Consider the following 142,218-nt stretch of genomic DNA (forward strand, 5'->3'; position numbering starts at 1 on the left):
AAAAATAAAGAAATGAATTAAAAGGTCAACACTACTTTTTAAGAAGTTAAAAAGGGAAACATTGCAGTCTTTTCTTAAGGCATGGGTCTGCAGACACTCCAACCTGGGTTTTGCCCAAGAGGGTTTGCTCTCCCTTGTGCTGCGCATGCTTTCCGCTGCACTGGAAAAAGACCCATCTGTGCTTACCAGGTACTTTAGCCGCCGACCACCACTGCTGACCTCCATCGGGCATGCCAGGCTTCTCCTCTCCTCACAAGGCTTTGGACCCAACCACTGCTGCCACCCATCCGTTGTGACTGACAGCCATTGTCACCATCTTTCACCACTGCCTCCTCATCACTAACTGCTGCCACCACAAGGGCGGTCCCAAACTTCTACCATCTTTGGGTATGAAGGGCTTCCCGAAAGGTATGGCCCTAATTTTGATTTGATTTATGTCGTCACATATACCTAAGTACAATGAAAAGTTCTGTTTTGCGGGCAGTACAGGCAGATCATAGCAAATAAGCACAAACAGATCATAGGGTTCTGATGTTATGATCAATGCTTGTGCCGGAAGCTCACTGAAGATGTTACCTAGTATGGTGACGAAACGTCTGAAAACAAATCTTCCAGCTTAGCAAGCAAACCTACATCCAGAACCTCAACCTCAGCTACAAATCTTCTCAAAACTCGCTAGGATCATAGGGTGATTAGACAGAGCAAAGCATACAAGGTTATAGATGCAATGGAGGTGCACAAAGCAAAATCAGCATTAGGTTTGAAACTAGAATGGTTCATTCTAATAACAGCAGAAAAGAAGCTGTTCTTGAACCTGTTGGTATGTATGTTCAAGTTTCTGCATCTTCTGCTTGACAGAAGATGTTGGAAGAGAATATTAGTGAGGTAGGTGGGGTCTTTGATGATGTTGACAGCCTTTCTGCAGCAATGGGAAGCGTTCAGTCCATGGATGGTGGTTAGCTTCTGTAATGGTCTCAGTTGCGCACAGAACTTTCTGTAATTTCTGATGGTCCTGAGCAGAGCAGTTGCCATACCAAGCTGTTATGCACCTGGATAGAATGCTCTCTATAGTGAAGCTGTAAACGTTGGTGAGGATCCTTATGGACATGCTGAATTTCCTGTCTGCTATAGGGAGTGCTGGTCAGTTTATTAGACAACAGCTCCCTGATTCTGAGACTGGGCTTACGTAGTGAGATGTGGTATGGGGAAAAACACAGGAAGCAGATGCTTTAACTGCAAAGGAAACATTTTGTTGAAATTTTATTAAAACAAGCAAAATTGAGCATACATTTAATCACTGACAAGAAAATGAATACTTAGAAAAGAGAAAAATGCTATGTATCAAGTGAAATAAGACTTGTCTGGCAGCTACCAACACCCCAGTTAAACCTTGCAACCCCGACTTGGTGCAATAGGTTTCGAATTAGAAAGAGCTGTTTATTACTGGGTGAAAGGGGAAAAGGGGGTGGGGGGGGGAAGAGAGAGAGAGAAAATGCAAATCCTGGGGTCCTATCTTGTTACCTTCCCTGGGGAATGCCTTGCACCATTTGCCCCAAAGCCCACCCTTCCTACCCTATCTTAATGAGCTGGGACAGAGGGTCTCAATAACCTTATGCTCATCCCCAAAGTCGCATCTGTTGGCTTGGACGGTGGTGGATGTTGCTGGCACTCCCCGCGGGGGTCTCTCAGCTCTCCAGTCACTTCTCTTCAGTACGTGGAGGTTCGTGGATGAGAAGATTGCTTGCTCTCCTTCTTTTCCAGAGTCTGCGACTGGTTGTGGCTGATTCTCTTGATGCTGATTGGATATCTTGCTGAAAATACTGAAGATCAGAGTTCCCCAATTATACTGACTGTCAGGTTCCATTACCTCCCGCCAAATCTGGATTCGATCACTGAGCTGTTGTTCCTTCTCTTGGGGCTGATTGAGATTCCTGAGTATAAGATCAGGTGTGAACTGTTCACCAGTTAAAGTGAGTGGGTTTCCAATAGTTTTGAATGTTCATTTTTTCTCTCAAATGGGTGTAAGTTAAGGTGTTCTTAATAGTGTGAAAGCCTTCCCATTCAAGACAAACAGGTTTGCATGTTGTACAATGGTGTAGAATGTTCAGTATTTCTGCAAATGATTGAAAATGAAATGGTTTTGTAATTTTGTAGGCTCCAGAATGTCTCATTGTTTGCTCTGCAGGCTGGAGTTCATTGTCTTTTAGCTGAGGCATTTCTGGGGAGTCTTCCTATAGCTTTACCCCTGTACCAGACAGCTCCCTGTAGGCATGCATATTGGCTAGTCTGTCTCAGCCAGAGAGCTCAGTGACTCTTAGTTCAAATATGAATTCCACAAACTCATGTCCCAAATTCAGAGGGTTTTAGTCCAGGGTATCTGACGGGGAATTTTTGCCCCACCTTACAGAGCCTGAGGAAGAAGAGCCATTGTTATGCCTTCTTGACTATCACATCTACGTGGGAGGTCGACAACAGATTGTTAGTTATCGCCACTCCAAGGAATTTAACATTCTCAATCTTCTCCACCTCAGCTCTGTTGATGAGGATTCGGGCTGTCCTCATCCTTTCTTACTGAAGTCAATAATCAGTTCTCCATCTCCTTTCTATATACTGATTCATTGTTTGATATTGGGTTTACAATGGTGGTGTCATCAGAGAACTTGTAGATATCGCTCATACAGAATTTGGCTACACAGTCCAGGGAATACAGGAGAGGGCTGACAATGCATGCATGTAGGATGCTAGTGTTGAGGATTATCATGGAGGAAGTATTGTTGTCTATCTTCACTAATTGCAATTTGTAGGTCAAGAAGCTGAGGATCCAGTTGTAAAAGGAGGAGCTGAGACCTTGGTCTTGGAGTTTTGAGATTAGTCTGCTGTGGACCTGTTTCGCCAATAGGCAAATTACAAGGGATCAAGGCAGGCTGTGAAGCTAGAGTTGATGTGGGCCATGACTAACCTCTCAAAGCACCTTGTGATTTTAGAGGTCAGATCCACTGGGGTGGTATTGTTGAGGCACATTGCATATTTTTCTTTGGTACTGGTATAATTGTGGTCTTTTGGAAGCAGGTGGAGACTTCAGATTGAAGATGTCAGCAAATACTTTTTCCAGCTGGTCTGCACAGGATCTAAATGCACAGCCGGGGATTCCATCTGGGCAAGTTGCTTTCCTCTGGTTTACTCTCAAGAAGATCTATTCTTTCTATGCACACTTGGCACAAACTTGATTCTACAAGAAAGAAGTGTGTTGGTAACACAGTGGTGGGAGGTTTTGAGGTCTTGCAGGTTTGGGTGAGAACGAAGTGAAAATAATCTGAGGAATTGACGAAAGTATGGACAGGAGAATAGTAGAGTGCTGCAGTAAAAACAGAAGACAGAATAAAGCATTTTGTAATGATTGGAGAAGAGTGATACCGGATTTGTACAGGTACTAAAGAACAACTCGGAGAAAGTGAGGACTGCAGATGCTGGAGATCACAGCTGAAAAATGTGTTGCTGGAAAAGCACAGCAGGTCAGGCAGCATCCAAGGAGCAGGAGAATCGACGTTTCGGGAATAAGCCTTTCTTCAGGGGCTTATGCCCGAAACGTCAATTCTCCTGCTCCTTGGATGCTGCCTGACCTGCTGCGCTTTTCCAGCAACACATCTTTCAGCTCTCAATAACAACTCGTGAGGCTCAGCAGGGGTATTGAGTCAAGAGTTGTAACAGTTGAACCTAGGAGATCATAGCGAGTGATACCTTTGGCTTTGGCCGGCTTTGGGATTTCATTCATGGTAGCCAGGGAATTCCTCCTTGCCTCCTCTACAAACTCTTCGAGTAAAAAATGAGGTCTGCAGATGCTGGAGATCACAGCTGCAAATGTGTTGCTGGTCAAAGCACAGCAGGTTAGGCAGCATCTCAGGAATAGAGAATTCGACGTTTCGAGCATAAGCCCTTCATCAGGAATGATGAAGGGCTTATGCTCGAAACGTCGAATTCTCTATTCCTGAGATGCTGCCTAACCTGCTGTGCTTTGACCAGCAACACATTTGCAGCTCCTCTACAAACTCTATCAGAAGACAGGGTCCAGGTTCGCGGCTTCTCTGTCTCCTCAGGCATGCAATAGAAAAAGGAGTTACCGTTAAATGGCACTATCGCGCGATATTCGCCAGCGAACACGGAGCTCCGACATCAGTTGGGGGAGGGGGGAATCCAGGACTTTACTTATCTCATAAAATAAAACAAAGACCTGCGGATACAGGAGATCTGACACTAAAGGAATTGCTGAAGAAACTCAGCAAGTCTTGGCAGCACCTGTGGAGACAGAAATAGTTAACATTCCGAATCCGGTGACCCCTTTTCCTGTTGCAATGGCCAATTCCGCCTCCACCACCGAATGTGATGAGAGTCACTCGTTTTATGTTAAATTGTTAAAAATAAGTAATGAATTTACCTCAGGATTAAAAGGAACGTAGTTGTATCTTTTTTTATGAGCATTCTTATTCTAATAGGCAGGAAAAGAGAATGGTGCCAATCCCGTCCGGATCACTTGCCAGCTCGGTACCGCTTTTATTTTAAATGATTGTAGGATGAGAGACCGTTAACAAAAACAGACCGGCTCGCGGCGTCACGTGCCGAAGCCAACGGCTGTCCCGTCAACTGAAAGAGCGGGCGTCCGACGGAGGGAGGGGGCGTGGTTTTTATGTGGGGGCGGGGGCATAACTGAGGGGCGGGGTTTTACTGTGGGTGGGGGCCGCGCATCAATAAGTGGGCGGGGTTTCACTGAGTCGGGGGCGCGTCTTCAGGAGCGGTGCCGGGGTGATGCTGAGGGGCGGGATGTTACTGAGGGGGTGGGGCGCGAGGACTGATGCCGAGCCTCGCTTTGGCTCAAAGCGCCGGGTTGCACGCGGGTTGTTTCCCTCGCGCTTCCGTTGGCAGGAAATCTGTCAGTTGGTGAGAGAGAAACGGGGAAGGCCTTGTGAGCTGGAGGGACTGTTTCTTTTTGTTTTCAGACGTAGTTTGCAACCAGTTTATATGATCTCCATCTAGGGAATCCCTGAGAACATTTCCCGTTGTTGATGTGAGCGTTGTACTTTGAGTAAATCTTATCTGACTTCCTGGATTGAATTTCAAGTCAACGGGAGGGAGCCGTCCGTTTCCTTTCCGCGCCTACCATGATTGCTATTCGGAATCAGTTGCAGAAGGATGTTTTCACACCACAGGAGGAGAGGTTGTTGGGTTTGGTCTTCGTCTGGAAAGCTGGAAAGAAGCGGAAAAGCTGCATCTTGTGCGCCGCAGGTGGGTAGACTAAGCAGTGGGTCACAGAGAGCTGCCAGTTGTCCGGTCACCCTGGGCGTGGGTGTATCATGCCAACCCCGACTGGAGAAGTTTTACACCTAGACTTTTCCACAGCCCAAACTTTTGATAGTTTTAATTATTTAGTCAGTCAATATGCCTATATTCTAAACTAACCCACATGCACTGAACGCCCCTTCCTCCAAATGCGAAGTATAAGAAACAGTCGTTTCGCTTTTGTTTTCTGATTTCGAGTTGGGAGTGTGTAAACAAACAGTTTACATTCATCCGAGGATGTGCATTCCAGTATTGAAAATTGGACCCGAAAAGGGTCAGGATGGGTCAGCTGTACCTTGACGGCAGCAACGATAGTACTCGTTACGTAGTTAAAAGCCACTTGGAGTGATAACTGTGTTTCCCATTTTGTAAAAATCATTATCACAAGAGAGCTGCTAGATTTCACCTTGTCAAAACTTATCCGCTTTGCTTTTCCAGCACCACTCTTACCGAGAATCTGGTTTCCAGCATCTCCATCCTTATTTTTACCTTGTCAAAACTTAGCCGAGGCACTTCTGTTGATTAGTTTGTTCTGAGTTAAACAGTTAGATTACCAGGTTCGAAACGGGGAATAAACTAAGCGACACCTCAAAACCTACCACCCACTTAGTAAGGAAATTTTGGAGTAATTTTATACCTGGAGTCTCCGTTTTAGAACTTGGTGTTTGTGGTTGGGAATATTCAACGATTCTTAAATAACTTCATTGAAAGTAATGCAGACTGTTACTTGAACTCCGTTTGAGAGATGTTTCAGAACCATCAATCCTGTGGCAAAAGGAAACCGGGTTGCATGTGGATTCAGTGAATGACAACAATCTACTTGTACTGCTATTGCAGCTTACTGGTGAGGAAAGTCAACATGGTGATAGAGCCTGTTATCCTATTTAAATATAGTTTTGAACTTTTTCATGTAGCAAGATATGTTTTTGACCATTGGATCATTTATTTGAATTCTTATTGATGATAACTTAATTATGAAAACTACTGTATAAACTTTATGCCAACTAGACAGAGCATTTGGACTAATGCAACTGCAACTCAAGTTCAAGATTAACATAAATGCCTGAGAAAACAAATGCATGAGTGTCACTCCAGCATTCCAAAAGCTCCTTCCAATGTACTTGCACTTATGGAGGCCTAGTAATGGAGTCATACAGCACAGAAGCACACTCTTTGGTCCAACTCATCTATGCTGACCAGATATCCCAATTTGACTTTGTCCCATTTGCCAGTATTTGGCCCATATTCCCCAAAACCCCTCCTATTCATATACCCATCCAGGTGTCTTTTAAATATTATAATTGTACCCACCTTCGCCACTTCCTCTGGTAGCTTGTTCCATATATGTACCACCACTGTGTGAAAAGGTTATTTCTCTGGTCATTTTTAAATCTTTTCCTTCTCACTTTAAACATATGTCCTCAAGGTTTGGACTCCCCTACAGTGGGGAAAAAAACTTTAGTTATTCACCCTATCCATGCCAATCATGATTTCATGAACTTCTGTACAGGTCATAGAGTCATAGAGATGTACAACATGGAAAAAGATTCTTCGGTCCAACCTGTCCACGCTGACCAGATATCCCTACCCAATTTAGTCCCACCTGCCAGTACCTCGCCCATATTCCTCCAAACCCTTCCTATTCATGTACCCATCCAATTGCCTCTTAAATGTTGCAATTGTACCAGCCTCCACCACATCCTCTGGCAGCTCATTCCATACATGTACCACCCTCTGCGTGAAAAAGTTGCCTCTTAGGTCTTTTTTATATCTTGCCCCTCTCACCCTAAACCTATGCCCTCTAGTTCTGGACTCCCCGATCCCAGACAAAAGACTTTGTCTATTTACCCTATCCGTGCCCTTCATAATTTTGTAAATCTCTATAAGGTCACCCCTCAGCCTCTGACGCTCCAGGGAAAACAGCCCCAGCCTGTTCAGCCTCTCCTATAGCTCAAATCCTCCAACCCTGGCAACATCCTTGTATACCTTTTCTGAACCCTTTCAAGTTACACAACATCTTTCCAATAGGAAGGAGACCAGAATTGCATGCAATATTCCAACAGTGGCCTAACCAATGTCCTGTACAGCCACAACATGACCTCCCAACTCCTGTACTTAATACTCTGACCAATAAAGGAAAGCATACCAAACGCCTTCTTCACTATCCTATCTACCTGCGACTCCACTTTCAAGGAGCTATGAATCTGCACTCCAAGGTCTCTTTGTTCAGCACACTCCCTAGGACCTTACCATTAAGTGTATAAGTCCTGCTAAGATTTGCTTTCCCAAAATGCAGCACCTTGCTTTTATCTAAGTTAACCTCCATCTGCCACTTCTCAGCCCATTGTCCCATCTGGTCCAGATCCTGTTGTACTCTGAGGTAACCCTCTTCACTGTCCACTACACCTCCAATTTTGGTGTTATCTGCAATCTGCTCACATCCAAATCATTTATGTAAATGACAAAAAGTAGAGGCCCCAGCACCGATCCACAGGTCACAGGCCTCCATTCTGAAAAACTACCCTCCACCACCACCCTCTGTCCTCTACCTTTCAGCCAGTTCTGTATCCAAATGGCTAGTTCTCCCTGTATTCTGTGAGATCTAACCTTGCTAACCCGTCTCCCATGGGGAACCTTGTCAAAGGCCTTACTGAAGTCCATATAGATCACATCTACTGCTCTGCCCCCATCAATCTTCTTTGTTACTTCTTCAAAAAACTCAATCAAGTTTATGAGACATGATTTCCCATGCACAATGCCATGTTGACTATCCCTAATCAGTCTTTGCCTTTCCAAATACATGTACATCCTGTCCCTCAAGATTCCCTCCAACAATCTGCCCACCACTGAGGTCACGCTCACTGGTCTATAGTCCCCTGGCTTGTCTTTACCGCCCTTCTTAAACAGTGGCATCACGTTTGCCAATGTCCAGTCTTCCAGCACCTAACCTGTGACTATCGATGATACAAATATCTCAGCAAGAGGCCCAGCAATCACTTCTCTAGCTTCCCACAGAGTTCTCGGGTACACCTGATCAGGTCCTGGGGATTTATCCACATTTAACCGTTTCAAGATATCCAGCACTTCCTCCTCTGTAATCTGGGCATTTTGCAAAATGTCACCATCGATTTCCCTACAGTCTATATCTTCCATATCCTTTTCCATAGTAAATACTGATGCAAAATATTCATTTAGTATCTCCCCCATTTTCTGTGGCTCCACACAAAAGCCGCCTTGCTGATCTTTGAGGGTTCCTATTCTCTCCCTAGTTACCCTTTTGTCCTTGAAATATTTGTCAAAACCCTTTGGATTCTCCTTAATTCTATTTGCCAAAGCTATCTCATGTCCCCTTTCTGCCTTCCTGATTTCCCTCTTAAGTATACTCCTACTTCCTTTATACTCTTCTAAGGATTCACTCGATCTATCCTGTCTATACCTGACAGATGCTTCCTTCTTTTTCTTGACCAAACCCTCAATTTCTTTAGTCATCCAGCATTCCCTATACCTACCAGCCTTCCCTTTCACCCTGACAGGAATATACTTTCTCTGGATTCTTGTTATCTCATTTCTGAAGGCTTCCCATTTTCCAGCTGTCTCTTTACCTGCGAACATCTGCCTCCAATTCGCTTTCAAAAGTTCTTGCTTAATACTGTCAAAATTGGCCTTTCTCCAATTTAGAACTTCAACTTTTAGACCTGGTCTATCCTTTTCCATCACGATTTTAAAATGAATAGAATTATGGTCACTGGCCTCAAAGTGCTCCCCCACTGACACCTCAGGTACCTGCCCTGCCTTATTTCCCAAGAGTAGGTCAAGTTTTGCACCTTCTCTAGTAGATACATCTACATACTGAATCAGAAAATTGTCTTGTACGCATTTAAGAAATTCCTCTCCATCTAAACCTTTAACACTATGGCAGTCCCTGTCTATGTTTGGAAAGTTAAAATCCCTGACCATAACTACCCTATTATTCTTCCAGATAGCTGAGATCTCCTTGCAAGTTTGTTTCTCAATTTCCCTCTGACTGTTAGGGGATCTATAATACAATCCCAATAAGGTGATCATCCCTTTCTTATTTCTCAGTTCCACCCAAATCACTTCCCTGGATGTATTTCTGGGAATATCCTCCCTCAACACAGCTGTAATGCTATCCCTTATCAAAAATGCCACTCCCCCATCTCTCTTGCCTCCCTTTCTATCATTCCTGTAGCATTTGTATCCTGGAACATTAAGCTGCCAGTCCTGCCCATTCCTGAGCCATGTTTCTGTAATTGCTATGATATCCCAGTCCCAGGCACCAGGGAAACAACACACCATTCTGCTTTTTCTCTGCTGGCCTACAGAATCCCCTAACACAATTGATCTCTTGGAAGCCTATGTACTCCTTGTTGCATTAGAGCCAGTCTCAGTACCAGAAACTTGGCTGTTCGTGATATCTTCCCTTGACAATCCATCACCTCCTACATTTTCCAAAATGGCATACCTGTTTGAAGTGTGTATATCCACAAAAGATTCCTGCCTATGTGCCGACCTCTCTTACCCTTCCTGGAGTTAACCCACCTACGTGACTTTATCCTGAGACTTTCCCCCCTTCCTAGGACTGCCATCCATCATATACTGTTGCTGTTACAAATTTCTCATCGCTTCTATCTGTTTCTCCAACTGATCAACTCGATCTGATAAGATTCGCATCCAACAGCATTCATAGCAGATATAATCCGCAGTAACCCTTAAACTCTGTTTAAACTCCCACATCTGACAAGAAGTACACATCACTGCAAAGGCCATTTTTGCTCCTTCACAATCTACAGACCCAGAAAATAACACCATCTTATTCCTCTACAAAACACTGCACCAGGTTAAATTAAGAGCTGTGGCATATATTTTAAGTTTAATCAAGAGACTTATCTCCAAAAACATATAATCAAGAAAGAATCCACTGTACTCACTAATACTGCCTTTCTCTTGAACAGACTTAAAACAACAATTAACTTACCTGATTTTGTGTTGTGAACTTCGCTCAAACTGGTTCCTCCAAGATTAGTTGTGAAATTCACTGTTCGTTAATTTTCCCAGATGCACTCCAATGTCCAGCGACGCATGAATTCAAAAACAGCAAAGGCAGTAACTGTGCAGGTTCTCTCTCTCTCTCTCTCTCTTTCTCTCTTCTGCACTGTCCTCACCATGTGCTTCCTTTAAAACTGCTGTTGTTTTGACTTTTTTTTTCAAAGTTCCAAAACAGTGCTGCAGCATATAAAACAGTAATTGCTGCTCCTGGAATTCGAAGAAATCACCTCCAGCACCTAAAATACCTCAAAAAAAGGAGCAGCTCTTAAGCTAGAAATTTTTCCCGTCCTCCATCTTGGTTTACCCAGAATCGCCTCTCAGCTTCCAATACTCCAGGGAAAAAAATGCCCCAGCCTATTCAACTTCTCCCTGTAACTCAAACCCTGCAGTTCTGGCAACATCCTTGTCGATCTTTTCTGAACCCTGTCAGGTTTAACAACATCCTTCTAATAAAAGGCCGACCAGAATTGCATACAGTATTCTAAAAGTGGCCTCACCAGTGTCCTGTACAGCCACAATGTGATGTTCCATCTCCTCCTTTCCATCTGGTATACTGCATCAATTGCTTACAATAAAGTTTTCTCACAGGTTGGGATAACAGCTTTGCAAGAGATCTGTGTTCAATACAGAAATATAACTTCATATTTTCAGTCACCTTTCATATTATTTCTTCAGCTCAACCCCACTCTGGTCTCTTTATGGTGGCCCAATATAGTGTTCATTGAAAACTTGTAAGCTTGGGATACAGCATCTCATTTTTGCATTTGGCAGATAATAACCTTTCAGACTCAGTATTACATTCAATGAATTCTAATCGCTTGTAAAATTTATTCATTCGTGTGAACATCATTGGTTGTGCCAGCATTTATTGCCCATCTCTCATTGCCCTTGAGAAGATGGTGACTTGTCGCCTTGAAATGCTGCAGACCAGTTGGTGTAGGATTCAACAACATTGAAGGAACTGTGTATTTCCAAGTCAGAATAGTGAGTGGCTTGGAGGGAAACTTGCAGATAGTGGTGTTCTTATGTATCTGTTGCCTTTTCCATCTAGATGGTAGTGGTCATGGGTTTGGAAGACCCATCAAGTCTGCTCTGCCATTCGATCGTGGCTGATATGTTTTATTGCCTTCTGTCCCTAACCTTTGAACCCCTTCTCAATCAAGAACCTATCTCTGTCTTAAATGCACTCAATAACTTGACCTCCAAAGCCCACTGCAGTAATGAATTCCACAGATTGACAGTCTTCTATCTGAAAAATCCCTCCTTATTTCAATTTTAAAAAGTCATCTCTTAATTTGGAGGCTGTGCCTTTGGGTCTTATTCTCCTCCATTCATGGAAGCATCTTCTCTATGTCAACTGCATCCAGGCCTCTCGGTATTTCTGTAAGTTTGAATAAGATCTCCTGTCATCCTGCTAAGCTCCGTTTAGTACAGACCTAGAGTTCTCAACTGCTCCTCACACAATAAGCTGTTCATCCACTGGATTGTTCTTATAAAACTCCTCTGGCCCTCCTCCAAAGTCAGCACATCCTTCCTTCAGTGTGAGGCCTAAAGCTGCTCTCAATATTCCAAATGCAGTCTGACCAGAGCCTTATACAACCTGAGCAGTATTTCTCTACTCTTCTTTTCTAGCCCCCTTGAAATGAATGCTAACATTTCATTTGCCTTCTGTAGTGATTAGATCTGGGTGGATCTTACTGACTATGAGATCCTTGATTGGGGTGGTTAACTTGGGTCAATCAGGGAACCCTGGCCGACTAATATAAACAGGAGATAGTGTCATGAGATTGAACTGTAGACCTTGAATACAAATAAACCAGACAAACCTGAAAAAAACACAGAAGATAATAAACACAGCCACTGTTAGACACTAGTGCGGGAGTAAGTAAAAAAAAGAAAATGTAAACAGGAAATAGAAGGGCACTGCGTGTCACTGGCCACTTGAGTGTCTCTTTTCTTCCTGGTAGTGGAATATAAATACAGTTTTCTGCACTTGTTGTTTCTTCACTGTGTCCTACAACAGAAAAGAAATATATAACCAGGGGATTTAGAATCTCCTCAGTTCAGAGGAAAAAGGAAAAAAATTAAAAAAGAAAGAAAATATTATATAAAGAGGTTCACGCACATGACATGGGTGCTGGGGAAAATATAAGCACTACCACTGTGTGATGGTAGCATAGGGCTTACAAATACAAAAACAAAAAAAATATAAGCAGGAGATTTACTGCTTCCTTTTTGGTAAGTTAAGATGGGATTTGGGATTGGTCAGCATTCCCCTGCGAATTGTTTGTACGGTGGGGTATGGGATCTGGCCTTGCTGCCCCTTTCCCTGTAGGTTGCTGTTTCTTGTAAACTGCTGTTATTGTTTACTATTGGCTGTTTGAAAAAACATACATGTAACAGGAAATTCAGAATCTCCTTTTTTCAGTGATTGACTCCGAGCTGGCTGGCCACTGCCAGTGTACTGTGCACATGTAAGGTGACAGGATACTAGCCATTTCAAGTTCCAAACTGACAACTAAACCTGACTGTTAACCTTAGAGTCCAGAACTAGGACTCCCACGTATCTTCGTTCTTCAGATATCCAAAGCCTTTCCCATTTAGAGAATTGTCTGTGCCTCTTTTCATCGTACCAAAGTGCATAATATCACGCTTTCCCATATTTTATTCCATCTGCCATTTCTTTGCTCACTCTCTTAGCCTGTCCAAGTCCTTCTGTAGCCACCCCACCTCCTCAACACTAACTATCCCTCCATCTATCTTTACATCATTTGAAAACTTAACAACAATGGAATTCCACTCGTCATCAGCTGCCATCCTGAAAAAAAACTCTTTATCCTCACTCTGCTTTCTGCTAGTCAGTCAATCCTCTATCCATGCCAATACCTTACTTTTGACACCATGACCCCTTATCCTATATACAACAGCCTCCAACATGGCACCTTGTCAAAGGCCTTCTGGAAATCCAAATGGATCATACCTACTGTCTCTTCATTGTCTAATTTGCTTGTTACCTCCTCAAAGAATTCTAACTGATTTATCTGTCATGACGGCCCCCCCCCTTAACAAAGGTTTACACTCTCAGTCTGGTTTTATCATGCACTTTCAAGTATTCCACAATTGTATCCTTCATTTTGGACTCTAAAATCATACCAACGACTGAATTCAGGATAACTTGTCTGCAGTTTCCTGCCTTCTGCCTCCCGTCCTTCTTAAATGGAAGCGTTAGATTAGCCATTTTCCAGTCCTCTGGGACTCTCCCTAAATCCAATTATCCCTGGGGCGTAATCCATTTGGTCCAGGTTATTTATCCACCTTTAGACTTTTCAACTTTCCAGTACCTTCTTAATGATAGCCACTACACTCACATCTGCCCCCTGGCTCGCTTGAAGTTCTGGTATGCTGCTGGTGCCTTCCCCTGTGAAAACTGATGCAAATAGCCAATTCAATTCATCCATTATTTCTTTGTTCCCTTCTCCAACCATCTAAAAACCTCTCTTACCTTTTAATATTTAAAATAAACTCTTGTGATCTTTTTAATATTACTAGCAAGCTTATCCTCATGTTTCAATTTCTTCCCCCATTATTGCTCTTTTAGTTTCCTCTGCTGGTTTTTAAAGGCTTCTCAATCCTCTGGCTTCACACTAATTTTTGCCACATTGTCTGCTTTTTCTTTTGCTGTTATACTGTCCCTAATTTCCCTTGTCAGCCATGGTTGCCTCCTCCTTCTCTTTGTATGTTTCTTCTTCCTTTGGATGTATTTCTATTGTGCCTTCCAAATTCTCCCCTGAAACTCCTGCCATTGCTGCTCCTCCTCCTTCCCTGAAAGGTTCCCCTTCCAGTCAACACTGACCAACTCCTCCCTCATGTCTTTATAATTATCTTTTCTCAATCGTAACACTTAAATTCGATTCCAACTTCTCCCTCTGAAACTGCAGGAGGAATTCTATGAATTCAGTAATATTATGGTCACTACCCCCTCAGGGTTCCTTCGCATTAAGCTCCTCAATCGGACTGCCTCATTACACATTACAAAATCCGTAATTGCCTCTTCCCTAGTGGGATCTATTACAATCGCCCCCAAAATAACCGTCTCATACAGTCATAGAGTTATACAGCACAGAAACAGACCTTTCAGTCCAGCTCGTCCATGCCGACCAGATATCCTAAACTGATCTAGTCCTATTTAGTCCATATCGTTCCAAACCCTTCCTATTTATGTACCCATCCAAATGCCTTTTAAATGTAATTATACCAGCCTCCACCAGTTCCTCTGGCAGCTCACTCCATACATGCATCACCTTCTGTATGAAAAAGTTTCTCCTTAGGTCCCTTATAAATCTTACCCTCTCACCTTAAACAAATGCCCCCTAGTTTGGACCCCCTACCTGGAGAAAATACCTTATCTATTCACCCTATCCATGTCCCTCATGATTTTATAAATCTCTGTATTGTCAGCCCTCCCTATATCTCAAACTTTTCAATCTTGACAACATCCTTGTAAATCTTTTCTGAACCCTTTCGTGTTTTACAACATCCTTCCTATAGTAAGGAGCCCAGAATTGAACCCTGTATTCAAAGAGTCATCTGACCAGTGACCTGTACAGCTGCATATTGAAGTCCTTCATGATTATCATAATAGTGCTTTTTATTAGAAATGCTTTTCCTGTCTCCTGATTTATTTTCTTCCCCACATTCTGACTACTGTTAGTAGGCCAGTGCATAACTCCCATCTGAAGAGAAAGCGAGGACAGCAGATGCTGGAGATCAAAGTTGAAAGTGTAATGTTGGAAAAGCACAGCAAGTCAGGCAGCATCTGAGGAGCACGAGAATTGGCATTTCGGGCATAAGCCCTTCCTGATGAAGGGTTTATGCCCAAAATGTCAATTCTTCTGCTCCTCGGATACTGCATGACCTGCTGTGCTTTTCCAGCATCAAACCCTCGATTCCAACTCCCATCAGAGTCTATTTTCTTTTGTGGTTTGTCAACTTTACGCACACAGATTCTATGCCTTTTGGCTCCATATCACTTCTTGCTATCGATTTAGCTTAATTTCTTCCTGACAAGACAATCATGATCCCCTCTGCCTATCTGCCTGTCCTTTCGATGGGATATGTATCCTTGGATGTTTAGATCCTGGATCTGCCCTAATCCTCTTGCAGCAATGATTCTGTGATACCTACAACATCATACCTGCCAATTTCAATTTGTGCTACAAGCTCACATACCTTATTTCGTCTACTCCATGAAATTAAGTACAATACCTTCAGTCCTGTATTGACTGCCCTCCACTTCTCAGAGTTGTCTCTTATCTGAAGTTAGATTTCTGACTATTTTCATGCTCTCTCTCTCTCTTCTGTTTCATTCAGACTTCATCTCCAATCTGTGGTATTATTCAAATTGTTTTTGATTGCATTTATTTTTCTCTTCACTCCACTAAAGTGATCTAATGACAAATAGAAGCAAAACTTGTTCCTTCCCTGAAAGGAGCAAATTTACTCTGGGTATCTGATAAACACTGCTTTTCATGGATAGTTAATTCAGATTTATTCCCTTAGCTGCTGGTAGACTTTTACTATTCCCATTGCTTTGTTTAAGGCTTGTTTCCCCTGTTACTGTCTGCAAAACAATACAAACTGGGTGGGAGGGTGAGCTATGAGGTGGATGCATAGATGCTTCAATGTCATTTGAACAAGCTGAGTGAATGGACAAATGCACGGCAGATTCAGTATAATGTTGGCAAATGTGAGGTTAGCTACTTCGGCAACAAATAGGGAAAGGTGGACTATTATTTGAATGGCTATGAATTGAGAGACGGGAATGTAACAAGACCTGGGTATCTTTGTTTGCCAGTTGATCTGAAGGGCAGCATGCAAGCATGACAAGCGGTAAAGGCAAGACGATTAAAGAACAGGATCAGAGATACCTTGCTGCAGCTATACAGGACCTTAGAAAGACCACACCAGAATATTGTATGCAGTTTTGGTCTCCTGATCTGAGGGAGGATGATCTTGCTTGAGGTAGTATAGCAAAGGTTTACCAGATTATTTTAAGTGATGGTGGGACTGAGGTACATAGAGAGGTTGAATTGTTACAAATATATTTGTGGGAGTTCAGAAGAATGAAGGGAAACCTCATCAAAATCTATAAAATTCTAACAGCACTAGATAGGGCAAATGCAGGAATGATGTTCCTGATGGTGGAGGAGTCCAGAACCAGGGTTAACAGTCTAGGAATATGGAGTAGGGCAATTAGGACTGAGGTGAGGAGAAATCTCTTCATCTCGAGAGTGGTGAGCATGTGGAATTCACTACACAAAAAGCAGTTGAAACCAAACATTGTATGATTTCAAGAAGGAGTTGGATATAGTATTTGGGATTAAAGAATCATAGGATATGGAGGGAAAGTGGGAGCAGTCTATTGACTTAGATGATCAGCTATGATCATAATGAATGACAGAGCAGGTTCAAAGGGCCAAATGACTGCTCCTATTTTCTATGTTTCTGATGTGTAAAGGCTTTTTGTGATGTAGATTTCTATTGGTTTTTGTGTTAAGGTTTTGATGTTCAGAGATGTTTCCTTCACATTAACTATTCAGCTCTGTGGCATTTTTGGCTGCCAGCTGGTTTTAAAGCTGAACCATGACTATTTGATCTTCCCCTACAAAAATTTTTGAGTGAGTGAAGCCTGTAGCTGACACCATTTTTTAAGGAAGAGTTTGATATTTTCGTAATCTATACCAATCCTTCCATGACAAAAAGAAGTTAAGCTTTCAGATCCATTGATATATCAGCAAATTAAAAATATGGAAGCCGCAATTCCTAAAATTTCAAACAACTTGATATTAAATCCAATAAAGATATGTTAGCATACTTCTCTACTTGATGGAAAGCAAATCATATTATATTACATAGAGAACAGATCAATGAGAAACAGGTTATGTTTAACAATCTCATAATTACTTTTGATCAATATCAAAAGTAATTTAGGAACAAATAGAACACTGGGATTATACTTCAATGGTTTGTCAATTTCAGGAGAGTCTGAGGATACTACATGTGGGCCATTAATGTAATCATCCAAACCATATAACAAGAGCTTATTCATAACAGAGTTGTTGTTTGTCTCTTAGATAAATCACTCATCGATTTTTTTCAATCAAGATTTAATTCGAGAATGAGCAATCCAAATAGCACTAGATACTGAGTCTAAAATTTGTTCAAGGGGCATTGCATAGCAAAGTTCCATCTAATGCAGACATTCTACAGTGTGCTAATTCCTTAAAGCAGAATAAACGATCAGACCATAGGAGACAGACATTTCATCTGAACATATATCACATGTTACAACGCCAATAGGAGATCCTAAGTAATCTAATATTAGAGTATCTTGTCACAGGTGTCATTCCAAAAGTCTGCATTAGCAATTCAAAACATTAAAACTATCCACCAGCAGTGTATTCCTTGTTGCAATTGAGAGCATTCTCAACCATGTACCACAGTCTGAAGATGTCATGGACCTATAAGGCACTCAGCATAAATTATGCAATATGGGTGGACTTAGAAAAGACACTACTACACCCAAGAGAACTACACTCAACCTACTGTCTGGAAGCCTCAAATGACCATTTAGATATGAATGCACAAAGGTAGATTAATTCTTGCCTGTCATTTGGATTTTTTTTTAAAACTTTTTAAAAACACTTAAATATAATGGAAAAAAAAACTTTGTGAGATCCTGTTTTATGTATGATTGCCATATATAAGTGATATTCAGTATAAATGTATTGTAAATTGTGTTACTTTGAAGTTTACTCCTGAAGATAGTTCTCAGCTTTACCTTCTCAGTTGCTAATCTGTCATGAACTCCAACGTGGTGCGACACTGTAAAGGAATGTAACTGCAAATCCATATCCTAGTCGTGATATTTAATCTTTATCTGTGTACATCATTTAACTTTCTCATGTTAGTTTGTTCCAATTTGATTATTATAAGTGTAATTTATAGTGGAAAACACATTTATCACTCATCCTGGCTGGCAGATTCTATCTAAAATACATGATATTTTTCATCTACTTTTTTCCTTGGAACTTTTTTCCTTTTTTCCTTTTCTCTGAGGATTGTACAACTTTGGAGCACTCCTGCTATGAAGCTAGTGGAAGCGGGGTAATTGAATAATTTTAAGGCAATGTCAGACAAATTCTTACTAGGCAAGGTAGTCAATGGTTATTAGGAGGAGATAGGAATGTGGAATTCAAACAAGAAACAGCTTTGCCTCCAGCCTAGCTGATCTAAGACATAGCATTTTATTTTTTGGGAATATTTCTTATCTGGTAGCTAGCCAAATTGACAGCCTGGCTTATAGGTATATAGAAAAATAGTGGCAGAATGGTGCAGCTAGAGATTAGGTGTAAGTCCACAGCTTCAGAAGACAGGAATGGTTGCAGTGTGGTTAGCAAACTGATGGGAGGGAGATGTTCGACACACACAACTGATGGGAGAGGAGAAATGTAAATATTGATTGAAAGAAGCAATAGGCTTCTCGACCCACAAGGATTGCTTATTTAAAAATACAGCACTAAACTCAGAACCAGTAGCTGTCCCCTCCCTATTACTGAACTCGCCACCCATAGGAAACCTACAAAGCAGTAGCAGATTTTAACCCAATTCCTTGCACGTGGATGCCTGCAGAACACTCTGAACTGGAGCTTAGAAAGCTGGATGACAAAAGAGAGACATGCCTGCCTGCAATTTTGCAGTGTTCCAATTGTTGGCATGTTTCTACCTCTAAGATATTTCTTTGAAAGCTTTATAAAAAGTTCTGAGTTTTTCTTCCCTTCCTGGAATTAGATATTGCAACTCCTTCATGGTGGATGGCCCCTTGTTGATTCAATAGCTTCAAAGGCAGCTTCCTCACTCTCAATTGTTCAGCAAGTGTGACCTCTCACCATTAATTGGTCCTATTAAATGACATGATGCGCTTGTCATGTCATTGCCCTGTGGAGTCAGATTCCCAAGCCTCACTTGAAAAATCCAACCCATACTGACTCGTAGTTTTAAATATAAATGTGCTGATGTGTTGGGGTTGCAATTGACAAGTTTACCTGATTTTTTTGTCTATTGGGGATTGATTATGACCAAGCTCCAATCTACTGAAAGTGAAGTGTTTGCACTGAATGGATGGTTTTTCAATCATTGACATGAATGAGCAGAAAACCTAACCCAGTATTCAGATATCAATCTACTTATTCAACTGATCAAATAATCTACTTATATATTTCGTAATGTGAGAAAATGTAAATTTGAACTGACCCACTCACCTTTCACCCCTTGCTTTTATATTTGACATGGTTTCTATTAAATTAAATTTGAACGGGCTAAAGCCAATCAAACACAACTGAATTTGTTTCTTTCTAGAGGTAAGATAATTCACAAATTAATGCTTCTGCATTTATTTCCTCATGCAGTGTCAACTGATCGTCCATATCAAGCTTCCCTAGTGAAATTTAAAAAAGCTGATAAAGGTGATGTGTACAAACAAGTGGCTTGGTGGTCATTCGAGGATCTGATACTTGTTGATGGAAAGGATGCAGACAAGGTAGAAGGAAAAACTATTTTGTTGTTTAGTGGCTCATTATCATAAATCAGCATAGAATAAAGAGCTAAATATAAAGAGGTATTAAGTTTTGTGGTTTTCTGTCTTAATTTCTTTCATCTTCAATAAGTTTTTTTTGTGTTACCACTAATGTTTACCTCCTATACCCGCTCACTGTTACTTCACTCCACTTGATGTTATTCATGTTGAGCTTTGACAATAACTAATGGTAGCTATTTGACTGAAGGTTCTGAATTCCGAGGCTAATTCTGGCCTAGCCATACTTTCTCAATTGCACTGTCATAGGGACAATTAGATAGACAGAATTATCTTGAACCAGAGGGATTCCTTCTGCCCTTTTAAGAAAATTGAGGTCAAAACATGCATGTGGCTCAAAAGTCAGGAATATTGATTGTGGACCACGTGCACATTTTCCCATCTTGTACGGTGTAGTGTCACTTGTAGTATACCTTTAATCTTGTGAGTTAATCCACTGGACTGTGCAGTTTCATCTTTGAAGGCTGTAACTTCAGTTTCCTCACCCATGGTACCTGACCAGAAGGATCGTGACAGTTGTGACTATATCAAGCTTAAAATTGACAGCATATCCACTAATATGAATAAGCTCTGCGAAAGTTGAGTCAATTGAATCATAACCTTTGTGCAAAACAATAATTTCTCTTACGAGTGTTGCTGGTGTCTTTTCGAATGGAAATATCTTGTTTAATGTTGATACCTTTTCTCATGGCGGGTCTACTGTATGGACTTCTCTACATGTTTCACGACCAATAATGCAGCTGTTCTGAAACTGCATTTTAATATTGCACATCTTCTGGAAGTGATCTAGAGGTTTATACACATACCATTCTTTTGCCTTGGCTGGTCATTATCTATACCAGTGAAGCTTAATGTCCCAGATTGCTGACACTGACTCTTAGCATGTGTTATTTGGCTTATTCTCCATGTTGGCTTCTCATCTGCCATTTCAGAATATACTTAACTTTTAAAGTGAATAGGTTCTGTTCCTGTACTGTTCTCCCCTCAGGATCTATCTGACACTCTTTTTGGTTTCTGCTTTCAACACAACTTGAATAGTTTTCTCAAAACTTATATCTTCTCTGGACCATGAGAAATCTAACAAAATTTCATCAAGAATTCCAGTAGTAATGCTATCTGTCATTAATGTTGATTTAAAATCTTTTTAGTTAGAATTTTCCCTTTCATCTGTGGTGATCAATAATGAAATGCTCAACAGATTCCTCAGCCTTTGGGCCATCATCAAATGTATTTAAGCTATCTTTCGTATTCTAGCAATTAACAATGTCATTCATATGAACAACCAAAATAAGAGGAACAATGGGACATATTGCTGCAGTAAGGCTATCAGATCATATTTATTGATGTCTATTTATTTACTTTATGTATTCCATGTGTAATCAGATATAGAGTCTTTAATTTTGCCTTTTTTTAACCCCTTCCCGGCGATGTTTTTTGGAGAAAATGTTTCATTTTCAGACGAATTTTTTTATTGCTTTTTTTTAATAGTATTTTAAATGCTGATTATGGAAATAACTTTTGTTTTTATCTATTTCCAATATTTTACTTGAAATTTTATTTTGAAGATACCATTTTCAGCAAAAGCGAGATAACTCGTCTTCCCATTGTATTTATTTATTGCTTTTTTTTTCCAACTTTATCATCAAAAGTAAAGGGGAATTACACATTTATTTTACATTTTTTTTAGCATGTCTTCTCAAAAATCTTTTTTTATATTTTTTTTTCAATTTTCCTAACCAAAAGTAAATGTAAATAAAATACTGTACTTATTTTATCTTTTATTTTACCTCATCTTCCCATTCATCTTACTTTCTCTGGCATTTTATGAATGATTATTTGGTATGGTATTTTTCAAAGCGTGGTATTACACATAACGGTACATTACAGCGTTTACACATATATCGTGACTCCTTCCTGACTGGTTTCCCTCTATGGTCACGTTTCAGACAACACATGACACATTTTCTTGTTGGATTTGACTTCTTTTCTGTTGCTGGGATTTCCATTCGAAAATGTCCTGGTGTAAAACGTGAACATCCTGGTGAAGTCGAAGGTCTCCCTACTACCGTAGTAGAATGTAAATCTGCCCCATATTTTGCAATGATATCTCAATTAATCTGCATACAAAATTTCAGGTGTGTGAGGGCTTTTTTTCCTGTCTCAGTGACTGCTACATTGTACAAGATGTAAGAATTCCATACCGCAAGATCCATCAAATGGAAGAAGACTTTCTTGTAATATTTCTTACCCCATTTCCTTGTGATGGGATAATCTATTAGTTGTTGGTCCACCTTGTCAACTCCACCCATTGTAAAATTGTAATCATATACAACTGTTGGTTTCTTCACAGGCCCTTGTCTTGTCTCAACATCCTTCATAGCAGGGTTGTGAATGGTTGAAAGTCCTTCCAACGAAGAGTCATTACCTTACCTCTGAAATGCTGCAACTTCCCCTTTTTTTCAATTTTGCCCTTTTCAGCTGTTCAGGCACTTCCTTTCTATTCAAACGGAAAGTTCCATAAATATCAGTGTAGTGACTAACCAGAGTATCAGCTAATTGCGGTCTAGTGTAAAAGTTATCCACAGTAACACAATAACCTTTACAAGTAAAGGCTTCATCAGAGACAACACAACACGAGAACTCATGGGTCATTCACTATATTCTGAATCAAACTGTGTTCCTTTGCCAACATAAATGATTACTCTATACACATATCCAGTCTTTGCTTCACACAAAAAATACTTCAATCCAAACCTCCTCCTTTTTAGAGGTATGTACTGCACCCATCCTAACCTTCCCTTGAACAGCATAAGGCTTTCGTCTTTAGATAAATCTTGGTTAGGGGTATAACACTTCATAAAATTCTCACTAAACATCATAAACACATCATAAACTTTATACAATTTTGGATTGGGATGTGTTTCTGCATCAAAAGTTTCATCATTCACAAAATGAAGATACTGTTTTATCTTATTATGGCGTTTCAAACTGATCAGCTTCCGAAAAATTGGTCTTTCAAGTAGTTCATCTTTCGACCAGTTCATTTCTTCATCTGGCATTTTCACAATGCCCCCAAGCATTTTCAAGGCGAAAAACACACAAATTTCTGCCTTTGCTAAAGGGCGCCACATACGATCTCTTTCTCCAGTTTGTTCAGCAAAGCGATTAGTTTCGTCCACAACTCAATCAATAATTCTGTTGTCACATCAAAGACTAAAATAATCCAAAGGAGTCATATCAGCTGTGTCTTGACCAATTGATATTCCAGGATTTCCAGTGAATGGAAAGCGTGGTGGTGGAGGAAGCATGCATTCTTCTGACACCACATGTCGACACCAAATTCGTCCATCCTCCTCCTCCTCCTCCTCATCCTCACTTGAGAGACAAGCTTGCACTCGCATCTGATGTATCGAAGCTTATAATAGAAGGTTCATACTCATTGTCATCTTCTGAGCTCAACATCTGGGCATAATTTGTAAAACGAAACAGAAAAAAACAAATGACAGTGTGTGCCCAAAAGCTACCAGATGTATGAGTCACCGAGTATACTCGTTTCTAGCTGGGAAGGGCCCAGAAATGCCGAGAATTCACATATAAACTCATCTGTGGCTGTTTTTGAAATTATATGTTTTGGACGAGTTTACTCGTCGCACTCTGAAAAAGATAAATTGGGTGAAGACAAGTTAACTTGTCTTTGCCGGGTAAGGGGTTAAAAATCATTGTAACATCTGGCCTTGATTGTTCATATTTTTCCTGCCATCCTGCCATTCTCTGATCCTTATTTCCTTGTTAATGTTTATTTCATCCTATCAGTATCACTTCACTGCATCGTATGCCCTTTTTGTTGTCAGTTTCATATCATAGTTAACTTACTTAGACATCCATGGATGGTTCATCCTTCTCATAGGATCTTTGTTTCTCACGACAAAATATCTGTAGTAATTAAGAAATAATTTCTTAAATATCTGCCACTATGTATTTACTGTTTTACCTTCTAATTTATTTTTCAAGTTAATTTAACCAATATTATCTTAGTTGAAAACATTGAGGTCAAATCTAAGTTTCTCGCCCTCAAAATGAAAAAAAATTACTTTGTTATGATCATTCCTCCTGAGAGAATTCTTCATCATGAGATCATTAATGAATTATTAAAAGTTACCAGATATAAAATAGCCTGCAGTCTGGCTGGTTTCACAAGATGCTGGCCAAGAAACTGAAGAAGCAAGTTGGACACTATATTGTAGTGATTGAAACATAGGGTGAGGGAATTGAATCATGCAGATGTTGAATTAATCATTTCAACTCGAGTAGGATGGGGTGCAACAGAAAACAGCAGTCAGTGGTGATCCAATATCATAGCATGTGATGAATGGGACTCAGTAATAGTTGCCCAGAATCTTCTTTGTCAAGTACTAGGATGGGACCGTAAATCTGATGATGCATATGAACTGCCAAGAAACACTAGTAGTGCATTTTCTTTGTGATTGAAAATTGTTGTCCGTTGAATATTTTGAGCAGTGTAACTGTTTCATTTCCCTCACTGTTAATGTTGCATTTTCTTTTAAAGGATAATCCTGAATTTGATTTGCAATTTGATAAAGTATACAAGTGGATTGCCAGTAATTCTGGAGAGAAAAATAATTTCATGTCATGTCTCTTCAAACTCAACCATCGTTATCTACACAACAGGATTAAGTTTGTAAACATCAATTCACACATATTGGAAGGTAAAAATCCACGTGTGTAGCTGTCTTTTCTAAGTTTACATTTGTTACAAAAACTTGAAATACATTTTAAACACAAGTTAAAATTTACAGTCTACCTATGAGGAATAAAATCAGACATATAAGTACCTATCATATTTTACAAGATTTGATATCATCGAGGTATTATCTCTAATGTTAATGTAGATAAACAAATAGCAGAGAGAAAATTGTCAGATGTTATATGAGTAACCTATGTTATATGTGTTTATCATGTCCGTCAGTGACTTTTTTTTAACATTAGCCAAATCATTTTACTTTTGTGAGAGTTTTTTGACCACCAGAAAACAGTAATGAGAATCTGTATATCACAATCTTGACATCATTATTTAAATAACCAAGCCAAATGCGCAATTTGAAGAATTCGGAGTTGACAAGGGGGGAGCAAGTTCTAGAATGAATTCTAAATGTTCAAAGATTGCATCCCAATTCATTGACACCTCCCATTTTGTGGTAGTGCAGTCTGAGAAGAACTGGACAAACACTCTATTCCCAGTAGTAAGAGGAGAAAACTTGTGGTGGAAATGAAGAAGGTATGGTTGAGGTTTCCCAAACGTTGAACAGCAGGACCATAGTTTCACTATGTTCACTGTTGGGCAAAAAATGAGTTAATAACCTAACCTTGTCAGGAAAGGTGAGTACAGTTGTGTTTTCACCTATATTCTGCTATATACATCATCCAACCCCCTCATTCTGAATCATCAAGTCTATTCCATCATGTTATTCCTCACATCCACCTGTCTTGCATGCACCTTGATCTGTCTCGTTCAATATACTTCCTCACATCACCCATTAATCATCGAGCAGTACCATTCACTCTCACCTTTATGCAACCTGATAGTAATCCTCATCAAGAACTTCTGGCTCAACCATCTCCAAACCATGGTTGAAAACATTTAATTAAAAAGAGAATCACTGAGTCTTTTTATTGATGGATGTTCCAAACAGATAGACCATATTTTCAGTGAGATTGAAGATGAATTCTTTGAGAGTGAATGTGTTGTCAGCATGATATTAAGAAAGGAAAAATCCATGTTACATAAATCACAAGATTTACGCAACTTTCTTTGGGGTAATGATGATTGGCATTGTTTCACCACTGACGGTGAAATCCTGTCATTATTATTTGGCACTACATTCTCATCTCATCCATTCTTGTCGGATGTATAGAAAGTCAACTTTTAATCTAAATATTTAGAAGAAGTCATCAGTTGATAGGGACATGTTCAAAGAGTTTATTGGTTGTTTGCAGGATTGCTTTTTCTCAGTGGTATTGGGAATGGAAAGTGTGATTGTACCTCTGCTTGTGACATCAACCCACTAATTACCTCAATGAACCTTACATTAATAAAGGTATCCCAGACAGAAATGTGAACAGCTAGGGGTGCATTGTTTTCATTTCCTTCTTGTTCCTCATTTTCCTCCTAGTCACATTTCAAACTTCCAGACAAAAAAATGTATACATTTGAATTTGTTCCTTCTGCAGATCCAAAAGCGATACAATACTATATAGAATACTACATGCCATGACCATTCTGTGGCCCCTGGCTGGCTCTTACAGAAAGACACCTCCAAATTTGTCTGGCATCTGACACATATCTTTGGCACACACATCTGGTGGTCACTTAGCATTCATTATGTTAGTAACGTGCTACATTAATCAAGTTTTTCATGATATAATCAGCCAAGTTTGAAGTGAATATCACTTGTGTCTAACAGCTATTCTTTAAGTGAGTTTGTAGGTTCAAAGGCATTGTGGAGCATGAACTAATGCTGAAAGAAAAAAATCACAACAGTCTTCAAGAAATCAGATGACTGGGCATTCTCACAAAATTGAGATTCATTACTTTCCTACCATTTCAAAAAAATACCATTTTGTGAAGCACAAACAGGTTAAGTAAAATAATACCTGCATTCACTTACAGCTACCAACATCGTTTATTTGCAGAGGTAGTGACTGGAACACCAAGGACTAACAACTTAGTTCTAAAGTCTTAAAAGCTGTTACCTTATAACTTCTACAACATATGTCCTGGATAATCCAGTGTCCTGATCCTGATACTGACTGAATTACAGGTCAGGAACCCAGCAGTGGTTATTGTGTGCCTTGGAGGAGGGTTTTGAGGAAGTAACCTCACACTTCTCTGAATTGAATACCATGAATCCAGTTGGTCACAGGAAGGAGGGGCCAGTCAAAGAGATGGAAGGGAAGAGGCAGGTCTGGAAAGGGAGTTAGGGGATAGGTGGGAAGGTTATTTGAAACTGGAGAACTCAGTGTTGAGTCCTCCAAGCTGTAGGTTGCCCAGGTGGAAAATGAGGTCTTGTTCTGCCAGTTTGTGGTCTGATTCACAGTGGCAATGGAGGAGACCCAAGGATAGACATGTTGGAGAGGGAATGGGAAGGGCCATTGAAATGGGCTGCGACCGGGAGATCAGCATTGCCCTTATTGGCCCAACTGAGATGCTCGGCCAATAGGAGGAGAGGTAGATGAACCTTTGTCTCACCTGGTAGGACAAGTTTAGGGCCCTGGATGGAGGTGAGAGGGGCAGTGTGCCGGCAGGTTTTGCTTGTTTTATGATTGCAGGAGAGGATAGTGGGGGGGATGGTGTGGGGCGGGGTTCGCATGGAGAGGAGGGGCGAAGGGACGGGGTCAGGGGATGCAGAGCAGGGTGGCGTGGGGAGGCGGGGGAGGGGGAGTGGCGGGCGAGGGAGGGAGGGAGGGGGGTTTGGTGGGAAGAGTTTGGTGCGAACCAAAGGGTGGCAAAGGGATCAGTCCTTGCGGATGGCAAACATGAGTGAGGAGAGCAAGATGTTCTTGGTGGTTGGATCTAATTGGACCTGGCAGAAGTTTTTGTGGATGATAGATTAGATGTGTAGACTAGTGGGATGGAAAATGAAGACAAAGTGGGGGGGGGGGCTGGTCCCTGTCTTCATTATGTTTGGATGGGGCACAGTTCAGAGCAATGGAGCGAGGAATGGAGGAGGTGCGAAGAATGGCTGTCTGGATGACAGAGGGGGAAAGCACATTGTTTAAAATAGACAGACATCTGGAATGCTTGGGATACTATGTGCTGACCACTTCCTGATTAACTTGTGGTCAAAAGTGTTTTTCTTCATAAATTTCTCCACGAAGGACTGGTGATACGGAACGGTCCAACTATTTGGAGCGTTCCACGGCAGCGAGGCCAGGCCCATCCTTCGCAACACCAGGGACAGGTCGAACCTCAGTACAACTTGGTGTTTGCATACCGGGGATCCACGCACAGCTTGATGCAGCCACACACAAAGATGGCCATCAGGGTGAGGGTGGAATTGGGTGTGTTTTTTCCACTATTGCCCGGATCTTTATACATAGAGTCCCTTTGGACCCGGTCCATCTTTGATCTCCATATAAAATGAAAGATGGCCCGGGTGACTGCGACGGCACAGGTTCTGGGAATAGGCCAGACCCGTGTCACATATAACAGCAATGACAGTGCTTCACACCTGATGACCAGGTTTTTACCCATGATGGAGAGCGACCGTTGCTTCTATCTGCCCGGTTTCTAACTCACTTTCCTGATATGCTCCCCCAAGACTTGGCGCACGCCCCAGCCCCTCCGAACCAAATACCCAGCACCTTCACGTGGTCAGTTCTGATGGTGAAGGGGATGAAGGATTGGTCAGCCCAGTTCCCAAAGAGCATGACCTCGCATTTGCCTTGGTTGACCTTTGCCCCCGAGGCCCGTTCGAACTGGTCACATATGCACATAAGTCTGTGCACGGACAGCAGATCCGAGCAGAAAATGGCGACATCATCCATGTACAGGGAGGCCTTAACCTGCAGGCCCCCGCTGCCAGGAATAGTCACCCCTCTCAGGCTCGCATCCTTCCTGATAGACTCGGCAAATGTCTCTATGCAGCACATAAACAAGATAGGAGAGAGAGGATAGCCCTGCCTGACTCCAGATCTGACTGGGAAGCTATCTAATTCCCACCCATTGATTGAGACTGCACTGACAATGTTGGTGTAGAGCAGTATGATCCAACTGCAGATTCCCTCCCCATAGCCCATTTTGGAGACAACATCTCTCACATACCTGTGTGATATCCTGGTCCAGGCTGATGAGGCAGGTATCCAGCCCCTTGTCCTGCACGTAGGGGATCGTATCCCTGAGGAGTGCGAGACTCAGCGATCTTCCTGCCCGGTACAGCACAGGTTTGGTCAGGGTGGATCACCAATCCCAGAGCAGACGTGACCTGGTTGGCGATGACCTTTGCCAAGATTTTATAATCTGCATTTAATAGTGAGATTGGTCTCCAGTTTCTGATTTCATCCCTCTCCTCCTTCCACTTGTAGATGAGGTTGATGATGCCATTTCTCATGGATTTACTCATGGTACCGACCCGAAGCATACTGACATACACCTCCAGCAGGTCTTGGCCAATCAAGTCCCACAGAGCAGAATAGAGCTCGACCAGTAAACTGTCGCTTCCGGAAGTTTTATTCTTTTCGAAGGACTCGAGGGCCTTGGTCAGCTCGTCCAGAGATAGCGGCTGGTCCATCCTCTCCCCTGTTCTGTCGCCTAAGACCTCCATAATAGAAGACAGGAAAGACTGGGAGGCCGTGCTATCGGTTGGCTTCGAGTCATAATAACTGGCATAGAAGGATTTGCAAATCCTCATGATGTCAGCCTGAGATGACATTACCGAGCCATCTTCTTCCTTCAGGCTACTGAGCACGGAGCTCTCTTTGTGCACCTTCTGGAAAAAGAAACATGAGCACGTCTCGTCCTGCTCCACCGAGCGGACCCTGGACCGGAAGATTATCTTGGAGGCCTCCGAGGCATAGAGGGAGGCTTGCTGGCCCTTCACTTCCTGGAGGTCCTTCGTGACATTGACCCCCATCGTCTGCAGCAGGACCAGGTTCTGCATACTTTCCTGGAGTTGGGACAGTATTCCCCGCCTCTCTCTCTCGCCTCCTGAACACCTTTGAGGATGAAGAACTGCTTGATGTTCCCTTTTCCTGTTTCCCATCAGTCCCCGGGGGCTTCACAGTTCTCCAACCTGCGTAATCCCTCTTGAGCTCCTCAATGTTTCCCGGAGTCAACAACTTGATGTTCTGCTTCCACGTTCCCTTGCCAGACTGCTGCTCGTCCTGTAGGTGACAGTCAGCCAGCAGAAGGCAGTGGTCAGAGAGGAACACCAGCTTGACGTCGGTGGATCTGACCGAGAGCGTTCGGGACACAAACAGGTAATCTATCCTTGAGCGGATAGACCTGTCTGCCCGTGACCAGGGGTATCTATGCTATACTCCCGTCTGCAAGGGTGCTGAAGACGTCGTGCAGCTTGGCATCATTGACCGTTTCCATCAGGACTCTGGACGTGGTGTCCAGTTTACTGTCCCCCCCAACGGAACGTCCATCTGCATCAATAATAGTGTTGAAGTCTCAAGCCAGAATGACCAGCCTGGACGTAGCCAGCAACAGTGGAAGCTGCTGCAGGACGGCCAACCGTTCACTCTTACCCACTGGGGCATACACATTAATCAGTCTCAGGGGAGCGTATCTATACATGACATCAGTGACAAGGAGGCGCCCGCCCACCACCTCCTTAACCTCTGAGATGGTGAAGTTGCCTCCTCTCAACAGGATACCCAGGCTGGAGGAGCAGCTATCGTTGCCCCCCAACCAAACTGACGGCCCATGGGCCCATGAGTTCGACCATCTCCTGTAGCTGCAGAGGTGCGGTATCGTAGACTCCTGCAGAAACAAGACATCGGCTTTAACGTTGACCTGGAAGGCCATTTGCTGTTGGTCCAGCCTCTCTGGGGTAACTAACTGCATTCCTGTGGTGAACATAAACTGCTGGACACTTGCAGGACTGAGGTAGCTGTACGACTCCACGCTGCAGGCATTTCCCTGCTCTGCTGTCTTCAGGTCGGGACCAGGGTTCGCACAGTCCCTTTCTCTGTCTGACAGTGGGGCTGTCTGAGGATCGCTGCTTCCAGTTACCTGGAGCTGTGGGGCAGTGAGTACCTCCTGGTCTCACCGGGTGGGGGGTGGTCTTCCCCAGCCCTCTCAGAGGGTTCGTCATTTCCTGTTTGGGAGGTGCTGCCCTCCTTTCTCCCTGCGGCACTCTGTCGCTTCCTCTGGTGACGACCCTCCTTACGCCCGTCCTCACCATCTGAAGAGCTGCCTGTATATTCCTCATGCAGGTGTCGTTTTCCCCTTTGCTGGGGGTACACGTTTTTTTTAAATTTCAAAAATATACTTTATTCATAAAATTATTTGGATCTCTATACAATTGGTCACGCCATTCTTGTGCCCACATTACATTGCTTTACATATAGGCATCGAAATTTATTTTTCCTATATACAAGTCTGCACATTTACTATCCAGCTTTTATGTCTTTTCTTTTATCCTGCATTTGGGGATATCGTAGGCATCAGCACATCCGAAGTGCAACGGAATAGCCTCGTCCTGGGAGAACCTTTTTTTATTTCAAAATATACTTTATTCATAGAAATAAATCTTTGGTACCTGGACAATTGGTCATACCGTTCATGTATATACATTGCATGTCTTAACATTACAGAGAACAGATTGAGTTAATCGAATTTAAGTTATCGTATTTACAGTTCTGTCTATTAACCATCCAGTCTCTTAGTATTTAGCTGAGGCTTCAGCGGAACCCAACTACTGAGTGGGCCCCCTGTTATACGATAGCAAAGGAACCTTCTTTAACCCCCAGTTTATGGGGTTACCATTGTCCATTTGACTGTCCTGTCTCTGGAGTGGCTGTCTGCATCCCCATGGTGAGCGCGAATTGCTGGACCCTCGCAGGGCTGAGTTAGCTGTCCAGCTTCTCACTGGGGTTATTTACTGCTCTGGTCATTGAGCCGATGCAAGGGTCTGCACCGTCAGTTCTGTGTCTGATAGTGGGATTGTCAGAGGATCACGGCTCTCAGTTAGTTGTAGCTGAGGGGCAGTGAGTACCCCCTGGTTCTCATTGGGTGGAGGGTGGACTTCGGGGTGTCCGTTGTTTCCTAGTTGGGAGAAAATGCCCTCCTCTTCATCTACGGCACCCTGTCTCTTCTTCTGGTGATGACCCGTCTTGCACCCATCTTCACCATCTGAAGAGCTGGCCGTACCTCCCTCATGCAGCTGTCGTTTTCCCCTTTGCTGGGAGGCTTTGGGGGCCTGGCAGGATTTTCTGTCCAGCTTACATGTCTTTTTTTTATTTCAAAAAATATACTTTATTCATAAAATAATTTGATGGTCTGTACAGTTGGTCATGCCATACATACGTAAATATTTACATACAAAGATCAGAATTTATCATTTTTATATACAGGTCTGTACGTTTATCAATCATATGTCCATATATTTAGCTGAGGCGTCAGCAGAGCCCAAATGACTGCGTGGGCCCCCTGTTCTTCTTTAGGCAGGCAGATGTTACACGGTGGTCTTTCCCCACCGCTCCTTGGCGGCAGCTGCCCCAAGCTTCAGCACATCCCTCAACACGTAGTCCTGGACCTTGGAATGTACCAGTCTGTAACACTCTGTCGGGGTCTATTCCTTCAGCTGGAAGATCAACAGGTTTCGGACCGCGCAGTGAGCGTTCTTCACCGAGTTGATGATCCTCCAGGCACAGTTGATATTCGTCTCGGTGTGCGTCCCGGGGAACAGACCATAGAGCACGAAGTCCCGCGTCACATCGCTGCGCGGAACAAACCTCGACAAACACCACTACATTCCTCTCCAGACTTCTTCTGCGTAGGCACATTCCAGAAAGAGGCATGCGGTGCGGCTGAGAGTCCGGGCGTGCATAAAGGATCTCAAAGGCAGAGCCCTTCTCGCCACCAGCCAAGCCATGTCTTGGTGCTTGTTGGAAAGTTTTGGCGATGAGGCATTCTGCCAAATGGCTTTGACAATCTGCTCAGGGAACCGCTTGATAGGATCCGCCCTCTCCTTTTTCCGAAGGGTCTCAAGGACACTACGTGCTGACCACTTCCTGATGGACTTGTGGTCAAAGGTGTTTTTCTTCATAAACTTCTCCATGATGGACAGGTGATACAGAGCGGTCCAACTATTCGGAGCATTCCATGGCAGCAAGGCCAGGTCCATCCTTCGCAACACCGGGGACAGGTAGAACCTCAGTACGTAGTGACACTTGGTGTTTGTGGACCGGGGATCCACGCACAGCTTGATGCAGCCACACACAAATGTGGCCATCAGGGTGAGGGTGGCATTGGGTGCATTTTTTTCCCCCATTACCCAGATCTTTGTACAGAGAGCCCCTTCGGACCCGGTCCATCTTTGATCTCTATATAAATTGGAAGATGGCCCAGGTTCTGGGAATAGGCCAGACCTGTGCCACATATAACAGCAATGACTGTGCCTCACACCTGATGACCAAGTTTTTTCCCCACGATGGAGGGCGACTGTGGCTTTCATCTGTCCAGTTTCTGCCTCACTTTGCTGATACGCTCCTCCCAAGACTTGGCGCATGCCCCAACCCTCCCGAACCAAATACCCAGCACCTTACACGTGTACTGCATCAAACCCACAACATTCTAGCAAAACCTTCTTGACAAACACCATCTGATCAACAGGTGTATGATCCTCCACCTTCTTCACAGTCACTCTGACTGTGTTGCGAATGCCCTGGTTTGGGCTGCGGGTGGCTGCTGAGGCCATAGCTCCGAGGTTGGCTAGTCCCTGAAGTGGTGTTAGGCCAAAGCCAGCATGAAGATCCACAAAGAGCAGTTCAGCACAACCAAATGACCCTCCAACATCCAATCATGATCCAGTGATGATCTCCACGAACTCTAATAACTCAAAGCTCCACTCTTGATCTGGTATCTCCCCTGCCAGGACATATCAGATACAATTGTTTTACAAAATGGCTTCTTAGCAAGGAGGGCAAACCTTTGACCATAAAATGGCTTCCTGACACATTGTGCCAGAATCTTTTCAATGTTAGGCCTAGAATAATTTCTAAACTAGGAGCAGCCTCCTGCTTTTTAAGCACTGAACCATTCTATACCTGAGGCTGAGATGTTGCCGTAAGGTTGCATTTAAACTGATTCATTAGAGTTCAAATTAGCTTGTTTTCTTTTCATGATTGTGATTCAAATTCAAATAAGACATAAGATTTGATTGGTTAGAATTGGCATTGGGGCAGTCTATAAGGTCTGCAGAGTGGTCTGCAGGAACAGCAAGTCAGTTAAAGCTTCATCAATATTACCTTTTACAGAGTTTGTATTTAATAACCGGTAATGGCTACTCAGTATCATCACAAAGTCTCAAAAATGCAATTAATTTCAATCCATAGCAGGTAAGCGCTGAGAGTTAATTTTTCACTAGCTTCAGCAGCCTCAGCACTGAAATGGTCTCTCTCTCTTAAGTCCTTTTGAACTTTCAAGTCAGGGACTTATAACAGCAAAGATGTTTTTCCCTCTGTGTCTGCCTCGCTTGCAAAGGGTGATAAGAATCCATTATAATTGACAGGACCTGACCGTCAATTACAAGGCTTTTGATAGTACCGAATTTTGTTTCGGGGTCAGAATCAAACGTTCATTTGTTTCACAAGGGAACAGCTGTGAGTGTTATCATTTGGTGTCCTGTTTACACAGATTCACTGATGTTAAGGCAAATGTTCTTAATTGCCTTAGAACATCCTGTTACCACTTGGTGAGCACTGATGTTTTTATCTTGTGCATACATTGGGTTCCCCACTTTTTCTGAGCCTTCCTGCCTGTCTATTTTCAAGTATGCAGCAAATGTGTTCTATAATTCAGCATTGCATTTTAGTCTAAATGTTTAAAGACAAGCTTTAAGGTTACAGAGTTTCTCACATCGATGTAATGTAATATAATGTGGATGATACAAAACTTGGAGGCATTGCAAACTGTGAGGATGACAGTGTAAAATGGCAGTAGTGCATTTGGGCAGATAGGTGGCAGATTAAGATTAATAGGGAGAAGTGCAAGATGATACATTTTGGTAGAGAGACCTGGGTGTATATAGGATAGGTAGAATAGGTAGACAAACAGGAGGCTGGAAGAACACAGCAAGCCAGGCAGCATCAGGAGGTGGAGAGGTCAGCGTTTCCGGTATAACCCTTCTTCAGGATGCCGTTGAGTGTAAGGGGAGCTGCAGATAAAGGGGGTGGGGTGGGGATAGTATAGTGAGGTGGAGACAGGTAGAGGGTATGACCTGTTTGGTCGATGGGAGGGTCAATGTTAGGCAGAATAAGCAGTTAAGAAAGCATGCAGTTTTCTAAACAGGGATATAGAAAAGAGGAGTGAGGATATTATTCTGAACTTGTATAAGAGATTAATTAGACCTCTACTGGAAAATTGTTTGTACATGCCACATTTTAGGAAGAATGTGAATGCATTTGTGAGCGTGGCATAAGAAGTGTTCATGAATGGATGGTTACAGAGATGAGAACTTCAATTATGAGGATGAATTGAAGAATGTGGGACTGTTTCTCTTGGAGAGGAGAAGGCTAAATGGAGCTTTGGTAGGTTTTTCTGAAATCAGTACAAGGCTGAACAGTGTAAATCAGGAAAAATTGTTCCCTTTCGTAAAAGGGTTGAGAATGAGAGGACAAAGATAATTTGCAGAGGTAATTTACAAAAGAAGCAAGTGTGATGTGAGCAAACACTTTACACTCGGTGAGTAGTCTGGAACAAGCTGATTGGAAGTGTGGTAGAGGGAGGTTCAATTGAGAGGGCAGGAGATAATCTTTTAAATAGAAACAATATTCAGGAAATGTGGGGTAAAGGCAGGAGAAAGGCACTATTCATAACGCTCATTCAGAGAACCAGTGCAGGCATGATGGGCCAAATAGCCTCCCCTACACCATAACAATTCCGCGATTCTGTGATTCTATAGCATCATGTACCTTGGTGGACAGTTATGATGGACAGTCCCACTCCCATACGACTTGACTCTGTTTGTCACTGGGACAAGAGATACATAGGTGTCATCTACTTTCGATTTAGTAAGAAGAAGGACTGTAATGTTTACCTTTTAACTTTTATTCCTTATTTCTTTCTACCTGTTTCTTAAGTTTTTGTATCTAGGTAATTGTACTTAAGATTGTGCCATGTATGGAGGCATTGAAAACTTTTCAATGGGCAGATAGGTGGCAGATTAAGATTAATAGGGAGAAGTGCAAGATGATACATTTTGGTAGAGAGACCTGGGTGTATATATAAATAAGTAATTAAGTGTGGTAGAATAGGTAGACAAGCAGGAGGCTGGAAGAACACAGCAAGCCAGGCAGCATCAGGAGGTGGAGAAGTCGACGTTTCCGGTATAACCCTTCTTCAGGATGGGGGGTGAGTGTAAGGGGAGCTGCAGATAAAGAGGGTGGGGTGAGGATAGTATGGTGAGGTGGGGATAGGTGGAGACAGGTAGAGGGTATGACTACCTTTGTACTTGAGTACATGTGACAATGAAGTTTAACTCTAACATAATCTAAATCAAAATCTGGAGAAATATTCATCACTGACATCATGGATGTATTTGTGAGTCAAGGATTGAGAAATTTCACAGTTCACTAGTTGGCCTTTGAAATAAAGACACTAGCATAAAAATTCAAAGCCAATATAATCTTGATGGTCACCATTTCCTTCCGAGCACAAGGCCTGCTCCAGCAAATGATTTAGTTTGGCGATGATGGCCCTCGACATCCTTGACGGTAACACAGTAGCTCAGTGGTTAGCACTGCTGCCTCACAGTGCCAGGATTCAGGGTTTGATTCCTTGGGTGACTGTCTATGTGGAGTTTGCATATTCTCCCTTGACTGTGTGGGTTTCTTCCGGATGCTTCAGTTTCCTTTCACAGTCCAAAGATGTGCAAGTTAGGTGAATTGCTAAATTACGCATAGTGTTCAGGGATATGTACGTTAGGTACATTAGTCAGGGGTGAATGTAGAGTGATAGGGGAGTGGGTCTGGTTGGGTCTTTGAAGGGTCAGTATGGACATGCTGGGCCAAAGGTCCTGCTTCCACACTGTAGAGATTCTAATTCTAAAACTGTAGTCTGTACCAACTCTGTTTCCTAGAGCTGTAGAAAATGATAACAAAGACGTTAGATGCAATATCTGGTCATTGACCTCAGTTCTGGGGAATGTTGATCTGCTGCATCTTCATCTGCAACTATCACTGGAAATTTCTATTCTTGCTGGACTTGGTGATAATATTGTAAATGCTCTCTCCTTTGATGCTGCCTTGGCCTGTGAAGCAATGCCACACAGAACCCTGAAACAGTTGTGTTCATATCATCTGTGTGAGTTGATAATCTGTGGGGAACGTTAGAAAGACCAATATTTCAACAGTCGTACTCCTGAGCCCTTACATGAATCAAAATGAAGCATGTTATGCCCTGACATAATGTGTCATTCTTAAGGAAGCCAATGTTATGACTTGCTAAGAAACTCTGAGATATCCAACCTTATCCAGATGTGTATTGAAAAACGAAAGTGTTCATGCTCCGTTCGGTGAAAGAATTTCTGGCATAAGACTGCAATAATAGCTCTCTTCTCAAAAATAGACAACTTTGAACATCATAGACCATGTCCTTATATTCTTAAAGTTCATTAATGTTAGAGTGAATATTTTGAAAGTCTTTGATGGTTTAACTTAATGGTTTAACTTTACTACGTTATTAACAGAGAGTTTGAAAGGCTGATTTGGTTCGGCTGTCTGTTTCTATATTATAACAACAGTATTCAGTTACATCTTTGCAGTGAGTGCCAGCTTAGTTCTACAAGCTTAAAACCTGTTCCCATAATTTTTTTCCGGGTTTGACAAAGGTGATTGACCCAGAACAACATGCTGATTGATTGTTCCAGAGTCCTTCTCCTAACAGTCGTACTAACTTGGACAGTCTGTCCAGGGAATGTCTTGCATCTAATGACAAGGTTCTTAGTCACAGTCACAAGGATACATTGCTCCTGTGTGTCCAGTTTTTGTTTTACCATATCCTTCAAGATTTTAGTCCATGTTCTGGTCTCTCCAGACTATATTCCCTGTACTTTTAAATGGTTTTGACTTCATGAGGAAGGGAACAGAGAATCAGTTGGTGCAGTTCCAAAAAAAATGACCTTGCTTTGGCAGTCAAGATTTGGAGGTGCCAATGTTGGACTGGGGTGGACAAAGTTAAAAATCACGCGACACCAGGTTATGGGTCCAACTCGTTTATTTGGAAGCATTAGCTTTCGGAGCATTGCTCCCTCATCAGGTAATTGTGAAGTATAAGATCGTGAAGCTAGTTCAAAATGGTCACAGACACTCATCAGTATGTAATCCGGCAGCAGATCCAGGCAGGTGACAGCAACAGTGCTGCAGCATTTGTCCAGATCCTCCTACCAGTATAGAGAGCTGTCAGCAACCAAGTTGCTGATTGACACATTTCAATATCCAGGACTATATATGAAGAGATTTACTACAGTTTGCAGTAGCTGCAATAGAATTTTGTTGAGAAAAACCACTGTCTCAGACCATCCTGCCACAGGACACTGATTAGAAACTGTAAAATATATGAGATGAACTGTACGTTATAAATGTAAACTATAATTGTAAGTGTGATGAGACACCTCAGACCACAAACTATATTTAAAGAGCTGATCTTGTTTGCATTTTTAGAAAGTCACTTTTAATTGTCATGAAATGTACTTACATAAATTTTGTGAATTAAGTTTAACTTCAGGGGAAAAAAAACATCTTATTAAGGAGTACATAGTGCAACAAGTGTCTAAGCACAGCTTAGAGAAATTCGATGGAACATTGATTTTAATCATAAAACATTGGTTGAATAATATAATCGAAAGATACAAAATGTTATTGTATTCTAGAGAGTCTGCGCCCTGCAGTGGAGCAGCACAAAAGAGGGCGAGTTGCAGAGGAAGAAGACATAGATGTTTACCAAGAATTGACATCGAAAGAGGCATTTGATATTGAGAAGTTAATGGAGCAATTTGATCAGTCTATTTCCAATTCAGAAGCTTTTGCGGAGAAAATGAGTAAAGATCTCCAAGTGTTAGATGAGGTAATTATTTTGCAAACTGGCACAAGTAAGTGTTACTGTCAATAGTCTACAATACATGGTGATAAATATGATGTGGAAATATCATGTATGAAGTTAATTATTGAAATTAATTTTCAAATTTTCATTGTGTTCATCATGAATTATAATCCTCACGAGTATAATGGCTAAAAAGGCATTATCCAAATATGTTAACCACTGACATTACTGTAATATAGATCAACAAAATATACTACAAGCACCAGCAATTTGTAACGCAGTTGTGCACAGATGTATAGCTGTATTCAAATAACAAGCTTGTCTTGTTATTTAGAAATTTTCTTAAAATTAATTAAGTTTAAATGTTGGCACAGAAAGTTGCACAAGATTTTTTTATTGTGTTCATTAAACACAATATGAACCTTAGGAAATTAAGACATATAATTACAATATGGCATGTTTCTGAATTAAGAGTATGAATGTTTTTGTATTTTGGGTTTTCAATATTGTTACAACACGGGTAAACTCTCATGCTTAATTTAAACCAGCAAAACAGAAAAGATTTATCCTATGCAATAATCTGTGAAAAATTGATATTCCAAGAACTAGTTAAAGTAAAAATGAGCAACTTTATTTCTTGAAGGATAACTGAGAATAATTAGCTAACAACTATTTACAACTCCTTTCTCTAACCTATCTTTTACCTTCTCCTTTTACAATACTAGTCCAATAAGACGCCCGATTCAGATTAGAAAACAAAACTTCTTATCTTAAAACCAGGCAGCTTTCAGTTCTTCTCTGTAATCCAGTCTTTTCTTCTTGGGGATTCTGCTTCTCAGGTTACTGATCGATAAAGGTACCTTTAAGAGAACTATTCTCTGGGCAATTTGCAGATATCGTTAGTTTGACAGTTCTCTGCTCAACTGTTCAATTTTCCCCAGTCTCATACCCCCAAAGCATTGGATTGTGTCATTGGATTTTAATATTGTCAATATACTAAATTCAAACTTGATTAGAATTTGGTATTTTTGGGTATAATTTAAACTGATTGACCAAATTCAAACTGTATTTGTCTCATAGCAACTCAGCCAGTCCTATCTATTCTGAACCAAATATTACTTTGTAAATTCTCCAGCACTAAGTGTACTTGTCAAGTTCTTCACTCTCTTAAAGATACAATACACATATACAGCTTCATAACACTATGAAGAAAAAATATTTGAGTGTAGGTACTGAGAAATTATTGTAAAAATAGATTTCATCCCTAAAGAACTGTTGTTTTTACATTAGGTTCTACTCCAGTGTGAATTTTCCAGTACTTCAGTTACTGTGGCCTGTGCAAAAAAAAATTTACAATAAGCAAAATATATTGAGTTGCATCTTGTGAATATGCTTTACACCTCGTAGTAATTTTTAAGGCTGCTTCAGAGTTCTAGACATACTCAAGCATAGTGAACTAACATTCAATATTCAACCCACAACAGTTAGTGTACTGTAGCTGCTTAGCCTTGTTAGTTGTAATGGAGGACAGAATACCAGTGCAGAATTTAAAATGTTAAATATTTTAGCTTTATTATGTTGCAAAGGAAATATTTGCACATGCTAAAATGTATTATCAATGAACAAATAACACCATAATGATATAATGTTTGTACATAATCCATCTCTTTTTTTTGTTTCTTTTTCTATATAATTTCAATACTTAAGATTGAAGCTCCATCTAAGCTAGATCAATGTATGCTCAGATTACCTGATCTACATAGATCTTACAAATTTCCAGTTGAAAAATTAAATTTTACTTACTTTTAAAATTGTCCAATGGTGATTGTAGATGCTCAAAGTTTTACAAGAATTTGATGTTGCAATTAAATCAGCAATTCATTCACTATGAAATAGGGAATACATGAAGTAAGTACTGTTTTTCAGTAAAATACAGTATCTTTATCATCTAAAATGATTGTGTATGTGCATGCATATGTTTCCACTCACGGTATACATTATAGATTGTGTAGGTACTAGTAATTATATTATATTTGTACTTCAGGAAAACATACGGTCAATCATTGTGTCCGAGAAGCAAGTAACTGAAATGATGGAACTGATTGATGTGGCTCTTGTTGAAGTGAGGAGCATTGAGCAGACCCTTCAAACGTACGAAGAGTTGTTACAGAGTGTTAAAGAACAGATGGATCATATTCACCAAAGCAATTACCAATTACAAGTCATTGATTGTAACCAACAAAAACTTTTAGAGGAAGTCATTTTTCTTGTGGTAAGCAAATTGCATCAGGTGAGACAGCTAGTAATGATTAAGTGAGTTAGTAATTTGAAAAGTACTTACTGTATCTGGATCTATGTATATCTATTTTTCACTTTCGCCTGTTATAGTGAGTAAACTATTGACTCTAATTATGATTGTGTGGTATATAAAAGACTAATAAATTGCATGAAGTCTTCATAAGATGTGGTCAAAATATAAAGAATAAGAGCCATGGTTCTATCACGAAAGATAAAATCATGAATGATGTGAAATGAAAAGCTAAGTTTTTAATTTTTGCCTTTAATTATTCAATTTTGGAATTATTTATTTCTCCTATTGACAAGTTGAGCCTGTTTCCGATTCTGATCTATCAGAAAATACACCCTTGCCTTTGAAGGAGTTATACGTTCAAATGTCTGATCAGGAGCCTTCATGGCCCAAACATTCTCGACCATGCCAGGAATCCATGCAACCAGTAGTGACACAGATCATGGTGAAATCTCCTTTTTAACATGAGCTGCCATGTTCCAAGATTTAAAGCCTTTGAAGGCACTTTAAAAGCTACTGGAGAAGTTAAGTGTGTATGTTAAATGCATGAGGGATACAGGTGCTACGTTGGCAGTTGGGTTGATAGCCTGGATAGGCATGAATTTAATCCATTGCAGGGTGGGGGAATTAGGTCACATTAGGTACTTTGGAAGTGGCTGTGTGCTTGGTTGGGAGTTACTTTTATAGTTAGCCAGGAGTTATGCTGCACCCTTTTTCCGGGTTCACTACTCAGGCAAGCCGGTTAGAACCCTCTCAAGTCTTAAACTCGAACTAAAGGCTTCAAGCACTGGATAATTGCCCATTGAAAATGTAAACATCCAAGGAAATTCCCACATTATAAATATAGTGGGACTTCCGTATAAACGTGACACACATTGTCCAGGGTATGTCTGACCTCCAATTATCTGGAGACTGAGACTGGGTTAGTAATTCTGAGAAAATGATCAGAGTCAAGAGGTTGAATTTGACAAAATTCATATACTGCATCATAAAAACATAACAGAAGGAACAGGAGAAAACATTCAGTTCTTTGACCCTGCTTTGCCAAACAATAAAATCAAGATTAATAGTCTACGTCAATTTTTCTTTCCTCCGTGCTCCCAACATTCCTTGATTCCCTTGAAGTGATTTGTCAATCTGAGTTTTGAATTTATTCAAAGAAATTAAGGAATGGGAGCTGGGATAGCCTTGTAAACCATCCAACCTGCTCAGCCATTCAATAAGATTATTTGTGGTCAGACTGTGACCTTAAGTCCACTTTCATGTCTGTATCCCTTGACTCCGTTGTTCAAAAATCTGTCTAACTCAGCTTTGAAAAAATATAATGCATTAGCTTAACCCCATTCCAAACACTAATTTCCCACTAAAAGGAGAAATTCCTCTTCATCTCTGTCTTAACTTGGAGATCCCTTATTTTAGAAATCAACCTCCATTCCCTCATGAATGTAAACATTTTCTCAATATTCACACTGTCAAATCCCCTAACTATTTTATACATTTCAATAAGATCACTCTAAATGTATCTAAGTTCAATAAAAACAAAGATGTAGCCTTTCCTCATAAGACAAGCCCTTCACCCCAGGAATCAGCCAAGTGAACCTTAAGTAAGGAGACCAGAACTGTATACAGTAATCTAGGATAAAGGTCATAAACCTCAATGTCTGCAGGACTGCTAGCAGGGATACTTATAATTAACCTTCTGGTCCATCAGGAAATAACATAATCCTTTTTTACTCCTTTCTGTTATAATTCAATGATTATTTGATCTAAACTTAATTTGTACATTGGTCAATTCTAAAATAACATTTCTCAGATTATAACCTTGTATTTATCACATTTTTTAATGTTACAACGTGATGCGAACATCTGATTGGTTCTTTAAAATATTGTTGTTATTCTGATAGAATAAGTTGGACCTCGATAAAGAACATGAACATGCATTAAGAGATGGTGATCTGTGCACACCTGAAAATTTACAGTCTTGCATTCTTGCTGTTGAAGCTCTGAATAATTGCATGAATGTTAAGTTGTTTCCAGGTATGGCTATATTTTCTCTCTTCTATCATTTACCTTTTATATAGCTTACAGCTCCCAAAACTGCTTCAGTTATTCTACATTTGAAGGGTATTATTGCCATTTAAACTGCATTTCACTACTTACAAAATAAGAAACCATCTTGAGGCAAGATGGGTCTGTCTCAACTTTGCTCACAGCTAGGCAACTTGTCAAAATTCTGTAGGTTCATTAATGTCTTTTAGAGAAGGAAATTTTCCCTCTTCACCTGGTCTGACCTACATGTGACTCCAGATACAGCAATGTGGTTAACTGTCAGTTTCCCTCTGAAATGGCCTAACCAGCCATTCACTTGTATCAATCGCTTCAAAATCTCTATGAAATGAAACCAGACAGATCACCTGGCATTAACCGAGGCATCAGAAAAGACAATGGCAGAAACAGTTCTGTTGACTCTGCAAAGTCCTCCTTACTAACATCTGGGGGCTAGTGACAAAATTGGGAGAGCAGTCTCACAAATTAGTCAAGCAACAGCCTGTCGTAATCATATTCACAGAATCATGCCTTACAGACAATGTCCCAGATGACACCATCGCCATCCCTGATTATGTCCTCTACCATTGGCAGGATAGACGCAGCAGAGGTGGTGGCACAGTTTTATACATTCAGGAGGGAGTTGCATTGGGAGTCCCCAACATTGACTCCTACAACTCATGAATTCTTGTGGCTTCAGGTTAAACATGGACAAGGAAACCTCCTGCTGATTACCAAGTACCGTTGTCCCTCAACTGATGAATAGGTACTCATCTATGTTGAACAACACTTAGAGGAAGCACTGAGGATGACAAGGACACATAATGTACTCGGATTGTGGGGATTTCATTGTCCATCACCGAGAGTGACTTTGCAACAATCTTACTGAATAAGCTGGGTCGGGTCCTAAACACATAGCTGCTATACTGGATCTGCAGCAGTTAGTAAAGTAACCAACAAAACGAAAAACATACTTGGCCTCATCCGCACCAATCTGTCAGCTACTGGTGCATCAATCCATGTTAGTATCGGTAAAAGTGACCACTACACAGTCCTTGTGGAGACAAAGACCTGCCTTCACATTGAGAGTAACCTCCATTGTGTTGTGTGGCACAACCACCATGCTAAATAGGACAGCTTTGAACCGATCCAGCACCTCAAGATTGGGCATCCATGAGGTGCTGTGGGCCATCAACAACAGTAGCATTGTACTGCAGCACCATCTGTAACTCCATGAATGGCATATTCCCCCAATTAACCATTGCCATCAAGCCAGAGGATCAACCCTGGTTCAATGGAGAATGCAGGAGAGCATGTCAGGAACAATTCCAGACATACGTGAAAATGAGGTGTCAACCTAGTGAAACTACTAAACAGGACTACTTGCATGCAAATAGCATTAGCAGCAAGTGATAGACAGAGCTGAGCCTTCTCATAACCAACAGATCAGATCTATGCTCCGCAGTCCTGCCACATCCCATCATTGATGATGGTGGACAATTAAACAACTCACTGGAGGAAGAGTGTCCATAAATATCCCTATCCTCTGTGATGGAAGAGCCCAGAACATCAGTGCAGTGATCCTTAGCCAGAAGTGTCAAGTGGATGAGCCATCTCGGCCTCCTCCAGTGGTCCCCAGCATTACAGGTACCAGCCTTCAGCCAATTTGATTCAGCCCACATGATATCAAGAAACAATTGGAGACATTGGATGTTGCAAAGGCTCTGACAAGATTCCAGCAATAGTACTGAAGGCCTTTGCTCCAGAGCATTCCGCTCCCCTAACCAAGCTCTTCCAGTCCAGTTACAACACTGGCATTTTCCTGGCAATGGGAACATTGCCCAGGTATGTCCTGTACATAAAAAGCAAGATAAATCCAATCCAGCTAATTATTACCCCATCAGTCTACTCTTGATCACCAGTAAAGTTATAGAAGGTGTCACCAACAGTGCTATCAACCAGCTCAGTGATGCCCACTTTTGGTTCCGCCAGGGCCACTCAGCTCCTAACCTCATTACAGCCTTGGCTCAAACATGGACAAAAGAGCTGAATTCCAGAGGTGAAGTGAAAGAGATGGCCCTTAATATCAAGGCTGCATTTGACTGAGTGTGGCATTTAGGAGCAAAACTGGAATCAATGGTTATGAGGGGCAAAGTCTCTGTGGTTGGAGTCATACCTGTCATAGAGAAAGATAGTCTTGGTCATTGGAGGTCAGTCATCTAAGCTGCATGACAACTTTGCAGGAGTTCCTCAGGGTAGTGTCCTCGGCCCAACTATCTTCAACTGCTTCATTAATGATCTTCCCTCCATCAGAAGTGAGAATGTGCAATCATTGGCAAACAATGTTCAGCACCATTCTCAACTTCTCATTCTGAAGCAGTCCATGTTCAAATGCAACAAGATCTGGATAATATCCAGACTTAAGCTGACAAGTGACAAGTCACATTTCGACCACACAAATACCAGGCTAAAACTGTCACCAATAAGAGACAATCTAATCACCACCCCTTGATATTCAATGGTGTTACCATCACTGAATCAGTCACTACCAGCAAGCTGGAGGTTAACATTGACCAAAAACTCAACTGTACTCACCACATAAACATAATGGCTCCAAGATCTGGTCAGAGGCTAGGAATATTCTGGTGGCTAACTCACCTCTTGACTCCTTAATGCCTGCCGATCATTTGCAAAGTACAAGTCAGGTGTGTGATGGAATATTCCCCATTTGCCTGGATGAGTGCAGCTCCAACGACACTCAGAAGCTTGACATCATCCAAGACAAAGTAGCATGCTTGATTGGGACTAGCATCCACTGCCTCCACCGCCGACAGAGAGTCATAGAGATGTACAGTATGGAAACAGACCATTCGTTCCAACCCGTCCATGCCGACCAGACATCCCAAACCAATCTAGTCCCACCAGCCAGCACCCGGCCCATATCCCTCCAAACCCTTCCTATTTATAGACCCCTACAAATGCCTCTTAAATGTTGCAATTTACCAGCCTCCACCACATCCTCTGGCAGCTCATTCCATACATGTACCACCCTCTGCGTGAAAAAGTTGTCCCATAGGTCTCTTTTATATCTTTCCCCTCTCACCCTAAACCTATGCCCTCTAGTTCTGGACGTCCCGACCCCAGGGAAAGGATTTTGCCTATTTATCCTATCCATGCCCCTCATAGTTTTGTAAATCTCTATAAGGTCACCCCTCAGCCTCCGACGCTCCAGGGAAAACAGCTCCAGACTGTTCAGCCTCTCCCTGTAGCTCAGATCCTCCAACCCTGGCAATATCCTTGTAAATATTTTCCGAACCCTTTCAAGTTTCACAACATCTTTCCGATAGGAAGGAGACCAGAATTGCACACAATATTCCAACAGTGGTCTAACCAATATCCTGTACAGCCACAACATGACGTCCCAACTCCTGTACTCAGTACTCTGACCAATAAAGGTAGACATACCAAACGCCTTCTTCACTATCCTATCTACCTGCGATTCCACTTTCAAGGAGCTATGAACCTGCACTCCAAGATCTCTTTGTTCAGCAGCACTCCCAAGGACCTTACACTTAAGTGTATAAGTCCTGCTCAGATTTGCTTTCCCAAAATGCAGCACCTCGCATTTATCTGAATTAAACTCCACTTCTCAGCCCATTGGCCCATCTGGTCCAGATCCTGTTGTAATCTGAGGTAACCCTCTTCGCTGTCCACTACACCTCCAATTTTGGTGTCATCTGCAAACTTACTAACTGTACCTCTTATGCTCGCATCCAAATCATTTATGTGAATGACAAAAAATAGAGGCACCGATTCTTGTGGCACTCCATTGGTCACAGGCCTCCCATCTGAAAAACAACCCTCCACCATCACCCTCTGTCTTCTACCTTTGAGCTAGTTCTGTATCCAAATGGCTAGTTCTCCCTGTATCCATGAGATCTAACCTTGCTAATCAGTCTCATGGGGAACCTTGTCGAACACCTTACTGAAGAGTAAAAAGTGAAGTCTGCAGATGCTGGAGATCAGAGCTGAAAATGTGTTGCTGGTTAAAGCACAGCAGGTCAGGCAGCATCCAAGGAACAGGAAATTCGACGTTTCGGGCCAGAGCCCTTCATCAGGAACACCTTACTGAAGTCCATATAACTGCTCTGCCCTCATCAATCTTCTTTGTTGCTTCTTCATGTAATAGCAGTAATGTGTACTGTCTATAAGATGCATTGCAGAAAGTTCACCAAAGATCCTTAGACAGCACCTCCATACCCACAACCACTTTGATCTAGAAGGATACGGCAGAAGTTACATGGGAGCACCACCACCTTCAAGCTCCCCTATAAGTCACTCGCTAACCTGACTTGGAAATATATCATCATTCCTTCACTGTGGATGGGTCAAAATTCTGGAATTCCCTTCCCAGTGGTATTGTATGTCAACCCACATAGACAGACTACTGCGGGTTGAAGCCAGCTCACCACTACTTCCCAAAGGCAACTAGGGATGGGCAATAAATGTTAGGCAGCTAACGAAATCCACATCCCACAAATTGATAATTTCTTTTTTAGAATCTTAGTTCCCATTTGGTCTTCAACATTAGCTTCTTGTTTGGGTATTTTACAACCAGCTTGAGACAACTGAGAGATATAGTGAGCTAATTTAGAAATAAATCATATTGAAACAACTTGACATTGATAAAGGTATTTCTGTTCTCTCCCTCTATTTTGTTGGGTAGATTTCTCTCCTATCTGACCTGAAATGTATTTTTGTCTGCATTCCTTGGCATCATGAACCCTCACCTCAATGAACCTAAATTTAAAAATCTGTCTACAAAGTACTGTCTCTATGTTTGAGACAACCAAACATTCAACAACTTTTGGTCAATAGGAGACAGCTCATTTAAATTTTAAAAATGAACGGAAGCTAAGAATGTCCAGGCTTTGGTCAGTAGGAGCCTTTATTTGCATAATGCTATCTAAATTTGAATCACATAATCACTACAGTGTGGAAACAGGCCCTTTGGCCCAACAAGTCCACACTGACCTTCTGAAGAGTATCCCACCCGAACCCATTCCCCTACCCTATTACTCTACATTTACCCCTAACTAACACATCCCTGAACACTATGGGCAATTTAGCATAGCCAGTTCACCTAATCTGCACATCTTTGGATTATGAGAGGAAACCGGAACACCTGGAGGAAACCCACGCAGACATGGGGAGAATGTGCAAACTCCATGCAGACAGTCACCCAAGGCTGGAATCAAACCGGGGTCCCTGGCACTGTGAGGCAGGCAGTTATCAGTCCTCAGCAAAGGACTCACCTTCATCTCCTTCCATCCACGCATCAATGAATTTAATACATGCCATGACATCGAACACTTCTTCTGCCTCTGAGCTTACTTTCACAATCAGGACTCCCGCCCACCTTCCAAGGACCCCTTCGCCCACCTCCAACACACTGCATCCACCTGGACAACCCGCGCTGGCCTATTACCCGCCCTCGACCTCTTCATTTCCAACTGCCGCCGGGACATTAACCACCTCAAACTGTCTACCCCCCTCCCCCACTTCAATCTCTCACCCTCACAACGCGCAGCCCTCCAATCCCTCTGCTCCAATCCCAACCTCACCATCAAGCCAGCAGATAAAGGGGGTGCAGTGATACTCTGGCGCACTGACCTCGACACCACTGAAGCCAAACACCAACTCGAGGACACCTCTTCCTACCGCCCCCTCGACCATGACCCCACCGCCCATCACCAAACCTTCATCTCCCAGACCATACAAAATCTCATCACCTCAATCGATCTCCCATCCACAGCTTCCAACCTCATAGTCCAAGAACCTCGCACTGCCCGGTTCTACTTCCTTCCCAATATCCACAAGCCTGACCACCCTGGCCGACCCATTGTCTCAGCATGCTCCTGCCCCACTGAACTCATCTCTACCTACCTCAACACTGTCCTATCCCCCCTAGTCCAGGAACTCCCCACATACTTTCGAGACACCACCCATGCCCTCCACCTCCTCCAAGACTTCCGTTTCCCCGGCCCCCAATGTCTCATCTTCACCATGGATATCCAATTCCTCTACACTTCCATCCGCCATGACCAGGGCCTCCAAGCCCTTCATTTTTTCCTCTCCCGACGTCCCCAACAATACCCTTCCACCGACACTCTCATTCGTTTGGCCGAACTGGTCCTCACCTTTAATAATTTCTCCTTCGAATCCTCCCACTTCCTCCAGACCAAAGGGGTAGCCATGGGCACACGTATGGGCCCCAGCTATGTCTGTCTCTTTGTTGGCTACGTAGAACAGTCAATCTTTCGTAATTACACCCGCACCACTCCCCACCTCTTCCTCCGCTACATTGATGGCTGCATTGGCGCCACCTCATGCTCCCGTGAGGAGGTTGAGCAATTCATCAACTTCACCAACACATTCCACCCTGACCTTAAATTTACCTGGACCGTCTCTGACACCTCCTTCCCCTTCCTGGACCTCTCCATCTCCAGTAATGATGACCGACTTGACACTGACATTTTTTACAAACCCACTGACTCCCACAGCTACCTGGATTACACCTCTTCCCACCCTACCTCTTGCAAAAATGCCATCCGTATTCCCAATTCTTCCGCCTTCGTCGTATCTGCTCCCAGGAGGACCGGTTCTACCACCGAACACACCAGAGAGCCTCCTTCTTTAGAGACCGCAATTTCCCTTCCCACGTGTTAAAGATGCCCTCCAACGCATCTCGTCCACATCCCGCACCTCCGCCCTCAGACCCCACCCCTCCAACCGTAACAAGGACAGAACACCCCTGATACTCACCTTCCACCCTACCAACCTTTGCATAAACCAAATCATCCGCCGATATTTCCGCCACCTCCAAAAAGACCTCACCACCAGGGACGTATTTCTCTCCCCATCCCTTTTCGCCTTCCGCAAAGACCATTCCCTCCGTGACTACCTGGTCAGGTCCACACCCCCCTACGACCCACCCTCCCATCCTGGCACCTTCCCCAGCCATCGCAGGAATTGCAAAACCTGCGCCCACACCTCCTCCCTCACCTCCATCCAAGGCCCTAAAGAAGCCTTCCACATCCATCAAAGTTTTATCTGCACATCCACCAATACCATTTATTGTATCCGTTGCTCCCGATGCAGTCTCATCTACATTGGGGAGACTGGACGCCTCCGAGCAGAGCGCTTTAGGGAACATCTCCGGGACACCCGCACAACCAATCACACCGTCCTGTGGCCCAACATTTCAACTCTCCCTCCCACTCTGCCAAGGGCATGGAAGTCCTGGGCCTCCTTCACCGCCGCTCCCTCACCACCAGACGCCTGGAGGAAGAACGCCTCATCTTCTGCCTCAGAACACTTCAACCCCAGGGCATCAATGTGGACTTCAATTATTTCCTCATTTTCCCCTTCCCCCACCTCACCCTAATTCCAGACTTCCAGCACAGCACTGTCCCCATGACTTGTCCTACCTACCTATCTTCTTTTCCACCTATCCACTCCACCCTCCTCCCTGACGTATCACCTTCATCCCCTCCCCCACTTACCTATTTATGCTACTTTCTCCCCACCCCCACCCTCCTCTAGCTTATCTCTCCACCCTTCAGGCTCTCTGCCTTTATTCCTGATGAAGGGCTTTTGCCCAAAACATTGATTTTACTGCTCCTCGGATGCTGCCTGAACTGCTGTGCTCTTCCAGCACTACTGATCCAGAATTTGGTTTCTAGCATCTGCAGTCATTGTTTTTACCTAGTTGGTGCTAACCACTGAGCAAATGTGCCATCCCAGGGCAACTTGGTCAGGGCAACAATAGTATTCCACATTTGTCTTCAGCAGCAGTTGACTAAAATGTGAGGAGAATTAACAGAGTTCTTTGACCTGATATGGTCTTGCAGTACAATGATAATGACCCTATCTCTGGGCTAGAAGCTCCAGGTTCAAGTTCCCTCTCAGGACTTGATAGTCACAGTGTATAATAACTTGGCTAAACAGATTGGTTGTCAATCTGCAAGTTCTTCTGATACACCAGTGACAAGTGGTCAGATCTAAATAGTCCCCTAGTCCGTCAGAACTATGTGATAACTGCAGCCAATGACCCTGCTACATTAAAAAATTCCATACACAAGTTCTTACCATGAGCAAGTGTCCTTCTTGTTCCAAGAACTACCACCCACCACACTCACACTCCTGATTGATATCAGTAGTTGAAAAATGTGGATGAATGGACTGAAATTGTAACGCATCCAATGGCTAAATAATTTGCTGATGCTCATCGAATGACTGCCTGGTTGATATTACTGTTTTCTGAGATACTAAAGGTTATGTGCATCAGTAGAACTGCACAGCAAAATATTTCCCAATCCTCAGAAGTATTAAGAAAATCAGTGGGAATTTTTCTAACATTATTTATTTAAACCATTCATTTGCTAAATGTTCACAAGAAATCAGTGAATAATCTTTTTAAGAAGTAAGAAATTCTTTAGTTAAATATAAGACAAACTGTTGACTTTTATGGACTGATTAACTACTCCCTACAAAAGGTTGTTTTCTGAGTTTTGTCCATGTGGCACTAGATTTTTGAGGAGTACCTACACTAGTAAGTACAATATTTAATTGGGAATAGATATTTCAGTTAGAAGAGATTTAATTTACCTTTCAAAGATGACAAAGTTTAAAAATATTTTTGTTGGGCTTTATTCTATGTTGGGGTATAGAATAGTTGGCCACACCAGTAATAATTGGTGAATAATATTCGGATTAGATGTAGCATTTTGAGTTATTAAAGCACTTTGCTCAAGGAGGCATCTGTGGACTTCAGAAGTCCAAGCAAAGCTAGAATCAATGGATCACCATCGTGACATAGAAATATATCACCAATTATTTAATATTGACAGGTGAAAAACTCTGGAACTCCCTCCCTTAACAGCATTGTGGGTGTTCCTACACTAAATGGAATGTAATGGTTCAAGCAGACAGCTTGCAACCACCTTCTCGAGAGCAGCAAGGAATGGGCAATATATGCTGATCCAGCCAGAATCCCATGATTATTAATTTTAATAACCATTTATATTATGTTATCTATCTGCTTTATTGTTTATGATTATAATTTTGTTTGGGTATGAAACCATATGACCTAGTGCAAATTTTCCTTAAGTTTATATTTTGAACCTTCTCACATTTACAGACAGGAAACAGTCCACTGTAACCAGAAATGCAGACAAATTATCAATAACCTCCTCTCTATTACTGCTTGCATTCTTCTTACCAACACAGAATTCCTGCAGTGACATTTTCACACTTGTGAATAGGAGCTAACATTTCAAATGTGGTGGAAGTAAAGACAGATCGCTGATTTTATCTGCACTGTTAGTACCACCATAGATAGGAAAATCAGGTATGCTAATTTCCCAACATTCCCCATTTTTGAATTGCCCAAAGTAGCAAAATCATGCTCTCTACTGCTATCAACAGCTTAACCTGGTGCTGGTTAGGATCAGTCTGCACACATCACGGACCATATTGTTATTAAAACTTTGCAAAATATAAGGTGTAATATACAATTATATTTATAAATAAGGTAATAATGCAGTACAAGCTGATGAGACCATAAATTTTAAACCCTAAGTAGGTAATAGTGCACTGAATAGTGATTCTTCATAATGATTTATTTTTACTATTTCACCTACCCAAGAAGAAAATGAAACTGCCCATGTAAAAATAGCTGCAGTTTGAAGATTTTTAGTAAGTCGTTGTTACAGCATCATGTTATTCAGACAAGGAATGCTATAAATTGATGTTTAACATTAGAAGGTTGTGCCAGGCATTTATTTTCAAACTGGAGTTTGGGTCAAAAAGAATTATAAGTTAGTAGGATAATTGTGAAATCAAATTATTCATACGTATAGTTATCAGTAGTAATTTAACTTCACTTTAAAATTCTGATTTTATTAGGCCATCGGAAACTGGAAAGTGTGGTAGAACAATTAATAAAGTTTGAAACTTTACGGCAGCTATTTGAAAGTCGATTCATACAGCATATTAATAATTTATTTGTACTACAGGTATGTGCACTGCTAAATAATGTAACTGGTTGGTTCTTGGTTTCTTGTGATAGAATCTGATGACAAAGATTTTGTAAAATTTACTTTGTTATAAACAATAGTTTCAAGGGTATATTATTGTCCAGTGTCCTTATTTATTTTGGAGAGAATTCATCAATTACTGAAAAAGCGAACCAAATACTTGAGAATGAATAGAGAGTGTTAGAATATCATCTTTAGCCAACCTTTCTTTACCTAAGTTGATGAGATGCCGATGTGGTGGTCAGCTCTTCACAAATTATCTGGAAACCATTTTCTTTCTTTTCTGTTAATAATGACATACTTCTTATTTTGCATCTACCGAATAATTCCAGATCCAAATGTTTCGTCAGTAATTCACAGTCTAACCACGAACAGCATGATTAAGTCTTCCATGTCAAATATTCAGCATTAAAATAAGTCCTTGAATGATTTATTATCATTTGGGAAAACTGAGATTAGGTAATCAGTGTTCATTCAGTTCTAGGTATAGTATTGATTCAAGCTGACAAATTGACTCGACATATGAGTTCACAATGGCACGTTAAGCAACAGTGTTTGGTAGTTGGTGCAGACTTTTAGCTTTCTTAAACCAAAGTAGTAAATGTGATACTCGAAAACCTGTCTTTTAAAATATTTATCAGATGTTTTGATCAATCTTTTTCCTCCTCTTAAGAGTTTGGCTCTTAGTTGACATATGGTTTCAAGACTGTTGATCACTCCCCAGTAGCCAACCAATGAATTAGACATTATTCATAATAGTTACGTTATTCTAGGATATGGTTCATTGATGCCAACAGCCATGATTAATGGCTTAACCTCATGAATGTCAAAATATTATCAATCTGCAGACAGTTTAAAATACAGGTCAATGTGTATAACTTATGATTAGGAGTTACTTTCCCACAGAAATGCCGTCCAAATTAATTAGTTAGATCCTTGAACTACCTTTGCTGAGACCAATTAAGTCGGTATATGTCAAGACTTTAAGTTCTTTTGATTAGTATAATACTATACAAAACAGCACAGGAACAGGCCCTTCAACCCACCTACACTGATTCCTAATCCTTATTTAGACCGCTACTTATTGCCCATACATGATTTCTATCCTGCTATTCACCTCCCGTTCATGTGACTATCAAGATATACCTTAAATGTTGCCAATGTGCCTGCTTCCACCACCTCCACTGGCAGTCTGTTCCAGGCATCTACCATCCTCTGTGTGAAAACTTTTCTCTGCATTTCTCCCCTAAACTTTCCTACTCTCACCTTGACCCATGCCCCTTGTAGTTGACCTTTTCACCCTGAAAAACAGCCTCTGATTACCCACCCTATCTATGCCTCTCACAGTTTTGTAGACCTGCATCAGGTCACCCCTCAATCTCCAAATTTCCATTGAAAAGGATCAGAGTTTATCTAATTTCTCCTTATAACTAAAATCCTCCAGACCAGACAACATCCTGGTAAACCTTCTCTGCACCCTCTCCAAAGCATCCATGTTCTTCTGGTAATGTCTGAAAATGTGTTGCTGGTTAAAGCACAGCAGGTCAGGCAGCATCCAAGGAACAGGAAATTCGACATATCGGGTCAGAGCCCTTCATCAGGATTCCTGATGAAGGGCTCCGGCCCGAAACATCGAATTTCCTGTTCCTTGGATGCTGCCTGACCTGCTGTGCTTTAACCAGCAACACATTTTCAGCTGTGATCTCCAGCATCTGCAGACCTCACTTTTTACTCTTCTGGTAATGTGGCAACCAGGTCTGATCGCAATATTCCAAATCTAGCCAAACTGAATGTTAGACAGTTTAATTTAAAAAAGAAGCTTATTTATTCATGAATAAATATGTTACTTCTTAGATTTTTTTTCTTTTGGAATGTTCATTCATACAGTCATGTAGATATTATTGAAATATTTGAAAATTCTGGGATGGATCAATTAAGTTTCTTAATTTCGGTTGTTAAATGTATTAGAGCTTTAAAAATGTTATTTCCATTGTGTTTAAGGGAAATGACCAAAACATTGGCTTGTTGCAACAGTCGGGAGAGCTAATCTTGCCCATCCATAAGCATTTTCATGATGAATTATTGCCATATAGCCCTCTAATGGCTTGGATTAAAAACAACAGCCCTGCTATTTTTACTGATTTATCAAAGGTATGTTTCTTAGCTGTTAGACAAAGGTTTGAAAGGTGTATAGACTTGGAATCATTTTCAATAGTCTTGTTGCAGGATTACCCAATTTAGTTCCTTAATGTTTTTGAATTCCTTAATAGGGGCATTAGCTTCTTTGTTTTAACTGGTTTCAACAGAGACATTAACCAAAAATTCTTACAGATACATTTAGTCATATAAGCTTGCCAAACACCTTGCAGATGCTTATTTTTAATTTTAAGAAATGTCAAAGCTCATTTGTTGTTGGCAATTTAAATAAAAATTAAAATGATCTTTTCCTCTATCTTTTCTCTCGCTATTATCCAATCTTTCTCTTTATTTCATACCTCATTTGACATGGAATTAAATATATCACTTTCTGGTTGGGATTCTACATTAACAGTTATTCAGACTTCTTGGTTATGGAGATTTTCTGGTGATTGCCTTGTTTATATGGGCACCAGATGGCATTTTTCCCATGACTGAGTAACAAGGACTTCTCGTGCAAAATCCTATAACATTCCTGTGGGCAGATACAAATGTAACAATTACCGATCAAAAAATCCAGTTAATTTAGCATTCATCCACTGATCCTGCCAACAGTAATTTCTCACTCAAAAGTTTATACTTTGCTTATGTTTTTAAATTTGTAATTATTAAAATATAAATCATTATTAAAATGTCTTATTCATATTTCCTGATATATTATTAATTGAAGAAAATGTAGGAAAGTACATGAATTGACTCCTCCTATAAACAGCCAAGTTCACAGAGAAAACAGAATACACAATACCAGTAATTAAAAGCCATTCCAGAACTATCTTTATCAAAACATAGTCTAATTGCACATGGTACCTGCCTCTATTGTTGTTCAAGTTTAGAATTATTATCTTATATGGATACAAATCATCTTGGAGGACAATTCCGATTCAGAGCAAGTTCATGTTCTGGAAGAATTAATACCTTGGATACTGTCAGGTGGTTTAGCTTGTGCCAAATGCTCCACAAGTCATATTTCTCTGGATGTAGGCACAGAAGATAAAATAGTGTTTCATTTAAGCTGGCTTGCAGGCCCTCTTGTGGCGAAGTGGTAGAGTCACTACCCCTGAACCAGGAAGCTGTTCAAGTCCCAACTGCTTTAGAGGTGTGTAATAACATCTCTGAACAAGTTGATTTCAAAAATAGGTTAATATTTTCTTTTAAATTAATCTGGTTTGGGATTCTGTTTTTGGAGATAACAAACACAATATTTATAAGACCCAATCTTACCTATCCAATGAATGGTGACATAGTTGCTCTGAAGAATAATTAGAGTTAGCCACCTTTGAAAGGAAGCAGAAAGTGAAACAAAGAAAAGATCATTCAGAGCAAAGTGAAAGTCAGAAAGAGCAGATTTGGTTTAGAATGAAATTTCCTATGAAGAGCAATAGCAGGCCTGGCGCGAGATGAGAGGCAGAGAGCAGGGCATACAATTTCCATAAAAAATAACAATGATATTGGAGGTCATTATGGACCAGAAGCCATTGAAGGAATAGTCTTTGACGCAGGAACTGGGGAATTTTTATCTCCAGTGCAGACAGAAACTTTTCGGCCCATCAAGTCTACACCAGTTCTCTGGAAAGCATCACACCCAGACCCACCCCATACCAGTAACCCTGCATTTAGAATGGCCAATCCACTTAATCTGCACATTTTTGGACTGCAGGAGGAAACTGAGCACCTGACAGAAACTCACACAGACCCAGGGAGAATGTGCAAGTGCCATATAAAGAGTCTCCCAAGGCTGGAATCAAACTCAGATCCCTGGTTATGTGAGGCAGCAGTACTAACTACTGAGCCACTGTGCTGCCTTTCTAGAATCAACATAGCTAAAATGTATATCTGAGTGCCAAACACCACATTGAAGTACAATCAGAAGCTCAGCAAGTGTGGATTATCAGCTGTGTCTTGTTCTACATATTATTAATTTACAGTCAATACTTTTAAACTTTAGACACATTATGTGCATTAAAATGTTGAAGAAGAGTCATGTAGAAATTGAAATTTTAATTCTATTTTTCTCTCCACATATGCCAATGGGCTTGCTGAGTTTCTGCAGCATCCTCTGTGTTTGCATTATGTAACTTTAACACAAAGAAAAATGTATGAAATACTGTCAAATTGCATTGAAATTACTAATGATAAGTGTCAAATATCTTTTTCCCAAGTTCTGTTGCGTTTTCCAGGTGTATTCAGGAAGCATTAGAAAACTTTATGAAAAACAAACCAAAGAATTTTTTGATGTGGTGAAGTTTAAATTAACTGGAACAAAAGAAGGCATGAGATTCAGTAAGTATGAGTGGCAAACTACAAAACAGAAAACTCATTTTTATATAGCTGCAAGATACATCACACAAAAAATACTATATTTATGATTAACCTAGATTCCAAAATGCAGTTGTGATACTTAGCTGCAAATTTAGCCGTACCTGTAAAGCCATTTCTCCAAAGTAGGCACTTATTTATAATTGTTACTTATTGTAAACATTCACAAGCCAACTATTATTGTTTGTAATTGTAATTTCCAACCATGATTGCATTTCTCTTTTTTCCTTTATTAATGGTAGTTTTGATTCCGAAGAACATTGTGATTCTTGTCTTCAGAATTTTTTGACAAATACATGTTACACACAAAAATTAGTGTTTCATAATAGATTTTACTGTGGATCTGATGGTGTCTGATGAAGGTATTTAAAATATAATAAACAAATTAAAGTAATAGTTCTGAAAAGTTGAAGAAATTGTAAAATGGGAGGGGTCTATCTTTGGAACAGCGGATAGATAATTCATCTTAACCTTCTCCTTAAGTTCACACCGTCACGTTTATGAGCCTGTCCACGTGATATGAAGAACCAAATGCAGGAAAGGTGAGAAATAAATGATGACTCAGAGACATTTACTGCCTGTGAAGCAATTTAAAAAGAAATGCGGGCTGTATTTTCACTCCTGAGTGTTGATAGCTTGAGTTGGGCAATTTTCCAGACTTCGGCTTCTGGTTTGGTGTAAAAGTGTCCAAAATGGTGCAATTTCTATTAGGAGATTGGGGGCAAGTGCTCAGGTAAGTGATGGAGTTAGACCAGCCAGTCCCAGATGAAGATTGAAGGTGAGTACAAGTGACTGTAAGTGATGTGGATAGCTGTTTAAAAGGCCAACATTAGCTCTCTTTGACATCTTCCAAGCTGCTTTCTTAAAGCTTGCATCCTGTAACTCCCACCACCACCACCACCCCATAAACATTCCCGCATCCAAATATGTCAAACCTATATTTCCCTCAACCTGTTCCCCATGCCCATACATGCCAATAAATGCAAACTCATGTCCTCCATATGAAATCTCCATGCCCACAAATGTCAACTCATGCCAAACATAGCCCTGCATCACCTACTGCCATGGTTCCTTGTTGCCCTCAATGGAAAATTTCTCAACATTAACCATGGGAGACCTCAGGATCAATGATGAAACAAAATAAATATCTATTACAGACTATTCTATATGAAGTGAACTCTCATTCAATAAAGGCTATTCAACCCACTAAATCTCCTCAAGTACTTAGCTGAGTATTAAAACAAACTTTTGTATTAAGGCTCCCATACCAAACAGCTAATTCTTTAATTACCTCTTTGAACTGTCAATTAGACTTGGAATTTACAGCTTCCACTGTGATGCCATATTGGAAAAAACACTGATATATAATAATGCCATAATAATAGCACTTAAGGTTATGTCAACAACCATCTATTAAACTGCTGGAACAGATTTTCTTCAATTCCTTGACACACGCAAGTAGCATTCATTGATTTTTAAAGTACTAGGAATTTGAATAATTTCACAAAATTCAGGACCATTTACAATCCTATCAGTCTACCATCAGTCATCAGCAAAGTGAAGAAAGTAGTTGTCATTAGGTGCTTATTCAATAAGTGGCAATCACTCATCAACAGCCTTCTCATGATGCTAAATTTGTAATCAACCAGGACGATCTGACTGCACACCTTGTTTTATCCTTGGTCCAAAATATTAATTCCCCTCTCTAACAGTACTATAAGTGTACCAAGATCACATGAAGTGCGGTGGTTCAAGAATGCAGCTCATCCTCTTCCTGCCAACCATGTGGCCAAAGCAGTGACAGTCCACAAGAAAACATTATAAAATTATCTGCTCAAATAATTCAGTTCCAGGAACATGACATCGAGAGTAGACCGTTTAGCCCCTCAACTCTATTCTGTAGGTTGTGAGAGAACCAACAAGAGAGAAGAACATACTTGACCTTGATCTTATCAATCGACCTGTTGCAGAGGCACCTGTCTCTAGCTGTATTATTAGCAGTCACCATGATACAGTTTATGGAGAGATGATGGGTTGAATCTTGTGGCTAGTTTGCATCAAGTTTTTTGGAGGAATTTCCACTGACAAACCGAGTCGGTTTTCTCGCCATTTCTTCTCAAATCTGACTGTTAACTTTCAATCCCACCCCTATGGTATCCATCTTGTCAATTCTGGCGCCAACTTACCATATACTTTTCCCAGAACAAGTTGCCATTCAGCGGATATACCGAAATTTACTAACATCCCTTTGACCCTTGCCATCTTTGAAAGTCGATTGAGCACCCTGACAGGAACTGTCTGTCTGTAGCTGCTGTGCATGGTTCCTGACATTTGCCACAGACGTGGCAGACAAAAGGAAATCTACACACCATTGTATGGGCAGTGAACTGGAAGTCCTGCTGGACAGGATAGTGCAGAGGCAGGATGTGAATGACCTTCTCCAATCCACTAGTGTAAGTGCCACCATCTTTTCCTGATACCTCACACTCACTCTATATCTGCTATTATATTCACCTTCAAATCTAATGTCCTACCACTCAAACTATTGTCTGAGCAGCATCTTCACTCAGTTCTTGTCACTCACCCCAACCATGATACCAGTAACCCTGCATTTTCTCTACGCTATCTAATCACTCACTCTAGAAACATCCCCACCTACACCAAAAGTGATAGCTATGTCACCCACTTTCATCCTGTTCTTATTCCAGGAAGAAAACAGCCCCCAATAGGGCAGAAAATTTCATGATGGGTGCTGGGCTGTGTGACATTCAATTCCTCGTTGCTTATGTGCACAGCATCCTGACTCTGACCTTTCCGCAGTTGATTGGTTGACTGACTGTTTCCAAACCCCAGGACTGGTATCAGCCCTTGACAAACTGGGACAACACACCCTAAGCAAAGTTATCCCGTTGATTTGACTTAGGCCTATCTACTAACAGCCATTAAGCTTCCTTTTTTTGTGTGTGTGCTAAATGACAAAGCAACACAGAAGTAAACTGAACCTCATTTTTCTATCTAAGGGGGCAAACTACATAAAAGCAAGCAATGCAAAGGAGGGAGGCTGTGATCATTCAAATAGGCTCAGAGTGAGTGTACATGAGGACGGTGAGCAAAACTCCTAAAGGTTCAACCTGATACAGTCCATTAGCTGTGTCATGACTCTGAATGCAGTGTCCTTACTTCAGTATTGCAATGATACTTATCGGTGCAGCATGGAAGTGCAGAAGCACTACATGGAACAGAGGTGTTGTAGCCCAGGGTCCAACATGGACGTTCTTTGGAGCAAGCAGTGAACTGAATATGCCAGGTATTCCCTCTGGTTTTCTATGTCAAGGCTTCTCAATGCCTTGATTATTTGGTGAGTTTGTTGAGATAGAAATCTGAATATTAGTCAGGTGAGTTAAACTGTCAACAGGGCATCTAACAAACAATAATCCCATCAAATGGGAACTCATCACTGCCAATGAAAATTCACTATGCCACTCATGAAAAGTACAAATGACAGACAAAGATGAACTTGATTTCAGAATTGGCTTTGTCAGAATTCCTGTCTAATTATGCCACAAATTCTGTCAAAGCCCAAGCTATTCAGACCCCTACAATTTCCACCCAATATCTTGTCCTCACATTGGTCGATATCGTCTGTTATACTTGTTGGCAATACTACTGTGTTAAATGGAATAGATTTAGAACAGACCTAGCAACTTAAGCCTCATTTCACACAGCCTTAACAGTATGCAACAGACAGAGATAAGCAATGTCACAATTTGCAGATGGAATCAAAGTTGCTGTCCTGCCACATCCACTCTGTGGTGGTGGTCTATAGAATAAATGGCAGGAGAAGGAGGTTTCACAGATATTGCCTTCCTTAATGATGGGGGAGATCAGTATCTCAGTGGATAAGACAAGATTTTGCAATATTTGCAGAGGGGTGTCGAGGCTGGATCATTAAGTATATCCAAGGCTAAGATGGACAGCTTTCTAATTCCTGAAGGAATCAAGGTTATGGGAATAAAGCTGGAAAATGGGGTTAAAGATTATCAGATCAGCTATAATATCATTGAATGCCACAGCAGACATGATGGGCTGAATGGCTAATTTCTGCTTCAATATCCTTATGGTCTTCTGTAGTGGAGCATAACGATGTATCGGGAGAGATGTGATGAAGGCTCATGTAATATTGACAATGGCTTGGGAGAGGATGCTAGTGGGAGGCAACAAGGAAAATGAACATTGTGTGGTCAGCTAATAGAGATGAACAATGGGTCTACAGCAAAAACAGTGGGTGGTAAGCACAAGGCATGCACAATTATTCCTCTCTGGCAGCAGGAATTAGGGGTGAACATTTAATGTAAAATCCGTGATAATTTTTTTAAAAATTTGTGTGCTGTGATTTTCAGGAATTCAGGAAAGTTTTGAAAAGCTGACTGCTTCTACATCCAATCTACAGAAAACACTTTTCAGAAACTCTTTATATGAACATTTAGGATCAGAAACTGACATTGCAGATCGTCGAATGATGGACAAGGTGCAGCAACAGTCTCTGTCCTTAATTTCATTCAGTAATATGTTAGATTCAATCTGCGAAGGTAACTTTGAAATGTTGATATCATAAAATAGTGCATTGGTACAAAGAATGTTGGGAGGTCTTGATGCACATTGGATATTGTCTCTGCCTTTGAGTCATGAACTCCAGATTACGGTACTTCCCTCGGAGATAGTAGCCAAGGAAGCTGGATTCATGTAATGGCCAAATGAATTAATTATCAATTGTAAATGCTTCTAACTCTTGCAATGGCAAATGTTGCCAACATGACTGATTCTTGGTCAGCCACCTGATGGAGAGTTGGAGCCTCTACCATCATTATCCACTGCTTCAGACTAAAACAAATAATTTGTTGTAACAAGTAATAAGTGTATATTGCCACAGAAAGCCTGACTCTCTTTGTGTTTTGAGACACACACTGCACAAAGAATTTTTAAATATGTCAACAGTTTCTTTTTAACATTGTAGTAAGGTATTTGTGAATTAACATTGATAATCAAATGATGGCTTCAATTTTTACTGATGCTCCTAAACTACTTGATGTATTTATTAGTTATCTCTTTGTTACTTTCTACTCTTAAAGATTGCAGTGTAACTTAAGAAATCCTGAGATAAAATCACTTGCATGTTATTATCGTATGCTAGATCTTATAGGCATGTTACGTACAACTAGAGGATCTCAGATAAATCAATGTAACATTAATTCTTGGTTTCGATTCTCCTCAACTGTGTCCCCAACATCATTTCCATCCTGCAAATTGGAAATTACTTGTTAGTAATTTTTTTTTACCCTTAGTTGCGCTAACTCACCATTTATCATTGGGGCTAGAATTGCATTTTTCCTTTGAATGAAGGAATAGTTGATAGAAGAGCAGCAGGAAAAGTACCCTCAACAATAGGGATGATAAATAAGTGGGCCTGTTGGTAGACAGCAGGTAAAGCAACCTCTTAGAAAGCCGTAGCTATCCAGAGGATCCATGGACCAAGAATCAGTTCCTTTACATTTCTGAGGAAGACTACATCAAGAGGTTGTGCCTCGTCAAGCAAGCTGTTGCTCCTTTATGCACTCTCTTGCAGCAGCCCCTGCTGCCTTCTGAACCAGGAGGTCATATTTTGCCCATTAATGCCTAAATCACCAGCCTTAAACGTTTTCACCTTCCTTCCAGGTTGCTACCCAGCTGCACAAAGTCGGTTCTACGTGCTTGCTTTGTCAACCAATGCATTTTTTCCCTGATAGGTGCTAACACCCCAAGTGATAGACCTTTGTGATTTTTTAGAAGTGGCTGATTTTCCTTGTTTATTCCTATTAGAGTAACAGAAGATGTTCCAGGAATTTTTGTGAATAAAAATTTCCAATCTATGAACAGGTATGTGTTCACCTTAGATGGAAAATATGACCGTGTGACCATTTCCACTATTTCAAAGACTTCATACTGAAATACTCGTCCATTTCCTTAAAAAGTGAAGAGGAGCACACCTGACAGATATGGCTAGCGGCAACACCCCTGCACTTTTGCAGGCCCAATATGTTTAAACCATGAGACCATCTGAAACATGATGTTGATGGTGGCTGTCCCTTAATTTGAGGACAATGTCTGCTTGAAGTCCAGAGTTTTCTGTTATAGCTTCTCATGTGACAGAACATACCAATTCCTGACTCATGTAGTCATATGTGGACGTTTGTCCCAACAAAATAGTAGGAGCTAGAGTGCACGATTTGCTTTCTCTTCTTTCTTTATCTGGCACTGTTCTATATCATGAGTCAGATGCTGTGACTCAAAGTATGATGCAACTTGATTCACAAATAATTACCAAGTTGAAATTTGGCAGTAAGCTCCTCACAGTCATCCATGTCAATGCTGGCATGCTTCAAAGGATGTGTTTCTGAAGCATTTTCTTTTGTCCTTCCTTGGAAAATTATCTAATGCCGAGTTGAAAAAACAGAAGCTGGCAGGGGAGACTCTTTTTAACCATCTGGTCACTCTGTTCATTCCATCAAAATTGATTTTGCTGGAGTTTTCCCTTAATACGTAAGGAGCTAGCTTCAAGAAGACACATTTCTTCAATGGTATTCCCAAGGAATCCGAATGATGCAGCAGAGGCTTTGTTGACAGAATTTCTGTCTTGCATCTTTGGTGTACAGTACAGTTTCCACTACATTGCAGGACTATGAAGATGACAACTGCTCTGTAAGCCAGGACTTCTATTGGCTTTGTTGTCAAACACTCAGTAGAAGGCTGAGCTGGTGCAGATGATGCAGCGTTGGATCTCATCCTCAATGACAAAGTAAAAAATCACACAACACCAGGTTATAGTCCAATAGGTTTATTTGGAAGCGCTAGCTTCCCAAGTGATACTTCTTCATCACGTGGTTCACCTGATGAGTAAACAGTGCTTCGAAAGCTAGTGTTTTCAAATAAACCTATTGGACTATGACCTGGTCTTGTGTGATTTTTAACTTTGTCCACCCAGTCCAACACTGGCACCTCCAAATCACGATTCCTCAATGATAATCATTTAAGAGAGGGGATTGTCAAATTTTAGGATATGTCAGAGTCTCTCCTTCACTATGAAAGGCAGGCGTAATGTTTGATCAGTTGTGAGTTGATAAAAGAATTTCATTTTGGCAACATTCAAGGGCAAGATTTTTGTCTGAAATATTGAACAGATTGAGAGTGGCTTGCAAATCGGGTGCAGCTGCAATGACGGTGCAGCCATCTACAAATTATACATCATGTATGCCAATGGTGGCCAGTTTAGTTTTAGCATGCAAATGCTGATGGTTAATCTAAGAGGAGAATCTAAGTGTTTAGCAGGGGTCCTGATTTATAGGGGCTGCAGATTTGGGAGTTGATTTATGCTTTGTAAATGATTGATGTTGCAGTATGGAAGAAATGTCCTCTGGAAATCTATCCACTGGTACATTAGATTTATGTGGGAATTTCAGGACACTTCTCATGCTGGAGGTGCCAATAGCTGTAGGAGCTTAAACTATGGATTTGGGCTTGAACAGCAACTGGTGTCCGGTTCAGTTAGCTCAGTTGGTTGGTTGGCTGATTTGTGACATAGCGGACCGCCACCAGCTCAGGTTCACTTCTCCCACTGCTTTAGGATACTATAAAGGACTCTCCTCACCCAATCTCTTCCCCTCGCATGAGGCATGGTGACGCTCAGGTGAAACTACTATAAGTCATGCCTCTCTGATGAGAGAGCAGACCTATGGGTCCGCTGCGACAATGCCAGCTTTATATTCACAAGACTGAGAGCTACGTGAATGGCACCTTTCTAATTGTGGTCACTCCAACTTAAGAGAATGCAAGCAGAGAGGAATGCCATCAGTCAAAATGGACTGGACAGATGACAAAATTATAGAATCATACAACATGGAAACAGACTCTTCAGTTCAACTAGTCTAGACCAACCATGTTCCCAAACCAAACTAGTCCCACTTGCCTGCATTTGGCCCATATCTCTCCAAACCTTTCCTGTGCATGTACCTTTCCAAATGTATTTTAAATGTTGTAACTGTACCTGCATCCACCTTTTCCTCTGTCATTTCATTCCAATTGTGAACCACTGTCTGTGTAAAAGTAAAAGTTCTTCCTCATGTTCTTTTTAAATCTTTCTCCTCTCACCTTAAAAAATGCCCACTAGTTTTGAACACTCTTCTACACTAGGGAAAAAACCCTTGCTATTCAACTTATCTATGCACCTTATAATTTTATAAACTTCTATAAGGTTACCCTTTAACCTCCAGTGCTCTAGTGAAGTCACAGGCTATGTTTATAACTCAAACCCTCCATTCCTGACAACATCCTGATAAATCTTTTCTGAACCCTCTCCAATTTAATATTGTCCTTCCTATAGCACAGAGACCAAAACTGTACACAGTACTCCAGAAGAGGCCTCACCAGCATCCTGCACAACCTCACATAATGTCCCAACTCCTACACTCAAATGTCTAAGCGATTGAGACAAGCGTGCTAAACGCCTTCTTGATCAGTCTGTCTACATGTGAAGCAAATCTCAAAGAATTATGTGCCTGACTTCCTACATCTCTCAGTTCTACAACATTACCAGGGCCCTGCAATTAATTGTTATAAGTCCTGTCCTTGTTTATAATATTTATTGCTTATAATGCAGGAGTCCCTTCAGTACATCTGATTTTCAAACAAGTATATGCTTCAGAACACTGGTAATGATGATGGTTCCTGTTCGGAACCCAGCCAGATCTAAGTCCAGAGCACCAAGTCTAAATAAGGTTCACAATACATTTTTATCAACACATGAAGCACTCTAAATAAGGTTAGGGAGCTGCAGTCTCAGATAACCATATGAGTATATGATATGATGGCCATACCAAGATCTGGATCAAAACAAGGCAGAACTGGGCATGTGTTCTTAGATGCAAGGGACCAAATCTCCCTTTAAAATTGGAAACACTTGACTTATGCACTTAAATGGCTCCCGATTGCATAACTGACTGCATGCAAATGATTGCATGTATGATATCATGGACCATTTCTGTTTTTACACTGGGGTCAGGTTAGCAGAGCAGTTTGTGAGTCATGTAACAGAAGGAGAGAAATGTGGATATGGAGGCGCATTAGGGCCATTTCATTCTCCATCTTCAACCCTTGGTTTCTTCAGCAGGCCCCCGCACACCTTCATGTCATTCCATTGTCACCTTCACACCTTTATTTATCTTCCATGCACCATCTTATCAGTTCGTGTTAACAAAGCAGAAACCACATCAAATGCATAATTTGTTATTATGGCTTCTGGAAACTGACTTTCATTCTCAGATCTGAAAATGTGTTGCTGGAAAAGCGCAGCAGGTCAGGCAGCATCCAAGGAACAGGAGATTCGACATTTCGGGCATAAGCCCTTCTTATGCCTGAAACGTCGAATCTCCTGTTCCTTGGATGCTGCCTGACCTGCTGCGCTTTTCCAGCAACACATTTTCAGCTCTGATCTCCAGCATCTGCAGGCCTCACTTTCTCCTTTCATTCTCAGATGAATGGAACACATGGGTTCTGAAACGATTCACATTTGAAATTCAGTGAAGCATGGGTAATTGCCACAATTATATAAACAATAGACTATATTCTGGGAAGGATGCTCATTTTAGTTTCAAAATAATGGTTAGATATTTTTCAAATGTCAAAATTGCAATTCTTATATCAGCCAGAGCAATTTAAATCTGAGTTTAACAAAATGACAGCTTACAACCAAGGTCAAAATAATTTTTCTTTCTTGAGGACTCATCTTGAGACTTTATTAAGGGCTATATTTTGATTTTTGTGGACAACATTTTGGATTTTAGGGGCTTCTGTTTCATTCCCACTAACTGAGTTATCTAGTGATGCTGCCATGGAGTGGCAGCACCTTATGTATTTGTGTTGGCATTTGGGATATGTGGACAGAATGAGAACAATTCATCAGTATCTCAACAATGATAAAAACTACATTAAACTTGAATCCATGTTACACAATAAAAGCATTAATTTTCAATACACCACAGTATTTAAATTGGCATAAGGTAACAAGTATAAATTAACGGAAGTTTTTTTCCCAAAATAACTGATATATATTTCTGCAAATGAAAAACTTTTATCCTAAACATATCTTCTGCAATGATGTCAAAGCTATTGCCTTGTTATAAGACCATAAGACATAGGAGCAGAAATTAGGCCATTCAGCCTATCAATTCTGCTCCGCCATTCAATCGTGGCTGATAAGTTTCTCAACTCCATTTTCCTCTTTTCTCCCCGTAACCTTTGATCCCCTTGATACCCATGAACCTATCTATCTCAGTCTTAAATATACTCGATGACCTGGCCTCCACAGCCTTCTGTGGCAATGAATTCCATAGATTCACCACTTTGTGACTGAAGATGTTTCTCCTTATCTCCATTCTAAAAGGTCTTTCCTTTACTCTAAGACTATGCCTGGGGTCCTCGTCTCTCCTGCCAATGGAACCAGTGTTTCAATTAGATACCCCCCCCCCCACCAATCCTTCTAAACTCCATCAAGTATAAACCCAGAGTCCTCAAACGTTCCTCATATGTTAAGCTTTTCATTCCTGGGACTATTCTTGTGAACCACCTCTGAACATGTTCCAGGGCTAGTACATCCTCCTGAGATGTGGAACCCAAAGCTGCACACAATAATTCAGATGTGAGCTCATTAGAGCCTTGTGGAGCCTCAGAAGTATATCACTGCTTTTATATTCAAGTCCTCTCAAAATACATGCCATCATTGCATTTACCTTCCCAACTACTGACTAAACCTGAGTTTATCTTGAGAGAATCCTGGACCAGAACTCTCAAGTCTCTGCACTGACACTTTGAATTTTCTCCCAATTTAGAAAGTAGTCCATGCCGATATTCTTCCTACCAAAGTACATGACCTCCACACTTTCTCACACGTACCCTATCTGCCACTTCTGCAGCTTCCTCATCTCTTCAATGCTACCTGTCCCTCCATCTATCTTTGTGTCGTCTGCAAATCTAGCCAGAATACCCTCAGTTCCTTCATTGAGATTGTTAATGTATAAAATGAAATGTTGTGGTCCCAACATTTGAGCCCTGTGGAGCATCACTTGTCTCAGGTGCCATGCTGAGTTATCTCCACTGTCTGCTTTCTGCCAGACAGCCAAGCTTCTATCCATGCTAGCACCTCGCCTCTGACACCATGGGCCCCTGTCTTACTCAGTAGCTTTCTTTGCGGAACCTAATCAAAGACCTTCTTGAAGTTTTCATTTATGCACAAAACTGGAGCATTTTAACCCAGTAACTACAACCTTATTTACTGCATCTCAGATCTCAGATTTGTATTCAACAGCTGACAAATCGCTACTCCCCCTCCCCCCTCCAAAGTACAGTAACATTTGACCTCATGCAGCTCTAAATTAGACATTCCACAGACTTATTTACAAGGATTTCATTGCCTCAGCGATTTAAATTTTTATTGGATTCCAGTTAGATGAGTATTCCTGTGCAGGCAGATTAAATACTGTCCTCTTTCCTTTGCAACCTCCTTCTCTGCACCCAAACCTTGAAACCTCCCTCCCCACTCCTCCCACAAGCTCCCTGCAGCTGCCTTCTGTCTCATGACATCTTTTCCAGCTTCCTATTCCACCTGTCACCATCTGCAGCCTCCCTCTTACATCCCTAGTCCCCCTCCCCCCACCCTCCAAATACCACTCATGGTCTCCTCATTCCTCCCGGTTTCTACAGTAATTCCTTAAGTGCAGCACTGACCTTTCTAACTGTGAGCCATTTCCGCAAGCACAAGTTGTTTCTCTCCCCCTTTGCTAGTGAAGAGGTCAGTAGTGAACCTATAAGCAGCAAATAAAGAAGGGTAGCACCCTGTGTGTTGAGTCGCAGATCTTTGCTATTTCCTACTATTTAAAGGAGCATCTTTTTTTCCAGTTGGTTACTCCTGTGAGCTAATTTTCACAGGTGATTTGGGGACTCTTGGGTTGAATCCAAACTCACATCTATGTCTATGTTGTGCTTTTCCCCATTGGACAGTTGACATGATTTTAACTATACTATACTGTGTTTTTCCATTGGAAAAAGCACTGTATTACATGTGAACAAATATGCACCATATAAATAAGGAGCAATGACCAAATAAAGGCCATTCAGCTCCTTGAGCCTGCTACGCCATTCACTAAATCATGTCTGATCTGATTGTAACCATAAATCCACATTCCTACCCACCTCGATAGCTCTTGTTATGCTCTGATGAGAGAATTGTGAATTAGAATTAGAATCCCTACAGGCCCTTTGGCCCATTAAGTCCACACCCTGAAGGGTAACCCACCCAGACCTATTCCCCTACCCTATATTTACCCCTGAGCAATTCACCTAACCTGCACATCTTTGGATTGTGGAAGGAAACCCGCACACACAGGGAAAATGTGCAAACTCCACACAAACAAGCGCTCAAGGCTGGGATCAAACCTGGGTGCCTGGCACTATGAGGCAGTAGTGCTAACCACTGAGCCACCGTGCTGCTCCAACTTATGCTTATAATCAAACTCCACTACTACACAAATTGTCACAAATGTTAAATGACCAGTTGAATTACTAAGATGGTTAATTTGCCTGATTTTAACTAGGATAAAATAAAAAGGAATTTATAAAATCAGTGCCCAAAGTTTAATTTTCCCCATTTATATTCCAGAAAATATGTCACATTTATACTTTGAAATGAAAAAGGCTGGTCAGTGAAAAGCCCAAATTATCTTTAAGAGACAAATTGGTTTGATGAATTAAAAACAAATCTATAAACAGCACCTAATGATAAAATTTGACAATATGAAAAGACTTTACATTTACCCTTCAAGACCAGATTCTTAAGGGAAATTTTAATGGAAGTGAAGGGGCCTCAGCTACCAGCTGGAGCGCTACAAGTGATGTATATTACCTCCTTTGGCTTGAAATGTGGCAGGCCTTTCCCAATCAGGTAATTAACATTCCTATTGCAGACCTTCAGAAACAAGTACCTAGGGCAGGATATCCTACCTGCTAAGAATACAACTCAAAGGGAAGTGCAGAAACAGAGGGAACTGTGGATGTGCATGCAAAAGAGATTGTGTAGACACCTAAAGAGAATAAGCATTCTGGGCTACAAGAAAAGGGCAAGGGATTGAATTAATCTGGCAGAGATCTAGCATGGGTCGGATTGGCTGAAAGACCTCCTTTTGTGGAAAAGTCATTTTGTTTTTATTATGAGATTGCATTATCCAAGTCTTCAAAGAAAAGGAACATTTTGATTAGTGCTGCAGATAATTTTGGTAGATTCCATGAATTGGTCTGCTTTCTGAAGATTTACATTGAGCGCTCACTGCCCTCTTCAGAAACATGACTTCCTTTGCATTTTTTGTCTTAACACCTCAGTGCCTCAATGGAAATTCAGGAGGCTTCCCTCTGATCTGCTTCTGCATTGGTGTTTATCTTCTTGTAGCCATGTCCTTCACCGTTACCAGTAACTTCTGTGTGATGAGTTCATCAGCTCGCTTTTAAAAGGGACAAGTTATATTTAAAACATGTAGGGGAGATTCTAACCACACACCCTGCTTGACCTCTTTATTATTACGCAGTTCATCAGCAGCCCTCGTCACTTTCAATTGATGCCTAATTCATTAGTTCAGCTTAATTTTATTTAGTGAGGTCTTTTTGATCCGTCGATTAGTTTTGGCTGTTTAAGGAAACCATAGTAGCCTTAGTTCATGGGTAATTAAATATTTTTGCCCACATTTGTTTTATATGATTGCCAACCTGATCAGCTGTAATTTATCATTGCAGAATTTGTGTCAATCTGTTAAAAGTCTGATTGACAATCACATGCTAGATGTATATTTCCATGCACAGTAGCATCAAGGTTTATTTTTTATTACTCCCTTCTTTCATTTTGTGAAAAATTATAGTAATTAGTATTCTTATGTTTGCTTTAGCAAAGAAATATCTGCACAGCATTAACCTGTAATACACTGACTTTAAATACCATCCTTTTTCCTCTTTTTGTGGTGTCACCTGTGATGACTAAGGCAAAGGATGAAGAGGATAAAGAATGGAGCATTTCTACATTTTGTACACAGGTAAGTTCAATCTCAGTGAACAATCTAAAGTTTTACCTTTCTATATTCCTTCCGTGTCTTTTTAAATGGGTTCACCTTGGAATTAATAACATACAGTACTTAACCCAAAAATATATCAGGATGTAAATAGAATAGGTAACTTGAACAAGTGTGAGGAACACTATTGATGAAAACAGAAATTGCTGAGGGTAAGTAGTGACACAATTTATGTACATAAAATCTGAAAACTTTTAAAACAGCATCAAAAGCATCTCAGTGAAAGCCAAAAATAAAAGCAAAATAAATCCAACATGGAGCTTTTAGTCACCAATTGATTAGATTAGATTAGACTTACAGTGTGGAAACAGGCCCTTCGGCCCAACAAGTCCACACCGACCCGCCGAAGCGCAACCCACCCATACCCCTACATTTACCCCTTACCTAACACTACGGGCAATTTAGCTTGGCCGATTCACCTGACCCGCACATCTTTGTGACTGTGGGAGGAAACCGGAGCACCCGGAGGAAACCCACGCAGACACGGGGAGAACATGCAAACTCCACACAGTCAGTCGCCTGAGTCGGGAATTGAACCCAGGTCTACAGGCGCTGTGAGGCAGCAGTGCTAACCACTGTGCCACCGTGCCACCCACAAAATATGTGTGTCAATCTTATGGTACATATTTGCAACAGCTACCTTCGCAGCAAATGACACAGTACCATAGTTGGTTCTAAAACTTGCTGGGTGAATCAGTACAATCACAATAGCCTAAATGGGCTTCTGCACCAGAACAATTCCTTGATTGACATCAATCTTGTAACTTTCCCCACAGATGCAATGTCTGAAAATATGTTTGACAGTATTTTGCCTGGTGTGGCAAATCAGGCTGTGTTGGTTAACCATTGTCCTTGCAGGTCTTATTTCTTTTAACAGTGTATATACATCATACATCTATTTATCATTGTTTCTGAATAGGCACCTCAATTAAAATCATTATCCAGGCCAAAATATGAATTTGTAATATCAAAATTGCACTGACAACCTACTTTCAAAGATGAACCTAATTACTCTTATCTATGGCTACAGGTATGTTGGGTGTTAGCTACAGATGTTCACTTAGGCACAGAGCATGTACAAGATTCTGAGGGATCCTTGACAGAGTGGATGTTGAAAAGATATTTTCACTAGTGGGGAATCTGGAACTGGGGGACTTAGCTACAGAATAAGAGAATGCTCATTTAAAACTGTGGTACAAAGGAATTTCTTCTTCCAAAGGGTAGTGAATGTCCAAAAGTTTCTACCACAGAAAAATGTGGAGGCTGCATCATTGAAAATACTTAAAGAGTAGTTAAGTAGATTTCTGAAATATCAGGGAGTTGATGGCTCTGCTGAGGCAGCACAAAGAGAGTTCAGACCTGGGACAGATTAGTCAAGATCTTGCTGAATGGAGGGACAGGCATGAGGGGCTGAATGACTTACTACTTCTGTTTTTTAAGTGATGCTATTTCGCCCATCAGTTTATCTTCCAAGCTTACATCCCTTCTATGCTGCTACCTAGTGAATCTGTATTGTGGACTGTAAGGAAGATATGCTAACAGTAAGCCTAAAAACAAAGGATGGAGTTTAATCGAAGTTATGGGGGTCCTGAGCTCTTTGGAGAAAACCTGATGTATTAAATGCCAGCCAGATACTTCATGGGCAACAGTGGCTTTCTCCAAGAACAAGCTTTAAATGGGTTTTATGAATGGATTTTGTTTTTGCACTATTTGATATATTTGAGTGAGAGCTGTATTAGGCTCTTAGACGTTTTTTTCATCTTATGGTTCTTAAGGTGGATGGATGGCTGAATGATGGATACTGAGTGAATGACTATGAAAGTAGCATAGACATAGGAAGGGCCATGCAGCGAAGGTAAGCGGAGTGGGGAATGGTGGATGTTGTCATGGAAGCACCATAGGGTAGAAGGAAGCATGGAGCTGCATGGAAAGGAGACATGAGATAGCATGATAGTACGTGGGGATTGGGGTGAAGGGTTGTGAAGGCTAAAAGGGCCTTAGATCTTAAAAACTATTGAGATGATTTCCGAGAGAAGCAAATTTGCCTTCTAACCAGCCCACCTTGCTAGTCATCCAATCCTTCTGGGCCAGTGCACTGACTTGGCCACATCCCACCTCTTTAGCATGAAAATTTAGTCCAGTGGAGCCTTTTATACTTCAGCAGGTCTGCTGAGTCAGATAATTTGCTACCTGCCTCAGTAGCAAAAATCCAGCTGATAAGGGAACATCTTTCTAGGTTAAAGATGATTGACATTTCTTCTATTCTAACATGATTTATTTTAAAGGAAAAAGGAATTGCCTCAATTATGAAATACTGGGAGGTCTTGTGGCACAATGGATACTGTCCCTGTCTCTGAAACAGAAGTTCTGGATTCAACTCACAGCAGTTGATGGCCAATGAAGATGCATTGATAACTCTGCCAAATAGCTTAAGTATCAATTTATATAAATCCTTCCAACATATGCCAATGACTGGGTGATAAGAGAGATTCATGATTGGAAGGCAACAGCAAACCAATGCAGTATCTTGGCAAGCATAATCATGGGCAACCGTCCTTGTTAATGCTGTCCTGGAACACGGTACCTGAAGATATAACAGCGGAGTCATTATGATGTTGAACATGTAACTTAAGGTTGAGTTCTAATTTCGGCCAGACTAGTCAAAGAATTAAATTTCATAATTGGATAATTTACATATTAGAAAATTGCCATGAAACTGCTGCCATGCTACATATAAAATAATGGGTTCACCAGTTTTTCAGAAGGAATCTTGATTTGTTTTATATACCCGAGTAGATGGAAGGGTTAAAGGACAGTCTTCATAAACCAATTCATAGAATCTCTACAGTGTGGAAACCAGCCCTTCAGCCCAATAAGTCCACACCAACCATCTGAAAAGTAACCCACCCAGACCCAATCCCCTACCCTATTACTCTACATTTACCCCTGACTAATGCACCTAACCTACATATCCCTGAACACTATGGGCAATTTAGCATGGCCAATTTCCCTAACCTGCACATCTTTGGACTGTGAGAGGAAACCGGAGCACCCAGAGAAAACCCACATAGACACTGGGAGATGTGTAAACTCCACACAGACAGTCGCCTGAGGCTGGAATCGAACCCAAGTCCCTGGTGCTGTGAGGCAGCAGTGCTAATCACTTTTTGTTAACATTTAGTAAATTATTACAAAAGCATGTTGCTTGGTTGAGTTTTATGTCATTACTGTTATTTTTTCCCTCTCTCTTAAGATCATAGATCATGTATTAGCAGAACTGGAACCCATATGTATTGCAGAGGAGGAATTTATCACCAAATTCTTTATGATGACAGAAGACACATGCAGTGAAACACCACAGGTTTTGTAGTAACATTCTAAATTGTTAAATTTTAACAATATATGACCTTGTTTTTGACTTCATTATTTCAAACTACATAACACTTCTAGGATTTCACATGTGCTCAAAAAAAACTTGAAGTCAAATACTATTACTATTATCTAAATTGCTCAATGATAACATCTGTAATTTTTCAATGTAAAGATTTTATTATACTTATAAGTTAGAACCCTTCCAATTTCTAACAATCTATGCTAAACTTTCATCGTATTAGAGGTAATCAATTTCTTTCTTGGTACTGAAAATTGTGGAAAACACAGTTAATTTGAAACAAAAACAGAAAAACAAAGCAGGTCTGGCACCATCTGTGGGAAGAAAAACAGTTAACATTTCAAGTCCACTGAGCCTTTGTCAGAACTGAAAGCAGCTGGAAAATTGTAGTATTTATCCAATGATGAGGAGATTGGGGTCAGCTGGGGAAGGAGTGAGTTTAATAGATGGAGACAGTGCCCAAAAAGAGGAAGAAAAAAGGAAACAGATAAAGCAATTATTATTAGTAAACTGGAGGAGAAGGGAATGTTGAAAAAGTGCCAACAGGAAGTGTGAATTGGGTAACAAACGTGGAGAAAGGTGTTCATGTTCTGAAATTGTTAAATTCAACATCAAGTCCTGAAGGCTGTACCATACCTAGGCAGAAGGTGAGGTGTTTGTTGTTCCTCCAGCTTGTGTTGAGCTTTACTGGAGCATTGCAGTAGGCCTGAGATAGAAATGTTGGCATGGGAACATGCTGGTGTGTTAAAGTGGCAGCTCCCTTTAAGAAGTCTGTTCCATTGTCCCAGTTTCTCCGTCTCCATCCCAACTATCCTGATGATGCCTACTTCCGCAGTGGAATCTCCAAAATGTCCAACTTTTGCCTCGAGCCGACCATCTCCTGTCATGGTGGTTGATAAGGCCCACCATGGTTCGATCCATTTCCTGCACTTCTTCCTTCACTCCTTCCCTTACCTCCTACAAAAATGATCAGATGACCCTTGTGCTCACTTTCTGCCCCACTGGCCTCTACATCCAAAGGATCATGAGTTGCTATTTCCATCACCTACAGCAAGATGTCAGCACCAGACACTATTCCCATCAGCATGAATATCAGCATTTCCCAGCTGCTTTCAAGGACATGGAATAGTACAGCATAGTACAGACCCTCAGCTGTTGATGATGTGCCAACATTTTATCCTACTCTAAGATCAAACAAACCTACATATCCTTCATTTTACTATCATTCATGTGCCTATCCAAGAGTCATTTAAATGTCCTTAATTTATCTGACTTTCTTACCACTGCTGGCAGTGCATTTCATGCACCCACCACTTTCTGTGTAAAGAACCTATCTCTGACATCTCCCCTAAACCTTCCTTCAGTCACCTTAAAATTATGCCCCCTCGTGATAGCATTTCCGCCCTCGGAAAAAGTCTCTGGGTATCAACTCTATCTATTCCTCTCGTCATCTGGTCCACCTCTTTCAGTTCTAATGAAGGGTCACTGGACTCAAAACATTAATTCAGTTTTTCTCTCTACAGGTGCTGACAGGCCTATTGATTTACCTTCAACACTTTCTGTTTGAGTTTCAGATCTCCAGCATTCACAGTATTATTCTACAGCTAATTTAAATAGCAATGGCGTCCAGATATTGCTGTCTTCTGATGAATAACTACATGAAATAGCTCATAAATTCTTTGATAGATTCATCATCGGCATTAGCGGAGCAGTTTTTGAGTTTCAAACTCAAATGTTGTATTAATTACATTCAATCTTTTTTTCCCAGTTGTTGGGGAGTAAGTGTGATCTCGATCATGCAGTTAACGAGGATTCAACGGAAAGAATACAAACTTATCGAAGTGCCACAGAGTACGTAACAACTATTGTAATGTAATGCTTGGGCGTATCACTTGGGCGTGTCATAAGGACATATTGAATTATTGCATTTGCTACCTTCATATTTTTTTTTGGCTATTTATTAAGCAGTTCGAGAAGTGAGGTCAGAGATACCAACCCTTCAGTTACCCTGTGGGTAGTATATGTAGAAAGTACCATGCTTTAAGAATGTCCATTTACTTATAAGCAAGTTGTTTGTCATCTTGGAACTTGTAGGATGATCCTAGAATAATTAACACTTCTTTTGCTTTTGTAGCATTCAATAAAGCTTAAAATGATCTAGCACGATTTGGCAATGAATGACTAATCCAGTGGCCTACTATATCTGTCCTAGCCTCTGTCCTTTGATCTTAAGGAAGCAGAACTGAAAGCTGCAATGAAAGATGGTCAGTGAGAGACTGGGTAGTGTTTTATTGGGGAATATAGTAGCAAATGCAGAAATGAGGATATGCTTGAGAAAATCAATAGTTGCAGAAATGTCATAATGAATAGATGTCTAAAGACTGGACAGTTGAGATTTTGGTGCAAAAGTAATTTAATAGTAGAACAATTTTTATCACGAATGGTCCATAACTAGAGTTGGGAAGTGAAGTTATTGTTATTGTTACCTGAAAAGGAGGACTTTTACCCAGGTATCCTTTTGGGTGGCAGACAAAAGGAAGGGAACTGATTCAGACTTTTATTAAACAAACATTTCTTCATTTTTTTTAAGTACCAATACTTAATATAAAACATACATTCATTGACACATTTACTTCTTATTTCATCTAACTTAATTTCAATTTTAACTCAACTCACTTAACTTCACTTTACCTTGGCTTTACTTAATCCACATTTAACCCTAACTCTAATTTTAACTCTATAAGTTTGGCCTGAATCAAACATTACCCCAATTTGAATGAACTGCTGAACTTTGTTCTCCATGCAGTTTTTGCCTCATGGTTCGTTGTTCTCTCTGAAAGTAACTTCAGAGCATGTGCTTTTTCAATGTGGTCTTGAAGGCTTCTTCTCCTCTCTCTGTGAAAGAAATTCCTTTGTTCTGAAAATGTGCTCCTTTCCTTTGGCATTCAGCTTGATGTGAGCAAAGCTTGATGAAATAATTCGACCCCAACCAATGGAATTTACTGGTAAACAACTCCCAAATATTTACAGCAGGCCATAAACAGCTCCATAAAAGATAGTAGTAGTGCAAGTATGTCTGTAGACCACATTGGTTTCTTTTTCTGTGTTTTAAGATGGCATCAGAATATGGCAACACGATCATTTTTTTTACTATATTTTGTAACAAAATACAATAAATAAATCAAATCAGATAAATCACTTGTCCTGTGAAGACTGTGGAGATCTGGCTGTTATCACCAACTGGCGTTTTAACTGTCCCTCCAACCCTCTAATGTATTCCTCCTTTGAACATCTCATCTAGTTGCACTTCTATCGCCCTTATTTAAATTCATCAGTCTCTATACAAGGAGAGGCTGGATAGGCTGGGACCATTTTCCACTGGACCTTAGGAGATTGAGGGATGACTTTATGGAGGTTTATAAAGTCACAAGGGGCATAAATAAGGTTTGTGCGAAGATTTGTAGCTCAGACAACAACTCACTAGAACAAAGGACCCGATACCCAACATGACCAAAACTAATGTAGTTTACAAAATACCATGCAAGGACTGCACAAAACACTATATAGGACAAACAGGTAGACAGCTAACAATCCGCATACATGAACATCAACTAGCCACGAAACGACACGACCAGCTATCCTTAGTAGCCACACACGCAGACAACAAGCAACATGAATTCGACTGGGAAAACACTACTATCATAGGGCAAGCCAGACAGAGAACAGCCAGGGAATTCATAGAGGCATGGCATTCATCCACAAACTCCATCAACAAACACATCGACCTGGACCCAATATACCAACCACTACAGCGGACAGCTGAAACTGACACCCGGAAGCGGCAAGGACAGACCACTATAAATACCGGAAGAAACATCAAAGAAGCGCTTCGCAGGAGGCTCCAGAGCACTGATGATGTCGCCTAGCCAGGGGACGAAATGTTTGCAACAAAAACTTCCAGCTCGGCGAACAGAACCACAACAACGAGCATAAGTAAGGTGAATAACAAGAACTTTTCCCTAGGATGGGGGGGAAGGGGGGGTGGGTGGGGAGTTCAAAATTAGGGGGCATATCTTTAAGGTGAGAGGTGAAGGATTTAAAAGAGACCTGAGGGACAATGTTTTGATGCAGAGAATTTTCATATGTGGAATGAATTACCAGAGGAAGTGGCAGATGCAGGTACATTTCCAACATTTACAAGGCATTTGGACTGGTACATGAACAGGAAACGTTTAGAGGGATATGGGCTAAAGGCAGGCAAGTGGGACTAGTTTAGTTTAGTTTGTCAACATTGACAATTAGAAAGAAGGATCTGTTTCCATGCCATATGACTATAATGCTTATTACCCTGATATGCCAGTAAAATATAACATCGGTGTATCTTCACTGCTTTCCTCCCGTCATCCTCCGCACAACGTAACTCCTTGACCTTAAAATGATTTCATCCTCCAGTTCAACTCACCATACTTTTTCTCTTGTTAACTTACTGTTGTCTTATTCCCTCCAGTAAACTCCTGAACCCATTTTGACAGCTACTGCCTCAAATTTGCCATCTCTTGCAATCTCACACTTCCACCCCATCAATTACTTACGCAGTCTTCTCTAATCAGTTCCTAACATCACTCTTTACTGACATTCCCTTTTCTTTCCCAACTCTAATTCCTTACGTGCCAACCCTGAAAAATAGTTGTTCTACAACTTACTTACAACTGTGCTAGAATCCCAACTGTCTCGCCTTTAGATATCATTCATTATGACATTTCTACAATTATACATTTCCTCATCTCCAGATTTGATATTATATTCTCCGCTAAAACCATTACCCATTCTTACACTGATCATCTTCCATTGTAGCATTCATTTCTGCTTCCTTAAGACCAAAGGACAGAAATTGGATTGGATACAGTGGGCCACTGGTTTAACTATTCTTTGCCAAATCTTTCTGGGCTATTTTAAGCTCTGTTAGATGCTAACAGAAGTAAAAATGTTAACTATTCCAGCATTGTCCTACAATGCAAAGATAATCACAGTTTTTTATTCAACATTGTTTTATTCAGTCATGGGATGAGGATATTGTTAGCAAGGCCAGCATTTATTGCCTATCTCTAACTGTCCTTGAATTGAATGGGCTTGCTCGGTGATTTCAGAGGTAGTTAAGAATCAGCCATGTTACTACAGTTCTGGAGTCACACGGAGGCCAGACCAGGTAAGGACAGAGGTTTTTTTTTTCTGAAAGGACATCAGTGAATCAGATGGATACTTACAACAATTGACAATGGTTACATGAATGTCATTAGACTAGCCTTGCAATTCCAGATTTTTATTGGGTGTAGAGAGGAGACTGGGATGAGCTGTAATTAAAATATACATTGCCACCATGAAGTAAATTTCAAAGAATTAAGAAACATTTTTTTTGTCATTTGAATTGAAATAGACCTCAAAGGACATGTTTAAGGTGACAAAAGAAGACTTGAAGACGTGGCTTTGCCAGCAATTCCTGCATGATAGTATATTCAGTTCTTGTTTCCCATGTGTGCATTAGATGTAACCTTTCAAAACCTAAAAGAGTTGTTATAATTTATTCCCTACTAGCATCTACCATTACAGAAATTGTTCACCTCATGAAAATAATTAACATTAATAATAAATAATTTTTAAGATTAGATTACTTACAGTGTGGAAACAGACCCTTCAGCCCAACAAGTCCACACCGACCCGCCGAAGCTCAACCCACCCATACTCCTACATTTACCCCTTACCTAACACTACGGGCAATTTAGCATGGCCAATTCACCTGACCCGCACATCTTTGGACTGTGGGAGGAAACCAGAGCACCCGGAGGAAACCCACGCAGACACGGGGAGAACATGCAAACTCCACACAGTCAATTGCCTGAGTCGGGAATTGAACCCAGGTCTCAGGCGCTGTGAGACAGCAGTGCTAACCACTGTGTCACCGTGCCTTGTCACCAAGCTACTTGACAGAAAACTCTGATTCCTTAATGATGGAAGTGCCAAACTCATCAGTGCAAAAAATAAACCGTACTTGGCATGTAGGAAGATGTTTTGGTTGTTAGAGGTCAGTCGTCTCTGCTCCAGGACATCCGTGCAGGAGTTCCTCAGTGTAATGTCCTAGGTCCAGTCACCTTCAGCTGCTTCATCAATGACCATCCCTCCATCATAAGGTCAGAAGTGGGGATGTTCACTGATGATTGTACAATGTTCAGCACCATTCTCGACTCCTCAGATAATGAAGTAGTCCATGTTCAAATGAAACAAGATGTGGACAATACCCAAGTGTGGACTGAAAAGTGGCAAGTAACATGTGCACCACATAAATGCCAGGCAAACCCTTCTCCAATAAGAGCTACTCTCACCACTTCCCTTTGACATTCAGTGGCAGTATCATCACTGAATCTCTTGCCGTCAACATTCTTGAGGTTATCATCAACCAGAAACACAACTGGACTTGCTACATAAACAATGTGGCTAAAAGATCAGGTCAATGGCTAGGAGTACTGCAGTGAGTAACTTATCTCTGATTACGTAAAGGCTAATCCCCATCACAAGTCAGAAGTGTGATTGAATACTCCTGACTTGCCTGAATGGGTGAGTTCCAGCAACACTCAAGAAGCTTGACCCCATCCAGGACAAAGCAGCCCACTTAATTAGCATCACATCCACTGGCATCCATTCCCACCATCACCGATGCTCAGTAGCAGCAGTCTGTACCATCTAGAAAATGCACTGCAGAAATTCACCAGAGATCCTTCCAAACCCACAACCACTTCCATCTAGAAGGATAAAGGCTGTAGGTACCTGAGAATATGTGCAAGTTCCCTTCCAAACCAGTCTGTACCACCATTCTTTAAGTGTTGCTGGGTCAAAATCCTGGGATTCCGTCCCTAACAGCATTGTGTTTCAACTCACAACATGTGAACTGCAGCAGTCAAGAAAGCAGCTCACCAGCATCTTCTCAATGGCAATTAAGGAGTCATAGAGTCATAGAGATGTGCAGCATGGAAACAGACCCTTCGGTCCAACCTGTCCATGCCGACCAGATATCCCAACCCAATCTAGTCCCACCTGCCAGCACCTGACCCATATCCCTCCAAACCCTTCCTATTCATATACCCATCCAAATGCCTCTTAAATGTTGCAATTGTACCAGCCTCCACCATATCCTCTGGCAGCTCATTCCATACACGTACCATCCTCTGCGCAAAAATGTTGCCCCTTAGGTCTCTTTTATATCTTTCCCCTCTCACCCTAAACCTATGTCCTCTAGTTCTGGACTCCCCGACCCCAGGGAAAAGACTTTGTCTATTTACCCTATCCATGCCCCTCATAATTTTGTAAACCTCTATAAGGTCATCCCTCAGCCTCCAACACTCCAGGGAAAACAGCCCCAGCCTGTTCAGCCTCTCCCTATAGCTCAAATCTTCCAACCCTGGCAACACCCTTGTATATCTTTTCTGAGCCCTTTCAAGTTTCACAACATCTTTCCGATAGGAAGGAGACCAGAATTGCATGCAGTATTCCAATAGTGGCCTAACCAATGTCCTGTACAGCCTCAACGTGAGCTCCCAACTCCTGTACTCAATACTCTGACCAATAAAGGAAAGCATACCCAACGCCTTCTTCACGAACTAGCAATAAATGTTAGTCAGCCAGTGATGCCCATGTCTCACAGGTGAATTTTAAAAATCCCACTCTAGAGACCTGAACAAATAATCTTGGCTGGAGGAGGGAGTGCTGCATTGTTCGAGATGCTGTCTTCTGAAAGTGACACAAAGATAATGTTATTTCTGTTATTCAGACTGGTCTAATGGCGACCATGTGATCTGTGAATTGTTGTTAAAAGCCCATCTGTTTTGTTAGCATTCTTTTGAGAAGGAAATCTGCAATCCTTATTTGGTCTGGCCTATGTGTGACTTTAGATCCAAAGCAGTGTGATTCATTCTTAACTGCCTTCTGGACCATTTAGGATAGGCAATAATACCGAGCCAGCGACACCCACGTCCCATGAAAATATTCAAAAAACGAATAACAGAATTCTCAGTTCACTCTGACCAACATTTGTCTCCTATCCAAGACCACACTGAAATCGGGTTATATGGTCTTTTATCTCTATTGCTATTTTATCTCTGTTGTTGAAGCAATTTTAATTGCTTCATTTCCTTGTATTTCACATCCAAGTGCTTCTTTAGACTTGAAGCATTTTGGAAAGATTTGTGTCTGTAAAAGATACTGTATAAATACAAATTCTTCATTTATTCAGAATAATACAATAATTTTCATGTTTTAAGATGTTACAGCTGCTCTCAATTTCTGAATTTTGCAAATATATAATTCTTGAAACCTGAATACTTAAAGATCATTTTTATATTTCAGGTAAACTTTTACTATATTAAAACTTTTTAAAAAATCTTTCATTCTGAAGGTTGATACACTTTCCGATCAAATATCTATGCTGCAGCTTTTCCTAATTTTGTTTTCTATTAGGCAGGAAGATTCTGGTATGAGCACTAAAAGAAAAATTATGAATGAAATTTTTAATACTCTTGAACAAGATCTAAAGGGGTTTGTAAATCTGTGTGACAAGATCAACCCTTCCAACACCCTGCATTTGCTGGTCGTAGTGAGCCAGCGGGCACTGATAACTCAAGATTGTGACCGTTGTTCCTTTATCAAATCTACCCTAGGAAACATTCTGGTGCACATTAAACGCAACTTTGACAAATGCATTGTAAGTCATTAATATTTTGTTCTTGGTGTTTGTGTATATGTATGATCTAAAATTGGTAAACAACTCAAAACAATGCTTTATATTTGGCACTTCTGGCAATTTTCCACATTCTCCCCATATATGATGAAGTTCAAATTTGTTGTACTCTTCTAATAATGCTTTAGCTCTGATAGGTGCAGTGCATTCCATTTTCAGTGTGAGACTAATTCAATATAACTTGTTGCAGTTTATGTGTCAGCTGACTAATCATTTGGAGATCATGATTTTCAGCTTATTTCTAAGCCAATCCGAAAATATGAGTGAGGAATAAAAGTAGTCTATTCAGCCCTTCAAGGCTTCTTAGCTATTTAATAAGACCATGGTTGATCAGATTTTAACTTCAACTCTACATTCCTGCAAATCTCTGATAATTTTTCATCCTTTTTTAAATTATTGTTAATGGGTTGGAGGGGGGTGCTAGGATAGTATTTCCACATTGTGGTGTAATGATAATGTCCTTACCTTTGGGCCAGAAGATACCATCTTAAGATGTGATGGAGGTGTGAGTTAACAGATTTAAATTGGTTAATTTAAAAGAGAATGTTTTTGCCAAAGGAAAAATCTGTCACAAATGATATGTCCTTAATCTCCACGAGTATTTTAATCTGTCTATATACTTAAGCAAATAAAACTTTGGCCAATAGTCATCTTTTTTGTTTTGCTAAGACTGCTGGTTCTGAAGTGTCTGGACAGAATCATATGTTCACGAGGGCATTTCTTGAGACAGTAGACTGCCTCACTTATGTTACAGTGTGGGTGTCAAAGTTGGGCCTTCAGTTACCTCCTGTAAAGTAGCTATTAGCTTTCTGTTTTACCCTTAAATGTGACCAAAATTATACTGCAACACCTGAAGGCCTCTGCAAAATTGTGTTTTTTTTTATATAGGAAGCATTCCAGCATCACTTCCAACTTTCAATAGCTTAACCTCTCCCAATTTTGCTGTGTTGTAATATCAAGCAATTGTCAGAAGGAACTATCTCAATTTCTGAAGAAGGTTTGAACTTTGTACCAACAGTAAGGCCTGTTCCAGTGATTCCTTTTCTCACCCAGTTACATGAGGACAAATCTTTTAGATTCCTTACTATCCTGCTCCATGCATTAATTACTCTCCTACATTCAGCAAAAATACATGTTTGCCTGTCTGCTGACAACAGCAGCTGCAACATTTTGTCTCCGTGAGATGTACCTCTCCAGTTCACAGTCATCTGATTTTTTTTGCTTTTGTGTTCAGATGTGAATGTTTTGGCCCTTGCTATTGACTTGGGCCCCTCCTGTCCCCATGCAGCCTAGTCATTTTAAAGATGTAACATTCACAACAGTGATTGCGACTGTTATTTGAGCTATGCCGTCTTTCATTTCTTTTCTTTTCCACAGACCTCCAAAGTCTGTGTGCATCAGCGACTTCCAAAACCAGAAGTCAGTGCTGAGAAATGTTAGCACTCAGGTATGAGGAAGCCTAGAGGAATGTTCATGAGGGAGGTCATACGAAGGAAGTGTTGGGAGAGACTTTGTGATGGTAATAAGAAATACCTACGAGACTTAGCAGGCCATGAAAGAATAGAATACATAGAACATTACAGCGCAGTACAGGCTCTTTGGCCCTCGATGTTGCGCCGCTCTGTCATACTAATCTGAAGCCCATCCCACCTACACTATTCCATGTACGTCCATATGCATGTCCAATGACAACTTAAATGCACTTAAACTTGGCGAATCTACTACCGTTGCAAGCAAAGCATTCCATACCCTTAACTACTCTGAGTAAAGAAACTACCTCTGACATCTGTTTTATACCTATCTCCCCTCACTTTAAAGTTACGATTTTTATGGGTTGGTGAGGGTTTCCAGGAAGAAACAAAGGAAGAGGAAAGGCAGCCATCAGATGCCTCCTGTGAAGAAAAGAGGATACTTGACAGAAGATCTTTAAAGTGAAGAACTAGAAACAGCAATGGGCAGGTTAAGGAGAAGGGCGAGAAGAATGGGGAAAAACAATATTTCCATTAAACTGACTGACCACAAAGAACTCTGGAAAGTAGCACATGACCACACAATGGAAATTAAAGATTCTGCACATTGAAAAAAAAATTGGCTGCAACCAGCTGATTTTAAAGGGAACATTGGGAAGGAGTTGGAGTGAGATCAAAAGAAGCAATTTATGGAAGTCTGAACAAGATAATATAGGAACACAAAGCAAAAGCAAATGGATAAGATTCAGAAGAATGGAAGAAAATTATGGTTAAAAAGATGGTAGTAAAGAGAGCTGGAATGGGTTAAGTCAAAGTTTCAGATATAACTTCAGTGTACCATATAGAGGTACCACCATGGGTTGAGTAGATGTTTTCACAGCAGGAATCTGATAGCTACCTTTCTTCTTCTTTATACTTCTTCCTGGCAACCCTCTCCAAGATGCTGTTATGTATCAGACCCCCTCGAAATAATTTAATAAAATAGCCTAGACCCTAACATTTTCTCACTTTAAGGGTAAATGTAAAGTGCTGTGTTCCAGATGCAATTCTACTGGTCAAACTACTCAACATTAAGCAAAACACAGTTTATTCAAATATTGTCGTTAAAATACAACAAGAGGAAGAAGAGCTTATAATAATAACTTTATTGGAAAACTTAACAGAATAATAGATGGTGTAACAATTACTAATTAACTGTTCCAATATAGTAACATCCCATAAACACAGCCTTTGGCAAAAAGGCAAATTCAGAAAACAGATTTTGTCTCACATGCAAGCCAGCAGGCTAAGATGAGTGCTCACAGCTTTTAGCTCTAATTGAGAAAGAGAAAAATAGCTTTCACTTCAAGCCCACAACAGCAACTGCTGAAAGCTAACTAAAACTCCTCAATCTGTGAGAGGTTGACCACACCCACTCAGATGTGTCTAATCTTCCAACTTAAACAACTTGTGAGGCATTGGTCATTGGTTTTATTTTTATCTTCTCATAACTTGCTCACCACCTGCCCCCCCCCCCCCCCCGCCCCAATCTCTTTCTAAAAGAAACCAAGACAGAATACACATATTACACCACAGCATCATGACAATGAGAACGCACAAAGAAGGTAGACAAGGCTTTGGGGTGTCTATGGGTTTAGATACCTCAAGAACCAAAAGAAAGTATCTCCTTTACCTTTTTTTTCCCATTTGCGCCCGAGATCTGCTACTGAAGGGTGTTGTCAGATATCTTTCCCACCGACATAGCAAAACCTATCTCTAGCTACAACATTGCACCAATTAATTCCCTAATTTCTATGCATGCGATTCCATAGCTCTCACTGACAAAAGCAATGATGGACAGGAAGCAAGAGAACAAAATATGTAAAACTTGCAACCATCCACCCCCCAACTTTGAGAGAGTGAACACAGATTAGGCAAAAGAAGCCAGTGGGTAAGAAAGTATTTCCTGAGGTAGATATGGCAAAATGATGCCGATACTCAAAAGATTAAACTAAATGGAGAGATTAAATAAACTATGGTTCTGGTCTCTGGTATTTTGTGGGTGATTTGATCATCGACGGCCTTATAAATCAGTTCAGTTGATTAGAGCTTGCTGTGATTTCACTAGGTTCTCTAGGATGATTTGTAGGATGAGAGGGTTGTCCTGTGAGGAAAGATTAAGTGAAACATGCTTATTTTCTCCAGGGTTTACCACTTACCTGACATCCTTCATTCTGGCTGTGGATTCAGGCTGACACCTAGACATAGTGGTAGACAAAGAAAATTTCACAACATAGTTGGGAAAGTGTACTGATAAAATTATAAAATCATAAAAATTAAAGCTTTAATGAAACTGCTCAAAATCCCCAGTTTACCTGCCTGACAAATTTTGGTTAGTAGAATACACTAACTGAGTTTCTTTTAGAAAAAAGTTTTTTTTATTACAACAAATCCATTCCAACCACAAAAAAAAATATAAATTATTTTATAAAGAATATAATTCTTTAAACCCCACTCTTTCTTAAACCTTTATACATGTGTGCAGACAAAAAAAAATAGATATTCTGGATAGAGAGTTTAAAAAAAGGGAACTCAGTCCAATCACGCCAGTCTACAGGGTTCATAAGATCTTATGGTTTCTAATCTTCTTTCCAAGTCTCTTCAGTTATTCACTGAAGACTTGGGGTGAGTGGCATACTAATTCTTCAGTCTCTTTGATTGGTTGTAGGCAACAGCTTATGGTAAATGGTGAGAGGGAGAATAGTTTCCAATTCCTTGTTATTTTTCGAGAAAATGTTTTTTTTTAGAGCTGAGGATCTAAGCCTCTGCCAGGAGCCATTCAGAAAAATGTTATCATTCTGATCCATAGGACTGGCTCAGATTGAGAAGACCAATCAATAGCCTGTCCTTGAAATGCCCTGAACACATGGTGCTGATCAGTCAAGCATTCTCCCCTACTGCTTAATCAAGACAACAGCATAAATACAGCTCACAATGAGTTCCAGTAGCTCTTTCTAAAACTGCAACAATCTCATCCATGGTTTCATTGGTTTAAAGTAGAACTCTCTCTCCTGTTTTGGTCCACAATCCAAAACTAAAGAAAACTGAAACATTGTTGTCATTACAAAATAAGAACTCCTTTTGAGGGCGCTTTGGTGGCACAGATCTTTATGCACTGTATGGGAATATGTGGCTACAGATGTGGTGGAAAACTCCAATAATATACCGTTGTTTAAAAAAAAAGGGCTGGCCCAAGGGGTTTCAAGCCAGTCAACCTACTGTAGATTGTAGATAAATTATTCAAAAAGGTCTGAGAGTCAGTATGAGTCGTCGTTTAGAATGACCTTATGATTGAAAAAGAGTTAACAGTGACACATTAACAGAAATAATAGCTGACTGATTTTTTAAAGTGGTAATGAGTAGAATTGATAATGATTGCATGGATATTAGCAAAGCTTCTGACAAGGTCTCACACGGCAATCTAGTCAAAAAAATTAAAAACCCACGAAATCTGAAAGCAAGGTGGATTCAAAAAGGGCTCAGTATGAAAAAGCATAAGAGAATGGTCAGTGGATGTTTTTGATGTCTGAAATGTTTGCAGTAGCACTCTGCAGCATCTAGTTGTGCATGCCTTTCTATTGGTTTTATGCATTGATGATTTACGGTTAAATGCAGCATGATTAAGAAGTTTGTAGGTGATACAAAACTTAGCATTATGATTAATTATTACATGGAGACAGTGAGATCAGTTACAAAAGGACTTAAGAGTGAGAATGAGCTCAGCCAGAAGTAAAGTGGTGGTGGCTGGAGACTGCAAAGCCTCTTTTCAAAATAGCATCAAAGACCATTCCGCTGGGAACTGGACATATGGAAAGAATGCACTCCACAGACGAGTGGCTACCGCAGAAAACTGGAAATTGTGGAACTGATGTAAAATATCAGAATAATGACAAATGTAAATGGGGAGAGACCAAACAAGGGCAGAAATTAAAGTCAAAACATTTTGAAATAATGACAGTGGGGGAAGAACAGGTTGAAACAATGAGTCTGCCAGGGCAGTTCTACCTTTTATCTTGGCCTGCTTGGCACACTTTCCTCATTCCTGAAGAAGGGCTTATGCCCGAAACGTCGATTCTCCTGCTCCTTGGATGCTGCCTGACCTGCTGCACTTTTCCAACAACACATTTTTCACCACCTCTTGCCAGGTAGAGATCCGCATGTCAGATGACTACAGCAGCGCCCTTATCAGCAGGTTCGTTAACAAAGCCAGTAGACTGAGAGAGCACACTGAAGCAAGTTCAGAGGAAGACAGATTAGAATTGAGGGGAGCAAATAAATCAAGGCTACTAATTTCACATCTGCAGATTTAAGATGAAGAGAGCAGTTACAGGTGAAGGACCAATGGGAGGAGTCCAGGTGAATAGGGTGTATTGGAATTGGCTGACAGGGCAGAGAATGAGCTTCAGTTCAAAGAAGTGGGCATGCAGCCAAAGATGTGAAGGAACTGATAAGTGTCATGTCATGCCTTACATTGATTGAGGTGAGGGCACAAAGGAATAAATCTCAACACTTTGCACAGAATGATCAGTATCAGGGAAGAGAATATCAAAGGATATAGAATACAGAACGGGAAATGGGATTAGGTGAAGAGATGTAGTCATAGGGAAGGGGAGGAGAGAAAGGATCCAAAGGGGCATTGGTACCCTTGAACTTCGGGAACTTGTATTTCATAAGACCTGAAAAGGAGAGAAAAAGATTCTTGTTTAAACTTTGAACAAAACAAAAATGAAATGAAACAGGGGACAAGGACGGCTTTAAGCTAGCATTGGATGGTGCTAATGGGAGTGAGTTTGAAAGTGTGCATGTGATGTCACATGACATTGAGTGTGGATCACAGGATGCAGTGGGAGCAGCTGTCTCTGGAGAGTCGCATGTCTTGGGTATCTGTAATCTTAGAAACATGAAGCATGGAATTTCACTTGGAATCCTTGCAGGATTGTGTGGAGCCAAAGACAGTCACAGAGGAAAAAGATGTGGCTGTGAAAGCAAAATTTGCCAAACACTTTATCAAACACTAGGAGGGAGATAGAAAACAATGAAGATGAATAAGCCGAAAGATTAAAATGGAAATCCTGTCAGAGAGGAGAGCAGAATGTCTTCAAGGTAGACATACCTGGAAGAGAAGTGACAGTGAATTAAACACTCAAATAAGAGTAAACTACAGCACATGCTGGACAAATCCAAAGGTGCTGGAGAAACTCACTCGATCTGGCACCATCAGTGAAGTGAGCTTTTATTCTCTTGTTTGTATTCAGTATTGCATTGGATCAGTTGATGTTTGTTCTGTGATGGTTGCACATGTTGGGCATTGCAAGTACTAAAGCAGCTGGATTTCTTTCAACTTCATCATTTGCTTGTTTATGAAGTATATGTGTTTCCAATTTTTCGTTCCATTACATTTTCTAGTACCAGTTTATCCTGTTTTGTTTCCTCCTGTCTTGAATAATTTTATACTTTATCCTGTATCTCATTTAATTCTGCTCCCCTTTCTAAACTAATATTATTGCTACCAAATTTAACTTCAAAAACTGTGCCAGTGATGGAAATGAATAATAAATGTAGTCCCAGAATATGCAGTGGTTCCTCGTAGCTATTCTGACAATGTATTCATGATCATTTTATGCAGGACTCTTAAAATCATGAAAACTAACCTAACATAAAACTTCCACAGATGTTGGTGCGTTTACCCCACGCAAGGGAATTTAAAAGTTATCATACCGGTGCCTGATTTTCAACACAGAAATAAAGTCGTGTAATTTGGATTTTTGTTTAAGGAGTCTTGATTTTTCAGAACCACCAATGGATATGTCCTTTCTAATACAGCTTGTGAGTTTTTTACTCATCCTTGGAAATGGATAGCACTGCATTTACTAACTAAAAAGTGAGTACTAGCTAGAGAGGATGTGGTACAGAACTACTGTGCAGTCTGCTATTGCATTTTCCAGAGCAGTTGCTAGGATTATTGGTATTAGAAACAGAAATGTTATAGTGATATAATGTAATGTGTTCTCATCAAGTTGATATTCAGATATGTTGTTCGAAAGTCATAAAACGTAATATGCATATGGAAATTTGTGTTTACAATCTTATAATTTTGCTTCAAAGTTATCATGTTTTTACATTTAATTTCAGTCTACTTTGTGTAAGCAAATAGATGAAGCCAAGGTCCCAAAGAAGACGAAGATTGGTATTCTGCCATTTGTTATTGGATTTGAGGAGTTTGTAACTGTTGCTGAAGCTATCTTTAAGAATGCTGAGAGAAGAGGTGATCTGGATAAAGCTTACAACAAAGTAATTGCAGCAGTCTTCACCAGTAGTAAGTAAACATCTTCCAAGTGTGGCTACCAGGGAAACATTGAAAAACTTAACTGCTGCATGAATGCTGTTTTGAAATGAGATTAAGTGCAGAAATCCATTTACTGTCAACCCAATGCATTTTTTTTATTCCTTCATGGGCTGTAACACTGGTCAGACCAGCATTTATTGCCCATCGCTAATTGCCAAGAGGGTGGTGAAGTACCAACCACATTGCTGTGAGTCTGGAGTCACATGTAGGCTAGACCTCCTTTCCTTAAGGACATTAGTGAACCAAATGGTTTTTTCTCTCGACAGTTGTTAATGATTTCATAGTCATCATTAGACTCTTAATTCCAGATATTTATTAAATTCAAATTTCACTATTTGCCATGACAGGATTCAAATCCAGGTCCCCAGAACATTAAGGATCTCTGGATTAATAGTCTAATGCTAAAACCACTTGGCCATCACCTCCCCTTCATCATTTCAAATCAATGGTTTCCTTGATCCTTCAGTTTACCATCAGAGGAACATGGAACCCTCTAGGTCATAGCAGTGATCTGTTGCTATATATTTTTGTAAATTGTTACAATCTCTGGTCTTATGCATGATATTATGTATCTTTGTGAATGATTTCTAGGTTATCGTTATACTATTCTCTTGTAAAGTGTTCTTTTGTGCAATTCAAATGTCAAGCTGGAATAAGGTACAGAATGCTAAGTTATTGTGCATAGCCAGTAGCATTGTACTGTTGAAAAGTGACGTTTGCAATCTTCTTCCAAGTCTCCATGTTTGCATTTAGCTACAAATAAAGCCTGTTAGCCAAAGTTCAGATGCTTCTGTTTGTGTAACATGGAAATAGCTTTCATTTACTGTTTAATTTTGTTTCTATTTCAAGTTGAAAATATTGCCTCAATGAATGTGAAGACTCCACCAGATGTGGTTATGATGGAGAATTTTCATCATATTTACAGCTTCCTCTCTGAATTGAAAATCCACAGTCTTGAAGAAAGGAAAAAGGGAGCTTCTCAAAAATATTCAGAACGTCGTGATCTCTACGTTACTAAATACTTGGGACGGCCTTTGGAGAAACTAAATGTTCGTACCTTGCTCTGATATATCTATAAGTAATTTGAAATAATCTGATATTGGCAATTTAACATTACATTGTTAGCCTATTTTAATGAGAAATTATTCAGACCCATCCTCATGTTATACTGAGGCAAGTTAAATTGATATCAAACTAAGACTGTGATTCAAATCTTTAAGATACAGTTATCAGACAGCTTTTTCAGAAATAGAATCTGCACAATTCTAACCTGCTCAGTGCACTCAACATGGCAGTTTCAGGAACCAGTTTCATAAAATATTTATGAATTTCAGATATAAGGATCCCTTTGATAGAGAAATTATCTGTATGTGAGACTAGGGAGAGTACTGGATCTTCAAGGGGCATATATTATACAGCTTTTATTGAACAGTAAGGTGACATCTGAGAGGGATGATGTGTTGGGAAAAAGTGCTAGAACAATTAGTGCTGTTATTTTTTCTTACTAAGTTGTTTCAATTTCCGAGAAGAAATTAAGCTGAAAAGGGCCCGTTTTTAATATAGATAGACACAGGTCCCCAAGAAACTCTGCTTGGAGTAAATGGAAGGAAGTTGCTACATCCATCATTCCTAACACCACTGCTCTGTGCAGATGAAAAAAAATCCAGAAAAAATGTACTGGCATTAGTAAGTCAAATAAGGCAAGAGAAACACTATACTAAACATGTCTTCTCTTCATTCTGATTTGAAATATAATAAATACTCATTATAAATTAATATTAGGCAGCATAATTCCTTATGAATCTTCACTCTTTGTCTAGAATTGTTCTTTTGCACATCTATATATGCACTTAGTCATAAGAAACTCAACTTGGGATATAAAAAGCTGTTGTATGTATCTAATTGCAATTCTTATAAGCTACATATTGAGAGTTGGGCATTAATGTATGCCATAGTAACTGTAATCTTTCACACTTTTCATATATTTTAAAGTAAAAACCCTCCATGAGGATGGAGCCTGGGTAGCACAGCAGTTATTAGCATTGTTAAACTTGGGAAACCTGGTTGTTAGCAGGTTATTTGTGTACGAGGTTCCCTAATTTACAAACATTTGACTTATGAATGCTTCCCATATGTTGTAATTTTAAAGATGTGTCTTACAAACATTTCCTGTACTTGCTTACAAATAGCTGCTTCCCGTTGTCTTGCATTGTGTTCTGATGTGTGTCTAAGTCAACTTGCGAGCAGATCCTAGGACAGAACGTGTTCGCAACCCAGGGACTGCCTGTATTTGTTGAACAGCATCGAAAATGCATCAATACATTATAAAATATTTAATTGCAGACACTTGGAAAATAATGGGCAGAATCATGGTGGATTTACAGAGTGGAAATCATGTTTGACAAATCTACTGAATTTTTTTTGATAATTAATAAAGTTGATAAGGGAGAGCCAGTGAATGTGTTATACTTGGACTTTCAGAAAGCTTTCAATAAGGTCCATGTAAAGTTAAAGTGCATGGGATTGAAAGCAGTGTACTGACATGAATAAAGAACTGTTAGCAGGTGGGAAGCGAAGAGTATGACTAACAGGTTTTCTTTCAAATAGCAAGCGATTACTCGTGGGGTACTACACGGATTAGTGTTTGGACTCCTGATATTCTCAATACAAATTAATGATTTAGATGAGAGAACTAAATAGAATAACTCCAAGTTTGCAAACAACACAAAACTGGGTGGGAAGGTGAGGTATGAGGAAGATGCAGAGATGATTCAGTGTGATTTGAACAAATTGAGGGAGTGGGCAAATGCATTACACGTGAAGTATAACGTGGATACATATAACGTTATCAACTTCGGTAACAAAACTAGGAAAGCAGGTTATTATCTGAATTTTGATAAGATTGGGAAAAGCGGAGGTGAAATAAGACTTCGGTGTCCTTGTTTTCCAGTCATTGAAAGTAAGCATACAGATACAGCAGCGATGAAGAAAGCAAATACTATACGGGAGCAGATATGTCTTACTGTAATTTTACAGGGCCTTGGTGAAACCATCCCTGGAGGATTGAGTGCAATTTTGGTCTCTTCATCTGAGGAAGGATGTTCTGGCCGTGGAGGGAATGTAACAAATATTTACCAAACTGATTCATGGGAGAACAGGACTGACATATGAAGAGAGACTATTTAGTTAAGACTATATTCACTGGCATTTAGTAGAATGAGGGGGAATCTTACCAAAATCTCCAAAACTCTAACGTGACTGGAAGGATTTTGAAGAGATGACCAAGAAGATTGATGAAGGTACATATTGTCAAATGGACTTTGTCAAGGTTCCTCTTAGCAAACTGATTAGTAAGGTTAGATCATATGGAATTCAGGAGGAGCTAGCCAATTGTACAAAATTAGCTTGAAGGAAGGAGACTTGGGTGTTGATGGAGGGTTGTTTTTCAGATTGGAGGCCTGTGACCAGTGGTGTGCCTCAAGGATCAGTGCTAGGTCCACGATTGTTCATCATTTATATAAATGATTTGGATGTCAGTATATGAGATATGGTTAGTAAGTTTGCAGATGACACCAGAATAGGCGGTACAGTGAACAGTGAAAAAGATTCTCAGAGTATAATGGGATCTTGGTCAGGTAGGCCAATTGCCAGAGGAGTGGCAGGTGAGTTTAATTTAGATAAATGTGAGGATTGCAATTTAGTAAAGTAAACTACAGCAAGGCTTAAATGGTTAATGGTAGGGCATGAGGGAATGTTGCTGAACAAAGAGACCTAGGGGTGTGTGTACATTATTCCTTGGAAGTGAAGAAGGTATTTGGTATGCTTGCCTTCATTGTTCATAACATTGAGCATAAGAGTTGTGATGTTATGTTGCAGCGGTACAGGACATTGGTGAGGACACTTTTGGAATGCTGCATACAGTTCTGGTCGTTCTTCTATTGGAAGGCTGATGTCAAACTTGAGAGGGTGCAGAAAAACATTCTAAGGATGTTGCCAGGAGTGGAGGTTATGAGCTATGCGGAGGGGCTCAAAAGTCCCTAGAGTCTTAGAGACTGAAGGGTGACCATATAGAGGTTTATAAAATCATGAGGGGCATGGATAAGATGAACAGCCAAGGATGATCCCTGGAATGGTTGGTCTAACATATGAGGAACGGCTGAGGATCCTGGGATTGTATTCATTGGAGTTTAGAAGATTAAGGTGATCTTAATAGAGACGTACAAGATAATACATGGCTTGGAAAGGATGGACGCTAGGAAGTTGTTTCCATTAGGTGAGGAGACGAGGACCCGTGGACACAGCCTAAAAATTAGAGGGGGTAAATTCAGAACAGAAATGCGGAGACATTTCTTCAGCCAGAGAGTGGTGGGCCTGTGAATTCATTGCCGCAGAGTGCAGTGGAGGCCGGGACGCTAAATGTCTTCAAGGCAGAGATCGATAGATTCTTGTTGTCTCGAGGAATTAAGGGCTAAGGGGAGAATGCGGGTAAGTGAAGTTGAAATGCCCATCAGCCATGATTGAATGGCGGAGTGGACTCGATGGGCCGAATGGCCTTACTTCCACTCCTATGTCTTAAGGTCTTATGGTCTTATTATTTTCTAGGATAGGGGAATCCAAAAGTAGAGGACATAGGTTTAACATAAGAGGGGATAGATTTGAAAATGACCTGAGGGGAAACTTTTTTATGCATGGGTGGTGCGAATATGAATTGAGCTGCAAGAGAAAGTGGTGGAGACAGGTACAATTACAACATTTAATATAGATGCAGTGATGAAGAAAGCACCATAGAGCCTCTTCTTCCACAGGTGGCTCAGGAAATTTGGCATGTCCTCAAGGTCCCACACCACTTTTTACAGATGCACCATTGAAACATACTGTCTGAATGCATAACAGCCTGGTATGGCAATTGCTCTGTCCAGGACCGTAAGAAACTACACAAGGTTGTGAGCATAGCCTCAGACCATCACGGAAGCCAACCTTCCATCCATAGACTCCATTTATATGGCCCATTCCCGCAAAAAGGCTGCCAACATCATCAAAACCTGTCGCACCCCAGTAATGTCCTCCTACAACCTCTTCTGTCAGAAGTTTGAACACACGCACCAGCAGGTTCAAAAACAGCTTCTTCCCTGTTGTTATTAGACTAATGAATGGACTCTCTAACTTCAAGTAATGCTGATCTCGCTAATGTTGATCTTGCCTAGTGCATGCCCAGTGCAATGTAACCTGTATGCCTTGGTCTAGTTTTATTTTTCATCCTATGATCTGTATGTCCATGATCTGTATGTCCATGCTTACTGTGATCTGCCTGTACTGGTCATAAACAAAGTTTTTTGCTGTACTTAGGAACATGGGACAATAAATCAATCAATCAATTTAAATGGCACCTTGATGGGTATATGAATCGGAAGGGTTTGGAGGGATTTGGGCCAAATGCTGACAAATGGAACCAGGTCAGATTGGGATGTCTTGTTGCCAGGATGATTTGGCTGAAAGGTCTGTTTCCATGTTGTATGACAATGACTATGAACTGTATGTTCCCAATGCTCAGAGATTTCTGAACCAGAGTCACAGTTTCAGGATATGGAGTAGGCCAATTAAGAGTGAGATGAGGTGAAATTTCTTAATACAGAGTGGTGAGCCTGTGGAATTCTCTGCCACAGAAAGCAGTTGAGGCCAATACATGGGAACATTTTAAGGAGATAGATGTAGCTCTTAGGGCTAAAAGGATCAAAGGGTATGGGAAGAAAGTTGGAACAGGGTACTGAATTGGATGATCAGTGATGGTCATTTTGAATGGCAGAGCAATACTGAAGGTTCAAGTGACCTACTCCTCCTGTTTTCTGTGTGTTTGGCATTGATGCTAGCTAGCACTGAGCCCAGTGGCATCTGTCAATCAGTCTTTTCTACATGTTTCTGTGTTGTCTAGGATGAGCTCTAGGTCATCTGTTGAGAAGAAATATTTCATCAACTTTCTGATCGAGTGTTCCAACAGCTTTCCAGATCCAGATTGTAAGCACTGTGAAAAGCTTTAGGAGCAGCCAGTATCCCCTACCGTATCATAGCAAGCTGTAAGGTACAATAGTACAATGCATGTCTTCAGGTTCTTTTGGTACCCATTTTCAATGTTGGTGATAAGCACCAGCACTTAATCATATATGCTGCAGTGGCTGCAGAAGCCAGCTTTGATGATGTTAAGGATAGTGTCTGTTTCCAGATGTATGTATTACAGGGTAAGATGCTCAAAGATCTGAAACTGCACAGAAAGTCATGAGATTGGTTGAAAGCTGGTGGCCAGTGTGAGATCTTATCTGCAAAATTTTGCCATATGCCATACTTTCAGAAGTGAGCTTGAGCTGATGACTATTGTGTGGAATTGAGTCAGCCAGTCAGAAGCATAGGGGCCAAATTTTCAGACCCCTTCATGCTCTTTTCAGTTCATTAAAGGTCATGAATGTTGTCTTCTTTTTATGTGGCGTCCTTGATACACAGAATAGATGACTAACAACTTTTGCATTTTGATTCTGTCTCCCAGACAGCAAATTAGGCTCCAACTCTTCCAACTGGAATGAGGAAAATTGAATTTTACTGTGATATCCTTGCCTCTGGCATACTGTGCAGCTTTAAGAGACTCAGTGAAGTGATTTGCTATGTCAGGGTCACCAGATGATTCATACTCCACTGCGGTGCTGTTTTTAAGAGGCTTGAGATGTAGTTGGGTTAGCAGCTATGTGGGATGACTGTGAAGCAAATTTGTGAATGGCATCACAAAAGCACGTCTTGTTCTTCCATTGCTGAATTGTGGATAGCTATAGTTACAGTAATGTAATCAAAGGTCTTTTTTTTGCCAGTCTGCTTTACAGATTTTTCATTACATCTTCCTTGCACTGTTGATGACTGGGAGGCAAATCTCAATGTGAATGAGCAAAACCCATGTTGTTTATGTTGTATGTTGGTCAAGACTAGATGTTTAATGTCCTTACCTGCCAAAATTTATTAATTTTAGTTTTGAACATTTCACTGACACAGCTTTATCATGGAGTTCAGCTGCAATATAGTTTGCATTATATAACACTATTTGGTGATTATTCCCTCAGTAAATTGAGGCCTCAATAGCACTGTTGCTTAAAAATGTAGAGATATGAGCGGCTCAACCTCAATGAGAGATGGATTGATGGATGCTAATTGCATGGTATCCGGTAGATGGCATTTAAACAGAGAAGAAATATTTTGATTGTTCAAATGATTAAGCATGCTTTCTTAAAATATTTGTTGAATTATCTCACAATAATTTTCCTAACCATGTACTTGAGCATAGAATTGTTTGTACTAAAATCTTTCATCAGTGATAAAAATTATATATTTTAAATTTGCAGATCTTCTTTGAGGGAGTCAAGGCTCGTATTGCACAGGGTGTCAAAGAGAATGAAGTTAGCTATCAACTGGCATTTAGCAAACAGGAGCTAAGGAAAGTGATTGAAAAATATCAAGGAAAAGAGGTAAAGAAAGCACTGGAAAACCTCTACAAAAAAGTGGTCAAACATCTAAGTGAAGAAGGAAACCTGTTACAGGTAAATGGAAATTAGAGAATCAAAATGAAATCTTGTAAGAGAGCCCAGTAATGAAATGAGTAGAATGACTTTTTTTGTGAATGGTTTGATTTGTGGAACTGCTTTTAAAAGTGAGGAGGTCAAAGTTTGCATCCATAGCATTGCTGAAACATGCACTACCAAAGTTAAACACTCTCCCAATGAATAAGTACTCCAGAATGAAACTGGTATCATACAGTTGTACCCTGAGTATCAGAAACAGCTTACCGAGTAGTGTCATAATGCCATTCATAACAGCTGTTCAGAAGCTCAGTTTCCAAATTTGGACCATGTCGGTGCATTGTGTGTACTCACTTGTCATTTATTAATGCGAGTATCTTAGATGGGTCAGTTTATGTCTAATGTGTGCAGGAGGGTTTCTTGTAGATAGGCCAACAAGGGATGAGGCCACGTTGGATTTGCTACAGAGTTATGGATTGGGCCAGATGTTAGATGTGGAGGTAGGTGAGCACTTTCATGATACTGACCACATTTCAATTACATTTACTTTAGTGATGGAAAGGGATAGGTATATACTGCAGGGCAAACATTATAGCTGGAGGAAAGGCAATTATGATGCAATTAGGCAAGATTTAGAATGCATAGAATGAGGAAGAAAACTGCAGGGAATGGGCACAATTAAAATGTGGAGCTTGTTCAAAGAACAGCCATGGCATGTCCTTGATAATTATGTACCTGTCAGGCAGGGAAGAAGTGGTGGAGCAAGGGAACTGTGGTTTACTAAAGAAGTTGAATCTCTTGTCAAGAGGAAGAAGGAGGCTTATGTAAAGATGAGACATGCAGTTAGGGCGTTTGAGTGTTACAAATTTGCCAGAAAGAACCTAAAGAGAGAGCTAAGAAGAGCCAGAGGGACATAAGAAGTTTTTGGCTGGTAGGATCAAGGAAAACCCTAAAGCTTTCTCTAGGTATGTCAAGACTAAAAGAAGGACTAGAGTAAGAGTAGGGCCTGTCAACAACAGTAGTGGGAAGTTGTGCTTGGAGACCGAAGGGATAGGAGAGGCGCTAAATGAATACTCTTCATCAGTATTCACACAGAAATAATAGTGTTGTTGAAGAGGATACTGAGATACAAGCTATTAGACTAGATGGGATTGAGGTTCATAAGACAGAGGTGTTAGCAATTTTGGAAATTATGAAAATAGATAAGTCCCCTGTGCCAGGTGGAATTTATTCTAGGATTCTCTGGGAAGCTAGAGAGGAGATTGCAGAGCCTTTGACTTTGATCTTTATGTCATCATTGTCTACAGAAATAGTGCCAGAAGACTGGAGGATAGCAAATGTCCCCTTGTTCAATAAGGAGAATAGGGACAACCCTGGTAATTATAGAACAGTGAGCCTTACTTTGGCTGTGGGCAAAGTGTCAGAAAGGATATTAAGAGATTGGATTTATAATCATCTAGAAAGGAATAATTTGATTAGGGATAGTCAACATGGTTTTGTGAAGAGTAGGTCATGCCTCACAAATCTTATTGAGTTATTTGAGAAGGTGACCAAACAGGTGGATGAGGGTAAAGCAGTCGATGTGGTGTATATGGATTTCAGTAAAGTGTTTGATAAGGTTTCCCACGGTAGGCTATTGCAGAAAATATGGAGGCATGGAATTGAAGGTGACGTTAACGGTTTGGATCAGAAATTGGTGGTGGATGATGGGAAATGTTCATCCTAGAGTTCAATTACTGGTGGTGTACCGCAAGGATCTGTTTTGGGTCTACTGCTGTTTGACACTTTTATAAATGACATGAATGAGGGCATAGAAGGATGGGTAAGTAAATTTGCGGATGAATCTAAGGTCAGTAGAGTTGTGGATAGTGCAGAAGGATGTTGCAGGTTACAGAGGGACAAAGGTAAGCTGCAGAGCTGGGCTAAAAGGTGGCAAATGGAGCTTAATGCAGAAAATTGTGAGGTGATTCACTTTGGAAGGAACAACAGGAATGCAGAGTACTGGGCTGTTGGTAAGATTCTTAAAAATCACACAACACCAGGTTATAGTCCAGCAGGTTTAATTGGAAGCACAATTAAGTGACACTCCTTCATTAGGTGTTAGTGGAGGGCTCGATCGTAACACACAATTTATAGCAAGAATTTACAGTGTGATGTAACTGAAATTATACATTGAAAAATTGATTGCCTGTTAAACCTTTCATCTGTTAGAATACAGTGAGGTCTGCAAATGCTGGAGATCAGATCTGAAAATGTGTTGCTGGAAAAGCGCAGCAGGTCAGACAGCATCCAAGGAACAGGAGATTCGGCGTTTCGGGCATAAGCCCTTCTTCAGGAATGGCCATGAAATCTCCGTCGAATCTCCTGTTCCTTGGATGCTGCCTGACCTGCTGCGCTTTTCCAGCAACACATTTTCAGGGTTGTTAAGAAGGCGTACAATGTGTTAGCCTTTATTGGTAGAGGGATCAAGTTTCAGAGCCATGAGGTCATGTTGCAGCTGTACAAAACTCTGGTGCAGCCGCACTTGGAGTATTGCATACAGTTCTGGTTGCTACATTATAGGAAGGAAGTGGCAACATTGGAAAGGATGCAGAGGAGATTTACCAGGATGTTGCCTGGTATGGAGGGAAGGTCTTATATGGAAAAGCTAAGGGACGTGAGGCTGTTTTCATTAGAGAGAAGAAGGTTAAGAGGTGACTTAATAAAGACATACAAGACGATCAGAAGATTAGATCGGGTGGACAGTGAGAGCTTTTTTGTTTGGATGGTGATGGCTAGCACGAGGGGACATGGCTTTAAATTGAGGGGTGATAGATATAGGACACATGTCAGAGGTAATTTCTTCACTCACAGTCGTAAGGGTGTAGAATTCCCTGCCTGCAACAGTAGTAGACTCATCAACTTTAAGGGTATTTAAGTGGTCATTGAATAAATATATGGATAATAATGGAATAGTGTTGATTAGATGGGTTTTAGATTGGTTTCCCAGGTCGGCACAACATCGAGGGCCAAAGGGCCTGTACTGCGCTGTAATGTTCTATGTTCTATAATGTTGATAACCCCTGAGGCAGCTTTGCATACCACAATGCCACCACCTAACTTGGTGTTGGGTGATTTTTAACTAGGTCTGTCTGAACATACCCAGGGATGGTGGTAGTGCTGTCTGAGATTTTATGTGTGATTCCCATTGGTAGTGTTGTCTGAGATGTTATATATGATTCCATGCATATGACCATATAAGGCTGTTCTTGAATCTATGAGAAGCTCTCCCAATTTTGGCACTAGCCCATAGATGGCAGTAAGGAGGACTTTTCAGGTACAACAGGGTGCTTATGACATGATTTCCTGTGCCTTAATCAATGCCAGGTGGTCTATTCTTTCTAGCAAATGATGCAACTCAATGGCTTACATCCCAAAGGACAGTTGAGAATGAACCATATTGCTGTGGGTCTGGAGTCCTGTGTAGGCCAGAGTAAGTAAAAATCCCAGATTTCATGCCTTAAAGAAATTAGTGAACCAGAGAGGTTTATGCAACAATTCACAGTGGTTTCATGGTCATCATTAGACAATTAATTCCAGATATTCCTTTTTTCCAATTCCCAGAACATCCTGGGTCTCAGGAGTACTGACATTGACAATTCACAACATTAAAGTCAGACTGAAAACCTGGTGACTCGGGTACAATACTTGTTTCTTTCGACCTTTATCAGTCACCAGTATCTCAGAGATCACACACACCTTCCATCCAGTGAGACTTCTAGGCCCCTTTTAGCAGAGCAGGGTGTCATTTCCTTTCTGTACAGGCTGTCCAAGCAAATAAAACAAGCCATGATGGGCAGTTGCAGTCTGTCAACAACTAACCAGGTCCACAGCTGAGCTTTAAAAGTTTGCATTGCACCAGGATTCCCAGGATATGTTTGGCAGTGGCCAGTACCTCTGTCTATGGCAATGTGGAGAATACCATCAGTCGGGTGCTATCGGAGCACAGAACATAATTAATAAGACCTGTTCAAGAAGATAGTGCAAGAAAACTTGCAAGGCTCGCAGGGAGAAATCCTCCATGAAATTTGCCAAAAGTGAAATGTAGCCAATATCTGGTAAGATTCAGCTCCTTGCATTAAAAAAATACACCTGACTATCTTTGAGCCAGGTCTCTGTTATCATCAAAACATATTTCAATATGGCAATCTGTGCCTGCAACTCCCCAGCCTTATATTACATTCAGTACATGCATATGTTGTAACCATAATTTAGATTGTACTACTTTGTTTTTTACTTTGAACCCACTTAACATTTCACCAAATCCCTCTTATAATATTCTTTTCACCTTGGTATCCCTCTTTAGTTTACTTTCTGTATCCTAATGCCAGTTGTTTAGGTGTAAACCGTTCTAACTGTCTCCAGCAAAGCTCCCCACAATGAAATTGGTCCTGGCTGTTTAGGTGCAATCAGTCTGGCTTGTCTAGGTCCCATCTGCCTGAGAATTAATTACAAAGTCGCAAGATTATAATTCTACCCCATCTGTGCCATCTATCCAGTCACACATTCATCTGTTCTGTCTTCCTATTCTTTTGCTCACTTCTGCGTTGAACTGGCTGTATTCTGGGTTACTACTTTTGAGTTTCTGTTCGTGAATTTTCTATCTAGCTCCTTCACGATCGCATCCCTCCTTCTACCTGTGTCAGTGTAATTCGTGATAACCGCAAATGGCTGTTCACTTGCCCCTCACAGTGTGTTCTGGAAACATTCAGTTCTAGCACTAAGGCAACAAGCTACACATGCACAGAGAATACGCAGCCTTTTTCAGGACAGCAGCAATATGCGGAACATGTGGAAATGTATTCAGGCCATCACCAACCACAGAACAGCATCAACTGCTTGTGCTAGTGAGGCCTCCTTCCCTAATGAGTTGAACAACTTCTCTGCACAGTTTGAGGCACGAAATGACCTGGCAGCGAGGAAGACCATTCCACCCCCCACCCCCTCCCAATGACCAGGTGTTGTGTCTATATCACGGCTGACGTGAGGAAAACTGCATGCCGAGTCAACCCATGTAAGGCTGTTGGACTAGATAACATCTCTTGCAGAGTCTCAAAGGATGCTCTGATGTGCTGGCAGATGTTCTCACAGACATCTTTAACATCTCCCTGAGTTGTGCCATAGTTCCACCATGTTTCAAAGCCACTACCATCATCCCGGTTCCAAAGAAGTCTTCAGTGAGTGTTTTGCCTCAATGACTACTGATCCATTGCGTTAACACCCATCATCGTGAAGTGTTTTGAGAGGCTCATGATGAGGCATATTAAGACTCTGCTGTGCCCCTCAGTGGACACACTGCAGTTTGCATTTCTTCCCAACTGCTCAACACATGGTGCCATTTCCACCACCCTCCATCTGGCCCTCACCGCCTGGACAAGAAGGACACCCACGTCAGACTTTTTGTTCATAGATTTCAGTTCTGCATTTAACACCATTGTTTCTCAGCACCTGATTGGAAAGTTAAGTCTGCTGGCCCTAAATACCTCCCTTTGCAACTTGATCCTGGAATTTAATATTTTCTTTACACGCATTTGTGTTCTCTGAACATTGGCTTTTATCTCAGATGTTGAATACCTATAAACAAAGTATGATGGCATCATGAAATGTGCATACAATTATGACTCAAAGAAGATATTTGATATTTTGAAAGTACCATTGCAGTGATTTGGGGCCTTGAAGCAGTGCAGTATTTACAATTCAGGCCAGAAAAAGCTTCAGATATATTAAGATCTGCTGCCAGTTATGTCAAGGAAAATTCTGTAATGCATTGCAACCATAAAGTATAAATGTTTAAAAGTTATGAAGGCTGATGTTGAATTTTGAAATAGATCAGAATTGTTGACTTGTTAAACAGAAGTGTTTAAAAAGTCTCAAAGCAGTAAAGACATGGTACATGACATGTAAAAACATGGAGTGATGATTATTCTTTCAGTGTACTGTAATCAGCTGCATGAATTCAAATTTTTGAGGATTTTTTTTCCCCCTCAAGTCACCAATGAAATATTTGCACATCACTGTGCATCATATCTTCCATCAATTATGCCACTGGGTTGCATTTTTAAAGTTTATTTAAAATTGCTTTCAAAAGTATACCTTGATACATTTAAGTATGATAACTTCATAAAGTTTGTTTAATATAGCTAAACATAGTTTTAACACAACATTTTCATATAAATCAGTATCTAGTTAACCAAATATGATTAATCAAAATGAATGTAAATGGAAGTGACTTTACAAAGGTATTCAGAGTGTTATCCTTTTTTCATAAATATATGTTTCTAAAAGATTTTATAGGCTAGTGACTTCATTGTGCCCAAAAGAGCCAACTTAATTTTTCAACTTGTTCAACAGCCTGCAAATTTGTAAAACTTCTCAACAGTGAGTAATGTGATCTGGAAACATGGCCAGATTTGTGGGAAAAATCTACTTCTATTAAATGTGCTCTTTAAACCACTGCAAAAGATTAGGGAACTTTGATTTGCACCCAATGTAATTTGCAATAAAATTTCTGCACTAATTTTGCCAATTTTAAGTGCACCAAAAATAGCAGAACTGAGAGGAAACTTGTGTTCAACTTTTATCTATCCCTTTATACCTTTTTAAATAATGGAATAAATTGCATTTTTGAACAGTGAATATTTATTTATGAAGGATCTCTGTTTATTTGATGAAACCGGAGTATGATGCAATTGTATCAGCGACTGTAGAAAAAAGAATTCCTAAGTGTGTGCCTTAATTTCACAGGTCGTGTGGTATACAATGCAAGGAGAGTTTGTCCGCCAGTACAAGGAGTTTGAAGAAATGATTGCTCGGTGTTATCCCGGCTCTGGAATAACCATGAATTTCACAATAGATGATATTCTGCAGTATTTTCTTGATATAACAAAGGCAAATTAACTACCACCTGTTTAATATTGTGTGCAGCTCCTTTTCAAACACAAAATACGTTAAATTATCATTCAAGATTTGAAATATTTCACTTGTATATTGTTAGTTATGCAAAATTTTAAGTTATGCGAGCTCCAATGTTGTGGATTTTACAAAAATAAAGGAGAACAGTCAACTGTAATTTTAATTATTAAGAAAATGCTTTACTTGAAGATTTTGTGTGGATTTTCATTTTAAAATCAACACTTAGAAATTTACAAAGCCTTGTAGAACTAAGAATATGACTGTAAAATACATTGTTGAATGCTTACACTTGTCAGAAAAGGGAGGATATTGTTATGTCAGAGGTTGTTGGTGCTTTTGGAAGTTTTTTAATGTTCCATCATTATGAAGGAAGCAGGACTGAGGGTAGGATCATAATACGTAACTCCAGTATACCCAGCATTAAAAAAAAAGACTGATACGTAAAGACGAAACCAAAGAAATAGCAGCTTTGATTCACAACACAAATCACTGCCAATGAAGATGTGGAGCGTAACTGGGTTGGCACCTGGACCCCAAAGATGATGAGCACTTTTTTTTTAAAAGTGAGAGCAACTTTCTTACAAAAAGGTGAGCCTGATTTTGATGGTTTGCACATGAAGAAGAAAATCTTCCTTTTTTCATCTTGCATTTCCCTCTGAGCCTTCTGATGATGGAAGTACCCCCTTCAGAAGCCAATAACTAACTATTCTGTCCCATAGCATTGGATACATATCAGCACTTGGGTCAGCTAATAGATTTTTTGAAGCTGAAGGCTGGAAATACGTTTCGAGTAGAGAAAGCTGTCATATCAGCCATTCTGAGCTATGCTACTTACAGACTCAGAGATGATTTCCTGCAGTTGTAGCAATTTAATGTGTTTTTGTTAAAATGGAAGTTGTTACAGTTAATGAATTTTGTTTGCATCTGTATTCCCTAAGAAGAAAAATCTGGAAAAAATCAGTTTTTTTTTAACTGAGAGATATCCAATGATATATTTTGAGTTGTACAGGATAAACCAGATTTTGGCTTAAAAAGTTCTGGACCTAAGATATACATCATGACGAAGGCATTGAAGTATATAAGGAAAGTAGAAAATAACTTAAACAAGGAATTAGAAGGGCTAATAGGGGTCATGAAAAGTCATTACCAAACAGGATTAAAGAGAACCACAAGGCTTTTTTTTTATGCAGACATAAAAATCAAGAGGGTAGCCAAGAAAAGGGTTGGTCCATGCAAGGACAAAGAAAGGAATCTGTGTGTGAAGCCAGAAGAGGTAGGTAAGGTCCTAAATGAATACTTTATGTTGGTAATCACCAAAGAGAAGACATTGATGGAGAATGATCTCAAGGAAGGGAGTGTCTATACAAAGTTACTATTAAAAAAGAAGAGATGAGTGTCTTAAACATTAGGAAGGTAGATAAGTTCCCAGGTCCTGATGAGACCTATTCCAGACGACTGAAAACTGAAGGCAACGAAAAGATAAGCTGCATAAAGGAAAACAATAGAAATGGAAGAGAAAATGAGTGTAACGAAGGAAATAAACAGACTGTGATTATATTATACCAAGGAAAATGGTGAAAACATTTATTTCATCTTTCAATTACTGATCAGTTTCACTATACCCAATGTGTAAATTTACACATGGAATCATACAGCATGGAAACAGACCCTTCAGTCCAATTCGTCCACGCTGACGATATTCAATGGTTTGAGCAATGAAAGCAAGCACGCCAAATGCCTTCTTAACCACCCTGTCGCAAATTTCAAAAAACTATTAATCTGAATGCTTTGGTCTCTCTGTTCTAAAACATAGCCCAGGGTCCTACTATTAATTGTGTAAGTTTTGCCCTTGTTTATTTTACCAAGATGCAATACCTTGCATTTATCCAAATTAAACTCAATCTGCCACTCCTCAGCCCATTGGCCCAATTGGTCAAGATCCCTTTGTAGTCTTTGATAGTCAATGTCCACTCTACCTCCAATTTTGTTGTCATTCGCAAAGTTATTAACCATGCTTTTAAAATTCTCATTTAAATCATTTATATAAATGACAAACAACAGTGGACCCAGCATTTAAAGTACAATGATTTAAAATGAATTAATTCGGCACCTAGCTTATTTTATAATCAAACACTTAGTTTCTGGAAGTATGAAACATTTTGTTGTCTAACGATGCATGATATTATATGTCCAGTAGATGGCAAAGCAGAGTAACATTCAGTCTTCTCCTTTGGTATTTTTTATATGCTGAGCATTTAATTCAGCCAGTTATTCAAATTAAATGGCCATAAATAATAAGGTAAAGCTTAAGTTATTATGTGGCTTGGTTCCACTTTGAATACTACTTGGATCTCTCGTTCATTTGTGACTTGTTCTGGATCATGAAGGTTTCCCTCCAACTGTGAGTAATACAGGTCTGACAACAGTAGATTTCTTAAAAGGTCCTTTATTTACACTGTAGTAGATTTTACATTTCTAAGTGAGTGCATCTCATGCTCTATATTGTATTGAGCGTTCTTTCTCTCTTATCAAACTTTTACTCAGGACTCCTGATGTCACTATCGGATCCTGAAACACATCTATATCTCATTACTGTGTCAGAGTATCTCAAGAATGGAAGCACATAATTTGAATTGTGACTGAATTAAAGGATGATGACTGCATTTTTGAAATTTTAAATAGTTCAATGTCAAAATGATCCTACTTAATTTATTAAAGTTCAACGTATTGTAACAGCAGTAGCACTTACATTTCTATAATTCTTTTTACATTACAATCTCTCACTTTACAGAGCAGGATAAAATATGTAGTCAATGACCAGGGAAGAATAGACAAAAATAAAGATAGGAGAAAGCAAATGCATCCAACTGAACTGCAAGTTATCCAGAGGCACTGGCGCAGTAACACTCGCCTGGAAATGCTGGGGTCAGGCCCTTTCCTGAGAGTTTCTGAGGTCTTTATGAGTTTTGGGGAATAGCTTCCTCCCATAAATAAGTCAGCTGCAAAGTGCCTGATAGAACAGTGAAGCTAAGACATCCGAAAACCATGTACAGTTTTAGTTTCCATACTTGAGGAAAGATATTGTTGCATTGGAGGCAGTTCAGAATGGCAAAGTGTTATTTAAATTATGATAGATTGTGAAATGTTGATGTGTAGAGGGGCCTTGGTGTCTCTTATTCACTGGGCATTAAAAGCAAGGATCCAGGTGTAACAAGCAGTTAGGAAGGCTAATAGTATATTGGCCTTCATTGCAAGAGGATTTGAGTATAGGTAAAAGATGCAGTAACTCAGCTGTAAACAACCTTGGTGAGACCTCACCTAGAGTACTGCATACAATTTTGGTCCCCTAACTTGCCGTCAAGAGAGTACAGCTTGATTTCTGAGATGGTAGGTTTGCTGTATGAGGAGAGGTTGTGTTGACTGGGCTTGTATTCACATTGGAGTTTAGAATAATGTGATGGGATCTCATTGAGACCTAAACTTCTGACAGGACTGATCACACTGAATGGAGGATGATGTATTCTGGCCAGGACTCAGAACAGAACAGGATCCACAGAAGGCCTTTTGGACTGAGATGAAACGAAATTTATTCAGAGGGTGGTGACCCTGCAGAATTCTCTACCACAGAATACTGTGGAGGCAAAGTCACCTGAAACACAATGCCTGGCACTTATCTTTAAAATAAAAACAAGTTAGGATCCAGGCTATCTTCTTAATATATTTTGAGAAAATTTAGTCTGGTCCATAACAAATAGGGGTCTCTTGTCAGAATTGAAATCTCTAATTCCTTCTAATTCCAGGTTGGTTTTAGGATTATTGGACTCAAAGGCAGTGTTGGGGTATTTTATTTCAAGTGTTGCATTTAATTGGTTTAATTATGGTGTGCCATGTGTAATAATGGCTCTTTCAGTCACTAACCATTTCAGGAGTTTTACAGAAAATAAGTAAGGCAAAGATTTCAGAATTGCCAAACAAGCTGGGATTGAGGTTGCCTGTGTCTGTGCGGAAAGAGGAGATAATTGTGGCAATCATGCAGCATTTACAATTACCAGGAATGCCATCAGAATCTTTGGAAATGGCTAAAATTCAGTTGAAAAAGAAGCAGCTTGAACATGAAAAGAAAATGAAACCGTTTGAATTATGATTGAAAGCAGAGGAAAAGCAAAAAGAGAGAACAGTACTAGCAGAAGAAAAAGACAAGGAAAGAATAGCCCTAGCAGAAGAAAGGGCGAAAGAGAAAGCTTTTGAGTTTCGGACGTTAGAACTGAAAACTCAAAGTTGACTTAAAGTGGCAGAGGTGGAGATGAAAAGTAGGAGTAATGATGAGGATAGTAATAGAGAGTAATCCTGCAATAGCCAAAGGCCTAGTGCGGATCTTTTTAAAATATATCTAAATATTACCAAAGTTTGACGAAAAGGATGTATCGACCTTTTCAAGTTACCAAACAAATGAAATGGCTGGTGACTATGTGGGCATTGTTGATTCAAACAACATTGGTAGGTAGACCTAATGAGGTACTTGCATCACGATCAGAGGAGGTATCTGGGGAGTATAATAAGGTGAAAAATTCTATCTAAAATATATATGCTAGTGCCAGAAATCTTCAAACAACATTTTAGGAATCTAAGGAGAGAACGTAGTGAAAAGTACATAGAGATTGCAATGATCTAACAAAGTAATATTGATAGATGGATGAGGATGTTAAAAATAGATAAACAATGTCTGCTCTTAGAGAGATGATTATTTTGGAGTTCAGAAATTCATTTCCTGAAGTAGTGAGACCTCATGTGGAAGAGCAAAGAATTAAGACTGCAATATTAGCAACAGAAATGGCAGACGATTATGAGTTGGTTCATTAATCAAAGTTTAGTTTCCAGCATCAATTTCAATGTGTGAAGGATAGAAATTGGGGAAAAGAGAAATCTTCAAGTGGTAAGGGAAGAAGAGATCTCACTGAAGATAGTAAAGATAGATTACCGCAGGGTGAAAAGGAAATTCACGAGGGGGAAAGAGAAGCAAAAAAGCTCAGGTGTGTTCACTTTAATAAGGAAGACCACACAAAATCACAGTGTTGGTGGTTTAGAAAAAGCACTAGGAAGATGGATGTGGGAAAGCATCCTGTGAGTTTTGCTGAAGTCGTAAAGCGAAAAACCAGTCAAGTTAAAAAGTTGCAAAAGAGTATACAACAGATCAGGAGTTAGTTGAAAAGAAAATACCAGATCTCTTTAAGAATTTACTTACAGGAACAACTCAATTTTTGACAGTGAAAGATGAGGAGATACTTAATTCAGAAGGAGTATTGCCAGAAAAAGTGGTAATATGTAGAATTCATGGTCAGAAGAACAGTGTTCTACTATATAAAGTCGTGAGGTGGTGGTCAGAGTAAAAGAGAAATTGTCAGTTCTAGCCGTATAGTTTATCCTTGGTAATGATGTAGCTGGATCACAGGTGAGAGTGACGCAAAAGCCAATGGAAAATCAGGCAACTGAGGTGTTACAGGAAGCATATCCTGGGATTGACCCAGACTGTGTGGAAACAGGATTACAAAACCACAGGTGGAAACAGATGGAGAAATCAAAGAATAAAGGTAAGGAAATTGAAGTTCAATTATCAGAGATTATGTTTGATCAAATAGTTGAGAAAAAAATAAAAGAGCAGATGGAGGACAAAGTGGATATATTTAGTTCAGATAAATTAGGTGAATTACATTGGCAAATTGAAAAACTAAAACAGTTATATCAAAAAGAAGAATGAGTTTATCCCAGAATGTTACTATCTTAAAAATAATATCTTGATGAGAAAATGGAGACCATCATATCTTCAGGCAGATGAGAAATGAGCAGAAGTTCATCAAGTTGTATTACCGGTGGGTTCTGAAAAGGATGTGTTGGAGGTAGCATATGAATTAACAGTAGTAAGTACTCAGTGAGAGTAAGTAAAACTCAAGCACTAATACAAAAATATTTTTATCAACCTAGACTGAACTGCATGAGCATGTTATTGAATTTTGCCTCACATTTCATATGTGTCAGCTAATTAGAAAACATCAGGCAATTATAAAACCAAAACTTTTAATACCCATTGCCACTTTTGAGGAACCCTTTACAAGTATCTTGATTGATGGTGTAAGCCCCAGAGCTGAAACAAAAAGTGGGAATCAGTATTTGTTGACCATAATGGATATTTTTAAAGGCAAATTAATTACAGTGTCATGGTTAAAAGCATTGGAGAGGAGTTACTGATTTTTTTTAACTAGATATGAACTACACACAGAGGTAAAATCAAGATCAAACTTTACATCAAAGCTATACAAGGAAGTTATGGATAGGTTAGGAATAAAACAATTCAAATCCATTGAGTACCATCCAGAATCATAGGAAGCATTAGAATGGTGACATCAAACTTTAAACGTCATGATGAGGGCTTACAGTGAAAACTATCCAGAGGATTGAGATAAAAGAATTCCATTTGTACTTCTTGCAATTTGCAATTCACCTAACGTATCAACTAAACTTAAAACATTTGAAGTAGTTTTTGGGCATGAGGTAAGAGGATCACTGAAATTGATTAAAGAGAAGTTGATGAGTCAGAATTCAGAGACCAGATATTTGGACTATGTGTCAAATTTTGGGGAATGATTAAATAGAGTCGGTGATTTGGTGAGACAACATTTGGAAGTAGCACAGCATGTGATGAAACAGGAGGCAGACAGAAATGAAAAATTCACAATTTTGCTAACAAAGATAAAGTATTACTGTTACTGGCACTGATAGGTGAACTTTGAAAAGCTAGTTTAGGTTGGCCTTATCAAATTGAAAGGAAATTGAGTAAGATGGATTATTTGATGAGAATCCCAGATAGCAAGTGTGTCATGCGAATATGCTCAAATGGTATTTTGATAGGGAAGAAAAACAAAAGGAGAATGTGTTTCTGGTTTCAACACACAATATAGAACCAAATTCAGATGATTCTGAATTGGACATTCCTCAAATTAAATTGGACAATTGAGGAAGTTCTCAAAAATTGGGATAAATTACTGAGTTAACTTTCAGAGGAAAATTGAAATCACCTGAGTTTCCTGAAGAAGGGCTTATGCCCGAAACGTCAATTCTCCACTTCCTTTGATGCTGCCTGACCTGCTGCACTTTTCCAGCAACACATTCTTAAGATCACCTGAGTCATTACAATCACACAGGGAGATATGTGGGAATAAGCTGTGAAGTATTAATCTAATTACTCATGATGTTGATATTGGAAATAGTGTTCCAATTAAGCAACATCCTTATAGACTTAACCCTCTTAAGTTGGCACATGTTCAAAAAGCGATTGAATATATGCCCAAAGACAATATAATTGAGGTGCATTGTAGCAAATGGAGGTCACTCATAGTAATGGTGAAAAAACCACATGGTTTTGTGTGGACTATCACAAAGTTAGTGCAGTTGATTTTCATATTCCACATTTTTGAAGACTGTGTTGAGAAGTTGGGACAAGCAACTTATAGTTCAAAGTTGGATTTATTTAGAGGACACTGACGGGTACCTTTCTGTAAAAGAACAATGCAAATTTCAGTTTTCATGGTGCCAAATGGTCTGTATCAGTTTTAAGTAGGTAAAACAATGACTGCAGATGCTGGAAACCAGATTCTGAGTTAGTGGTGCTGGAAGAGCACAGCAGTTCAGGCAGCATCCGAGGAGCTGTAAAATCGACATTTCGGGCAAAAGCCCTTCATAAGGAATACAGGCAGAGACCCTAAAGGGTGGAGAGATAAGTGAAAGGAGGGTGGGGGTGGGGAGAAAGTAGCATAGAGTACAATCGGTGAGTGGGGGAGGGGATGAAGGTGATAGGTCAGGGAGGAGGGTGGAGTGGATAGGTGGAAAAGAAGATAGGCAGGTAGGACAAGTAATGGGGATAGTGCTGAGCTGAAAGTTTGGAACTGGGGTGAGGTGGGGGGAAGGGGAAATGAGGAAACTGTTGAAGTCTAATTTGATGCCTTCAGGCTCTCTGCCTATATTCCTGTTGAAGGGCTTTTGCCCAAAACGTCGATTTTACTGCTCCATGTATCAGTTTTAAGTCATGCCATTTGGTAAGGAAAATGTGCCAAGTTTCAAAGACAAACCAAAAGGTAGTTTTGAATTACTCAATTTTGTGGTGTACCTTGATGAAAAGACCATAAGACCATAAGACATAGGAGTGGAAATAAGGCCATTCGGCCCATCGAGTCCACTCCGCCATTCAATCATGGCTGATGGGCATTTCAACTCCACTTACCAGCGTTCTCCCCGAAGCCCTTAATTCCTCGAGACAACAAGAATCTATCAATCTCTGCCTTGAAGACATTTAGCGTCCCGGCCTCCACTGCACTCTGTGGCAATGAATTCCACAGGCCCACCACCCTCTGGCTGAAGAAATGTCTCCGCATTTCTGTTCTGAATTGACCCCCTCTAATTCTAAGGCTGTGTCCACGGGTCCTAGTCTCCTCGCCTAATGGAAACAATTTCCTAGCGTCCACCCTTTCCAAGCCATGTATTATCTTGTACATCTCTATTAAGTCTCCCCTTAATCTTCTAAACTCCAATGAATACAATCCCAGGATCCTCAGCCGTTCCTCATATGTTAGACCTACCATTCCAGGGATCATCCGTGTGAATGTCCGCTGGACACGCTCCAGTGCCAATATGTCCTTCCTGAGGTGTGGGGACCAAAACTGGACACAGTACTCCAAATGGGGCCTAACCAGAGCTTTATAAAGTCTCAGTAGCACACCTCTGCTTTTATATTCCAACCCTCTTGAGATAAGTGACAACATTGCATTCGCTTTCTTAATCACGGACTCAACCTGCATGTTTACCTTTAGAGAATCCTCGACTAGCACTCCCAGATCCCTTTGTACTTTGTCTTTACTAATTTTCTCACCATTTAGAAAGTAGTCTATGCTTTTATTCTTTTTGCCAAAGTGCAAGACCTCGCATTTGCTCACGTTGAATTCCATCAGCCATTTCCTGGACCACTCTCCCAAACTGTCTAGATCCTTCTGTAGCCTCCCCACTTCCTCAGTACTACCCGCCTGTCCACCTAACTTCGTATCATCTGCAAACTTCGCTAGAATGCCCCCAGTCCCTTCATCCAAATCATTAATATATAATGTGAATAGCTGTGGCCCCAACACTGAACCCTGCGGGACACCGCTTGTCACCGGCTGCCATTCCGAAAAAGAACCTTTTATCCCAACTCTCTGCCTTCTGTCAGACAGCCAATCCTCAATCCATCCCAGCAGCTCACCTCGAACACCATGGGCCCTCACCTTGCTTAGCAGCCTCCCGTGTGGCACCTTATCAAAGGCTTTTTGAAAGTCTAGATAGACCACATCCACTGGGTTTCCATGGTCTAACCTACTTGTCACTGCTTCAAAGAATTCCAACAGGTTTGTCAGGCATGACCTCCCCTTACTAAATCCATGTTGACTTGTTCTAATCAGACTCTGCTCTTCTAAGAATTTAGAAACCTCATCCTTAATGATGGATTCTAGAATTTTACCAACAACCAAGGTTAAGCTAATTGGCCTATAATTTTCCATCTTTTGTCTTGATCCTTTCTTGAACAAGGGGGTTACAACAGCCATCTTCCAATCATCCGGGACCTTTCCTGACTCCAATGACTCTTGAAAGATCTCAACCAATGCCTCAGCTATTTCCTCAGCCACCTCTCTCAGAACTCTAGGGTGTATCCCATCGGGGCCAGGAGATTTATCAATTTTAAGACTTTTTAACTTTTCTAGCACTATCTCTTTTGTAATGGCAACCATACTCAACTCAGCCCCCGACTCCCTTTAATTGTTGAGATATTACTCATGTCTTCCACTGTGAAAACTGATGCAAAGTACTTGTTAAGTTCTCCTGCTATTTCGTTATCTCCCATCACTAGGCTTCCTGCATCAGTTTGAAGTGGCCCAATGTCTACTTTTGCCTGTCGTTTGTTTCTTATGTATTGAAAGAAATTTTTACTATCATTTCTGGCTAGCCTACCTTCATATTTGATCCTCTCATTTCTTATTACACTCTTTGTTATCCTCTGTTTGTTTTTGTAGCCTTCCCAATCTTCTGATTTCCCACTGTTCTAGGCCACTTTATAGGATCTCTCTTTTTCTTTAATACATTTCCTGACTTCCTTTGTCAGCCATGGTTGTCTAATCCCTCCCCGGATAATCTTTCTTTTCTTGGGGATGAACCTCTGTATAGTGTCCTTAAAAATACCCACAAACTCCTGCCATTTTTGCTCTACTGTCTTCCCAGTTAGCCTCTGCTTCCAGTCTATTTTTGTCAGTTCCTCTCTCATGCCCTCATAATTACCTTTATTTAATTGTAACACCATTACATCCAATTTTGCCTTCTCTCTTTCAAATTCCAGACTAAACTCTACCATATTATGATTGCTACTTCCTAAGGGTTCCCTTACTTTAAGATTTTTTATAGAGTCTGGTTCATTGCAAAGCACTAGGTCCAGAATAGCCTGCTCCCTTGTGGGCTCCATGACAAGCTGTTCCAAAAAGCCATTCTGTAAGCATTCCATGAATTCCCTTTCTTTGGATCTACTAGCAACATTATTTACCCAGTCCACCTGCATATTGAAGTCTCCCATGATCAATGTGACCTTGCCTTTCTGACATGCCTTCTCTATTTCCCGGTACATGTTGCATCCCTGGTCCTGACCACTGTTAGGAGATCTGTGCACAACTCCAATTATGGTTTTTTTGCCTTTGTGGTTCCTCGACTCCACCCACACAGACTCCACATCATCCGACGCCATGTCATTCAATGATCTGGTGATTTTTAATCACACATGTGTTACAATGTGGGTAAACCCCACTCCCTTACTAATTTAAACCAGCAACGCAGAAACAATTTATCCCATGTGGTAATCTGTGAAAATTTGCGACGCCAAGAAGTATTTAAAGTAAAATTTAACAACTTTATTTCCTGAAGTATAATAGAGAATAATTATCTAACAACTAGTTACAACTCTTTCCTCCAAGCTATCACTTACTTTCCCTTTTATAATACTAGTTGAATTAAACTCCCGATTAAATTTACCAAAAATTCAAATTTCAAAATCAGACAGCTGTCAAATCTTCTCTTTGTATCTTCCTGTGGAGATTGTCTTCTTAGGATCCTCCAACTGTTTAATTTTACCCAGTCTTATACTCCAAAGCATCGAATTGTTGTCATTGGTTTTAATATTGTCAATATACAAAATTCAACTTGATTGGAGTTTGGTATTTTGGGGGTATAATTTAAACTGATTGGCCTAATTTTAATTTGTTTTAGTGTCAGGCAACCAGCTACACTAGCTGCTGGACGAAAAGGTTATATTGTATCTTGTTCAGAAAACTTGGTGCTGTCAGGTAGTTCTGTTAGCTTTTAACTTTTTTAAAGGTACAATACACCCACATCTTCATAACACCTCCCCACCTTAAGAAAAAATGAACCATCTTAATGAAAAGATGGCTTCTTTTTTTTTCTGTTCTTTACACGCATTACCCTTACATACAGATAATTTTAATCTAAATCCATCTTAACTTATATATAAATATATATATCTACATATAAAACATTAAATAAATTCAAATGTCATCTCAACTTTACCAGTTAATCTGCGATAACATATCTGCAATTACATTCTTATGACCCGCAACATGTACAATTTTTAAATTGAAAGTCTGTAACATAAGACTCCAATGAAATAGTCTCATATTCTTGTCTTTAAAGGGTTCTAAGAATACAAGTGGATTGTGACCCATGTACACAACCATTCCTGACACATTGCTCATGACATACACAGTAATATGTTGTAAGGCCAGTACCAATCTCAATAGATTAGATTAGATTACTTACAGTGTGGAAACAGGCGCTTCGGCTCAACAAGTCCACACTGACCCACCGAAGCGCAACCCACCCATACCCCTATATTTACCCTTCACCTAACACTACAGGCAATTTAGCATGGCCAATTCACCTGACCCGCACATCTTTGGATTGTGGGAGGAAACCGGAGCACCCGGAGGAAACCCACGCAGACACGGGGATAACGTGCAAACTCCACACAGTCAGTCGCCTGAGTCGGGAATTGAACCCGGGTCTCTGGAGCTGTGAGGCAGCAGTGCTAACCACTGTGCCACCGTGCCGCCCATTTATATGCCGCCAAAATAGCTATTTTTCGATCGTGGAGTATTTCTTCTGGTGGATGCTGATCTTCTTTGAAAAGTAACCAACTGGCAGTTCAATCCCATCCTCATCTTCCTGTAGGAGTACAGCTCCAACTCCTATGTCATTAGCATCGATGGCGACTTTAAAAGGTTTGGAAAAGTTTGGCATAGCTAAAACTGTTTTGGTGGTTGATATTGATTTCAAATGGTCAAATGCCTCCTGGAATTGTTCTGTCCACCGAAACTTTGAGTTCTTCTTCATCAAGTTGGTTAATGGTGCTATTACACTGTTGACGTTTGGAACAAAATTTTGATCAAATCCGCTGAGTCCCAAGAATCAAAGCACCTCTTTCTTCGAGGTAGGGTCGTGAAAATTCCTTGATGGCCTTCGTCTTTGCATTCCGTGATGTCAACTTTCCATGACCAATGTTGTGCCCCAAGAACTTCACCTCTGCTTTTGTGAATTCAGTTTTATTTACATTTATCACTAGTTTTGCTTCTTGTGTTCATTCAAAGAGCTCTGCTAACTGAACCATGTGATATTTCCAGAACTTACTAAAGATCACTACATTGTCCAAATAGACTGCACAGTTTGTTAACCCAGCCACAACTCTGTTCATGAGTCTTTGGAAAGTGGCAGGTGCATTCTTCTTTGCAGAGGGCATCACTTTAAACTGATGTAACCCACTTGGGGTTACAAACGCAGAATTTTTTTTTGCCAACTCTGATAAAGGTACCTGCCAGAAACCATGCATTAAGTCCAACTTGGTGATGTAACTGGCTTGTCCGACTTTCTCAATACAGTCCTCCAATCTAGGAATTGGATATGAGTCCAATTTTGTAATGGTGTTGACCTTCCAAAGTTCCACGCAAAATCGTTGAGCTCCATCCAGTTTGGGAACTTAGACAATCAACAAGCTCAACTCACTCTGGTTTGGTTTAATGATGTCCTCGTCGAGCATGGCCTCCACCTCCACCTGGACCTGTCTAGCTTTGAAAGGATTAAGCCAATAGGGGTGTTGTTTTCTTGGAGCAATATTCCCTACGTCTACTTCATGTACAATAGCATTACTCCTCCCCATCAGCTTCTTACATATGTCCTTATACTGCAGTAACAAATCTTTCAACTGCATATTGTACTCCTGAGACAGATAGCTTACTAACCTATCCCACTCCTCATGGACTTCTTCATTTTAATCTATTTTGAGGCACATCAAAATCCGCATCATCTGGATTTGATTCCTCACTCTGCAGGACAGTAACTAACACCTGTTTCTCCAGTTCTTTCTCTCCAGTATAATATGGTTTCAACATGTTCACATGACATACCCAATACCTTTTTTTCTCATCTGGCAGCTTTACTAGATAGTTCACCTGACTCAACTTTTTCTAAATCTGTATTTGAAGGGATTTCCTATCACTGGCAACAGTACTAACACATCATCTCCTCGGGAGAATGTCCAAGTCTCAGAACTTTTATCAGTGACCTGTTTCATTCTATACTGTGCCCTCTTTGGGTGCGATTTAGCTAACTCACCTACTCGATTTAGGCTCTCCCTCACCTCCGATACACGATCTAAGTGTGAGATCTCTGACTTTGGTCCTGTCAAATGTTCTTTAATTAATTTCAAAGGATCTCTCATTTCATACCCAAATATTAACCCAAAGGGAGGTGAACTGATCAGATTCATTTGGGGCATCTCTTATGGCAAATAATATGAACGGGATACCTTTATCCCAATCATTCGGGTAATCCTGACAGTATGCTCTCAATATGGTCTTCAAGATCTGATGCTACCCTTCTAAAGCTCCCTGGATTCAGGATGATATGCATTGGATTTCAAGTGCTGTATACCTAAGCTAGCTATAACCTCCTTAAACAGCCCTAACTATAAAATTTGACCCTTGGTCTGACTGAATCTCTCTGGTTAGCCCATACTGTGTAAAAAAAGCTACTCGCTCCTCTACCACCTATTTAACCTTGATACTCCATAATGGAATTGCCTCCGGAAATCTGGTAGACACATCCATTATGGTTATCAAGTACTGGTTCCGACTTTTAGTTCTCAGGAAGGGACCTACACAGTCAATTATAACCCGTGTGAAAGGTTCTTCAAATGCGGGAATTGGCAACAAAGGTGCTGATTTTATTACTGCTTGTGGCTTACCTTCCATTTGGCAATGATGACATGTATGGCAAAAGTCAACTATATCCCTATGCATTCCAGGCCAATATAAATGTTTTTGTCCCTTAGCCTGAGTCTTTTGTACCACAGGTGACCTCCTACAGGTAGTCCATGTGCTACCAGTAATGCTTCCTGTCTGTACGCTACCAGCAACACAATCTGGTGCATGTTGGCCTATTTATCCTCTGCACTAACCTGCTGTTGTCTCCATTTCTATCTTAGGATTCTACCTTTCAGATAATAATCCTCCAGAATATTCTCTGCCTCCTTTTCAGAGTACGCATCCATATATTATATATCTTTTATTGTCTTGTCTTGTTGCAAGTCCCTTAATCTTTCATAACTAAATACTTATGTCTGACTCTCTGCCTGTTCAGGTCTTTCCCGCACCATTTCATCAAACAGGGTATCTGCTAACTGAACCTCAACTCCTTCATCTTTCTCTTTACTTTTTGCTTCATGCAGTGACTTATGATAGTGGGATCTTGTTACCACACAGTCTGGGAAAATACCAGAATATTTCTGTTTTAGCCCATCAGTTTCTTGGTCTTCCTTCGGCTTCTCCACAACAAGGGGTGTCACTCCCACCTCGGATCCTGTCAAATCTTTCCCAAGAACAAGCTGAATTTTTGGAATTGACACTCAGTCAATCACTCCAACTGTAACTTACCTCGTCTTGAGTTGGCACTCCAACCTGATCCTACCTAGCGGAACATTAAATTTCTGTTCATCTATTCCACAAATTACTACACTCTCCTGTACAGATCAGAAATAGTGCATATTCACTCATCCCTTACTATCAGCGACTGGTTAGATCCTGTATCTCTCAAAATTATAACTTCTTGTCCTTCTCTCCCTGTTTTTTCTGAGTAAACTTTCCCCACAGAGGCAAATTCTTTGTAGAGATCAGGTACTAACTCCATACCCAGCCCCTGCCTAGTCTGTGCACTCTCCTACAGCAGCATGTCTTTTCTTGGGGGTCTCTTTTACTACCTTCACTAATGCCACTGGCTTAGCTTCTTTTACCACACCTTTTCGCACAGTGCCTTTCTTTAATGACCAACACTGTGACTTTACATTGTCCCACCTTACCACAGTGGAAAGACCTGAGGCCTTACACCTCCTTTCCACACTTTTGGGCACCTTTTTAAACCTGTGGTAAACTCTTACCAGTGGTGTCTACTTTTGATTTTGTAGTGTAGGATCTCCCCTTCTCCAAAGTTCTATCCCTCACAGGACGAAATTCTGGCTGGAAGCTTGTCTTATACACTGACATGTACTCATCTGCTAATTCCTTCTCATTTCCTTAACTTTCTGTTCCTCCACTTGAATTCTTCCCATCTTTGGAAGTGACTTTTTAAACTCCTCCAGCAGAATAGTCTCTCTTAGAGCCTCAAAGGTCCTATCTATTTTCAACGCACACACCCATCTATCAAAATTACTGTGTTTAATTTTTTCAAACCAACATAAGTCTGACCTGGTTCCTTCTTTGTGTTTCTAAACTGCTGTCTATATGCTTCTGGTACCAATTCATAAGCACTTAAAATAGCCTGTTTAACTTCTTCATAATCCCTTGACCCATCATCTGACAGTGTGGCTAATACCTCACTTGCTCTGCCTACCAGTTTAGTCTGAACTAGCATTACCTGTAAATCCTCAGATGACCCCATCTGCCTCGCCAATATTTCAAATGAAATGAAGAAGGCTTCAACACCTTTCTTAACAAATGTGGCAGTGTTTTGACATATTTGTATAAATCACAACCTTCTCTTTTAATCTCCATCCTGTCAACTTGATTTTGTTCATTCGCAACATCTCAAGTTCAAATTCTCTCTCTTTTTCTCTCTCTTCTCTCTCTCTTTGTTTGGCTAAGAACCTTCTCTGTTTCTCTTTCTCTCTCTCTTTCTGTCTCTCTCTCTCTCTGTTATCTTCTAACTCTACTTTCCTCAATTGTAATTGAAGTTTTTCTACTGCTACTGCACTTGTCTGTTTCTCTGACACACCTCAGTGTTTGAGTGTTTCCCTTACAATTTTAGCTTTACTTTTGTCCTTGGTTAAACCCAAATCTAACTTGGTTTGATTCTAAAAGAATGGCCTTTTTCTTTCCTTCTAAACTTTGTTGACAAATTTGAGAATTATCTTCAAATCCCAGAACCTATTTAACAATTTTAAGAGCCATTTCTCTCACTTTTAATTTTATCAATCACAAGTTACCAAAGTTAAACAAATTGCCTCACCTACGTTTTATTTAAAGATCAAGGACACTAACCTGCAAGTGTTTAAATCTGCTGGGATGTTTCGTACCCCCAAATCTATTCAATCTGTCTAAACCAGTTCAAATCACAAATCCAAGACCCAAACTGTTCAAATCGCGGACAAGAACCCCTTAAATTGTTCAAATCCTGATGACAAGCCCCGAACTTGTTACGACACAGGATAAACTCCCCCCTGCCAATTTAAATCAGCATCACAGAAAAGATTTACCCTGTGCGGTAATCTGTGAAATTCAAGAAGCCAAGAAATATTTAAAGTAAAAATTAACATCTTTATTTCTTAAAGTATAACATAGAATAATTAACTAATAACTATTTACAACTCCTTCCTCTAACCTATCATTTACTTTCCTTTATATAATACTAGTCCAATAAAACCTGCAAATGTGAATAAAACCCCCAATTAAGATTTACCAAAAATTCAAATTTCAAAGCCAGTCAGCTGTCGAATCTTCTCTTTGTATCTTCCTCTGGAGATTGTCTTCTTAGGACTTCTCTTTCACAGGTCATTGATAGATAAAGGCACCTTTAAGAGACCTGTGTTTCAGTCAGTCTGTACATGCTGGTGGTTTGGCAGTTCTCCCCCAACTGTTCAATTTTTCCCGGTCTTAATACACCCAAGCACTAAATTCAAACTTGATTGGAGTTTGTTATTTTTGGGGGTATAATTTAAACTGGTTAGCCTAATTCAAATTTATTTTTGTCTGTCGACAACCAGCTACACTTGCTGCTGGACTAAAAGGTTACATTGTATCTTGTTCAGGACACCTGGTGCTGTCAGGTAGTTCTTCTAGCTTTTAACTTTCTTAAAGGTACAGTACATCTACATCTTCACAACACATGGAAGGACCATTTGGAGCATCTTTCAGGATTGTTCAGTCAACTTCAGAAGGCTGGCTTGGTGATAAACCTGGCTAAGAATAAGTTCACAAACAGCACAAGTCACTTTCCTGGACCGTTTTCTCAAAAATGGACAGATGGCTCCAAGGAATGTGAAAACAAAGGTTATTCAAGAGTTTCCCATTTCATCAATGAAGTGGGAAGTACTACAATTCCTGGAATTGATTTTTTGTTATTGGAAGTTCATATCGAATTTTAACAATGAATTAGCTCCATGACTGACTTGTAGAAGAAATGCCGAAAATTTTCGTGAACAGCAGAATGTCAGAAGGCATTTGACAACCTGAAAGCTGTGTTAACCACTGCCCCAGTGACAGCCACACCGCATTGCTCAAAGGCATTCAAGGTGGCTATCGATACAAGTGAGTACTGTGTGAGTACTGTACTGTTACAAGATGATGAGAAGACAGAAAAAACCCATTGTGTAATTTTCCAGAAAATTGAATAATCAACAACAAATATATTCCATGTTTGAGAAGGAAATCTTAAGCTTGGTGTTGGTATCGCAACATTTCAACATTTATATTGCCAGTAATGTGTCTGAGACAATTGCATATACTTGTATTGATCATGATCCCTTAAAAGTTTTGGAGAAGCTTTCAGGATAAAAATTTCAGACTGTTTAAATGGAGCTTATTATTCTAGCCTTCCAATTTGAAAACTATATCTATGGCAGGATAAGAGAATGTAATTGCTGATGCGCTGTTGCAACTTTGATGAAGGAAGATGGAAGATTCAGTAGTGGGGAGAAACAGACTGAAATGGATTGGGTTAGTGAATGTTTACATGCTTAGAATCAATGTAATGTATATATATTGTAGTATAAGGGTTTTTTAAAATGAATCTATCGTTGAATATTGATAGTGCATTTTTAATTGGGGAGGTGTGAAAATACTATGACTTTAAGAGGTGTATTTTGTCCTAATTTATTTTTGTGAAGGTAGGTTGAGAGAGAGAGATGTCAACAAATTCAGAGCCCCGAGTATAAACAATTTGTGAGCCCTTGGGTTTTTTTAATGAAATATGGAAAAATAGAATGAGTGAAAAAAATAGAGTTCAAATGTTAGCTTGGTGCCCTTAAAGAGACTATAGATTTAGGGAAGTGTGAGACCATGAAGCAATTTAAACAAACATTTATAATCCAAAATTGCTGCTGGGTGAAAAGATATCCATATTGTGAGATAATGCGCAGCCTGCTAAAATTTGCAATGTTCCAGGAAAGAATTTCATTGGATGAAGAGCCAATTAGAATGGAGTGACACAGTAAGGAGACAAAAGTTGTGGAACATTTTCAAAATGTCAGGGAAGAAGAATAAGCAGACTTATTAAGATTGAAAGGGCAAGCAGAAAAGACACCCATCCTGCACTTACAGTTGTGCTGCCAGATGACAGAGCAAATTCCCTATTTGATGGATGATGAAGTGAGGGTGGTGCTGGAAAATGTGTTTGTAAGAACAGTGATTTTCTTGGATGCACCATAACAAATTCAGTTGAGTTTAATCCAGCAGCAGGCCATGGATGGTAAGTCAAATTTCTGGCTGCAGCTGAATGTTAGTTTCATTGGCTATCAAGCCTGATTCTATATGCAAACTTCATAATAATCTTAACATTAAATGACACAATGTTTTCTCTGTACTTTGCTGATTCAGACCTTGGATTCACAGTTTCTTTTGCCAATAAGATGTTCCTGGCTTCCAGATATGTTTTGTCATATTGAAATAGGTGCCGCCAATCCAGATATAGTAACAGTTGCACACTGTGATACCCTTCCTTCTTGTAGTATGATTGAAATATAGACTTAAAGTGCTTGGGATTCTTCTGAGAGAACATTCAATATCATCATTAGGTATTTGAGTGATTTCTCAGTATGTGTGTCCAGTCAGCAAATCAAAGCATGCATGCTGTTTTCCCTGGAGCGTCAGAGGCTGAGGGGTGACCTTATAGAGGTTTACAAAATTATGAGGGGCATGGATAGGATAAATAGACAAAGTCTTTTCCCTGGGGTCGGGGAGTCCAGAACTAGAGGGCATAGGTTTAGGATGAGAGGGGAAAGATATAAAAGAGACCTAAGGGGCAACTTTTTCACACAGAGGGTGGTACGTGTATGGAATGAGCTGCCAGAGGATGTGGTGGAGGCTGGTACAATTGCAACATTTAAGAGGTATTTGGATGGGTATATGAATTGGAAGGGTTTAGAGGGATATGGGCTGGGTGCTGGCAGGTGGGGTGAAATTGGTTTGGGATATCCGGTCAGCATGGATAGGTTGGACCGAAGGGTCTGTTTCCATGCTGTATGTTTCTATGACTCTCTGTCAGTATATGAGCATATAAACAATGGATGCCAATGAATGTTTAAATCACATTTTTTATTGCAAAGTGATTAAAATTAACAAACATTTAATCCATTATTGGTTAAACAAAATAATAATTATGAGGTATTGAATTACATTAAAAATATACAGAATATGATGTGATACATTTGGAATAGAATTAATGCACCTACAATATAACTGTAGATTAGTTTAAATCAGTTTTCCTTTCACCCACACTGAAGTTATGGGGTGAATTCAAACTTAATCTAGAGCCAGAGCTTGGCTGGACACCTGCAATTAAGTGAAATAAAATTTGCTGCAGAAAAATGTTTCGCTCCTCTTCTGTTTAGCATCCATTGAGGCCTTAACACCCAATTTTGCAGAAATTTAATATCAACCTGAAGCTTCAATGTCTATGCTTCAAAACTAAACTTGGACTTTAAATGCACCCTGAGTTCTAGCAGAATCACAATTTGTGAGGTAACAAGCATTACAAGTGCCCAATGACAGTGTAGATCCTAGCCATCCACATGATGCAACACAATCTGTGATGATCTATAAGTGTCTTCTTACCTAATTATGAGGGTATCATGTAACGTGAACAAAATGTTCTCAAACTTTTCTATATTCCTGTCTATTAAATAAATTTGTCAATTATCATTTTTGCATGCATGTGCAAGCATCAAAATGTATGAGAGCAAGTGAGAAAGACCAGCAAGTTGAAACTCCTGAGAGAGAGGAAAACTTGAGAAAATGGTCTGTGCTTTCAGCAGAACCTTGTTTCCCTACTTTTATAAACCGCAATCAAATGCGGTGAAGGCTTCACTTTCCCAATGGCTTGGTTCAAAATTAGTTCCGAGGCTTTATTTGCAAGTGTTCCAAGACTACCCTGGAAATTCTAAATATTCAAACATCTTCAGGAAACAGGAACAATGGTTCTTCAGTATAGATATAGCAGTCAATTTTGATTTTTGGCTGGCCAGTTGGTGGGGCCTACTGGTCAGCTACCCATTACAGTTTCAAAAAAGATAATAGTCTTTTGAGGCTTCCATCTCATTTACATCAAATCAGGGAGCTAAGGAACAGCAAATGAGTGATAATGCAGGTGAACCCTTTTTGGGCTAGGGCAGCTCACAGCAAACCAAATGTAAATTTATCCATGGGCATGATTCCAACAGCCCAGATTCATTGAAATCATTTTTGCTTCAACTGCTTCACTCATGGAACTTTCCATCAGTGCACAATTCCTGCATAAAAATCAGACCAGGTGCTCCAGGGATCAAAGTCAAGAGTGTGGTGCTGCAAAAGCACAGCAGGTCAGGCAGCATCTGAAGAGCAGGAGAATCAACATTTTGGGCATAAGCCTTCATCAGGAATGATCCTCCAGGGATCACAGGACCTTGAAATGCTTAACCAAAGAAGACATCTGATGATAGGCTTCTATGGCAATTTCAATAGACCAATCATTCATGTTTAACTGGTAATAACTCTATTGGCCCCATTTTTGAGGCCATTACCAGTCTTTTCAAAAAATGCAGCACTCGCTGAGAGAAAAATACAAAAGAAGATATTACCTGGGGAGAGCAATCTTAAGTAATCATATTTGTTTCCTTCAAACAGCAAAGAACTGAAGAAGATAAGGAGAAGAAATGAACTGGAAAAGATTGGACAGTCTCAACATGGTCAGAAAATTCATCCTTTCTCACATTGTGATAAGTCATGCATGTCTGCAATCCAGAGACATTTGAACATGCAAAAAATAACTTCATACAAGAAATTGTCTTTGCTAACAAAGATAACAACCTTCCTCCTTCGTTATCACTAGATTTGGGAAATTTATTCCTGCATATCATTATGAGTCAATAAAAAGCCTCAAAAGTGAACGGCGTACTATCTCTCCAAAAGCAAATTACCTCATGACTACAGCCTGTTTGCTACCTGAGGGATAATTTCTTTAGCAATTTGCTGCATCTCACAGATTATCACTCTATTTCTCTGACATCTTATCAGAATCTGTCTTGTATGCATCTCAATAATTGTGTTATTGTCCTAAATGTAAAAGACATTAAAGTGATTCCCCTATTCCCAGAGAATTGGCCAGATATCATACAGCTGACCAATCTGTTTAACAAAGTTTTGTCCTATTGCAAGAGTTGATTGTAATGCCAACAATGTCAATCTCAATAGTTTAAGTAAATCCTATTGCACAGATTGCACATTATATATCAAACATAAAAATACATGAAAAACACATGATCAATTTGTTAAATCACATTTAAACATGAGTTCACAAGGAACTTGAACATTTTCACTGCAAGTAAGAGGTTAATGTGGAACTATCCCTCACTCTTTCAAGATTCTCAACTGTGTTGATGATAGCTTCTATTTTGTCCTGTTCCAATACATAAGAAGCATTACTTTTGAATTTGTCAAGTAGTGATTCTCTGGACAGTGGATTTCTCCAGTGTCCATAGAATGTGTCACATCTTCCCCTGAGCACATCTCTGTTCCTCAGAATGAGAACTACTTCTCCGTACATCTTCTCAAAACTGGCCACATTATCTTCAGGATGTTGAAGCTCCACTTTGTCAAGTAACTCATTGAGATTATCTCGCTGGAGTTTACTTTCTCTGAATGATTCGATGTTCACTTCACCATCCAACAATGCAGAGCAGGCATTAAACTGGAAGGAATGGCGAGCCTCATGTTCTGTTTCTGGAAATGGTCTGTTGATGTAACGGGAAACAGGGACACGCAGAATTATTCTGTCAATCATAGAGGGTGAAAAGGCACCATCATTTGCAGTTGCCAATTGCCTAACTGAGAGAGCAGCATCTACTATCCAGTGCATACCCAAATGAGCAGGGAAGCGCTTGAATGCAATATCTTGGTCCTCAAGCAGAAATCGTGTCTGTTCAAGTGGAGCAATCTTCTGAGGTTCATAGTCACCATAAAAGGCAGAAAATCCAAAGCAGCCAAGAGTCTTGTCTAGAATTTTCACATTTCCCTCCATTCCTTTAGAAGCAAGAAGTGCTGCCTCAAAGCCCAGTCGGCTGGCATTGCCAATGTGGATGGGTTTTGCCTGAGTGGCTGCATTGGCCATTGGTGCCCCTGAGAGTGAAGCTGCAATAGCTAGGGCATTAACACATTGATTGGCATTTAGTGAAAGGAATTTGGCTATCGCTGCGGCACTGCCCATTGTCCCAACCACACTGGGAGGGTGAAATCTGTTAAAATAAAAAAAAATTCAAGCACCTGATCCATTTGCTTATTCATCATGTTATACAGTAGCACTTCAATCCAGCAGAATTAACAGCTTTACTACAGTTAGTAGATCCATAAAGTGCTCTTCTTTGATCAGATCCTTTGCTTTCAAATAGCTTTACTACCACCAAGTAGTCATTCACATCATACTTTCAATTAATTGTAAGAAAAAATGGATTTTGGTTTTTCTAGACTATTGCATGTTATTGTATTGCTGAATTTATGTAACAAATAGCAGAGTTACTATTAAGGGGCAAATCAGATAGCAACTTCGAGCATGCATGTGAGCCATTGAAATTATCGGATTTTCTCTGCATGCCCATGAACTTTGCTGTTCCAGTATATCTTTGAAAGTCTCTACATTCACATTCACAATGTTCATAAAGTTGTCGCAATTACCATTCGTTACCCAGTAAAAGCTCATGTGCATTTTAATTATTTCATTATTAAATGGTTTTAAACAATGAAATAAATCTTAATAGCTGTCAAATAAATATTCTGGCACTAAAAAATAAATGGAGTCTAATTTCTGCAAATTTTAATTACTGTTGATCTTTTTCAAAATGTTACGGTCTGCTTATTTTCCTTTTAATCGCACCTTTGTTTTACGATCTTTATTTTTTTCCCTGTGAGTAATTTTACATCGAAGTAAATATTTTTATCTGCACTTCCTAGTTTATACTCCCGCAGGTGAAAGGTTTCAATCGGTTTGGTGGAGGAGTTGTAGTTTAAAGTGTGTTTGCACTATTCACACAAATCCCAGCTCCCTGTAGGCGTGCCTTGTCGTTTTACTGTCCAATGATCATTTCCTCTAACGCATAACAGTCTGTGGGCAAGTTTAATTTTGACGAGCACTGTTGGTTAAACGATCGCTGCAAAATCTGGCTTCCAAGCATCTTACCTCTTAGGGATGTTGCTCGCCTCTTGAGAGAAGTGCATTAACCTGCCCTGAATTTCAACGCCCACATTAAAGGCCAAGAGAAAGTCGAGTCCAGTGGGTTTGGCGTTTGTAGGTAACATTTGGGTGGCAGCCAGGAGGGCGGGAAGTACAGCCCCAGACGGGTGTGTGGCAGGGTGCCAGGTATCATCAAAATCCATTGAATGCGCCTAAGAGTCGAAGAAGAGATAACACGGATTATAGCTCAATGGAAGCAGCGATAAGTGACAGATTCCGGTTTTATATTGAATATTTATTGTCTGGTTTGTGAAGTCAATAGGTGCAAACATCTTACCGCGACCCCATTGGCGAAAGCTGCCAGAGTCGGAGAAAGTCTAAGGTCCTTGCGTCCGTACACTGAGCTGACTGGGTCGTGAGCGTACATTTGCTGTTGGGAGAGAGAAAGGGAGACGGGTTAGAAAATAAGGAAACAGCAACTCAGTGACTCTCACTTGTACAGAAAGTGCGGTGTGTGTGTCTCCCGATGAGTAATCATCGGATGTGGAGATAGCAGCCGTCAATGTTTGTTCTTGTAATAAAAGGGAAGGGTGTTGTCAAGTGGGTCGTATTGCTGTCCCCGACTGAAACATGCTGGGACCCCGCTTTACAGTTATCCTGCAAACACTGGGAAGCACCTTGCAGTGCTCTGCACTGAGGCGGCTGCTGGTTGAGTTTAAAGTGGCGCTTCTTGGCGGAATCTGGCCGAGTGGATTCGGAAGGTCATGTGGAGTTGTGGGGTTGTGTCTAAATTACCTGGCAGTAATTGAGGCAAATATCGAACACTGGGCTGGTGCTGCCCAGGATTCCGACTCCAATGTTGTCCAGGATCATGCGTCTGCTCCTCTGTAAAACCGTCTGCGAGAGATGATCAACATCCACTCCGGAGATAAATGAGCCAAAACTGCTCGTCACCGTCTCTTTCAAATCCGGCGCCTCGAAAGCTAACAGACGGGTAAAGAAAAACAGTAGTTATATAATTGTACATATGAGGAGTTCATCTGTTTAAAGCATTGAACAGTCCGATTTAAACCATGGTAGTTTATCGTGTTCTATTGGAGAGTCACAGAAAATAAAGGTCACTTTGGAACCGGGTTCCAGACATTTGCCCTCTCCTGCGCGCCTTCTCAGCTGCTGAAGTTAAAAGGAAACATAAAGTCTTTTGTATCTTAGCTGAGATTTGTGCTGACATTGACCCAATTACAAGCAGCAACTTCAGCCGCACCACAATGAATAAATATATTTGGTTGAACCGTTAGTGTTTTCATTGTGTGGCTGAACGAACTCCAACTCAAGTTTGTCAGTGAGTTGAATTAAACAGGGTTCAGTGGGATTCAGTGCGGCTCTTCCCTTCAGCGCAGTTTATTGGATTGTACATCAGGCTGCAGAAAGGTGAACAATAATCATATATTCCCATATCAGACAGAAACCAAGTCTATTTACCTTCGCGAGAAATTTTATGATACAGTCGTTTTCCAATTGTTAAACTGGACTGAAATCTCTAAACAGAGAAGCAGAATGAATAAATGTTAGTAAAGAAATAATGCATTTTTAAAAAGCTTAGAATCAGAGATTTTTTTTTGTTTCGAAATTAAGACAATACCTACCTGCAGTTTGGAGAACATCCCGTCACCTTTCTCTTCGGAGCTGCTCTTGCGTTCAAAATGGGACAAATTTCACTGAGAGAATTAAGTCTAATTCTGCTCTCTTGTTTTGGGCATTTATATAGCATATTGGGGCTGCGAGAGAGCCGACAGTGCACGTCACTCGTCAGCTCCCCCACCCCCAACCACCCCTACCCCACCCCCACCCCTCGCCTCCAGTCAAATTTTACTGTCAAAGATTTGCATAGCTAAGGACTGGACTTTCCATGATGTCATCATTTCATCAGAGAGGACTAATGTTAGCATTCCCATCCCCATATCCCAACTACAAGGAAGTCATTAGAGTCATAGAGTCTTCTGTCAAAGATGTGTTTTACTGATATTTGTTTCTCCTTTATTTTTTAACCAACCTGTCATTCACCTCCAGGGCAAATAGGACAGAGACAGGAACATGACCACTGCACCTCTCTGTTTTTTTCTGGTAAATAGGCAGTGTGTAGAATGTGCTGGCATTTCACTGCCCTTTGTTTTGAATTTATTTAGTTTCATTGCAATGCTTTATATTACTTGAACGTCGCAAATGTATTAAAGCGTTCCTTCTGCCTATTTGAAAATTACAGGAAGTTTTGATGGGTGGAGGGCAGTGGTGCTTTAGAAATGTTAAGCAACCTTCTATTGCCACAGTGAAAATCCTCACAGGTCTTCTGACTGACTGGCACACTTCCTGATTTGGTTGCATCGCTATGACAGGACTGATGATCCCTATTAACTCCATTGATGAGTAATGTGTGGGAAACATGCTATGCTGGCTGTTTTCACTATCAAAGAGGATCCCACTGATACATCTTGTGCTTATATTGTGTAAGGTCAGAAACTGCAGCAGCCTTTGGACTCATCTAAGACTACTGCAGGTCACTTCGGTAACAGGTTTGCAAACCCATCCAGCTTCAGCAATTATTTGCCTTATGCTGGCATTCCAAACAACCAACATTGCTGTGATGCAGGGGTACACTCGACTTCAGGATGTCTATTTGATGACTGCAGTTGACTGCCACCTCAAAGATCCTAAGGATGATTCAACTGTAATGGTCTTTTTACTCCTCAAATGGCCCATCATTTACTCCTTGATAATCCAAAAATCAAAACCTACCACAGACAGAAAGACTGAATACTTCTAAACTGGTGAGAGGTTGAGAAATGCTGTTGTGATAATGGACTTGTCTGTCCTCAATCACTAGTAGCATACATGCAGATGCCAGCAAATAATAAGGAATGTAATGGATGTGTAGGCACTCATTACAAGGGATTTAAGTAAAAGAGTAAAAGATGTCTTGCTGCAAGTGTACAGAGGTTTGCTGAGACTGCCTCTGGAGATTTTGTGCAGTTTGGTTTCTTTATCTAAGGAAGGATGTACTACCTTTTAGGGAGCATGACAGAAATTCACCAAAATAATCACTGGGATGGCAGGATTCATTTATAAGGAGAAATTGAGTTTATACTTGTTAGGGTTTCAAAGACTGAGAGGTGATCAGAATTATTTGAAGTTGTTTAAAGTAAGATGAGAAGTTTCTTCATCAGATGTTGGGGTGTATCTCTGGAATTCTCTACCCTGGAGGACAGTAGAAATTATTGGGCATGGTCAAGACAACAATTAATAGATTTTTAAAACTAATGACATATTTGGGTAAGGGGGTTGTGCAAAAAATTTGCATTAAGGTAAATGATCAGCCATGACCTAACTGAATAGTAGAACAGGCTTGATGCATTGAATAGGCTCTTCCTGTTCTTATCTTTCAATATTCCCATGTTCCTCTGTACATCATGTCAATAAGAAAATCCTTTGCTTAACATTCACATAACTCAATTTTCTAATTTGGTTGAATTAAATCCAAAGTAGTTTGGAGAAACAGACAAAAAAGTGTTTTATTTTATGCTCAATCAGAGCCCTGAACAATGTTTGATGACTTCCCATAGGTAATACCACCCAAATTCAGATGGTGGCAGTAGTAGTCTGAAAAGGAAAGAGATTTGATGAGAATCCTGAGAAGGAATCCATTGCACAAACTACCATAACTAACACCCCCGCATCGATACCTCTCCTCCCACCGATACTTTCCCCCTGCCCCAGAACCCCTGCCCCAACCAATCAATTATCACTGCACAAGATAATTTTTGGGGGGAATAGCAAAGAGACTGTCCTTGTTTGCTCGATCTCAGCTTTGTGTTTTCTTTGTCAAGAAGACCGTGGGAAGCAAGTCTTGGCTCACAATTTGTTACTTTCTGGCAGAGACCATATGTCAAATGCAGTTACTAATGTTTGTCTCACAAGTGCTAATGCAGATATTTCTGGTAAAAGTTATAGCTGTTCATTATAAACAGGAGTTCAAGGAGAAGGATAACACCAAATGGTTTTTTTTTCCACTGAGAGTTATAGAACATAGAACATAGAAAGATACAGCGCAGTACAGGCCCTTCGGCCCTCGATGTTGCGCCGACCGAATCCTACCTAACCTACACTAGCCCAATAACTTCCAAATGCCTATCCAATGCCCGCTTAAATGACCATGAAGAAGGAGAGTTCACCACTGCTACTGGCAGGGCATTCCATGAACTCACAACCCGCTGTGTAAAGAATCTACCCCTAACATCTGTCCTATACCTACCACCCCTTAATTTAAAGCTGTGTCCCCTAGTAACACCTGACTCCATTAGCGGTAAAATGTTCTCAGTGTCGACCCTATCTAAACCCCTAATCATCTTATACACCTCTATCAAATCTCCCCTAAACCTTCTCTTCTCCAATGAGAACAGCCCCAAGTGCCTCAGCCTTTCCTCATAAGATTTTCCTACCATTCCAGGCAACATCCTGGTAAACCTCCTCTGCACTCGTTCCAATGCCTCCACATCCTTCCTATAGTATGGCGACCAAAACTGCACACAATACTCCAGATGAGGCCGCACCAGAGTCTTATACAGTTGCAACATGACCTCAGGACTCCGGAACTCAATTCCTCTACCAATAAAGCCCAGTACACCATATGCCTTCCTGTACATCTATCCTGTACACCTTCAGGTGCACTGAACATCCTTAAGAACTGTCTGATAGATGGTATAGATCACTAGATGTAGGAAGGACAGTGGCAAGGAAGATGGTGTCAGGGAAGCCTCTTTCTGATGTTGTATCCTTTGATCAGGCTTGTGCCTTTTGAACAAGGAACCTAAAAGGAACCCAAAAGCAGACTGAATAGGTAGATCTGTTAGGTACACCACATATCAACAGGCCTATCCTTTGGGGTAGTTATTTGCCTATTTGAGGGTCTCAATTGGTAGCAGAGTGAAAATCCTGACTTTGGGACTTCCTGCCCTGACTTAATTCTGACAGTATGGAGAAGGTTGGTGGGGTTCAAGGATGCCATCATCCCAGCAATTTAAATGCCCTTCTCATTTCCAAGTACATCAGGACAGAGGTCATAAAATTCCACGTCAGGAGTGGGTCTTGAATGCACATGATTCTGATGCAGAGGTGAAAGCCCTACCAACTCAGCATGGCTCAAGGTTAAGAAACTTAATGCGGTCACTTTAAAGATCCATACTCTTATTGTAACTATAGAGGTTTGTTTTAAACTTACTCTGAACACTTGCCAAACACCTAAGAGCAAGAAGGTCAGAATTGTGAAACACGTCAGGTTCCTCCCCTTCTTTAGGTCTTTGCACCCTGGAAAGAATGAGTTCCAGCAAATTATCTGAGATTACAAAATAATAATGACTTGCTGATTTTCTCTTGACTTCCAAAGAAGAGTGCAACTATTAATTGTTTTGTGCACACTGTTTCTGTTACGTGCTCAAAAGCAGATACAGTTGTCTTTCTAGGCTCCACTCTTCCAACTTTAGGCTATTCATCTTTTTACAGCCTGATTATTCTCTCTGACTTTAAGGAGAAATTTTGTATCTCAATTCTTCATAAAGTTATTTTCAAGAAATCCAACTTTAGTTTTTACATAAACACATCTTTTCACATCTCTGAAAAATCCAAGTCTATCATAGATTTATAAACTGCTGCCATCTCTCCTGTAGCTTTCTGATTAATCTCAGAACACAAAATTACTTTATTAGGGCTGCTTTGACTCATTGTTTTTCATGTTAAGTAGATTCTCAAAATTTCACTATGAACCACTTCTTTTTTCTCAAATCATTCAGCATTCATTTTCAATGTTTGTCAGTAACTGAGCTGTTCTAAATTTACTTCTTAATTGTGTTATCTCAGTTTATTTTTGGTACATACCAGCTCTAAGTGATATGGTTCAGATGTTAATGGACTTACCCAGCAGTTTAATGATTGCATTTTCATGATTATTATGTATTATTCTACTACAAACAATAAGGGCTGATTTTCAGATTCATTTCAAATTGTTCTCAACTGTTTCTTTTTTTTAGATTAGATTAGATTACTTACAGTGTGGAAACAGGCCCTTCGGCCCAACAAGTCCACACCGACCCACCGAAGCGCAACCCACCCATACCCCTACATACACCCCTTACCTAACACTACGGGCAATTTAACATGGCCAATTCACCTGACCCGCACATCTTTGGACTGTGGGAGGAAACCGGAGCACCCGGAGGAAACCCACGCAGACACAGGGAGAACGTGCAAACTCCACACAGTCAGTCGCCTGAGTCGGGAATTGAACCCGGGTCTCAGGCGCTGTGAGGCAGCAGTGCTAACCACTGTGCCACCGTGCCACCCGCAATCATGTTCCCATGATTGCCCGGTCACACAACCTCAGTTTGTGATGCTCCTGTCCTAGAATTGGAACCCACAACATTCTGAGTATAACACTACCAATTCACCCATGACTAGCACCTATGAAGCTTAACTTGTAAAGTTGATATTGCAACAGTTCATTAATTTTTATTTTCTTGTGTTTGCTTGTCAGGGTAATTTTATAAAGATACCAGATGAATAATCATATACAGGAAACATTTCTTCAAAGTGAATGAAATGCAGCTTATATTGTGAAGGAATTTGGGAAAATCTGTCCTCCATATTTAAAATGGTTAAATTCCAAGATAAGTGAGCCTGAATCTGGACAGCCCAGTAGAATAGTCACATTTGGACCCCTGTAGTCCCCACCACACTGTATTAATAAATGACACATGGGAGCAAAAGACTTGCGAAGCACTCTATTTTCCTTTCCTTCTTTCAGGTTAACATCTTTGGAACATCACACCTTGGAACGAATGACTGATAAAACTGGATAAAGAAATTGTGAAATAACAGGTTCACCTGAGCAGAATCACCAGTATGTACAGCTAGATGGTACATATCATTCTCTTTCAGGGCCCCACCCTTTGACTTTCAAACATTTTTGGCCACACTGTTTTCCCGGTTGCTAAAGAAATATTTCACATCTTTGCCCTTGGGAACATCTATACCAAGAAACTCAGCTTTATATTTCAATGTAAATGCATTCTTTCTAAGTCGCTTAAATCAAACTCTTGTCCAGATTTGAAAACTAATCGCACTTCTCCTGCAAACTTCTGGTCAATCTCTGCAAGTAACATTGCTTCACAAATGAGCCTACTTGTCTTCATCTTTTTCTTTGTTAGTAGGTTTTCAGCCTCATTAATATGTTGCATTCGGTTCTCTAGAATAATAGAATCCCTTCAATGTGGAAACAGGCCATTTGACCCAACAAATCTACACCAATCCACTGAAGAGTATCCTACCAAGACTTATTCCCCTACCCTATTACTCTGTATTTCCTCTGATGAATGCATCTACCTAGACATCCCTGAACACTATGAGCAATTTAGTATGGCCAATTCACCTAACCTGCACATAGAGTCATAGAGATGTACAGCATGGAAACAGACCCTTCGGTCCAACCCGCCCATGCCGACCAGATATCCCAACCCAATCTAGTCCCACCTGCCAGCACCCGGCCCATATCCCTCCATATACCCATCCAAATGCCTCTTAAATGTTGCAATTGTACCAACCTCCATCACATCCTCTGGCAGCTCATTTCATAGACGTACCACCCACTGCGTGAAAAAGTTGCCCCTGAGGTCTTTTTTATACGTTTCCCCTCTCACCCTAAACCTACGCCCTCCAGTTCTGGACTCCCCAACCCCAGGGAAAAGACTTTGCATATTTATCCTATCCATACCCCTCATAATTTTATAAACCTCTATAAGGTCACCCTCAGCCTCCGGCGCTCCATGGAAAACAGCCCCAGCCTGTTCAGCCTCTCCCTGTAGCTCAGATCCTCCAACCCTGGCAACGTCCTTGTAAATCTTTTCTGAACCCTTTCAAGTTTCACAACATCTTTCTGATAGGAAGGAGAGTAGAATTGCATGCAATATTCCAACAGTGGCCTAACTAATGCCCTGTACAACCACAACATGACATCCCAACCCCTGTCCTCAATACTCAGACCAATAAAGGAAAGCATACCAAACGCCTTCTTCACTGTCCTATCTACCATGCGACTTCACTTTCAAGGAACTATGAACCTGCACTCCAAGGTCTCTTTGTTCAGCAACACTCCTTAGGACCTTACTATTAAGTGTATAAGTCCTGCTAAGATTTGCTTTCCCAAAATGCAGCACCTCACATTTATCTGAATTAAATTCCATCTGCCAATTCTCAGCCCATTGGCCCATCTGATCTGTTGTAATCACAGGTAACCTTCTTCGCTGTCCACTACACCTCCAATTTTGGTGCCATCTGCAAACTTACTAACTATATCTCTTAAGCTCACATTCAAATCATTTATATAAATGACAAAAAGTAGTGGACCTAGCACCGATCCTTGTGGCACTCCACTGGACACAGGCCTCCAGTCTGAAAAACAACCCTCCACCAACACCCTCTGTCTTCTACCTTGAACCAGTTCTGTATCCCAATGACTAGTTCTCCTTGTATTCCATGAGATCTAACTTTGCTAATCAGTCTCCCATGGGGAACCTTGTCAGACGCCTTACTGAAGTCCATATGGATCACATCTACTGCTCGGTCCTCATCAATCCTCTTTGTTACTTCTTCAAAAAAACTCAATCAAGTTTGTGAGACATGATTTCCCACACACAAAGCCATGTTGACTATCCCTAATCAGTCCTTGCCTTTCCAAATACATGTACATCCTGTCCCTCAGGATTCTCTTCAACAACTTGCCCACCACTGACGTCAGGCTCACTGGTCTATAGTTCCCTGGCTTGTCCTTACCACTCTCCATGAACATGGCACCACATTAACTAACCTCTCGTCCTCTGGCACCTCACCTGTGATTATCGATGATTACTTTCTTGAATGTTGGGCGATTTTCTGATTTGGTTATTTTATTATCATTCTACTACAAACAATGAGGGCTGATTTTCAGATTCATTTCAAATTGTTCTCAACTGTTTCTTGTTCCCATGATTGCACCGTCACACAACTTCAGTTTGTGATGCTCCTGTCCTAGAATTGGAACCCACAACATTCTGAGTATAACACTACCAATTCACCCATGACTAGCACCTATGAAGCTTAACTTGTAAAAATCAGTAATGATATTGCAACAGTTCATTAATTTTTATTTTCTTGTGTTTGCTTGTCAGGGTAATTTTATAAAGATACCAGATGAATAATCATATACAGGAAACATTTCTTCAAAGTGAATGAAATGCAGCTTATATTGTGAAGGAATTTGGGAAAATCTGTCCTCCATATTTAAAATGGTTAAATTCCAAGATAAGTGAGCCTGAATCTGGACAGCCCAGTAGAATAGTCACATTTGGACCCCTGTAGTCCCCACCACACTGTATTAATAAATGACACATGGGAGCAAAAGACTTGCGAAGCACTCTATTTTCCTTTCCTTCTTTCAGGTTAACATCTTTGGAACATCACACCTTGGAACGAATGACTGATAAAACTGGATAAAGAAATTGTGAAATAACAAGTTCACCTGAGCAGAATTACCAGTATGTACAGCTAGATGGTACATATCATTCTCTTTCAGGGCCCCACCCTTTGACTTTCAGCTATTTTTGGCCACACTGTTTTCCCGGTTGCTAAAGAAATATTTCACATCTTTGCCCTTGGGAACATCTATACCAAGAAACTCAGCTTTTTATTTCCATGTAAATGCATCCTTTCTACGTCATTTAAATCAAACTCTTGTCCAGATTTGAAAACTAATCGCACTTCTCCTGCAAACTTCTGGTCAATCTCTGCAAGTAACATTGCTTCACAAATGAGCCTACTTGTCTTCATCTTTTTCTTCGTAAGTAGGTTTTCAGCCTCATTAATATGTTGCATTCGGTTCTCTAGAATAATAGAATCCCTTCAATGTGGAAACAGGCCATTTGACCCAACAAATCCACACCAGCCCACCGAAGAGTATCCTACCAAGACTTATTCCCCTGCCCTATTACTCTGCATTTCCCCTGATTAATGCATCTACCTAGACATCCCTGAATACTACGAGCAATTTAGTATGGCCAATTCACCTAACCTGCACATAGAGTCATAGAGATGTACAGCATGGAAACAGACCCTTCGGTCCAACCCGTTCAAGCCGACCAGATATCCCAACCCAATCTAGTCCCACCTGCCAGCACCCGGCCCATATCCCTCCAAACCCTTCCTATTCATATACCCATCCAAATGCCTCTTAAATGTTGCAATTGTACCAACCTCCACCACATCTTCTGGCAGCTCTTTCCATAGACGTACCACCCACTGCGTGAAAAAGTTGCCCCTTAGGTCTTTTTTATATCTTTCCCCTCTCACTCTTAATGTACGCCCTCCAGTTCTGGACTCCCCAACCCCAGGGAAAAGACTTTGCATATTTATCCTATCCATACCCCTCATAATTTGTAAACCTCTATAAGGTCACCCCTCAGCCTCCGGCGCTCCATGGAAAACTGCCCCAGCCTGTTTAGCCTCTCCCTATAGCTCAAATCCTCCAACCCAGGACCAGACGGGATTTATTAAGGGCCGCAGATCATCCAATAATATCAGAAGGGTCTTGAATATGATCCAAGCCTGTCATCAGGGAAAGATACCAGGAGTAGTAATTTCATTGGATGCGGAAAAGGCATTTGATAGGGTTGAATGGTCATATTTATTTTACACATTGGAAAGGTTTGGCGTTGGACAGCTGTTTACCAAATGGGTTTCAACATTGTATAATGACCCCAAAGCAGCTGTTATTACTAATGGGTTAAGATCGGATGGCTTCAGTGTGGGTAGGGGCTGCCGTCAAGGATGTCCTCTCTCACCATTGTTGTTTACACTGATAATCGAACCATTAGCAGAAGCCATCCGGACTGATCCTAATATAACGGCCCCGAGGATTGGTACAGGTAAACACAAAATTACCCTCTATGCAGATGACGTTCTCTTATTCCTCAGTAATCCTTTAATGTCAGTGCCTCGTCTAATTCAAGTTATTAATACATTTAGTGCATTCTCAGGCTATAAAATTAATTTTTTAAAATCGGAAGCCATGCCAATGGGTGGTCTGGCTATGATACCCCACTTAATGGACGGATCCCCTTTTCCCTTCCGTTGGTCCCTGGAGGGCTTCTTATATTTAGGCATTTTTATCACACCAGTATTTGATCAGCTGTATAGGGCTAATTTTGTACAATTAATGGAAAGGATAAGGCAGGACTTCCAGCGATGGAGAGACCTTCCGATTTCCTGGCTAGGGAGAATAGCATTAATTAAAATGAATGTTCTGCCCCGTCTCTTATATCCTATGAGAATGCTCCCGCAGATGCTGCCAAGGCTAGCCCTATGTAAATTATATGGCTGGTTGGGCTCCTTTATTTGGAACCATAGACGGCCCCTTATTAAGCTGAAGAAGCTACAGCTTCCACAGGCAAGGGGAGGACTGGACTTCCCAGACTTTAGGAAATATCAGTTAAGCTCCCTACTAAGTTACATAGCTGATTGGGTTTCATCTGATCCACAATCAATTTGGCTGGATATCGAAGCCTCCCAAGTAAAATACCCA

At 40.5% G+C, this 142,218-nt stretch overlaps 2 protein-coding genes across 2 annotated transcripts; one reads left to right on the plus strand and one right to left on the minus strand.

Moving 5' to 3' along the window:
* The first annotated feature begins 4,946 nt into the window (after nt 1–4,946).
* Nucleotides 4,947–106,628, plus strand: LOC132820241 (exocyst complex component 1-like). The gene is made up of 18 exons (XM_060832247.1): nt 4,947–5,277; nt 19,866–19,996; nt 24,618–24,777; nt 38,668–38,861; nt 40,882–41,109; nt 43,050–43,182; nt 53,161–53,270; nt 55,293–55,442; nt 57,665–57,767; nt 62,204–62,331; nt 71,912–71,962; nt 75,252–75,359; nt 77,158–77,240; nt 83,895–84,138; nt 91,815–91,998; nt 92,878–93,077; nt 99,405–99,599; nt 106,362–106,628. Exons 1-18 carry the CDS (start codon nt 5,154–5,156, stop codon nt 106,512–106,514), a joined length of 2,679 nt encoding a protein of 892 aa, XP_060688230.1. The 5' UTR covers nt 4,947–5,153; the 3' UTR covers nt 106,515–106,628.
* A 19,900-nt stretch (nt 106,629–126,528) lies between these two features.
* Nucleotides 126,529–132,275, minus strand: irg1l (immunoresponsive gene 1, like). The gene is made up of 6 exons (XM_060832248.1): nt 132,209–132,275; nt 132,045–132,102; nt 131,358–131,545; nt 130,900–130,992; nt 130,569–130,774; nt 126,529–129,630 (listed from the first exon to the last, which is right to left on the minus strand). The coding sequence occupies exons 1-6, from the start codon at nt 132,224–132,226 to the stop codon at nt 128,712–128,714; spliced, it is 1,482 nt and encodes a 493-aa protein (XP_060688231.1). The 5' UTR covers nt 132,227–132,275; the 3' UTR covers nt 126,529–128,711.
* Nucleotides 132,276–142,218: the final 9,943 nt, after the last annotated feature.

The sequence above is a fragment of the Hemiscyllium ocellatum genome, chromosome 11 (assembly GCF_020745735.1).
Source record: "Hemiscyllium ocellatum isolate sHemOce1 chromosome 11, sHemOce1.pat.X.cur, whole genome shotgun sequence".
Lineage (NCBI taxonomy): Eukaryota > Metazoa > Chordata > Chondrichthyes > Orectolobiformes > Hemiscylliidae > Hemiscyllium > Hemiscyllium ocellatum.

Bases quoted from the DNA above. Each gene is read 5' to 3' on its own strand.
- irg1l (XM_060832248.1), bottom strand. The intron at 130,993-131,357 runs GTAATTTAGACA...CTCTCCCAACAG, and splicing joins TTTGCCTCAATTACTGCCAG to CAAATGTACGCTCACGACCC. The intron at 129,631-130,568 runs GTAAGATGCTTG...TTATTTTAACAG, and splicing joins GCGAGCAACATCCCTAAGAG to ATTTCACCCTCCCAGTGTGG.
- LOC132820241 (XM_060832247.1), top strand. From the start codon at position 5,154: ATGATTGCTATTCGGAATCAGTTGCAGAAGGATGTTTTCACACCACAG. The intron at 19,997-24,617 runs GTAGAAGGAAAA...TTTCTTTTAAAG, and splicing joins ATGGAAAGGATGCAGACAAG to GATAATCCTGAATTTGATTT. The intron at 24,778-38,667 runs GTAAAAATCCAC...ATTGTATTCTAG, and splicing joins CAATTCACACATATTGGAAG to AGAGTCTGCGCCCTGCAGTG.